General features: G+C 38.4%; 14 protein-coding genes and 2 long non-coding RNA genes across 22 annotated transcripts; 7 read left to right on the top strand and 9 right to left on the bottom strand.

Moving 5' to 3' along the window:
* The first annotated feature begins 1,348 nt into the window (after positions 1–1,348).
* On the top strand, positions 1,349–2,473 carry LOC133722232 (abscisic acid receptor PYL4). Its single transcript, XM_062149059.1, has one exon. The coding sequence runs from the start codon at positions 1,552–1,554 to the stop codon at positions 2,200–2,202; it is 651 nt and encodes a 216-aa protein (XP_062005043.1). The 5' UTR covers positions 1,349–1,551; the 3' UTR covers positions 2,203–2,473.
* A 6,492-nt stretch (positions 2,474–8,965) lies between these two features.
* LOC133722047 (protein trichome birefringence-like 34) lies at positions 8,966–12,282 on the top strand. The gene is made up of 5 exons (XM_062148855.1): positions 8,966–9,405; positions 9,984–10,155; positions 10,972–11,168; positions 11,280–11,438; positions 11,601–12,282. Exons 1-5 carry the CDS (start codon positions 9,035–9,037, stop codon positions 11,944–11,946), a joined length of 1,245 nt encoding a protein of 414 aa, XP_062004839.1. The 5' UTR covers positions 8,966–9,034; the 3' UTR covers positions 11,947–12,282.
* A 1,958-nt stretch (positions 12,283–14,240) lies between these two features.
* LOC133722345 (protein trichome birefringence-like 35) lies at positions 14,241–17,909 on the top strand. The gene is made up of 6 exons (XM_062149233.1): positions 14,241–14,640; positions 14,920–15,202; positions 15,509–15,680; positions 15,958–16,154; positions 16,256–16,405; positions 17,283–17,909. The coding sequence occupies exons 1-6, from the start codon at positions 14,445–14,447 to the stop codon at positions 17,611–17,613; spliced, it is 1,329 nt and encodes a 442-aa protein (XP_062005217.1). The 5' UTR covers positions 14,241–14,444; the 3' UTR covers positions 17,614–17,909.
* A 29,088-nt stretch (positions 17,910–46,997) lies between these two features.
* LOC133721585 (protein DETOXIFICATION 44, chloroplastic) lies at positions 46,998–50,900 on the top strand. Its single transcript, XM_062148238.1, has 13 exons — positions 46,998–47,366; positions 47,471–47,595; positions 47,683–47,841; positions 47,930–48,072; positions 48,272–48,407; positions 48,797–48,893; positions 49,021–49,121; positions 49,201–49,364; positions 49,559–49,630; positions 49,751–49,867; positions 49,991–50,086; positions 50,167–50,288; positions 50,358–50,900. The coding sequence occupies exons 1-13, from the start codon at positions 47,074–47,076 to the stop codon at positions 50,416–50,418; spliced, it is 1,686 nt and encodes a 561-aa protein (XP_062004222.1). The 5' UTR covers positions 46,998–47,073; the 3' UTR covers positions 50,419–50,900.
* A 114-nt stretch (positions 50,901–51,014) lies between these two features.
* Positions 51,015–53,721, bottom strand: LOC133721584 (uncharacterized). Its single transcript, XM_062148237.1, has 2 exons — positions 53,322–53,721; positions 51,015–53,072 (listed from the first exon to the last, which is right to left on the bottom strand). The coding sequence occupies exons 1-2, from the start codon at positions 53,342–53,344 to the stop codon at positions 51,302–51,304; spliced, it is 1,794 nt and encodes a 597-aa protein (XP_062004221.1). The 5' UTR covers positions 53,345–53,721; the 3' UTR covers positions 51,015–51,301.
* A 290-nt stretch (positions 53,722–54,011) lies between these two features.
* On the top strand, positions 54,012–56,266 carry LOC133722655 (uncharacterized). Of its 3 annotated transcripts, none has more exons than XR_009852888.1 (3): positions 54,012–54,247; positions 54,343–55,941; positions 56,021–56,266. It is a non-coding gene; the product is annotated as an uncharacterized LOC133722655 (long non-coding RNA). The 3 variants fall into 3 exon arrangements; XR_009852887.1 differs by lacking the exon at positions 56,021–56,266 and having other exon boundaries at positions 54,014–54,247; positions 54,343–54,471; positions 54,731–54,923; XR_009852886.1 differs by lacking the exon at positions 56,021–56,266 and having other exon boundaries at positions 54,015–54,247; positions 54,343–54,471; positions 54,738–54,923.
* A 1,136-nt stretch (positions 56,267–57,402) lies between these two features.
* On the bottom strand, positions 57,403–59,689 carry LOC133723702 (uncharacterized). 3 transcript variants are annotated; one of them, XM_062150581.1, is made up of 3 exons: positions 58,742–59,689; positions 58,455–58,546; positions 57,403–57,845 (listed from the first exon to the last, which is right to left on the bottom strand). In XM_062150581.1, the coding sequence occupies exons 1-2, from the start codon at positions 59,621–59,623 to the stop codon at positions 58,493–58,495; spliced, it is 936 nt and encodes a 311-aa protein (XP_062006565.1). In that variant the 5' UTR covers positions 59,624–59,689; the 3' UTR covers positions 57,403–57,845; positions 58,455–58,492. The 3 variants fall into 3 exon arrangements, with proteins under 3 accessions (XP_062006565.1, XP_062006564.1, XP_062006566.1); XM_062150580.1 differs by having other exon boundaries at positions 57,403–57,770; XM_062150582.1 differs by having other exon boundaries at positions 57,403–57,754.
* Positions 59,690–61,622: 1,933 nt separating this feature from the next.
* On the bottom strand, positions 61,623–65,441 carry LOC133723701 (probably inactive leucine-rich repeat receptor-like protein kinase IMK2). Its single transcript, XM_062150579.1, has 2 exons — positions 62,596–65,441; positions 61,623–62,460 (listed from the first exon to the last, which is right to left on the bottom strand). Exons 1-2 carry the CDS (start codon positions 64,418–64,420, stop codon positions 61,841–61,843), a joined length of 2,445 nt encoding a protein of 814 aa, XP_062006563.1. The 5' UTR covers positions 64,421–65,441; the 3' UTR covers positions 61,623–61,840.
* Positions 65,442–66,294: 853 nt separating this feature from the next.
* Positions 66,295–67,479, bottom strand: LOC133723703 (PRA1 family protein B4-like). The gene has a single exon (XM_062150583.1). It carries the CDS (start codon positions 67,278–67,280, stop codon positions 66,600–66,602), a length of 681 nt encoding a protein of 226 aa, XP_062006567.1. The 5' UTR covers positions 67,281–67,479; the 3' UTR covers positions 66,295–66,599.
* An 842-nt stretch (positions 67,480–68,321) lies between these two features.
* Positions 68,322–69,215, bottom strand: LOC133720480 (uncharacterized). Its single transcript, XR_009851890.1, has 4 exons — positions 69,100–69,215; positions 68,857–68,961; positions 68,686–68,771; positions 68,322–68,555 (listed from the first exon to the last, which is right to left on the bottom strand). It is a non-coding gene; the product is annotated as an uncharacterized LOC133720480 (long non-coding RNA).
* Positions 69,216–71,848: 2,633 nt separating this feature from the next.
* Positions 71,849–74,836, top strand: LOC133720172 (uncharacterized). The gene is made up of 2 exons (XM_062146362.1): positions 71,849–74,031; positions 74,122–74,836. Exons 1-2 carry the CDS (start codon positions 72,401–72,403, stop codon positions 74,723–74,725), a joined length of 2,235 nt encoding a protein of 744 aa, XP_062002346.1. The 5' UTR covers positions 71,849–72,400; the 3' UTR covers positions 74,726–74,836.
* A 3,927-nt stretch (positions 74,837–78,763) lies between these two features.
* LOC133722631 (uncharacterized) lies at positions 78,764–80,526 on the bottom strand. The gene is made up of 3 exons (XM_062149504.1): positions 80,349–80,526; positions 79,309–79,509; positions 78,764–79,021 (listed from the first exon to the last, which is right to left on the bottom strand). Exons 1-3 carry the CDS (start codon positions 80,457–80,459, stop codon positions 78,986–78,988), a joined length of 348 nt encoding a protein of 115 aa, XP_062005488.1. The 5' UTR covers positions 80,460–80,526; the 3' UTR covers positions 78,764–78,985.
* Positions 80,527–82,436: 1,910 nt separating this feature from the next.
* LOC133722702 (uncharacterized) lies at positions 82,437–84,671 on the bottom strand. The gene is made up of 2 exons (XM_062149575.1): positions 84,275–84,671; positions 82,437–82,775 (listed from the first exon to the last, which is right to left on the bottom strand). The coding sequence occupies exons 1-2, from the start codon at positions 84,383–84,385 to the stop codon at positions 82,545–82,547; spliced, it is 342 nt and encodes a 113-aa protein (XP_062005559.1). The 5' UTR covers positions 84,386–84,671; the 3' UTR covers positions 82,437–82,544.
* A 4,926-nt stretch (positions 84,672–89,597) lies between these two features.
* LOC133720290 (protein SIEL) lies at positions 89,598–94,501 on the top strand. Its single transcript, XM_062146540.1, has 8 exons — positions 89,598–90,387; positions 90,475–90,552; positions 90,944–91,177; positions 91,259–91,450; positions 91,930–92,070; positions 92,211–92,300; positions 92,719–93,209; positions 93,554–94,501. Exons 1-8 carry the CDS (start codon positions 89,716–89,718, stop codon positions 94,476–94,478), a joined length of 2,823 nt encoding a protein of 940 aa, XP_062002524.1. The 5' UTR covers positions 89,598–89,715; the 3' UTR covers positions 94,479–94,501.
* Positions 94,502–94,608: 107 nt separating this feature from the next.
* LOC133720291 (uncharacterized) lies at positions 94,609–100,391 on the bottom strand. Of its 3 annotated transcripts, XM_062146542.1 has the most exons (12): positions 100,208–100,391; positions 99,997–100,112; positions 98,927–99,117; positions 98,424–98,605; positions 97,677–98,294; positions 97,511–97,588; positions 96,795–97,191; positions 96,515–96,714; positions 96,368–96,444; positions 95,749–95,850; positions 95,063–95,249; positions 94,609–94,975 (listed from the first exon to the last, which is right to left on the bottom strand). In XM_062146542.1, the coding sequence occupies exons 3-12, from the start codon at positions 99,087–99,089 to the stop codon at positions 94,883–94,885; spliced, it is 2,097 nt and encodes a 698-aa protein (XP_062002526.1). In that variant the 5' UTR covers positions 99,090–99,117; positions 99,997–100,112; positions 100,208–100,391; the 3' UTR covers positions 94,609–94,882. The 3 variants fall into 3 exon arrangements, with proteins under 3 accessions (XP_062002526.1, XP_062002525.1, XP_062002527.1); XM_062146541.1 differs by lacking the exon at positions 99,997–100,112 and having other exon boundaries at positions 100,208–100,390; XM_062146543.1 differs by lacking the exons at positions 99,997–100,112; positions 100,208–100,391 and adding an exon at positions 99,614–99,698.
* A 1,348-nt stretch (positions 100,392–101,739) lies between these two features.
* Positions 101,740–105,775, bottom strand: LOC133720292 (uncharacterized). Its single transcript, XM_062146544.1, has 6 exons — positions 105,632–105,775; positions 104,293–104,491; positions 103,791–103,972; positions 102,779–103,669; positions 102,585–102,662; positions 101,740–102,364 (listed from the first exon to the last, which is right to left on the bottom strand). Exons 2-6 carry the CDS (start codon positions 104,453–104,455, stop codon positions 102,290–102,292), a joined length of 1,389 nt encoding a protein of 462 aa, XP_062002528.1. The 5' UTR covers positions 104,456–104,491; positions 105,632–105,775; the 3' UTR covers positions 101,740–102,289.
* Between the last annotated feature and the right edge of the window lie 3,793 nt (positions 105,776–109,568).

Here is a 109,568-nt window from a genome sequence, read left to right as displayed (position 1 = left end):
TGGGTCTGTGACTGTGTAAATGCTTATCTTATCCCCTATAGCTTACGCCCTTCCCCAACTTGATCCTCCATTTGGCATTTGGCAACTGGAAATTGCCTTCTATTTTAGGGTTTTTGGAAGCACTTTTAAATTAAATTACCCGAAGATTACCAACCTGTGACAATGACCGGAAACCCCCTCATGTATCTTCTCAACTTTTTGTTCAACATTCAAACGTTGGTTGATTAATTTTATACTGCAACGTTTGAGTGTTTTTTTTTTTTTTTCGATGACAAACGTTTGAGTGTTTAAGCACTTTAGGGTTTAAAGATTTAGGGTTTGCTAGTTCCTATCCAAATTAAGGACCACCCGGCTTAGTGATTAAAGTAATGTTTGAAGTTTGGGACCAATTAGGTTTATGAAATTGAAACAAACTGTATTTAACCAACAACTTGTGGTCCGGCCGGTGGGCTATGGACCCGGCATGTTCATATAGAAACGAAGACAAGTACATTTCAACAATGTGAAACCTGTAGGGCTGTAGAATGCTATAGGGAACGGATTTTGGGTCTTTATACGTCTAACGTCCCTACAAAACGTCCGAGGTAAGGAACATTAGAGTGATATCTGTAATATAACTGGCATCATATATATGGTGAAGTTAGTGTTTGATAAACTAGATTCAATCAATTAGAGTCATACTAGTAATTCTACATTGACGTCGCCATAAGTTAATCCATACGTGTACGCGTTTATCAAAATAGATGAGCAATTAAATTAATAGCTAGAATATCAATTTAATTTTATAAAACTAAGGGTAGATTCATTAATCAGCTCCGTACAATTATAACCTGTAACTACTTTAGAATGCTCTAGATCATGGAGTTTAAAGAATAAAGAATCAGAATAAAAAATTTCAAAATAAACCGTTGTACTTTTTCTCACTCAATTTTAGAGTAAATTTAGTGCTTAATTACCGCATCAATCCCATATGTAATTTCAATTTGATCATATTCTATTAGTTTAAAATCCCCAAGTTGAGAACGATATTTGAAAAATAAAAAATTTTCTATGCACCGACAGTGTTAGTGACCCAATACTTATAAGATGATCTAAATTCTTAATATTTCTACTCTTTTTTTTAAAAAATAATTAAAAAGTATATTTAATGTAATATAACTATCAATTTATATTAACATAAGTGCACGTCAGTCATTTGAATTAATTCATTTAAAAACTATAATCTAAATGATAATTTTATTAAATGCTTTTCATATCAAGAGGGTCAACTTGTTAAAAAGCAACCCAATATTTAAAACTTGGGCAGGGCTATTATGATAACTTCATCAGCACCAACTTGCTGGTTGTTTTTTCCTCCTTTTTTGCTGATCAAGGACCAACTTGCCTTCTATTTTATCATCCCACATGAACTCTCCTCAAATTTAATATTCACATTTCCTCCCTTTGAAATATGCAACCACCCCAATCTTCTCTCTACTTCATAAGATCACCCATTGAACAATCTGTGAAGCTCGCTAGCTCCAAGAAACTAAACTCAGAAATCATCGTCTAATGCCTCCCAACCCGCCCAAGTCTTCTATATTGTTCCACCGCGTCAACACCGCGCCCAACACGGCGTCCCCGCACCAGAACCAGAAGGGCATGATGATCAGGAAGCAGCGCGCCCCGATCCCCGACGCGGTGGCGCGTTACCACACGCACGGGGTCGGCCCCGACAAGTGCTGCTCCGCCGTGACGCAGGAGATCGCTGCTCCCGTCTCCACCGTGTGGTCGGTGGTCCGGCGCTTCGACAACCCCCAAGCCTACAAGCACTTCGTCAAGAGCTGCCACGTCATCGTCGGGGACGGCGACGTCGGCACGCTTCGCGAGGTCCAGGTCATCTCGGGGCTTCCGGCCAACAGCAGCACGGAGAGGCTGGACGTGCTGGACGAGGAGAGCCACGTCATCAGCTTCAGCATGGTGGGCGGCGACCACAGGCTGTCGAACTACAAGTCGGTGACGACGCTTCATCCGTCACCCGCGGGCGGCGGAGGCACGGTGGTTGTGGAGTCTTACGTGGTGGACGTGCCGCCGGGAAACACCAAGGACGACACGTGTAACTTTGTGGACACTATCGTACGGTGCAACCTGCAGTCGCTGGCTCAGATCGCCGAGAATCTTGCGAGACGTAACAACAAGTCGTCGTCGGTGTGCCCCAAGTAGTTGTTTGTTTATTTTTAATTATTATGATCGGAGTATTATCATGATGATTATAATTAATATAACATCTTAAGTAGGTAGCAAAAGTAATTAGTTTTTGGTGATGTTCTGGGTTTTATACATAGTGTATTAGGTTTCGTCGAACATCATTGTCTGAGGGAGTTTCCGAGTCCGGTCTGTGTTTGCCGTTGGAGGGTACGGCGTCGTTTTGTATCCGATGAAACAGTCACAGCAAGTTTGGTTATGTAATATAGTAGTAGTACCTTATTTATTCCATCTTCTTTTGTTTTATTTTCTGTCGTTTTGAATTGTTTTTCTGGGTGTGGTGGTAATGGCATACAATAAACCCCAAGGCACGAATCTGATAATTAGGAAATGAATTGTTAGATTGTGATGACTGATGAACATGTACGTACAGCAGAATCGAAGCTAGCAAGCTTTTGTGTTTGTTGCTTTAACTGGTGATGGCAGCTAGACGTGAAGTAGTACTATTGAGGCAGATCGATTATCAAGATCGTGACGGTTCGGTCGGTCAGGTTCAGACATTACTCATTAGAGCAAAGTAAGAGTAAGCGAAAGTTCTTGTGTTTTATATGTACATAAGTAATCAGTTCCCACTTGAGCAAGTTGATTAAGGCATCTAATCGAGTAGACAATGTGGGTTTGATTATAATCCATTAATTAATGCTCTTGTTGGGGTGATAAACAGCCGTGAATACACGCGCTATGTGATATAGAAGATCTATCTAGCTATATGCTTGATTAGGAAATAGAACAAGTCCAATTACACGTTTTGCGACACCGAAAATACGATCATGGTTAGTTTAGGGTTTCAGCAATTGATCATATACTGTCCTGCTAGCTTAGCTAATATCGAAGAAACAGCTGATTAGGAAATGAGGTCACATTAAATAGGCACATATGGTACATGTTGGTACAATGTGTTAACTTTTGGATCAACGGATTTCCCTGCAATGCGGGGAAACGTCTACTTATGTTTGGCTTAGTAATTAATGGACTAAATAAGAATGGTAGTATAGTGTACTAGTATGGTACATCCATACTGTATAATCACATGCATGGTAGCTTAGTTAATTGCCTGTACTCTGTATGTGCTATCCAAACTTGAAAAGGGGAAGCTCCACCAAAAATACAGCTAATTTATTCATATCATATGGATTATTGGGAAAACAGCTAGTTGAGCTAGTGGACACATTAATTAATTAGGGCAGCACATAGTAACTAGTTAATTTAAATATTTTGCTTACTTAGTGCTCAAGTAATTTCAATTGTTAATGGAGAAAAAGTGAAGCCGGCCTCAAGAGAGCTAGGGAGATTTATCTGGTTGTACATTGTTATCTTCCCTAATTGTTAATTACCGATCGAGTAGAAAATGAAATCCTAGGAAGAAATCAAACATACTAGCAAACGATCAAAAAACACGGAGCTTCATCTTTGCTAAATTATTATAATGCTTTCAAAATTCCGGTTATGAAGGCAATAAGCTAATCTAATGAATTTTGATTTTAAAATTTTGAAACTCCGAAACTCCGAATTTAAGTTTGAACTTTGAATAGCTAATGGGTATTTAAAAAATGGTGAAAACGCGAGGGGAATTAGTATCGGACAGCTAAATGGCAACTTGACAATTTTTTTTCCATAACATCCATCCATCAAGTAGCTGGCTAGCTGTTGAGAAAGAACGGAGAGAAAAGAGACATTTCTTCGCAAAAGAAAGAAAGAAAATTGAGTAAGCTGCAACTTGCTCTTTGTTGTTGTCTAGTCTCTTCTAGATGCCGACGGAGATTTCAAAGACGGACCAGAATAGTTGGGAGTTATTATTAGTTTGTTGCAAGTTGCACGAAGCAAGTTGGGGAAGGAGGAAGAAGAAGAGGCGGAGAAGGCCTGTGAGGCTTTCCTCACCTTTTATTAATGTATAGTGTGATATCGCTGCTCCTTGTGTTAGTCACTTAGTCTTGTCGCCTCTACTTTTTATCCATCATGTCTTTACGCCATCACCTTCCTCACGCATGACCCATTCCCTATTTCCTTGTTCTCTATCTCTTTCCCTCTTCAACTTTGCTGACTGCAACAATGCATGCATGGGTCTCTCTCTCTCTCACTCTCTCGCTCTCTCTCAAAGAGTTTATATGGATTTGACCAATACACCTTTATACTGGCTATCCACGACTCATGAGAGCTAGTTGGCTAAACTGGGCAATTGCTGCGAGCTTGAAAAGATTGATTGATGGATCACCCATGAGTATATGTCAGAATTTTAATGAAATGAGGGGCCTTAGGGCACCTAGCTACTATTGGACAGAATCGATCACCTAGCCAGCTAGCTAGATTCCAACTTCCAACTAATGATTAGATTACATATAGTTGCATGGTGACTGATAAAATTGATAACTAGGTATGTAGTTTGAGGATCCATGATTGAGAGCCTCCGATTTACATTTACCTAGGGCTGCCACTTGATTTGGTAATTACTAAACCGACCGATATTTTAGGTTTGTTAAATCGACTTTTTGGTAATCGAAACTGATAATGTCGAAATCGAAATTTTTTGAAAAAGTGGGTTGATTTTGGTAAATATCGAATCTACCGATTATCTAAATATTAGCTTTATATACTATAGTTTTCAATACACATACATGTATACTAAGAAGTAAACATAAAAATTTTCATAATAGTATGAACATTACTACATTAATAGTATATATTTTTTAAGTAACCTGGTCAAATATGGTTAAATAACCTAGTTTTATTGCAAATGGCTAAAACTTGATCTCATATGTACAAAAGAAAGCTATAATAAGTAGATGACTACAAAGTTTACGACTATAAAAATAAAAAAACTAATATTGTTCATTCTAATTTATATTATAAAGAATTAGTTGTTCTAAAGTTAGTAATACCGAAATACCGAAATACCGAATTTGGTAGACATGATTAAAAATCGAAAATTTTAGTTGGTAATTGATAGCTCAATTTTGAAACCGAAACCTTTAATTTTGAAGTTGATAATACCTATAACCGATTCGAACCGACCGAGTGATAGCCCAACATTTACCTCAAGGTTTTATACACCTTTTCTTTTTTGGTCGCAACTCGGGGACCAAACTTCAGTTTTTCATCAAATTCAAGTTCGTAAGCTTTGTCAACTTGATATACACAAGTTAAATAACGAACGTACTAGATTACTAGCACATGATCGAAATATGCAACTCTTTAGTTTAAGCAGATTTTAGAAAACGTGTGGAATCATCACCTTCTTCAATAGTCCAGCCGGATTGGACAGTCCTAGTTGAATGGGGGAGTGAAATTTGCACTCTCCCTTTTGTAACCACACTCCCATTATCTCTTTTGTTCATTAAATTTTCTAAATTACCCCTACCATCTTTCTATATTTTCCTTGCCACTCATTTTCTTCTACATAACAACTATAGCTCCTCTTTCTCTATCATTTTCTCTCTCTTCCTCCCATATCAACATCACTTGTTCATGTAAAGCGTCCCTGAGCTGCTATACTCCAAGCGCGAGAAGCTTGAACCAATTTGCTCCACGAGGGCCTTTGAGGCTATTGCATCTATGCAGCAGCTAACTACTCTGAGCTCATCATCTAGAGGAAGTAGAGTCTCAATACGTTTGTTATAATCACACTTTACACCCTCTAAGTTGCTTGGCAGATCCATGAACGCCGGCGTTCGATTTGATCAAAGCTGGGGTTGATTGAAATTCATTGAGTTGGGGATGAGGTGATTTTCCGCTTAAATTTAGGCTCATTAGTGGTCTAACCATAAATTAGAAATTTCAATTGTTAAGCAATGGCAGCAGAGCCTTCATGATTGAAAATGACGAGAAGAAAATGTTTTCCCATAGAACTCGATTAGAATGTGAGAACTACAGAAGAGAAATGAAAAGAAAAAAGAAAAGAAGAGATGAAGAATTAGGGGTATTTTTGAAATAAATAATAAAAGGAGTGTGATTTATAAAAAAGGGAGTGCAAATTTCACTCCTTGAATCCATTAAATCAATTTTCTCTTCCCTTTTTCTTTTCTTTGATCATTTTGGATTGGATTGTCATAGAGCCTCTGTTAAACAGTGACAAGTGTGGTCCGTGGCACACCATTGTACCGATATTGTCCCCAACTTAACCACCCGTTAGGTGTTGGGTTTTAATCACAAAATGTCTCGGTACAATTGAGTGTGATCCACCTACTTATAAGTTATATATTTATTTGTCACTTTTCTAATGTATGATATTTTCTCTCCAACACGCCCCCTCGCGTGAACTTAGCTCTAGGTATGCACGTGCAATTAATTGACAAAGCCAATTCCACATTGGAAATCAAGTCACAAGTCCCAAATTAAAGACTTGGCCAATCATATAACAATCTAAGGCCCACATCGGACTCTTGGTAATAATCCAATTGGAATCTTCTTATGACCAATTTAATGAACCCAAACCGGGTCCATGATAATTGGAGAAGAGATTGGCGAATCAATTAATGAACCCAAGTTTGGGCACATGATGGCGACGTAAGTAAAGAGGGACCCGCTCTGATAAATTGTCCCAACTTAACCACCCGTTAAGTGTTGGGTTTAATCACAAAAGGCATTGGTACAATTGGGTGTGATCCACCCACTTATAAGTTATATTTTATTTGTCAGTTTTCTAATGTGGCCGTTAAGTGTTGGGTTTTAATCACAAAAGGTCTTGGTACAATTGTGTGTGATCCACCCACTTATAAGTTATATTTTATTTGTTACTTTTCTAATGTGAGATATTTCCTCTCCAATACGCCCCCTCACGTGCAACCTAACTCTAGGTCTGCACGCGAATCAATTAACAATTAGATTGTTCACATTGAAAATTGGGACACAAGTCTCATATCGACAACTTTGTCAATATAACAATCCAAGACTTACATCAGACACTTGGTAACAATTCAATCGGGATTTTCCGATGGCAATATAAGGAACCTAAATTCGGGTTCATGACAATTGGAGACGCAATTGGAGAGAAACTCGCTCTAATACCATGTTAAACAGCGACAAACGTGACCCGTGGCACATCGTTGTACCGATATTGTCTCAACTTAACCACTCGTTAGGTGTTGGGTGTGATCTACCAACTTATAAGTTATATTTTTATTTGTCATTTTTCTAATGTGAGATATTTTCTCTCCTACAGCCTCACAGTTTATAGCTTTTGCATGGTAACTCTTTTCCCATAAAAAAGAAATGGACTAGAACTTGTACAAGTGCTAATCTGACTAATGCATTCCAAATGCTTATTGAAAATTGTACAGTCCTTCATATTTCTATATGGGATTTTATGTCTCACGCCTAAACACTAATATGTTGAGGAAGGTATTCAAATAATTGTCTCAAAAGTCAAAACATCAAAAAATGCCATTTTAATTGGGTAAAAATATTATGTTAGATTTAATCAATTCAGACCGGATGGAGAACAAGAGAAAACATAATTAGAGAAGTAGAGAACAATGAGAGTCATAAGATGGATATGAGAAGGGAGTGCCTTGGCATCTTCGCTCTAGCATCACACAAAGACTCGTTGTCTCGCATCATTTTCTTGGTACATTCATTTCAAGCATGTATTTCACGAAACCAATTTAGTTACTTGTTTTAGTTATAGTATTAACTTCATACAAGATTTCGTCGCAAAATCAATATCGTAAAGAAAACAAGTCCCACTTCTACTTCCTCTCAAAAGAAAAAAGAAAAAGACGTTAGTTTTACTCGATCCAGAGGGGATGGAGAACAAGAGAGGACATATATAGAGAAAGTGACAGTCATATGATGTATATGAGTCGGGGTGAATGCATGAGGCCCAAGGTACTTGTCGAGTTTCCTTTACGACAACGAAATAATTTGGATGTGGAGATGCCAACAACCAATCAGATTACCTAAATCGAGAAACACTTGTAGACACATCTGGCAGCTTGACATGTTCTGACCTTCCATGCTCGAGAGTTGCCAAAACAAACTTCCGAGTCCAGATCTCTGTGATAGAAATTTTAAGAATAATTTCATAAAATTTTGATGATTAGGTAGATAGATTTCGTCACATATAGATTAAAAATGAGATTAAAATGTTGACACTTGCAAAAATTCACATTGTAAATTAATATTTTATTATATTTTAAATTTCGATAAATATTGTAAATAATGCATTATGACTTTATGACTTTCTGAAAGTATCAATAACATTGTTTTTTATTAAAATTTAAGATCTCAATTAAATTCTCCATATAATTCTTCTGTCATCATAATAGAAGCCATTAGGCCTTTACAGTGTATCGACTAGCCACAAACGTTTTGAGCGATTTAATTAGCTCATCAATTTTATTTCTTTAGAAATTTTTATTAAAATTCTAAAACTAGGTAATGTGGTCAATACTAAACTTTGACCAGCCACATAATTCTAAAGCGCTGGCAACTGAATCTGAAAGTAATAGAAGAGCTAAAAATTAAGTAACTGCTTATCTCAACATTATACTGTCGATAAATGGAGTAATGGACATGATCAGTTAACATCTCACCAACACTTTTGTAAAACTGTTTAACTTCGCTTAGTCTAGACACCTTGCTGCAAATACAATTCAAACCAGACAAATGAATTCAAGGCAATGTAAATCCATTGCTTTCAGCAAACTACCAAGAACTGCAATCCCAATACACCTAATTCTGGAAACAAATCATGAAAAATGTTTCTTACCCACCTCTTAAGAGCTTCAATTAAAAGGGATATGAGAAACTAAAACACAGAGCACACAAGGCCAAATACAAGTGCCAAATATCCAAAATGAATCATCAAATGCCTAAGCATAAGCATCAAATAGTTCCTAATCCCAAACCTTGGGGATCAATCAGAAGCAGCTTGCATTCCCTCATTGCAGTTCTTGTGGCAACTCTTCTCGTTGCAACTGTTTATCTTACCCAAGAATATGGTGTACAGTTTTTAGAAGATTGTACTGCTTCTACTACAGTGAAAACTTCTGGGGATAGCTGCAATTTGTTTTCAGGGAAATGGGTATTTGATAACCAGTCTTATCCTTTATACAAGGGGTTACAGTGTACTTATATGTCTGACCAATTGGCTTGTGAGAAGTTTGGGAGAAAAGACTTAAGCTTCCAGAACTGGAGATGGCAACCCCATCAATGTGACCTCCCTAGGTCTCTTCCTGTCCCTTTTGCTCTCTCCTTTTGTTTTTGTTTGAGTTAATGCATTTTCAGTCCCTATTTAGGCTTCGCTCGTGTTTTAATTTTGTGTCACTGTGTTTCTGTTTTGGTGAACCCAATCTTAATTCATTTCGTTATGTTATTGTTTTTCTTTTCTCTAACAGAATCTCTTTTATTATTTGACAAAATCAAGGTTCGACCTAAAATTTTAGCTAGCAACTCGAGACAAACTGCATGTAAGAATAAATTTTTTTTCCAATTAAATTAGTCATGCATTTGAGCTTCTAAAGTTAGGATTTCTTTAACTTTTGGGGCCTTAAAATTTGGAGACTGGAGGCAGTTGCCTCACTCGATTCTCCTCAGAGCGAGCCGACCTCGGATGCTAAATCGAAAATACAGTGATGAAAATTGAAACATGATCAAAACACAATCTGACTGAAAAGGCAATTAACCATTGTTTTACTTTTTTTTGTTTTTGTTTATGGGGGCAGGATAATGAGGGTGTGTTTTTAAATGGCAGTTTTTGAGCTTTGTGGGGTTGTTTGTTTTCGTGTTAAAACATATAAGCTTAGGTTCAATGCCACAGCGTTGCTTGAGAGGCTAAGGAACAAGAGGCTTGTGTATGTTGGGGATTCCTTGAATCGAAATCAATGGGTTTCCATGGTTTGCCTGATAGAGTCAGCTGTTCCTCCAGAGCTCAAGTCCATGCACACCAATGGCTCCTTGACCACCTTCAAAGCAACTGTGAGTTTCGTTTTCTCCCATTCTATCTAGTGGTCTTAATGTGCTTGATGGGTGTTTCTTTGCTCGAGTATGTTGCATAATTATTAAAACCTAGCTAACTCACAAAAAGAATACCTAAGTGGGATCATTTTGCTATACTTGGAATGGTGTTTACTGATCGAAATATTTGATGTGTATGGTATACTGTTAGAATGTCAATTAATTGATCTATTTAAATGTTTTTCCTAACAAAATGTCAAAAAATTTCATGCATGCATGTTATATGTGAAGAAAATTTTTCTTATTTTATACTATTTTTTTATTTATTAAAAGAAGCTTCATCAATAATGAACTGAATATAATGAGTAATGGAACAATGCTCTGCAATAGTACCACTCTGGTAGCTATTACAAAGAACTGACCACACTGGACTTCACTAGTGTACGTAAAAGTATTATGAAGGAAATTTTTCTTATTAAAATATTAATTTTGTACGTAAAAGTAGATAAATGTCATAATTATTGAAAACCTCATATGATATTGTCAGATTAATTATCAATCACGATCATAATTTAATTTTGACACAATTTGACCTTATTGAAAATATATCACATGATTTGTCATATTATCAGATTATCTATCTAGGGAACATTTGCATAGCCTACTCTTTCCAGCTTAGAAATAGAATTGTCTTATGATTATTGGAGTTGGTACGGTGTGTTGTTAGTTATAAGGTAACGTCAATCATAATCATATAGGAATTTTGGTCATCAGCAGATAAGTTTGATTCTGATCACATCACAGCTATTGCTTACTGATTAATTATTGGTGATTAAGGAATACAATGCCACAATTGAGTTCTATTGGGCTCCATTGCTAGTGGAATCGAACTCAGATCACCCGATGAATCACCGGTTACCGGAACGGATTGTTAGGGTTCAGGCAATTGAAAAGCATGCTAGACATTGGACTGATGCAGACTTTCTTGTTTTCAATTCCTATCTTTGGTGGAGAAGGTCCATGATGAGTGTCTTGTAAGTACACTTTCCATTAGGTAGAGCCGTAGAGATTAGAGAACAACAACCCATTTGATCGGTTTGGTTTTAGAACTTACAATTGCTGTTGTTTTGCAATGAATACTTAAGGTGGGGATCTTTTGAAAGCTCTGATGGAATTTACAAAGAGATTGGGATGCCTAGAGTGTATGAAATGGCTCTAAAGACTTGGTCGGATTGGTTGGAGGTCCATGTTAATCCAAACAAGACTAAGTTGTTCTTTGTTAGCTTGTCACCTACTCACCAAAGGTAACTTTCATACGATTAGTTAGTCAGTTTGATACATCTATTATTTTATCATGTCGTGATCAAACTCGTCACTTTGGTAGCTAAAATCATATTTAAAGTGTGATTGCATTCATAGACTGATCACATATATCTGACGCTGAAAATCACAACTCCAACATACAGCGCTGAAGAATGGGGTGTGACTAGTGGCGAGAATTGCTATGGAGAAACTGAACCGATTAAGGAGGAGGGCTACAAGGGAAATGCATCGGATCCAAAAATGATGCGTGTTGTTGAGAATGTACTTGGGGAGCTGAAAACAAGAGGTTTGGATGTGCAAATACTTAATATAACGCAACTCTCAGAGTATAGAAAAGAAGGTCATCCATCAATTTATAGGAAGCAGTGGGATGTTCTAACAGAAAAGCAATTAGCAAACCCTAGCAGTTTTGCAGATTGTATACATTGGTGCCTTCCTGGAGTGCCAGACGTTTGGAATGAGCTCCTCTATGCTTACATTTTTCAATGACAGGATGACAACTTCCATTTGGAAATAAATTTCCAAAAAACAAGCTTGTTTGTATTTAGTCGGAACTAGTAAGATTAACCAGACTTTTCAGTGAATATATTGAACGGTTTAGGTTTTCCTTACAAAAGTAAAACAAACTGTACACACAAAGGTTATCTGTTACAACTACAGAAACTATGATGATTTGAATTGCAAGACATATGAGAGGTTAAGAATAGATTAGGATTGGAGATGAAGATTTCCGTCTCTTCCAAAATAAAAAATAAAAATAAAAATGATTGATGATATTTTTGATATAAAACTTAGAGCACGTACCAACTAATAAAATAATTAACAATTTTGGGTATTGCATATTGTAAGTCGGTTGAGTTAAATGACTGAATTCAACTTGCAAGTTCCATTTTTTTTTTTTGGCATTGTAAGCAATAGTATTTGCCTATTTGGTCTAGTTGTAAGATATTTTTATACAACATACCAACTAAAGATTGTGTGCGTCAATATCAACATGCTCAACCTTCAAACGATAATTAAACTTTTATGAATAAATTATGCTCCGTAAATTGTTAATAAAGTAACTCATTCTCCGTGGTTTATTTCATTAATGCATCATCAGATTACGGCTTCAGAGTTTTGGTAATTAATACTCACAAGTCACAAGCAGAGTCTAATTACTACTGCTGATCTTATACCCAGTCTCTAATCGAACAACCCTTTGCTAACAATATTATTCCCGGACTTCAAAATTAGATAAATCCAGGAAAATAGAATCTTTGATTCTTTGTTGCTGTCACACTTTTCAGTTTTGTCATGTTTCCCTCTATAATGCTTAGCTATATATAATTATGATCACAACAACCAACTGTTAAAACTTAAAAGAACTTAGCAACACAAAATGAAAACAGAAACTTAATTAATGTTTGGCTTATCAATGTAATTAAGGGCCTCCATTGAGGTTGGTCTAATGGAATCAAATTCTAAACATTGTTCTTGTTGAAGTAGCAAGGCATTTTTGCATTATGCATTGCATGATCTCCAGCCCAACACATATTATATACATATTACACAACAACATCAGAATATCTTATCTGTTAAGTAGGTAGGTTGAAGTTAGAACAACCCTTTTGACTATACAATTATATTTGTTCTGGCAATGATTGATTAAGCTAAGCGGGGAATCTTTTGTAGAACGAGCTAGCCCAAAATTTACAAAGAGGTTGTTACGTGCGCACGAGAGATGACTCTAAATAGTAAATACTTTGTCGGTTTGGTAATATGTTAATCAGTACAACAATTACCAAAGGTATATTTCCTCAAGTCAAGTCAACTAAGCAAGCATAAAGAAAAAGGAAAGAAAAAAAAAGGCAAGTACTTAAGCACATGCATTTTCGTTCTCTTGCTTGGTTAAGTATAGGAAATTAAACCTTTAAGGCACTTGAAAAATGTAATATAAGCATGTCCAAGGTTGTAGTCAATAACAAATTAAACTACTGTACCAAATGAATTTAGTTTGATTTAGACTTCAATTTACTCGAAACTGAACTAAATGAAATTGACTTGAAGTTTAAGTAGAAGGATATTTAATTATAAAGACATGCTCACCTAAGTGACAGTTTTTAAGGGACTGTGAGGGACAAGTGAATCTGACGGCTGAAAATAAATGCACAGTTTTAAGTTGTTATAATTTCTGCTTTTATATTTAATACATGTGGTTGAGATGCATTTGTCCCTCACAATTCCTTAAAACTATCCTTTAGGTGAGCAAATCTGTTTAAATATAATTGAATCGAACGCTATTACTTTTTTCTTTTATAAAGATCATTACACATTTACGCACGATAAGAAAACATTTTATCTTTTAAATATCATCTCAAAATTAAAAATCATTCATCAACATAGTATTTATGGATTATTAAACACAGTTGATTTCAATTTCAAGGGTTATGCGTTTATGTGCCGGTCATGTTTGAGATCCTTTTGTACCGACATTTCTTAAAGCTAACAAAGTTAGTCATGATTTGGTCAATCTTCAATCTTACTTTACTTTGCTTCGCCATTTACGCCCCTAAACCCATTGGGACGACTCTGTTTGTCACCCTTAGTTTCTTGTAATAATACAAAATCACATAGGCTAATTATAATATAGCAATTTAGGTAAGAGATGATGATTGATGAATCAATATTCTGTAAAACTCACCCACACTAAAAAAAAGTAAAAAACAAATCCAGCTGATGATGACCACACGGCCCAAACCTGCTTCATAATAATAAGACAATGATACACTATTTTCTGGCACAGAAGCTTCATTACCTGCCGCACCCTATTTCTTTCTTTTTAGGACAAATCATTATACACAATCTCAAATAATCACATTTGGCTTAGTCTTAGTTTTATCACTTTTATGATGGTATTCCATAATAAGGAATGAAAAGCCCTCTGATTTTCTTTTCTTTTCAATTCTCTCTGGTCAATAATTTTCCAAACGAAGCAGAAACTGATAATGAAGCTGTGGAACAGAAAGAAAACCCATTTTCCTCTACTGGTCTTCGTCTTCTCTCTGTTCTTGGTTTTCTCAATTCTCCACAATGAACGCAGCATTTTGGAAATTCAAGACAACCCAGATCGTGCTCCTCACCATCAAATTCCAGTCACTTATGTAAAGCCGAATCGTCTCACCCATCAAAACCATGCTCCAGGTATGCCATTGTTTCCTTCTCTGCTGTCAAGTTTTAATCTTTTGTGTTAATTCTTGATTGATTATATACTGGGTGGTTAAATTAGTGGTCTTTCTTTGATTTGGTGAGGAGGGTTTAAGAGGTTTTGGTTAGACTCAGTAGCTAAATAGGACCTGTTTGCTATGAAGTTTTAGTCTTTATGTAAATTGTTGATGAATTCTTTACTGGCTAGCTGGTTAAATTAGTGGTCTTTCTTTGATTTGATGAAGAGGGTTTAAGTTGGTTTTTGTGGGTTTTCAGAGGTGTTGGATAGATTCAGTACATGCAACTCCACCAGAGAGTACAGTGGGAGGAAAATAGCGTGGAGTGGTCATCTTACGCCGAAGTACGGTGGCCGGAGGGAGAGTTTGGAGAGCTGTGACGTGTTTTCCGGCAAATGGGTGTTTGATAATTCTTCGTATCCGCTGTACAATGAGGCCGAGTGCCCTTACATGTCGGACCAGTTGGCCTGCCACAAACATGGAAGGTCTGACTTGGATTATCAGTATTGGAGATGGCAACCCAATAATTGCAACTTGAAGAGGTAAAGACTTGCTCTTTCTTCTGAGATTATACAATGTGTTTCTTTGTTTACAATGCTTGGCTCATGAATGTGGTTGCTTGTTTGGAATTGGAGGCTCTAATTCCAGTTTGCTTGTTGAATAAGTATTTAATTCGATATTGGTTTATAGATATGTAACTGGAACTCATTTTGATATTATAGAACTCATGGCCAATTGTGCAAAGTCTTAGACTAATGTAAAACCATCATAATTAATTACTGGCTTTCGAGTTTCCTTATAATCTAGTATTTGGGTTCACTGATAGATGATCTGTTTTGCTTTTGGAGATGGAATGTGATTGACATGTGGGAGAAGTTGAGGGGCAAAAGGTTGATGTTTGTAGGGGATTCATTAAACAGAGGTCAGTGGATATCAATGGTCTGCTTGTTGCAATCAGTGATTCCAGCGGATAAGAGATCCATGTCACCGAATGCCGCACTTACCATTTTCCGAGCCGAGGTAATCAGAATTCCTATTTAAGAATGTGTAGACCGCAACTAGACTAAGCCTATATGCATTAAACTGGAGTGTGGGTGCAACTATAAATCATTAGGCTGCTTATGTCCAAGAGAAAAGTGTGTTCTATTATTTTCTGTACAGCATTATTTAGTAAGAAATCAAAGTTGATAAACACTTTCCTCAGATCTCGTTCTGAGTACATTGCAGGGCTATCAGATTTATATCCTGAGTATCTCAAAATAGATCTCTTCATTGCTTTGTTTGTGCCATTTTGCAGGAATATAATGCTACTGTGGAATTTCTTTGGGGCCCTCTTCTAGTAGAATCTAATTCTGATGACCCAGTGAATCACAGATTGGATGATCGAATAATCCGTCCAGATTCAGTTCTTAAACATGCATCAATATGGGAGAATGCAGACATATTGATTTTCAATTCCTACCTGTGGTGGAGACAAGGCCCAGTTAAGCTTTTGTAAGTAAGGCAATGCATCCACTTTTCAGTTTAGAAAGAACTGCAATATATGGAAAGACAATGAATGGTATCTTACTTGATCAGACTTCCAATTCATACAGATGGAGCACTGAAGCAAATGCTGTGTGTGAAGAATTAGATGGTATAGGAGCCATGGAATTGGCCATGGGCGCTTGGGCAGACTGGGCTTCTAAAGTTGATCCCCTCAAGAAGCGGGTCTTCTTTGTCACAATGTCTCCTACACATCTCTGGTTAGCACTAGTCCCTCCTAGAATTTTATTTTAACCCCCTAGTTAGCTCTTGTTTATATTGAAAGTTTCAATCTAGTTTATCATTGCCTGAAAGAAATATAGGCTTTCTCTAAACTTAAATGAGGTGGTCAATTATTGTTGGTGCATACACTTGCTAGCTTTAGGAAATTGTGCAATTTAAATCCATATATAAATATGTGGAGCTCCCCTGGAGTTGGACCTGAGACAGGTACTCAACACGCATGCATTCTTGCACTCACTTGTGGGATGACCTCAGATTGTAGATTGCTATATGACCAAGTCCCAGTTAATTAAGTTGAAACTCGAGTTACAGTGAGAGTGTCCCATGAAGCAGTCATTAGAAATGTCAAATGTATGGTTAATTTTAACCTTAACTATCAACTGCTCTTGGAGCTTTGCAACTTGAATTGGTGCTTGCTGATCATTCAGGAAGTTCTCTCAATTTTAAGTTGCCTTCTACTTCTCTTTTCGTGTGACCATTTTTGTCTTCAGATCCTTCTTCACTGCTTATGTACTCTTCTTTCTGAATATATGGGACATGTACTAGAATCTAAACTTCAAATTTTGTAAAATGAAATTGTGAAAACTCATTGACATTTGAATCTTACATTGTGGACCAATGTTGTTTGTAATAGCTTAAACATTAATCTTAGTTGACCAAAAAAAAAAAAACATTAATCTTTGAACTGCCACATATTGAAATCTGGCTTGTATACTACAACATACTGATATTACTGTTGTTGTAAAGAGTATCCCAACTGCAATTTTCTACATCTTTTGCTCAACTTTCTGACAATTTTGAAGTGTCTTTTGTGAATCTGTTTTAAACCTTTTATCCGATATGCAATTTCTGCAGGAGTCAAGAGTGGAAGCCAGGAAATGAAGGTAATTGTTACAATGAGAAATCCCCCATTGAGTTGGAGGGCTACTGGGGAAGTGGCTCTGATCTCCCTACTATGAGCATGGTGGACAATGTCCTCAGTAAGTTGAGTTCAAAGGTTTCAGTTCTCAACATTACTCAACTGTCAGAGTACCGGAAAGATGGTCATCCTTCCATTTACCGGAAATTTTGGGAGGCACTAAAGCCTGAACAGTTGTCTAACCCAGCGAGTTACTCTGATTGCATACACTGGTGCTTGCCTGGTGTACCTGATGTTTGGAACGAGTTGCTATACCATTTTTTGTAAACAAATGCACAGTCGTTAAGGCCTTCTTAATGGTTTCACGCAACAATTTGCCTTGTTTGCTCAAAATCATTAGGGTCATTATTTACATGATTCGATTCTTAGGAATATAGAGGTGTTCAGCTATAGTGGATCCATGTATAAATAGTGGGAAGTGTGAGCGTCTTTTTTTGGTATTTTCCTTCAATTAGGAGCGTCCGTTTTGTTATTTTTGTATATGAAAAAATGGGATGGGACTTTGCCCAAATCGAACAATTTCAAGATGGTATGCCTAAGATACACCCAATTAATGAGTTTAAGCGATGAGAATATAGTTAGCTCAATTTTCACATGTTCGACACTTAAATCAATCACATGAGAATATAAGCGATGAGAATACATCACTTTAATTACTTAACTTTAACTTCATTATTCACTTTATTACTTTATTTTTTTGTTAATTTTTTTTCGAATGAATCATGGTTGATTGACCATTTGTTATATTTTCATTGAGAACAACTATAGACCTAAAAGTTGATTTCATATTGATCTTTATTGCGTACCAGTTGGAGGGTCTGATGTGATCATGTGATGCAGCTGTAAGGGACAAGTTGAGGAATGTAATAACCTCTCCCGACGAGCAAACGAACTCTTGTGATGAACAAATCGTGGCTAGGTTATTGTACAATTTAGTTTAAATAAAAAGCAAACAATCTCAAACAACGGAAATTTGTTAGTAAATGTTGTTTCTAATTTAGTTTAACTAAAATTTAGATAATATGTGCCAGCGGATATTTCATCGATAAAAGTTTTTTTTTTTTTTTTTTTTTGAAGGGAAAGACGACAAACTATATTAAGTGAAACTGAGAAGTACATGGAGCGATGCATTTGCATCGAGAGAAAAACAATAAAGCATAACAAGATGCACAGACGCATCTATAAAGTAGGAAAGCAATAAAAGATAGCAAGACGCACAGACGCATCTAAAATGAAAGGTAACCATGTGACTTGATGACGAACGCCATCGCTGCACTGCATATGTCACGAGAGCAGTGAAAATATAGTAGTAACCGTAACTGTAACTGTAACCAGTGATATGATCACCTAGGAGAGGTAATTCACTCACCGGGAATTCGAAAGTAACCGAGGGTGTCAAAAACTCGAAAATTAGCAAACGAACTCCCAAGAACCAAAACCAATGCCAGATCAATATGAGCAGTTGTCTCGGATTCAAGATCCGGATTTGAAAGCCACCCGGATCCCAAATACGGATCCAAATCCGGCCCGAAGTCAAAATCAAGGCTACCCAGGCAAACTTGACAAAAACCCAGGCCCAACTTATCCTGATCTGGGCACCCAAACCCTTAGGAACGCTAGCCTCAGCCCTTCTCTGGACACCCAAGCGTCTGGGCATCCATCCAGCTCTGCGTCGCCACCCCAACGAGCCACCCCGCCTCCGCAACTCTGATGAAGCCAAACCGACACCAGAATGAGATTCCGAGAACAAACCGAAGGTCCAAATGCCGATCCTCCAATCCATAGACCCCAAAGAGCTCGACCGCAGTTGTAACGAAGGCCACCGCCGGAAGGAAATAGGACACATGATCTCCATCCACCGCCGAAGCAATCCATCGGCACCCACAAGTCGAAACGCCACCATCATAGAGGATCTGAAATCAATGCCTCTATCCATGACAGACCCGGGATCCCATATATGGTTTGGATCCACCAGACCAAGGCGCCGACCACCATCATCACTAAAGCAAGGAGCAGCAGCGGTACGGCCAAATCCAGGAGGGAATGAATCCCATCGCCAAAACGAGGAGATTAGAGGACAGCAACCCCAAGGTTGAAAATAGGAGATTCTCGAATCCAAAGGACTCGACAGCCAAGGACCTCGAGCGCCATCGTCGCAGGCCAAGGAAATCAGACGGCGAAACCCTAGGGTTAGCCGCCGCAAAGGGGAGAGAGCGAGAGCTCTCATTTTTTTAGATTAATGTTGACTCGATAAAAGTTGATATTCAATAATGTAATAATGTATGCGAATGACCTCACCTAACAAAAAGTCATTGTCCCGTAGATTGTTTTCCACTTTAGTTTAAATTTAAAGGGAAATTACCTCTTCCAACAAAAGGTTTGCTGTCCAATTTAGTTTAAATAAAAATACAAATGACCTTTTGTGACGAATAGGTCGACAATAGATTTAATTTTTGTATACAAACGCAGATGACTTCTGCGACATGTCGTTTACAAAACTTGTTTTTCAATTTGATTTAATATAGAAGGAGACAACCTCTCTCTCTCGAGGAATTCGTCATTGGGATAATTTGTTTTCCATTTCCATTTAAAACGCGGACAACTTCACTAGGCAAAGGTTATCAGGTTAGGGGTTTTACATAACTGTACCTAATTACTAAAAATTGTATTATACACCTAATGTATTGGTGTCTCATGTTATATGAATAATCTTAGCCTCTAATTTTTTAACATGTGGTTCTAATTAGTACTTTATATTATTAAGGGTGGGATGAGTTTGAACTTAAAGGTAATTGCTCACTGATGGTTGCTACGTTGAACCAGAATTTGGAAGACAGATCTGATGTTAGGTGCATTATCGATGATTGTAAGTCTTATTTGACATCTTTACACTCAATTCAGATTAATCATGTCTTTAGAGAAGCAAATGGTGTGGCTAATAGATTAGCTCACCTTGCTAGTTCGACTTGTTTAGATGATGTTTGGCTAGATGAGGCACCTGTGATTATCCAGGATGTCCTGTATGAGGATTATTGTAATCTTACTCGAGGTCAAGGCTCTATGTCCCCTTCGAGATATGTTCTAAATTCTAATGCAATAAATCAGGCGTGGGGATGAGCCTCCCAGTTCTGCTAGGTTCCAAAAAAAAAAAAAAAAAAAAAAAAATTAAAATTAAAATTATAAACTAACTACGATTCATGCCCTAATCCATAGAAACTAGACCTCCTAACTTTCTCAAATAGAGGGACTTTTGGTCAAATTATTTTAAAATTTCTACCCAAAATTGTGGACAAGTACACAATTTTTTTTTGCTAAAATCGCATGTTCTTCTTTTCTCACATAAAATTTTCAACCATCAAATATTATTTTTAAACACTTCTACAACTTACAGAACTCAAAAATCACAACTCAAATCTTTTCTATGATTATTCAAACTCTGAAAACAATAAAATTCATAAGAGAAAAATTATTTGAGGTTTGGGTGTTCTGTCAATTGGAAAACGTTATAAGAATCATGTTTTAAGAATGATGAGCCTATGGTACATAAATTTCAAGAAACAATAGTGTTAACAATGTATAACATGTTTTAGGCATGTCATTTCGTTTCTCGAGTACCCTCACGACACAGTGTATCAAACCATGCACACAACTCCATTTTTTTTTTCTTTTCAAATTGTCATGTTTCTTAATTTCACCATTGATAAAGCATGAATTTTAAAATGTATTCCAATTGATAGAATGCATTTTTTTATATGATTTTCAAAGTCAAAAAGCAAGAAAATTTATAAAAAAATCCATTCAATATTTCAATGTTTCAAAAATTCTAGCATACTCTAAAAGCACACTTTACGAATACTTTCTCATGGCATGGTTGAATTTCAAAATTGAATTGAATGTGACCCCAGAGCACCTCCAAAAATGCCAAATCACGTCAATCCCTATTTTTATTTAAATTCTTTCATGCCATGAACTCATTGTTGGAAAAACATGATTTTTTAAATGGTTTCCAATTGATAGATCTCGAAAATACTGACCATTTTTTATTCACAGTTTTCCTAATTTTCTGACTTTGGGAGAAAAAAAAAACTTTCAGTGGCAACAAAAATTGAATATTTTTTTCATGATAGATTATATTTTTAGTAGTGTTCATAAAAAACTTCAAATCTTTACCAAGTAATAATGATTATCTTATATGAGTTATATCTTTTTATGACTCGTCAAATATATTGATGTTTTCCCAGCAAAAAGAAATAGGACCGCTACCCAGAAACCCGCCACTCATTCCTTCATTTTAAATTTTTATTAAAAATATAAGACGGGAGAAGAGAATATCAATCAAAACTTATCCCTGAAAAGTGAGTTAAAGAGCGACTCGATCTAAAGAAGTGTGAGGGTTGAAACCAGCCTATCTAGCATAAATTATTATCATGATTGAAAAATATATTAGTGTACTTTACATCCATTTAAAACATTTAGAACAAGTCGCAACCACCGAGACTTTTTCATCATATATATTTGGAATATGCATAAAGTATCGAAAATCTTTTTTGTCTGCTCTAAACTGTTTATAGTAATATATCTATCGATTAGCTTAAAAAAATAAGCAAAACAACTTCAATTTGTTGCAAAAATGTCAAGGGAATAGTACTCCTGGGTTGAAGATACTTTTCGTAGCAGCCATACAAGACTGCTCGTACAAAAATTCGAAACAGTATTTCTCATGAAAAGTGGAAGTTTCTGTTATAGGTTTACATTCTTGGCTCAATTACCATTGCCGTGCACAAGCCAAATGCTAAGACCACGCTACAATAATGTTTCTGTTTGTGTGAAGTGTGTACGTATAAAAAAAATTAAGAATATGCCTCCAATTAAGTTTTTGGAAGAAATATTCACTTTCATTAAGTTAATGAGCTTTGTTTGTAATGACAAAGTGTTGGATAAATTATCTCAAAAAAATAACAAATAAAGAAAACAAAAGATAATTCCGATCAATTAAGCATTGTTCGAGAATACAAAGTTATGAATCCGGCATTGCAGTGCGGTCCAGTTTCGAGTGCATGATTGCAAGAAACGCAGGGGGACCTGTAGAATCATTTATATTGATATTAAACGCTGGTTTGACATGAAGATAGGGCGCCTGATCCGGTTCTGGCGTTGGGTGCATTACTCATGCGACGACAAGATCCATTTTTAAATACCCACCAACAGATGCTTCTGCTCCTCCATGCCAGTCCTCCTCTTACTCCTCTTTCCTGCTCACCTTAACTGTGCACAGTATGGCTAACAGCACAAATCCTGGGCTTTCTGGGGCCACACTATGATGGTTTCATTTATACACAACCTAATCTCCGCTTTGACCTCTTGACTTTCCTCCATTGCATGGCCACTAGCTAGTTTGGTTTTGGACGTTTCAATTTGGAAGATGATGCTGATCGTGATGATCACAGTTTTACGGGATCAAGGAAAAGATTGTCTTACTTATCACGTATCTGCAGGGATAGCAGTTTATCTGCGATACTGTGCATGCAGTGATCTGCATGTGCCGGTAGGTGGCTTAGGTATGCAGATTAAGGTGCACATGAGTCGATAACACACACTCCGAAGTTAACTAAATTAAGTTAGTTTTATATATATTTTTGACTTATTTTGTTGGTACTTTTAATTATTAGAAACCATGTTTTTGTAAAAACATATTGGACTCTATGGAGTCCTGGACTACATAATGTCATGAGTTCAAATTCTAAAATTTACAACTTTTAGTTTCTTTGTTGATCCGCAAGATCAACGGTATGTGAAGTTTCATTTTTTCCTCTCTTTTTTCATGTTTGAGTGGCGGAGTAAGTAACATATGATGCTATTGTCTAATCCATTAACAACATTATGTTATAGTATTTAACCATGCAAGAGGAGTAATATGCAAGTATAAGCTCTTAAAGTTTCCATATACTCTTGACACAATTTAGTATTGTTGACTCCTTAAACTATGGCAACCCAATTGGAATTAGCTTGACTTAATGATTATATTTTTAAAATAACTAATAACAAAGATTTGAAAAAATGAATTTGAACTAATTCACGTGCAATCGCTTCAATCTGTCTAATTTTAAAGATGAATTATATAATGAAAGGGATATGCAAGAAAAGCCTACCAAAATTCGTGACTTGAAATCCTACCTAAATAGATTTTGAAAAGACGACTTTATCTCAAACACTCATTGAACTCCTTGCACGTTGTGCCGTTGCAACCTTTAGAGTTTAGCTGGACCCTAGGGATATATACTGATCTATGGCCCTACATTTCCACATTAGTCGCCGATCAATGGTCCTGAGACGGCGACCACCACCACCACCACCACCGCTGTCCTCACTATCACTAATCACTGCATGGCCCTGCAATCTTTGTTGATATGGTAGAACTCATCATATTACTGACAATATCATGGCCCAGCTGCATTTGTTTAACTCAACCTTTTTAACAAAAGGGGAGTATTTGTAACTTAAAAGCTATTGTTAGAGGAGAATGATTTTACATATAATAAGGTGAAATTAAGGGACACGTGATTATTTATGGGGGTGTTTATTAAAGCGTAATGGGAATTGGGGAGTCATTCCCATTCCCCTTTAATTTTGCATTTACTAACCGTATTGCGGAATCAAACTTGTGCGGATCCCACAACAAAATTTGGAGTCATTCATTCTTTTCATTCTGTGGGAGGGAGTAGGTATTCATTATGATTCCTTGGTGAATCAGTTTTCATTTCAAAACTGACCTCTTAATTTTATGAAGATCCAAAACTACCCATTTCTTAAGTTTTGATTATATCTATGGTTCATGATTATATTGGTTATCAATCTCAGGTTTTGGTTAGCATATTAATCGAGCTAATTTCTCATTTGATTGGTTGAGATGGGGTTCAATGCTATCATTCTCAGATGTCTCTAAGACAATCTGAACTTGAGGATGCACTATAGTTTGTTTATATGTTGGTTGAGATGTGGCTCATGGTTCATGATTATTTATTAGTTCTTATTATTATTTAGTTCAATTCTCATAATCTAACATTGATGTTCATAACTTTAGATTATAACGCAGCAGCTTATTGGCTTTTGATAACAAATTAACCATCCCTTATGCTTGGCATGTAAATTAAGATCAATACTTTTCAATCACATTAACCTATATATACCACAAACGAAGTAATTTATGGGATTTACCTATATTCCACAATCAAATTTATTTAGGGGCTTCCAAAATGCTCTTTCTTTTCTAATTAAAATGTTTTTATTTCATTGCTAAGTTATATCTAAAGGTATTTTTGTAATCAATTTTATTACGATTCCGATTCCGATTCCGATTCTATTTCTGATTCCGAATAACAAGTACTCATTATATATTCGACTCCTTCTCTCGGCCATTCCCTCTCTCTCTCTCTCTCTCTCTCTCTCTCTCTCTCTCTCTCTCATATTCTTTCTCAATCTCATTCGATATTAGTAAACGCCCCCTTATAAGAAGAGGTATTGATTTAGGTCACATAAGAGAAGAGAGAGTTAAACACGTGCTAAGGAATCTAACACTTTCTAACTGGTCCAATAGAAGAAGATGGAGTAAGGTTTTTTGCTTTTCTTTTTATGAACTTCGATGAAATGAAGAGTATTTATTTTAATAGAAAGAAGTAATACTGTGATGATGGAAATTATACAAGATCTCTTGACAATATCAACAAAAACAAAAATTAAAAAGACTCATTCAGTCTCGATTACAAAAACATGTGGAGCTAAATCCTACCGAATCAAATATGAGGAAGTTTCAAAATCTACTAATGCATTTGCTACTTGATTTTCTTCATAAAATATATAAGCAAAATAAAAGTGCATTTCATAAATACGATGCAAGCAATTATGCAAAACGAAGTTACTAAGGTACAAGGTGAGAATGAAGCTAAAATAAGGGTTAGTAGAAAGTTTCTTTCAGTTCATGTATCACCAATCGAGGACAGCTTCATGTGTTCAAATTCAATCTAACATCGAACACCGACGTTTTGAAAAGAGGTTGGCAAATCGGGTAGATATGATATCCATCTAGTGTCCCAAGTGCATGCAAGTTGTCAATTCCCATACCTTCCGATTCAAGCAACCAAAGTCCTTGAATGTACCATATAACACTATAATCATTGAACAAAGCCTAATCATTTATTAGATCTAGTAGAAAAGTATGCATCTAACAATGATTTGGAGGGTAGGGAGAATCTGTTGAAGAACTTATTAGATCTAGTAGAAAAGTATGCATCTAACAATGATTTGGAGGATAGGGAGAATCTGTTGAAGAACTTAGCAAGAATGACATGACAAGCAAAACAAATTAGCTAATTAGCGAGAAAATTCATTCTCTCTTATCCTACAAAGAATGAGTTTGGTACTTGCTTGGCAGTTATGGCACGATATTTTCCCCATGTTCTTTCTCCTCTTCACATGGAGGCAGAAGCTTTTAGGGCAGGCCTACTCCTGGCTATATACCAAGGGTGGGATGGTTTCCAGCTTGAAAGTGATTGCTCACTGATGGTTGCTGCCCTGAATCAAAATATGGAAGACCGGCCTGATGTTGGGTGCATTATCGATGATTGTAAGTCCTATTTGACATCTTTACACTCAATTCAGATCTCTCATGTCTTAAATGGTGTAGCTAATAGACTTGCTCACCTTGCTAGCTCTAGTTATCTAGATGATGTATGGTTAGATGAAACACCTGCTATTATTCAGGATGTCCTCTACAAGAATTCTTGTAATTATGCATGAGGTGAAGGTCTTATGTCCCCCTTGATGCAAGTTTTCAATTCTAATGCAATAAGTCAGGCGAGGGGATGAGCCTCCCAGCTTGGCTGCGTTCCAAACCTCTAAAAAAAAAAAATTTAAAAAAGGTTTTAATATTGGACTTTTATTCCACATACATTGGTGTTTTTTTTTTTTTTGCTAGTCATCTAAATTTGTAACTAAATATAGGATTAAATTCAGTTTACTCTTCTGAATTTTGGGGTTAAAATCAGTTTGGTCCCTCTTTCTGAGAATTAATTTTGTTGGTCCCTACACTTCTAATTTCCATCACTTGGGTCCAAATTTCAAAATTTGCTCCAATCATGACGTCACAAGCTGACGTGGCACCGACATGATGACCCACTTTTCAGACTTTAAACCCCCAAAAATGGCAAAATGGACATTTCTAATATAATATGATTTCTAATACAAATTAGCTAATTAGCGAGAATATTCATTCTTTCTTGTCCTACAAAGAATGAGTTTGGTACTTGCTTGGCAGCTATGGCACGATATTTTCCCTATGTTCTTTCTCCTCTTCACATGGAGGCAGAAGCCTGTAGGGCAGGCCTACTCTTGGCTATGTACCAAGGGTGGGATGGTTTCCAGCTTGAAAGTGATTGCTCACTGATGGTTGCTGCCCTGAATCAAAATATGGAAGACCGACCAGATGTTGGGCGCATTATTGATGATTGTAAGTCCTATTTGACATCTTTACACTCAATTCAGATCTCTCATGTCTTAAATGGTGTAGCTAATAGACTTGCTCACCTTACTAGCTCTAGTTATCTAGATGATGTATGGTTAGATGAAGCACCTGCTATTATTCAGGATGTCCTCTACAAGAATTCTTGTAATTATGCACGAGGTGAAGGTCTTATGTCCCCCTTGATGCAAGTTTTCAATTCTAATGCAATAGGTCAGGCGTGGGGATAAGCCTCTTAGCTTGGCTGGATTCCAAACCTCTTAAAAAAAAAAAGTTTTAATATTGGACTTTTATTCCACATACATTGGTGTTTTCTTTTTTGGCTAGTCATCTAAATTTGTAACTAAATATAGAATTAAATTCAGTTTACTCTTCTGAACTTTGGGGTTAAAATCAGTTTGATCCCTCTTTCTGAGAATTAATTTTGTTGGTCCCTACACTTCTAATTTCCATCACTCGGGTCCAAATTTCAAAATTTGCTCCAATCATGACGTCACAGGCTGACGTGGCACCGACATGAGGGTACTTTTCAGACTTTAAACCCCAAAAAATGGCAAAATGGACATTTCTAATATAATATGATTTCAAAATGGACATTTCTAATATAATATGATTTCTAACTTTTATTTCTGTCACTCTCACTCCCCCCCCAATGTCGAGTTCCACTTCTACCCACCTACAGACTTATGCTCCCAAATGACGCTATCTCCCCCGACACCTCCATGTTCACCACCCCCTTCACTGAGACCTCCGTCTTCCAAGAACCCCTCAAGCAATTCCTCACCCAAAACCCTCCCGACTACATCGTCAGAGTGTAATTCCTCACCCAAAACCCTCACCTCCGGTCGGTGCACGTATACCGATCTCTTCCTCTCGTCGTCGCTGTCACGCTTCTAGTCTCTGTTTGTTCAATCGTCGGCTGTGGAAGGAGAATCGAGGGCGAGAAGCTTAAAAACTTTTTTGGCTCTCCTTGGCTTAGTTTTTATCTTGGTTGCAACTATAGGCGAAGGCTGATCACAATTGAAACTGGAAGTCAGAAGCATGTTGGTTGTGGGCTTCGAATCACCAGTTCATCATCAACCCAGTCTCGGCAAGGATTTCTGGGAAACTAAGTTGGTTGTAGTCGGTTCTCGAAGGTATATTCCCAACCTTGAATCAAAGTTTTACTCTTGTAGTGATAATAAGAAGCAAAGAAACTGAGTTTGGTTCGATTTGGTTGAAATTGAATTCTTCCTGGTTATTGATTTCATCAGATTGTCATAGCCTTGGTGGTTATTTGAAGATGGGAGAAAATTTGGATGAGATGATGAATCTGTTACTGGTAATAGGACTAAAATTAGTTGCCATGTTTTGGAAGCTTGGCTCGATTGTCTTGTAAACAATTGATCGAAATCGCTTATGGACTTGAGAATTCTAAGCAAGCTTTTGTCTTGGTTATTAGGAATGTGTTTACATTTGAGAATGAGGATCATGAAGATGAGGAAAATTGGCATGTACGTTTTGAGAAGAGAATGAGGGAGAGTCAAAGAGGGGTTGTGATAAGGGGATGGGCTCCTCAGATTTTGATGATGGAGCATAAGTTTGTAGGTGGGTTTGTGAGTCGCTGCGGGTGGAACTCGACACTTGGGGGGGGGGGGGGGGGGGGGGAGGGAGAGAGAGAGAGAGTATCACACCCCGTACCTAAATTTACCTGTTTACCAGTCATTCGGACGGTAAGCAATAGTTATCTTTACTTTTTATCTTCTTATCGAACTTTTTAGGGGTCTCAAAAAGGGAAAATTTCGCAAACAGTACACCAAGTAAAGGCCACTAATAATTCTTATACATAAATTTCCAAACCAAACATTTCGGTACACGAAATCTGAAACTCGACCCACTATCAGTACACGATGTCAATTTTTGACACCAAAATATCCATTATGCCCTCAGTTCTTTTTTTTTTCTTTTTCTGTTAATTTTTTTTCCTTCGTTTTTATCTCTTTCTTCTTCCTTCTTCCGGGCTCACTCCCTCGCTTCCAACGCCGCCCTTGCCCTCTAATTGAACACCCATTCTTCCACCCGAGAACAGGTTCTGCTCTAAATTTAGTAGCTGGGTTTTTGAATTTGATTGTGATTCTTGTGTACAACTCTGAATTGTTGCATATCTTGTTCAAAGTTTGGATCTTTCTTATCTGGGCGTGTTGCTTTTAATTCGAATTAGGAGGTTTCTCTATCTGGGTCTTTGATTTTGAAGCAGGAGTTAGATTTTCCTATTGTTTCTCTCTCTCTCTCTCTCTCTCTCTATGAGACAAATTGTGGTGTAGCTGTGGCTATTGCAAATTGTGTTAAAGTTCAGGGATTTTTCCTTGTTTTTGGTCATGGTTGAGTTTCATGGTTGTAGGTGATCAGTGCCTTTTTATGTTTCCTTTATTGATATAGTTCCTGTTTGTACTTGTGGACAGGCCCAGTTGAGAGAGGTGACATTGCAGGAGGAAAATGCTGCATATGAAAAGGCTATATCAAACTGTGAAAGTAAAATACAGGAGAAGATTGAGGAAGCGGAGTTACTTAGGAGGAAGTTAGAGGTGATATTTTTGGTCCTACAGCTTATATTTGAAACTCAGCCAATATTTAGTCATGTGAAAAGTTCCCATGATGCTTGGAACTGTGTATCTGATTGGTGTGCCTTCTTCTAGTGATTGTAATTTGTAATTCAGAAGTTTAGACTTGAAAAGAAATATGTCTTATAATGTTGAGGATATGCGTTGTAGTTAAGTTTTAAGCCAATTTGTTGAAATTGATGAATATTGTTATCAGGAATTGGAGGACACTGAAAAGAATTTGAGAGATGGGCTGGAAAATGCACAAACAGCATTGGATACCAGTCGATCTTGCGGATAAGATGAAGCTGTTGGCAACTCCAAAACATCAGTTGAAACTGGAGATGACATGGAATCATCAAAGAAAGCTATACTAGACAAGTTAGAGGAGAGGAAAAGAGAATTGGTTGGTTGCTCTTTCTTTTGATCTTAAAATTTTCTCACATCTTGTTCTTTTTTCAGAGTGCGTGTGCACCTATGTTATCTTATTTTGGTGGTTGAGAAGTTAACAGAGGTGGGTGAGCTCGGGCTTCTTCTCACATGAAAACAGAGGTGGGTTTCGTGGAGCCGGAAGAAGGAAGAAGAAAGAGATAAAAACGAAGGAAAAAAAAATAACAGAAAAAAAAAATTATTAAAAAAAAAAAAGAACTGAGGGCATAATGGACATTTTGGTGTCAAAAATTGACGTCGTGTACTGATAGTAGGTCGAGTTTCAGATTTCGTGTACCGAAATGTTTGGTTTGGAACTTTATGTATAAGAATTATTAGTGGCCTTTACTTGGTGTACTGTTTGTGAAATTTTCCCTCTCAAAAATTGACTTTTTGTTCGGCTCAGTTTTCGAGAAAACTTCCTTCTAGAAATTTGTAAAGCACGATAAACCGAGTTCGTGGACACGCGACATGTTAAAATCGGAGTTGTAACGAAGAAGTTATAAGAGTTTAAATGTAGTGGCAATTTTATAATTTTGGGAAGTCATTATAGTATGTTAGGGTGTTTCCCGAAGGGGAAACTTAGTATTTTGGGTGATTTCCATCTTCGGAAATCAAAGAGAGAGAAAGAGAGCCTAGAGAGAGAAATCACTGTCGAACTTCTCGGCCTTGCCGGCGCCGATTCCGGCCACTTTCGGCCGTGAAATCGGTCTCACCTGGACTGCCTCAACTTCATCTTTCTCCCTGTGGCGGCAGCGTACAACCATTGTGGCGGTAGAAGGCGCAGCAAGCAAGTTTTCTGACGACGTCGCTTTCGGCTTTCCGGACAAATCTCTGTTTTCCGACCACCTCAGGCCGCGCTACCACCCATTTCTTGAAGCTCTCTTCTTCGTGGTTCGAACCCAACCAGTGGGTAGCTCCAATTTACACGGAGAACGGTGAATCGATGGCTAGAAGAATCTAGATGTTTCGAGGACGACGTGTAGAGTGAGTTCGAGGAAGAAATCGTCGGACGGCCTTTATAGCACAAATCTGTGAGTGGACATTTGATTTTAAAACAAATTATGCATGTAGTACTTTCAAGCATTTATTTATTTATGAGCTTTGATTTATGAGATTTATTTATAATTTACGAGATTAGTATTAAATTTCCTTTTCCGAGAACTTTTATTAATTATCGAGCTATTTAAATTATCAGTTATTGAGTTATTTAGAAATGGTTTTCGGAAGGTGGTTGATTAATGAAATATTGTGAGAATTAATGATTTTTGAGTATTTGAGTACGGTTGCATTCGAGATTTCGTGATTTACGCTTCGGTGATTTACTAATGACTTATAGAGTTATTATTGAGTTTCCTTTCCGAAGGCATTTATTGAATTTCTGGTTATGAGAATTATTGAGTTTTCGTGGATTTCTTCCAGTAAGTTTTTTTTTTTTTGAACCAAACCCGAATTCGGGTGCTGATAGATATATTCATCTAAAGCCAGAATAGGCCGTTACATACCCTTCCGCTGCCATGTACAGACAGACAAGAAGATAGTGGTAGTACCCACAATGGTACATAGAAATAGACTCACTCATTAAACATGTCATGGACGTAGACATAGCGGAGATCCTCATTTGGTATTACTCCAGAGGTGCTAGAGATACAAAGAGTGCACATAACGTGCATTAGCTTCCTAAAAGGAAATTTTTGTAAAAGACTAAGCTAAAACATAATTAATGCACTAGGGCCAAAACCCTAGCCCAAAACTCAAAGCCCAACTAGGGCAGCCACCAAAGAAAGTCCACCCAAGGCCCATTCGGTTGGTCCGGTCCAGTCCACCCAAACCATCTGCCTCCCCATCGTTCGCAACAGTCAATCAAAGCTCCCTCCGCCGCACGCCGCCACCACCTGCACCGCCTCGATCCGTGCCGCAATGGTCCCTCCCCCTGCGACCCACACCTCCACCAGCCACGTCTTCGCAACCCACGCCACCAGAAAGAAAAACCAAACCTAATCCAGGTCTCCTGCCACACACCGTCATTGAGCTAGCCCCGTGGCGCCGTCGACCAAGAAAAACTGTCATCAGAGCTCGATCGCCGCTCTTTTTTGAATGACCACCACCACGCACTATCCCAGCCAAAACCTCCGACAAGCCCCGAGCAAAAACCCCATCTGATGGAATCCTGTGAGCAAATAGTCATCAATATCCGTCCGGCAGCAGTCCCCATGACACCGGCGAGGCCAGAGGCCAGCCCGGCGTCCGGATGCCGCTGGATGAGAACGAATTCTTAGATCGGAAAAGGTCCGGCCTTTAGGGTTCTTGAGGAGAGAGTTGTGTTTTATGAGTATTCAGTAAGTTGAGATTTATATATTATGATTTAATGAGATTGAGTTCAGTTTATTGAGGAGGTAATTATGTTAGCCCATGCATGCCATACCTGGTCGGCATTACCCTCTGGTGCGTCATCTGGTTGGCAGTACCCTTCAGATGGCATGAGATAGTTAGTCAGCAGTACTCTCTAACTATGTATGGTTAGTCAGCAATACCCTCTAACCATCACCTCCTCGTTCGGTCGGCAGTACCCTCTGATGCGTCTCTGGTTAGCAATCCCCTCCAGGTGGCATAAGATGACTAGTTGGCAGTTCCCTCTAATCATCGCCTAATTTTCTATATGAGTATTTATTGAGATTTCAAGAGTTTTGAGATGAGATTTTTAAGAGATTTTGATATATTTCTTTTGAGAGGTTTTGAAAGGATTTTGAGAAGGTTTACAAAGGATTAGATTTCAGTTTGAGATTTCAGTAAAGAGAAAGATTAAGAGTATTTCACGAGACCTTACTGCATGCTTGATTTTTAAGATAAATAAAAATTGGGAAAGTATTAAATCTTCTTTTATTTCATTTGAAACAATTATTTTTCGTCCACTCACTCTAACAGTTTTCTAAATGCTTTTCTCTAGGCCTTTCGGTTTTTCAACTGCCCAGATTTCAGATTGCCGAGGTCGTGCGTTCAGGAATTCGAGGCTTGGGATCCACCGTACCGCTTCCGTTTTTACCGTAGGTTATTATTTAACCTACTTATGTAATATATTAGCTTAATTTCTTAGAATCGCTCTGATTACCAACTGTTAAGTACGTTTGTAAATGGTGTACTTGGAATGTAAAGATGTTGGTGGGATGATGATTTAAGTTCTTTGTCCATATTTTTTTTTTTTTTTGGGTAGTCCACTTTTAGGGGAAATTCCGCCAAATTTTTAGTAGAATTTTTTCTAAGGTGGACCCAGTAGGGCCTGTTTCGGGTTTCAGAGTGAAATTCGATTCGGGTCCTGTTAGAGAGAGAGAGAGAGAGAGATAGAGAGAGAATATAGAGAAAAATAAAAAATATAAATTATATTAAATTTGAAATGTCCATTTTGCCCTTCTTGGGGGTTTAAATTCTGAAAAGTGGGACCTCTTGTTGGTGCCACGTCAACTTGTGACGTCATGGTTTGAGCAGATTTTTGAAATTTTGACCAGGGTGAAGCAAATTAGCAGTGTATGGACCAACGAAAATAATTCTCAGAAAGAGGGATCAAACTGATTTTAACCCCAAAGTTCAGGAGAATAAACTGAATTTTTTCCCTAAATATACCATTAGTTTTCATGTGATTGAGGAACAAGTTTTGAGGGACTAGTCCACATGTATTAAATAAAAATATTAAAATTAGATTTACTTAAAATCTTTCACAATCAGATTCACTTAACTTTCACAATCTCTCATACTGACAACTTGACACTACTCTTAAAATACATGCTCGAAAAATGTTACAAACCAATGGCTGTTGCTCACAAATTTTCAATAAAAACACAATTTCTGAGTTTCCAATGTCATTTCCAAAGGAGCAGAGCTAAATTGGCAAAACCAATAATTAGAACCTCAAAAGCTATCATCCAAATATTGAATTCTATACTCTACTTATATTTCCAAGTTTTAACCCTTTATTATCTTATGGGGGCGAATTCATAGCACCATAAATTATACTCAATTTTGTAAATTTAGGTTTCATCTCGGCATATATTATAAACCGTAAATACCTCACGCGCTGAAACCCTAGAAACCTTGCCTGTGTATTGCTTCGTTATCGTCAGGCTGCGCTGGGGCAGGCCTCTGGCCGCGCCAGCGTACGGTGTGTGTGGCCGGACGGGATGCCGGTGTAGTGGGCGTATCCCTTGTTCGAAGGCTGAGATCGGAGGGTGCTTCTATCTATGTCTCTCGATGTAAGGATATGGTTGCATCTGGAGGGTTGGGGATCGGAACGGAGATGGAGCTTAACCGGGTCGGAGCAGCGTCTGGCGGCGGTCGGATGGTGGCTCTAGATCGATGGTTAGACGGGGTCGATCGCTGGTTTGACGGAATGGACGACGACGGTTTGCTGAAGTTTGAATCGGATTCTGCTGTAGATCCATGGAATTGTGGAGGGCTCTACGGCGGTGTTTCGAAACAAGCAGAGGTTGCCGTGATGGTCATGGTCCGACGACGGTGGTGGGACGCCGGGTATGGAGGCGAGCTGATGCAACTGTTGAATTGGGCTAAAGGCCCACTTTCTGGTTTGTGCTTTTGGACTTGGGTTTTGCCTGTAGGCCCGTTCTGGGCTAGAGTTAGGGTTGGGGCTCAATTTTTGGGCCCTGCCTTAAGTTTTATTTTATTTATTGTTTTTGTTTACTTATATTATTTAGTTCTGTTGCGCTTTTTGCGAGCAATAAGTTCCTACATTGATTGGGTAGGGCTAGTCGGGCTATGTGCCTGTGTGTGCACTCAAAGTGCCTTGTCTGCTTTAGGTAGGCAGCGAGTTCCTTGCTTCGTCAAATGGTCGCTACCGCCTAGTGGTAGGGTCAAGCTTAGTGTCGTCGGATCTATCCTCCGGCGGAAACATAATGGGAAAGCTGTGCATCTAGTAATTATGCTATGTTGTAATCGTGTTACATATCGAGTTATATTTCCGTTATGTCGCTGCTATGTCAAAGCAAATAGAGTAGCCAGTAGTGCACTCTTTGCTAGTTGGTGCTTGTTAGAATACATGAGTTTTGTAGAGATTCCTGATATTATTTCAGGACATACTCTAGATGCCTATTGTAATCAGGGGTTTAGGCTTAATGTTCCCCCTTGTATTCGACAGTTTCATTAATCAAGGCTTGAGGGCAGCCGCACCAGCCCTTTATTCAAAAAAAAAAAAAAAATTATACTCAATTTTTTACTTCAAGTATGAACCATTAGATTAGTAGAATGCCAACGAATAAGATTAAATTATATATTTGATTTTTCTTTTCTTTTTGGATAAATTTAAAAATCATTTAAATTGTTATGTTGCAAATAAAGAATCATAATTCTAATTTCAATACCAATTTTAGTTCTCCCTAAGACAATCCTAACATCACGACATTTGCTCTTCCAACTGACTGCTAACAACTACTTTTTTCTCCTAGCCCCATTCTGCCAAAAGAAATCTAGTGAGCCACCACAAGCTTCGATCATGTTGATTTGTGTAGGCGTGATCGTGGGTTATGAACTTTTGATTGTAGAGTCATCTGAGTGAGATAAATCTGTTTGGACCCAAAATGAACATTTTGGCTTGACAAGGCACGTCTTGGAGAAATTGAGCCAATGTCAGTGGCTCAAGCTATATATTGTCGACAAGCTCGAAATATATATTTAGAGGCTAAATAAAGCCTACTATGGAAGCATGGAAGCATGAAAAATTAACTTTAGCATATTTTCCTACTTCGGCTAGGAAAAACCGAGCTAGACAAGGAAGGAGGGGCGGAAGACTAACCAAATGAACTTGAAATGAGCTGAAACTTTCCAGATCCATTCTAGACAGCCCAAGGATCATTTCTTATGAAGAGTGCAAGAGCTTTTTTTGAGTGGAAGGCCTTCAAACAATCAGCCCAATTTTCTACAGAAGCAAAACTGGAAAACTAGACCTGTAAGAGGTCCAGCAGAATTTTCGGCCCAACCACATGGAATAAAAATCTGAAAATTTGTCAGGATGATCTGATCTACACTCATAGTGGAACATTTCATATGAAGAAGTCGAAGGCATATAATGAAGTCTTGTTGGAGAAATAATTGAAGGAATAAAGGGGCAGAAACTGACCTAAAACCAGCTCAATATTCACATGTTCATGTTTCCTACCCACATGAAGAAAGCTAGATGCTTTTCTCTTTTTCCTTGGATATATTTTTCTTCTACAATCTCTTTAATAGATCATCACCACTTCCATGTTGCTGCACCTTCATGCTTTGCTTTCATTTCATCTTTTCTCTATCTTTTCCATATTTTACAAGTGAACTTAGATCTACTTTCATTATTTTTCTTCCACTCATCATTTCACTCTTCTTTTTCTTCCCTATATAAACACCTTCTCCTCTCATTCTAAAACACACATTCACATTCAACAACAACATCTCTAAGATTATCTAAGTTCTCTCTAGAGCAAACCTCTCTAAGAGCAACTCCTCTCTTTCTCTTTCTGTTACTGGTGATCACACTACTAGTCCTAGTCTTCTCAGAAGCCGACTTTCAGTGCCACCAAACCCTCTGTCAACGTGCTTCGGTCCTAGTCTCCTCGGGAGCCGACGGTAGTGCCGCGACCACAACGGTTACAGAACCAACCAAGCAAGGGTAACGCCCTAGCAACCCAGCCAAGCTAAAGTCACGCTTTAGCAAGTTCTCTCTACTTCCCGGTGGTTCTCGCTCTGCTCGATCTACAACATCGAGTATCGATTTGGTGACGCAAGAGGTCAGGAGTTCGAGCCCCATCAATGGTGGGAATGGGGTGGGGTTTTTTTTTTTTAAAAAAAAAAAAACGCAAGAAGATTAGCAAAAGTCCTCACCACGAGGCACAAAGAATCCCACGACGAGGTTGGTGCTCTCCTCGTCCATAATTGCTTGAAAGAAGTCAAGTCAAGGGACACCCCCGACGACCGCACCCGAACGGTGCTGGCACGCCCGCGCAGAAAAGAGACTGTTGACCAGCTGCAACAAAATTGGAGCCAAACAAAATCAACAATGGTACACCAAGATAGTTTTTCATTTTTTTGTGGGCTAAAGAAAACGGAGAGAAAGTTTGAAGAACTTCAACATTTTGAGTTTACAGGAAAGATCGACAAATACCTTCTTTGTTTTTATTTTAGATCTCTGAGTGAGATAAATCAACAATGGTACACCAAGATAGTTTTTCATTTTTTGTGGGCTAAAGAAAAAGGAGAGAAAGGTTGAAGAAGAAATTCAACATTTTGAGTTTATACGAAAGAATGACGAATACCTTCTTTGTTTTTATTTTAGATCTCTGTTTTAGGATAAAGTTAATTATTAAATGGCTTTAATGAGAGACATGAGAGAAAAGAGAATTTAAATGTGTATGTTAATCTCATTCTTAATATGACGCAGTCGGAAAGTAACCCTAGGTTTACAAGCAATAAACCTAAAACAAAAATTTTGGAGTCCACCGTCCACCAAAGATAGATGAGAAAACTCTCAATTTGATTGATAATATGATAAAAAATAGGTTCTGCAGCTGTTTAAGGTTGCTTATATATGAGAAAAGAAACCCTAGGGCGACTAACAACGAAACCCTAAGAGCAAGTGCAGCGGTAAGGGTCTTGACCGGTCACCAGCTCAGATTACTGAGGTTTTGACCATGGATCTGCAGAAATCTCCTTCCACCGGCAATTTTTTGACCAGCCAAAACTTGGCTTTTGATGACCCAGGTGAAGAAAAAGGGCAAAGCCCTGACTAATTTCTTGACCAGTCGAAGGAGAGGCTCAACTGCCACGTCGGAAGTGGAGAACCCCGTGGCTGACGTCAGGACGCAGAGAGACGCGGAGAAGAGGGAGACTGGAGCGCACGGACGAATGAGGAAGCTCCAGCTGGCGTCTGCATTTTTTTTGTCGCCTAGCAGAGAGGAATTGGCTGGTTTGGAATTTGAGGGCCCAACGGTCAAATGATCCACTCCGTTGGATTGAATAGTGAAGGTAGATCTGACGGCTATGCAATTAATATGTATGATTATATATGTGAGGTAACAAAACAGTAAGGAAAAAAATTGTAATGTTAATAAACGGTAACAAAATAAATTGTAAAAAATTCTAAAAATTTATCTATAAATACCTACCATTTTTTTTACATCTCAAGAAAAAAAATTTACATTTTTTTTTGTACGATGAACAGTGGAAGAATGAACAGTATTGACTGGTCAAGAAAAAAAACGGGTGGAAACCCATGTCCAGTGGCAGTGAACAGTAACTTAACTGGTCGAATTCTTGACTTCTCGACCTTGACATTTCTTGACTACGGGTGAACTTGCTCTAAAGCCCACAGGTTAAAACAAAACAAATCCAAATCGAACTAGAAAACCTAAAATGCGGAATAATAGTAAATTGCCGTTTTGAGGCCCGAAACGATCCCAAAAGCCTGAAAAAGCCCACATTTTGTGGCAAAGCCACGTGGCTTGTTCCTGACGCCGTTCCCTTTCTGGAAATATATAGAAATCACAATTCTTACACCAAAAGCCAAATTTACAGCAAACCAGGTTTTCCTTTTTCATGATCAAGTTGCTCTTTGATCCTTGTCGCCATCCATTCTACATCATAATACTATTTTAATCTAATAGTTCATAATTGAAGTAAAAAATTGAGTATAATTTATGGTGCCATGGATCCGCCCCCTAATCTAATAGTATCTAATTTTATTTCACTCTACTACTATTTGTGCATTTGTTGAAATTGATTGCTAAGTAAAAATTTAAAATTTGATAGTGTTGTTAAGAGTCACTGCTTGTTGGTTAGTTGATTCTAATTAACATTATGTAGATTGAGAATAGGAATATCCATAGTGTTTCAGTGTCACGGGTAGCTTCGGAAGCAACCAAAAATCATTAAATGTACCATGTAACGCTATAATCATTGAGCAAAGACTAATAATTTATTAGATCTAGTAGAAAAGTATGCATCCAACACTAATGATTTGGAGGGTAGGTAGAATCTATTCAAAAAACTTAGTAAAATGATATAACAACTTAGCAAAATTTAGAGTTTTCAATAAAAACTCTCATTTAAAATTTTCTCATCCAAACGCAGCACAATTAAATTATTATCTTCAAGTATTCCGTGTTGTTTTTTTTTTTTAATTAAAAATGGATAAGGAAAATTATTCTTTTTTAACATGTACGAAAATACTTGAGCATTTGATATTGTTTCAGAAAGGCTAAAATAAGAAAAGTTGAGCAAACCAATGGGACACGCAAAGAAACTAATATTTCGAATTATTCGATAAATTACTTAAAAAAAAAAAAACTAAAGACTATGCGAGCAAGAAAATGTGCATAATCGTTAATTCGATCTCGCCCTTAAAAGAGAAATTGGTGAATCAAATTTGAAAGTAACTAGAAGCCAAACAAGGGAATGGATCAACAGTAGTCAAAGTAATATATTTGCTGGGGACTTTTGACCTTGGGATGTCGATGGACTCATGTGAGAAAATTCAGCGATCCAAAACCATATGTGCGTGGTGCAGCAGTTGGCCAGGCCCCAGTCATAAGTTCTTTAGCCAGAATACATCATGGCCAAAAACGAGACAATGTCTAGAACACCCTCCAACCAAGCAAGCTACCATGAAAATATCGAATATCGTAGAAATATGAAGAATATGGAAAACAGAAGTTTCCAAAAAACTCTCGAATATGTAATGAGAATTAACACACCGGAACTTTGAACAACGCACACTTCTAAGATAACCTGAAAATGGATTGAAACAACACACCGGAAACGAAACGAAGTTTCGATATCTTGCAGCTTGCCCTGGATGCCCTAGATGGGTAAAAGGAGATAGTTGAGAGGGGTATCTTGGGGAGGAATGTGCCTCGGGGATAGTAATATGGAGTCTGGGAATTGTGGTGGTAGTGGACTCTTCTCTCTGGGGATGTAGTAAGTAGGAGGAGGCAGGAGGAGGCAGTCGAGTCTGGGACTTTGGGTAGCAGAAAATGAAAGTCAGGACGATTCAATTTCCAAGGCACTAATTGCATCTCTCTCTCTCTCTCTGAGTCACGGTCAGAGAGAGACTGTAAAAGCTGTGTAGGACACTTTTCATTTCTTTATTCATCAAGTTTTCACTGCTGTGGAAAGTAACTGGTTCACTTGTGCGGAAGGAGAAAGAAAGTAGTTTACCTCAGGACGTTGTAATAATACTCGTGTCGGGTAAATTATAAGACGTTATTTATTGTTATATGCGATTGGAAACACATACATTGATGTCCGGGTTGCTGAGAAACTGGGATTGCTAATTTAGAAGAAATACGGATGCAGAGCCATGAATGATCGAGCATGGTGAAGAAACTCATCCCCAACTTTTGTATGGCTAGTATAGTTGAGGACTTGAGGGCCTGAGGCAACGCTCTGAGTAGGATGGAAAAATTTAAACTCTCGGGTTTGTAGCATCGTCTTAATTTGTTTGAAACAATTTTTCAAACATTTTATCTTATTTTCTTTATTTATGAGCTCATCACTATGTATAAGTAAAAGTAATATTACGATTATACAAAAACATAGCAAGTTTTTTACATCATTCACATAGAGAAGGATCTTTCTCTTATTGGTTACTACCGCACACGCAATGCATATAAAGGTGTTCAGATGGACTTATATCTTATTAAAAAGTTTTTTCCCTCTTCTTTTCGTAAATGAAGACGAAAGTTATATAACAATTAACAAATTATGAGAAATCCTACCAAGTGCTATATTGATGTAGGTAGCAGTATATAGAGTTGGTCTATAAAATTACACATTTAGTGTGTTTTTTATGAGGAAAAAGAGGGAGGATTCAGTGCACCAACGTACACTTGCACCGACATACACTTGCACCAACATAAATGGATGATTATATTATATTAAATACATTATTAGGTAACTAATACAAATTTTAATTATAAATATCAAGGGTTGAGATCATCTTATAAGTGTTGGATCATTTGTCCCGTTAGTGCATAGAATAATTTTCAGAGGAAAAGAACACTCAAGAAAATACCCAAAATCAAAATAGGCTTTCCGTATAACGATAAAATTTTAGAACCACACCAAACAATTAGAAATTGTCATTCCGGTGATGTTAAAGATCATTAAGAGTCACTTCTGTACCATACTACAAACTTTGTCTTTTATACAAAACACCATTGGCTTAGTTTAGTTTGTGAAATTAGTAGTAGTTTGTGTTTCTGCGAAGCTTTTAATGGCTCAAGAAGAGAGCTTATCCCCACATTACACGTACCCTTGTTAATTACTACTCAGCTGCTCTGCTATAAATACTGCCTGCCCTTCTCACAGCCTTTCCTACCATAATCATATTCCACAATTCAGAAGCTAAGTAAAGCTTGATAGCATTTTCTGGGTAAAAGGGCTAGTCTAGCCTACCCTAGCTAGTAGAGCTAGCTTCTTCTTATTCTTCTTTACCTAGCTGATCATGGTGTTAAAAGCTAGTAAGGAAGAATCTGCAAAGCTCAGGAGGGATAGCGCCATTTATGCTTTGCTTTGATTATTAGCTTAATCATATATAGCGCTATCCATCCTGGGTTTCCTGGGTTCTTCTTACTTTGATCTCTCTTGCTTGCTTTGTTTTTCCTCAACAAAGTTAGCTTATCTATTTATTCTCTTTTTTTGTTGGTAATTCTTTTATTATGTGCAGGAAGGTTCATGTAGTACATGCTCTAGTTTGCTATTTGGCCTCATCCAAAAGAATCAAACCCAAAATCTGTGTTGAAACAGACCGAGTTTGGCAAGCTAGTATAGTTTTATTGGGTCAGTTTTATTCCCTCTTTGCCTCATTTGCTTTCAAATCAGGAAGCAATCTGAAGCCGCACCTTTTTCCTCAAGAGCCTTCTGGGTTTGTAATTTGCAAAGGTCCCCAAAAGCCAGGGCTCCTCTTTCCATTTTTAACCAACCACCATTTTCAGCTTCATTCGTTCTCTCTATTTATTTCCATGGTACTGTGAAAAGTTTGTGTACAAACATGAGAAATGATGAGTATTACTGAAGGATCACATGGAATTGAGTTGGACCGGAGGATGTTGACTATGCTTCCGAACCCAAGCTGGTGATAAGTCAGAGTTGTCAGATAAACTACCTAAAATTTAGATAAAGGGTTTTTGCACCTTTCTGATATTTTCTTTCCTCTTTCAGGTAAGCACAATTCACTTGGTCTTTCCACTAAAATATCTCTCATTAGTACTACAGCTGCTTTTAACTTTGGCCAAATACTTGTACTACTTTGGTAGGTTGAAGCCAAGTAATTATGTTGGGTTTATTATCCTAGTGTTAAAGGCTTTTTCTACTTCGGCTTCAATGATTGCAGGTTGTTGCTATATTGGGAATGAGAGAGAATGAAGATGAGCAGCTCTAACATCATCACTTGTGGCCAATTAGCTTAGTAATAGTGACAAAAACAAAAGCCAATTATGTGATGTGTAAAAATCAAGCTTTTAGTGTAGTTCCACAAATCAGAAAATGGGATTAATCAGCTGATGGCTCGTCATAATTGCTTACCCAGCTGAGCTTGTATTTGATGAATGAATATATATGAAACCAAATCACTACATATACCTCAGGGTTCCTTGAGTTTTGTGTTATTTTCCATTGCTCTGTTTTGGCCTACCTTGAGTTTTGTGTTATTTTCCATTGCTCTGTTTTGGCCTAAAATGTTTTTTTCTTTGTGACATTTAGAGGATCTTCTACTTAAACCTCAGCACTATCTAACGAGGATATATATGTAATGAACTCAAACAAATGTGAAGCTTATAGGTTTAACTCATTCTTCTTTGTGGTTTCGAAACATAATATATTCTAATTCTATTTCGTTTCCATATCTTCCTCAGTGCTTAAACCAACCCCAAGAGCTTATTGAAAGATTGAAGAAGAAAAGCAAGAAAAACCAGAAAATTGAGAGATAAAGGACTTGTATTGTAAACTATAGGCTCTGATACATCGAGAAAGAGTAGCAGCAGTAGCACTTATACTATGTGGGATTGCACAGATGCAAGCCACGTGTCTGATAGCTGTAGGACACTAGACAGATTAACATGCATAATACCCTGATTAACTAACTAATTATAGACTAACTGAAAAGCTAATTGTGCCCTTAACACCCCTCCTCAGCTTGAAGATTGGATACAAGATACAAGCTGCAAGCTGCAGAAGAGAGCATGCCTTTGGTGAAGATATCAGTTGAGTTAACACCCCTCCTCAGCTAGATGGGAGGGCCTTGACATCAAGTAAGCACACAGATACAAGTGTTGAGATGAGCATAAACCCTTGGTGGATAAATCTGCAAGTTATTAGATCAGATGTATGTTTCAGCCAGGAGGAATGAGAGGCATGGAAGTAGATGGACTTGGCTGGGCAGCAATACAAACTGACTTGGGTTGAGTGAAGAAAGAAGCAGCCATGGGTTGAGGAGAGTTGTTCCTTGATTGTTGTCTATATCTGCAGGTTTTGGTACTATGACCAAGTCTCTTACAAATTTGGCACACAATGGTTGAGCATGATGCACCATTCTGAGGTTGAGAGTTTTTCTGAAAGCACTTCCATGCACCATGGCCTTGTTTTTCACAGCATTGGCACACTATGACATCGCTGAAATTCCCTGTGGTTCTTGGATTTGCAATAATATTACTGGACCTGTTGTTGTGGTTGTTGGTATCCTTGTTGTTTGGCAAGTTTGGATATGAAGCACTGTCATGTAAGTAGCCACAGCTTGCAAAAGAATTGCTGAAGCCATTTTCATAACCATTGTTTGAAGATCCATGCTGAACAGTTTGTGGAGAGAAATTTTGCTGAGATAAAGTTGCATTCTGGTGTGGAGTACTGTTGTAGTTGCAGTTATTCGTAGTAGATGCATGTTGCTGCTGTTGATGACTGAATGGCACAGACATGTTGGAACCATGTTGAGCAATAAATCCAGATGTCCGATGAGAGACACCAAACAGAGATGGCATTGCACTGTAACTACCTTCATTTCTCATATTTTTGCTCATCATGAATCCATTGTTTCCCATAGATGATATCGATTGATAGTTACCATTAGATGGAATGAAGTTGTGTTGGAATGAAGTTGTGTTGGAATGAAGTTGGTGAGGTAGCTAATGTGGGTGGTATAGCAAAGCAAGTGCTTGCATTCATATACCAAAGCAAGTGCTTGTTGGTGAGGTAGCTAATGTGGGTGGTATAGCAAAGCAAGTGCTTGCATTCATATACCAAAGCAAGTGCTTGCATTCATAGTGTTTTGTGAAGTGACAGAGCCATATTGTGTGGTTGTAGGGGAAGCAAAGGATTTGAGGGGCTAGATAATTGCTGTACAAAGCCTCCTTGGGACTCATTTTTAAGCACAGTATTTGCAGCATATATCAGATCCATTTTAGGAGTACATGCAGTGACATATCCAATAGAAGAGGCAACACTACTTGTAGGCATCATAGCATTAGTATCACATTTAGCATTTGTAGCATGAGTTGGTGCAGGGGCATACCTTCTGAAACTATCACCATGTGCCACAATTCAAGTCTTGGAAAGCAAAGAAATAGACTTGTTAGCTTCTTCAATTTCAGCTTCAGCAATAAGCAAAAGGGACCTTAGCTCTTGTATTGAAATGGGGTTATGCTTGGCCCTGATTATAGTCTTCATAGTAGTATAGTCTGATGGCAAACCAAGAAGAACAGAGACAATTATGTCTTCATCAGTTATACGAATCCCTACATTAGCCAACTGATCACAAGCTAACTTCACCCGATCCAAGTACTTGTCAATAGAATCTGAACCTTTTTGAAGTTTGTAAAAGTTGGTCTTTAATTGCTCTTTGTTAAACCATGAAGTAGAAGCATACCTCTCCTTGAGCAAACACCAAAGTTCTCTAGAAGTGTTACTTCCAACAACAAAAGAGAGGACATCACTAGATAGAGTAGCAGCAAGAAGAGTCATAATAGCATAATCGTTTTGCTTCCAAATACTGTACTCTAGTGTTGTTTCAGATGTGCCTTCTTTTTCTTCTGTGATCGTGCATTGTGAAGGACAAGGGAACGAACCATCTATATACTTCATTAGGCCACAACCTTTTAACATTGTCTCCAACAAAAACTTCCATGTAACATAGTTAGAGTCGTCTAAGCGGACTGGAATCAGATTGCAGAAATTGGACAGTAGACAATTGCTTAAGTCCATATTGAACTAGTAGATGATTAGTACCCAATGACAAGAACTTTAAGATGCAGATTTCAACTCGTCACAGTAGCCAAAACTTCAATACAAAATAAAGGAAGGTACTTGATGTATTCCCAAAGTTCCAGAATGTCCATTTTTCACAGTGATATGAGTAGTAGAAGCAGTTGAACTAGAAGCAGCCATGGCAGACAATATGAACTTTTCCTTCACAGATTGATGAACGAATCTAAAATTTCAATGTAGTAAAACAGAGGATCTTCACAGATCTATTATCCCAGGCTAGTATCTTCACGAATCAAAAAATTAGGGTTTCAATTTGCATCTAGCACAGAATCTTCAACAGCATGTATGATTTTCTTGTATGAGTAGTAATCGAGTATCCTAAACACAAATCTGAAACTTCAATGCTATGAATCATCAACAAATTTTCAGAATCTTTGACAAGAAAATTAGATCGATCTTCGAGTAGTAAACTTATCTAAAAACAAATCAATCCACTGTATATGAATTTTCTTACTAAATCAAGTATAAGCAACATGAGGAACAACAAGAACACCGAGCTTGAGTCATCAATCCCGATCGAACCTGGCTCTTGATGCCATGAAAGATTGAAGAAGAAAAGCAAGAAAAACCAGAAAATTGAGAGATAAGGACTTGTATTGTAAACTATAGGCTCTGATACATCGAGAAAGAGTAGCAGCAGTAGAACTTATACTATGTGGGATTGCACAGATGCAAGCCACGTGTCTGATAGCTGTAGGACACTAGACAGATTAACATGCATAATACCCTGATTAACTAACTAATTATAGACTAACTGAAAAGCTAATTGTGCCCTTAACACTTATTTCCAACGTTATCACTAAAGCTTGATTGTACATTGACTAGTTAAAAAACCATCATATGTAGATAGGCATGCTCATAGTCTAAATTTACTTGCATGTTTATTTATTTAGAATGAGTATAATAAAAAAGAAAATAATTTATGCCAATTAATATTTACTCTACCGTTGGTCAATGATCCATTTTCCTATAATAATATCAAAGAAATGAAATGAACTATTCTAACTTCTCTAGTTATTTCTGCCCGTTTACTACATCTAAGTATCTAACAAAAGTAAGTGGGTCATATGGAAAAGAGAAAAGAAAATGAGGTTCCAAATTCCTTCACAACTAAAAGAAATTCTTCAGCATTTCAAAAAAAAAAAAAGAAATTCTTCAGTTATTAGTTTGTGATTGATCTCTTCCCCGTTTTGAATAAGTATACATTCTTTGTGGAATTTGGTTTGTAGAACGATTGTGAGTGAATTGCCAATTCATACATTAGCTGGCCTAATTCTCGATGACTGAGCAAGCCTTGGTTTACAAAGTTGCACAAGTTGTGACGCTAGTTCTTGTGACTGAGATTTGTCATTCATTCCCCTATAATATTATAATGTGAGCCAATTTTGGAATTGTTGCTCAATTATGCAAAAGTTTGGAGAGTGGATATATCCTCGATACCCAAAAAGTGCAATAGTACCTATACTTCCCGCATAGGTGGGCTTGCCCTCCCCGCATAGTCTTTTCCATACACAAGGCTCGAACTTGAGACCTCTGCCTCAAGTCCCTCAACTTGCTTAAGGAGCACAGTCAACTTGCCAACTGAACTGGACCATGTGGGTAATAGTACCTATACTTCAAATAAACAGCAATTATATCAGAATAATCAGACCTTTCCTTTCAAGGAAAATATTTCCAACCAAAACTAGCCCCTGGGCTGCACAAAAATTGGGCCTTGTTCTTTCGAATGGCTCGAAAAATGGAAAGCAAGTGTTTGATTGGCCCAACAAGAAGATATTTTTTGGCGCTCACTGTCCGTTAAAGTCGTTACACAACAAAACAGATAAAACGACACACACAAACATATGGTTGCAGGCCTTCTCCTTCTCCTCCTCACTTCTTAACTGAAGCCACTCAATTCCTCCCAAGCAATTCAAAATGGCGAGTTCTCTCTCGCTCTCGCACCAATTCCTATGTACATATTCGTCGGAAACCAACCAATCATCTAAGACACAACCCCTCACCAGAACCCCAAAACGCTCCCTCGCTCTCCGCACCCTCCTCAAATCCACGTCTCCCAAGAACAGCTCCACTTCACTTCAAAGTTCGCCGGAAGAGCCAAACCCCATTATCAAAAAACCCAAAAGGGCGGCCAATCGGCCTGACCCGAGTCCTCCTTCTGAATTGTCCTTATTCAACTCACCCTTATTCATTCGGCTTCGTCGGTTAAGGTACGCTGTGAATTGGTTAAACTTCAAATATTCAGCAATTTTGTGGAGTGAAGTGATAAACGTTACGTGTTTTTCGGTTTCGTAATTTTGATGAATGGTTGCAGAGATGAGAGCGTCACGTATGATGGGATTGTTGTGGACATTTTATCAATTGCATTGCCTGCTGCTTTGGCTCTGGCTGCTGACCCCATTGCTTCTTTGATTGATACAGCCTTTGTTGGGCATTTAGGTAATTTGATCACTAAGCTCTTGAGGTTAGTGATTGCTTAAGATAGCTTGTTTTTGAAGTAAGTGGTGTTATTCTTGGGATGTGTAGGATCTGTGGAACTGGCAGCAGTTGGTGTTTCGGCTTCGGTGTTCAATTTGGTTTCGAAGTTGTTTAACGTTCCATTGCTCAATATTACCACGTCTTTCGTTGCCGAAGAGCAGGCATTAGTTGGCAAGGCAAAGGATGGTTCTCAACAGATTGGTGATGGTAATTACTTTTTTTTTTTTTTTCCTGGGAAATTAAGCTTTGCTGTGTTTGTAGTGTTGGTTGATTTAATCGAGAGTTTGGTTTGAAGATTGCCAGGGTGACAAGGAAAGCAAGAAGTTCCTACCCTCGGCGTCCACTTCGTTGGCTCTTGCAGCTAGCATTGGCATTGCTGAAGCTGTTGCTCTTTTTCTTGGCTCGGGTGTCTTGATGGATGCCATGGGTATATCTGTTGTATGTCAAACTCAACCAGCTATGAATATCCAGTTTTGTTTATTTTATCCATGTATTTTCGTAGTTGGACTGAATTATACGTAGCTTAGTTGAATATATATAGTTTTTCTATCTCCGTTGTTGAATTTACTTCACATTATGGGATGTGCATTACATGTTAATTTAACTGAACCTTTACTAAGGCTTCCTATTGCTACAGGATTCTCCAATGCGAATACCTGCCGAGCAGTTTCTTTCCCTAAGGGCATTTGGTGCTCCACCTATTGTAATTGCACTGGCTGCACAAGGAACATTTCGTGGATTTAAGGACACAAAGACACCTTTGTATGCCATCTGTAAGTATTTTGTGTGTTTGTGATTCAACTGTAAGTTTCTCCTTCAATTGGCCATTGAGTTATGTAGCTCCTCATCACTTTCCTTTAAGTTGTTAACTTGGTAGCATCCATCATGTTTATATCAGCTCCTAGTTATGTCGCTTGAAGGACTGAAGAATTATAATCACATGATGTCATTTGTTGATAGTCAAACTTCATGGCCAATGATTTTCTTGTTTTTCCCAAGTGATGAAAATGTAATGCCTGATGAATCTGGTGGCATGTGGATCTTCTAGGACTTTAGAACCATTCTAAATTCTAATATGCTTTGCCTTGTCTTCGACATTTCTTTTGCTTATATTCTCTCCTATCTAGCTGAGTTAGTGACAACCTATTCTGCTTGATTCCAGGTGCTGGCAATGCACTTAATGCTGTACTGGATGGTATATTGATATTTATTTTTAATCTTGGCATTGGTGGTGCTGCAGTTGCTACTGTGATTTCTGAGTACGTCAATGATGTGGTAAACTTAATTATACTGGTGTATTTTTAATTTCAAGCTCCTGTTTCTATATTCTGTCAATTTTATTTCTAAGACTCTCTAACAGAACTTTACATGTCTATTCTTTGCAAGGTATTTGATTGCTGCTATTCTTTTGTGGAAATTGAATACCCAAATATTACTTATCCCTACTAATATTGATGGGAGAAGAATTGTCCGTTATCTCAAATCTGGTAGATACTTTGTTAATGTGTTTATTGTTTGGAGATATGTTTGTTTCACTATTCTAAACATGTTTGCCATATATTGCAGGGGGTCTTCTTATTGGCAGAACCTTAGCAGTGGTTGTAACTACGACACTAGCCACATCCATGGCAGCTAGGGAGGGCCCTGTCCCTATGGCTGGTCATCAGATTTGCATTCAAGTTTGGCTGGCAGTATCGTTGCTTACTGATGCATTAGCTCTTGCTGGTCAGGTATGGTATTCTCAAGTCTACAAGTGTCATATGACCCATGTGATCATATTACAAGAAATAAATTTAACAAAAGAAAAGGAGCATTCTGTTTTCGAGTTATTATTCTGGTTTCATAGCTGCTTTTCTTCATCCTTATCATACATATGCTGATTAAAATATCCTAATATTGTCATCATGATGGTGTTTCTTCACAGACACTTCTTGCCAGTGGTTATTCCCAAAAGAATTATGAAGAAGCACGCCAAGTGGTTTACAAAGCTCTACAGGTTGGTAATCCTTTTGCAATATTCTGTGCCATTCTGATTATAAATTAATATCCTCTTGTTTCCCTCCTTTTTCATTATGGCTGACCCAGAATTTCCATTTTCTGTTTGAATTTTGAGCAGCTGGGTTTAGTGATGGGAATTGGTTTGTCTGCCATATTATTCATTGGTTTTAAACCGTTTTCTGGCTTATTCAGCACAGACACAGATGTCCTAGCAATTGCATGTTCTGGTATATTGGTAAGGAACTACATATGTGAACACTGTAGTAGTATCTATAAGAGTCATGTGTACATTAGTTGCAGCCCATAACTAGTAGACATAATACTGTTACACATAACTGATGCGGAGACTTTTTGTCAGTTTGTTGCCGGATCTCAGCCGTTTAACGCTATAGCGTTTGTTCTTGATGGGCTGTACTATGGAGTTTCAGACTTTGAATTTGCTGCTTATTCAATGGTATTCCCTGATCCTATCATGAATAGATAATCACTGACATGATATGTCTTTCTTTCTAACCCATCATTTGTGATGCGTAGGTGCTGGTAGGACTGACTTCTTCAGTGTTCATACTTTTGGCTGCTCCTGTTTTTGGTCTTGCTGGAATCTGGGCGGGGTTGTTTCTCTTCATGGCATTGCGTGTAATAGCTGGAATTTGGAGGTAAACTCATTTCCAGCTATTCAAAGCTGAAAATAGTTGTAACTATCTCATAAATATTTTGCATTGCAGGTTAGGTACAAAAAGTGGACCATGGAAACTGGTCTGGGATGAAGGGGAGTTGAAAAGTTAGTGAGATGGATGGTCGATTATCTAGTAAAGGGGAAAAAGCTTCTTGTCTGCTCCTACATTGAATGCCGTCAAGGCTGCTGGATACAAGAAACTTCTCCAAAGTTTCATGCTGATGGAGTAACCTTTATCTATGCTTCGGTGATGGCAGCGGTCAAGGCCTATCTGATTACTAAGACTAGCTGAATCAACAAGGGATTGCATTCGGTGAGCTTAGAACAACTCGCTGGATTTAACTTGCAAGGAGTTTGGAAGTTGACAAGAGGTCCATACCAAATTTTCTTCCCTTGCATTCTTCACTTGGTTCTTGTAAATATGGGCTTTTTGTATGTAAATAGAGTCAACTGCAGCCCCAAACTTATACATTTTTTTCCTTGGAAAAATTGTGTACCTGGGCTATACATTTTTGGTTGGCGTAAGTTATATGCTTTTCCAATGCATTTTTACCAGGTTAAAACAAGTATAGTAGAGCCAATTGAAATCAAAGTATCAAACCAAAGCGTAGGGACTAGGGAGTAAAGGAGGTTTGTGATGTAACAGTTGATTCATAGGCTATTTTATATGCACTGAACTCATTTCTAGTTTTCAGCACTTAACAGATGTTCATAAAATGATATCGAGGACTCTAAAATGAAAATACAGTTTCCATCAGAATACATGGAGATTTTGAAAGAAAATACAACTCAGTCTCCTAGTTTGAGCAAAGTAAATCTCAAGAACTTCCTGTCAAATCTTTCAATTCCTAAAAATAATAGTGTAACAGGCATGAATAGTAAAGCTGTATAAGTACTGCAGCACATGTCTTGCTTAAAACTCCTTTGTAATAACATGGACAAAGATCACTGCTGGAACTATATATATCCAGACTATGAAAAAGTGTATCCAATTTAGCTAGAGCCTCCGTGATGGTATGGGAACCATGAATTAGGCAATGCATTCTCTTCAAATTCACCCGAAAAGTAATTTTGCCTCGACCAATCTAGATTAAAATCGACACCTAAACATTCTTCCTCCATATAATTAAAGCTCCCAGATAGGCCATCCGCTGTCTGCAACTGATTAGGAAGATTATGTAGCTCAATGCCATATGTTTTATCAAGAGACCAACTATGCAAGTAGCCAAGTTTGCTGTCGATCTCTTTCTGCGTTTCAATATCTGTTGAAGGCTTGATGCTAGATCTTGGACTGTAGGCCACATTTATCTGTTCATAATGTTCCTGCAAGCAAGCATTATTATCACCAAAGCCATTATGGCCATTTGGTTTCATAGTTTCTGCAATATCGCCCTGAAATTCATTAGGAGGCAGCACAGTCCTTTCATATTCACCCAGATTAGTTACCAGATTGTTGCTTGCCACGTTTATCGGTTCATTATGCAGATTGTTGTCTCCAGATTCCAGAATCACAGCAAATTCTTTCTCCATGGGTTTGCTCATTACCGGCGTGTCAACTGTAACATCATTTGAAAGGTTGCAATCATTTTTTGGATTGCATTTCACATCTACAAGCTCAGCATCTAAGTAATCATTACTGAACCTCGAAAAAATCTCTGAAAAGTCCAAATTAGTATAAGGCTTATCATTAGGTACTGAATCAGATTTCCCAGCCTGAAGATAATTATCCAAGTGATTATCATGTCTATGGTTGGAGCTGCCAACATAACTCACAGCTTGAAATTCCTCCTCTGTTACATTGTTCATAGCAAGTCCTTCAACGTCAGCTTTACTTTGAAGAAGCTCGTCCTGAGTTTCCAAATCGCATTTTACATACTTAGGTTCCCACTGCCATACATCTTCGTATTCCCTTACATTTTTTGTAGTGACTGCTTCAACTTCAACATCATTTGTAACAAGCTGGTCCTCATTTTCCAATTCACATTTCACATACGTAGGTTCCCAAGGCCATACATCTTCAGGCTCCCTTACATTGTTCATAGCGAGTGCTTCAACTTCTACATCATCTTCAACAAACTCATCCTCAGTTTGCAATTCACATTTCACATACTTAGGTGCTGAATGCCATTCATCTACAGACTCCCTTACATTGTTGATAGCCTGTTCTTCAAATTCTACATCATTATTAACAAGCTCGTCCTCCATTTGTAATTCGCATTTAACACTGTTAGCTTCCCAATGCCATTCATTACTTGGCTCTTCTATACTTGCATCAAACACCTCATCTTCCTGCTTTGGCTCTTCACCCACACTATCCTCAAATTCAGACGCATTATCACACGATTCCATGGTCTCATCCGACATTGATGGTTCCAAAGATTCGGGGAAATTAAGCCGAGCCACAGGACCATACATGGCCTTTGCAGCTTTATCATAAGCATGTGCAGCTTCTACAGCAGTATCAAAAGTACCAAGCCAGAGACGACCAACCTTTCTCGACGTCAAACCATGTGTATTACTACTTGGTACTCGAATTTCAGAAACCCACTTGCCCCAAATCCTCTGCCTAACACCTCTATAACTGCAATTTAAATTCTCAGGCCCTCCTTTTCCTCTCATACGACCCTTTCTAGCTCCCATGGTTGGCATCCTACGTGGCATTCGATTCACCAATCCATCTTTAGCAAAATCAAAATTTTTACTGTACTTCTCCCATTCAACCACAGTTTCATCCACTCTGGGCCTCTTGCCCATTATTCTATCCCTGAAATAAGCACAACCGAAGCTATCTCAAACTAGGGTCTAAATCAAACAACAAAATGAACTCATTTGAGTCCCCAAAACTTCAATTTCTCAAAGTACAAAATCATTTCACATATACAAAAAAAAAAAAAAAACACATAATCACAGTCATAAGCAAAAACCCAGATGAGAAATGAAAATCTAGCAAAAACCCAGATGAAAGCAAGCTCATTTTGATGAAAAAAGAAGGGACATGTGAGAAAGAACTGACCTGTCTGAACTCTTGGGCGTCATTTCAGAACCAGAAAGAGAGGTCTCTGTGCAGCTAGCTTGTACTTCTAGCTCTCTCTCTCTCTCTGTTATTCAACTCCAGTTTGACCGGTCGTCGTCGTCGTATATATAATCTTCATTCTTGGAGAAGGGTTTATGAGGGGGTTTATCCAAGATGACCTGACGAAGTTTCTGTGTTGTTGGGAGCAAATAAAACAAGCTTTGTCGACACTGGTGACTTGGGGACGAAGAAATGCTTCTGACAATTCTAGAATTGGATATTGATGACGAGGCTGATTTTTGTAGGCCACGGCGACTCATCTGCGGGGCTATCCTTGTGACACGTAGGACAATGCTCGCTTTCTTGCTGGTCACGAAGAGTTTCCCTTTTTCTGGGTTTATCTATTACCTTTCTGTTTGATGTCCTAGAATCCCATTATTTATTAATTAAAACTACAAATGGTTTCAGAGAGAATCTGGTTTGGGTAGAAGAGTTCTAATAACAATTCCCTTCGTTTAGGATTGAACTAGATGGACAACCAAAGAATGGCTATTAATGACAGGGCCAGCTCTCAACATGTGCAACAAGGGCGACAGCATTGAGAGGGCCTTAATTTTTTTTTTTATAAGGTTTTATGTATATATAAATAAATATTAAAAACTTATAAAAGAAGGCTCCAGAATCCTTTTTGCTGCGTTCACAACTTCACAGTTCACACACTTTGAGAGGTCTTTTAATTTAGAGGGCCCAATTTATTTTTTTTAATGATTTTATATTTAAATAAATAAATATTAAAAACTGAATAATATGAAATTAGCTCCATACAACCAAACCTCATCCTCCTCTTTTTTCTGCGTTCTGTGTCTCTCCTCTCTTCGGTTCTCATCGATCTCAGTACCTCTCTACTCAGCCACTCAGGGTCTCAGGTATGATTGAATCAATGTTTGTTGCGTTTTTTGCTCGGTCCCATAATGATTCTTTGATGCGTTATTCCTAATGGCTGGTTTGATTTGGTTTTCAGATTGCAAAGGTCTAGGCCGTCTAGCAATTTTGTGGGATTCTGGGAATTGAGAAAATTGGATTAGTGGAGCAGTGAGCCAACTCAGAGTCTCAGACTATACTTCACATTGATTTGAGTTCAGGGAATCAGGTTATCTCCTTCACATTGATTTGCTAATTTTGCTTGAATTGTCTGGGGATGTTGCTTGAATTGATTTGCTAAAATTTAGAAAATTTAGAAGCATGCCTCCTAAAAGAAAATGTTTATATCTGGATATGCAAAACGCTTAAAGTTATTGAAGTCTTATTTGTGATCAACTATGTCACAAGAAATGTTAAATGGACTTGCTTTGATTTTGATTGAGAACGAATATCTTGGAAAGATCAATTGTGATAAGCTAATTGATCAGTTTGCAGGTAAGAAGGCAAAGAAGATGGATTTTCAAATGAATATCAATCAACGCTGCCAGAATGTGTTATTTTGAGGGTTTCAGATCAAGCATCTTTTTGTAATTATTTTTTGCTGCAAACTTTACGTTAGTATTGAATATTTAGCTTCTTTTGTAGGCTCATCTAATGATATTGATCATACATTGTTGGCTATTTGATTTTATATTGTGAGTTTGTTTAAGTATAAATTTCATATAAGACTAAAGCTTGGAGGGCCGCATTTTAAATTTCCACACAGGGCCTCCGAAAAGTTTGAGACGGCTTTGATTAATGAAAGTCATACTTTGATTAAAAAAATCCAATCTGACCAAAAATTAAAACACTAATTTGATATCTTAAAGGATTAAACCATTTTTGGAAGTGTGAGTCAAACCCCAATAAAAGTCAGATTGAGCAAAGCCGTTTGACTGGCAGGGAGAGGAGTCGTTCTCATAGTGTATAAGCTCACTTTGAATAAGTGAGCACTGGTTGTCTAATGAGTGGTGCTAGCATGCCACGTCCTAGACTTGCCCATAGAGTTGGCAAGGGAAGGTATGTATCCGTGTCATTCTGACTTGAGATGAATGTGAATTGATGTGTTTTTTAACCAAAAAAAAAATGAAAGTTTGAAAACTTTTATGAAAAAAAAAAATCTTTTGTTTTAAAAGTGATACATTTGTTATGTGTGTGTTTTAACTTTCAAATATGAATGTTTTTTCGTATTTCCACATGTAGAAGAAAAACATAATAGAGCAATGATACAATAATCCAAAACTGGCCCTTTGTTTGTTCAAGAATGGTCTAAGAGCCTCTAGGCTCTACCTAACATAGAACCTTCTACAGTTAATAGTAAAAAGCAAACGAGTGAACCGACGTTCTTCCAGTAGCTAAATCTACTAATTATATTCGTGGTTTTGGTGACGCTACAAATTCACATAAATATAGCTAAATGCCATAAGAAACGCTTAAGTTGGCTTAAACAAGAGTAGAGCAAAAGAGAGACGCCATTTAAATCAATTTGATTCAATACTTCATATGGCAGAGGTGTGCGAACAAATGAGGCAAAGGAGTAGAGATCTCCGCTCATTGTTTGAGGAACAAGGTTGGAAGGTCGTCGGCATCTGCAAAAGAGGGTGGTACAGGATCCGAATGAACCTCAAGATATAATTCGAGACGTGTTTGTGAATGCCAGGTTCTTTTTCAATCTCGGCTCATTCCATTACAGCTTCTGCTTTAGGATGGTGTGTCGGACCATGACGTTAGAATTTCAGTTGCAGGGGGTGCTGGCTGGGATTAAAAGCTCCAAACCTTCGTCCCCAAGTTACTAGTTATTTTGTCAATTTGTAAGGTATAGGCCAATATAATGGGGTTATTTATAATTAGTATCTCTATGTTAGCATCTGCATCCCTAAGGATGGGATATAAGGTTCGGGGTCTAATGTTTGTCCAACGATGTAACAATGTATGTTCGTATTCGAGTTTTATGAATGATAGAAAAATTATTGGAAAACAAAGCAAGCAAACATGTGCGTAAAGGATCCAAATCTTTTTACATTGATGATGAATTTAACATCATCCCATCCTATTTCAATTTTTAAATAGCCAGATGAACAAAAATTGAAACGCTGCAAAATATATTCAGCTAGCTTTCTTCTTCCTCATGCATATAAATAGGAGTGAGATTCTGACATGCATGATAATAGATGGGAAGGAATTCAAGGAAGTTATACTTGGCTCCCAACAAAACCACCACTAAAAGATTGTAAACTGCCTACCAAAAGCATGCCATCTATTGAAATTTAACAAGCAAAGGATCATAACCTCCTTAATTAGGAGGAGGATTAGGGGAATTCTACAACGATGAGCTGATGGCCAGCTCTCTCTACTGGTATCGAGTATTGGCACATAGATGATGGATGTGCAGCCACTCACAATGCAACCTTCATGATAATAGTTTGAGCACGGCATGCGAGTAATTAACCATCACTTCTTCGAGTGCAAAATCCTTCCCACAAAAAACATAGCAGACTTCGGTGTCTGTCCAATAATGGCACCATCAAGTCTCACTTTCTGAAGCTATCTCGATCAATTATATACATATACATTTCTCTTTTTCACGATTTTCCTAATTTTTGGCTTTGGAAAAACATACTTCCAGTGCTGAAAATTTCTGAATTTTTTTTTCTGATAGATTATACTTTATTAATGCTCATGCAAAGAATCTCAAATTTGTATGAAATATTGACTATTTTACATCTCATTATGACTTTTCACATATGTTAATGTTCCACCTACAGAAAACAATTTAAGAGATATTCAATAGAGTGAGAACCATAATTAAGCCTTCCCCTGTTACTCATCTTTAACAGTTGCAGCAGGTCAAGGGATGACAATGGAGATACTTGTGTTTCAACTATCAAACAAGAGCACGCTAATAAGTTCAATTTCAAAGTGATCAAATAGGACAAGAAGAACCTCCTTTACTACGAGATAAATCGGTTCCTATATCCCGTATGAGAAGGACCCGTTAATAAAGTTTCATGATCTTCACCTAGCCACCATAGGATGGAGAAAATCCATATAGCTTGGAAAAAATTATGAAACTTTTAGGTGATCAATTGTGTATGCTCAAAGAGAAAAATGGGCAGAGATGAAAGAGAAAAATCGAAACACTGTACAATCCATTTACTTTCTTCATCCTCTTATTTATGGAAATGAGTTTCTGAACTTATAAAAAGATAACAACAAAAGCATATATGGATGCTAATACACAGTTGATGCTGATATAGCAAGTGCACTAATAACAAAAAGGAGGCACTCACAAGCCATCCGTGTCTTCAATACCACCCAAGAAACTAACCACGCCAGTACATAAAACAGTTCCGAGCTAGGTTCCCACAGATGATCATCATCTAAAATGTCATCAACCTGCGGGCTTAATCCAAAGCAATGCCATGAGTCCAAATCTCGAATCCATTAGCTACCAGATTGGGGCAGGCATTTTCCTGTAAACGCAGTTCCCTGTATCAAGTGATCGATTCCAAATGAAAGCAAGATAAGGTGAGACGTAGAATGCTCAACCATTTTTAATCTGGACTGGAATAAGAGGAGATTCATATGAAAATAGGCAAATATATAAATCAAAATTCTAAATGCAATTACAGAAAGATTCAACATGCAAAGTCAGAAACTTCAGAAGCACGAAATAAAGTAGAAGAAAACATGGAACAGATAACTGAGACATGGGAATAATGCAAAACATGATTAATATATTGGCATCCAATTGTGAAGTTAACCTTTCTATACACTCTTTAACAGCTCAGAAATTAAAAGGGCATGTATAGATTGGTACGGGTGTAAGCGAATATCAGATTCAGTCCTCTCTAAATCAACAGGCAAGGGGGTCTGATTCCTACGGTCTTAAAACTATCAGTATTATAACTCAATACCCTGTACTTGGCACATGGATCGATGGAAGGAAACTGAGAATGACATCAATTGCGAACAACAGCAATACAATCCTAATCTACTTGATACACTATAATACAAGAAATTCTACTCAAACAAACAACAATATGCTAGATAATATTGGGGCATCCAATATCCTGTTTTTACTATAAAACTACCATAAATAAAGTTCATGAATTGAAACTATATATAACAAAAGGAGAATGAGAAGGAGAAGGAGAAGGAAAAGAAAGTTACCTTACGGAAGCATAAAACACCCAAGAGTTCAGCAACTTTCACAATCCAGCAGTCCTAGCAGCTTTGTGTCGCAACTTCCTGTTGTGATCTTCCTGCAGAGCACAGAATTGACAATATCAAGCATTCAAAACGGAAAATAGAATCGACACATACAAACCCGCCATTGAACAAATTCAGTAACTAATTGACTGGCTCAACTAAACCCCATATCCATTTTTACACACTATCCTATCCTCCAAAAAAGTTGCTAAATTCATAACCATGATCATTCTAGTATAAGCCTTTACCTGCTCTCGAATCTTCGCAGAGCTGTTCTCAACTTGCCTGGCCAAGCTCTCAATCTTCACAAGCATCTTCTCATACAACTCCTCCACTCCAGAAGTGTAATTCACAGCCTCCGAACCCATCAGCCTACACAGGCTATTCACCTCTAACCCCTCGGCGCACATATCCAGCTCACTCTGGGCCTTCAAGCCCTTCTTCAACTGCCCTAAACTCTCTTCTCCCTTGTCCACATTCATCGGCGAAACCCTCAATTCGCAGGGCAAGGCCGGAAGCTGCGAGTTGGGGCTGAAGGCGCCGTAGTGGCCGCGAAACGCCGGGCCGATGTTGACAATGTCGATTGATTTGGGGTCGAAGGAGTGGGTGGAGCTGCGGAACTGGTAGGCGCGGTACTCGTGGGTGTGGATTGTCTGATCGGAGATCGGGGAAGCGAAGAGGAAGAAGAGGCAGGGTTTGAGATCGACGGCGATCGGCGGCGGAGAGTTTTGGATTGGGAAGGTGAGGTTAGGGTTGGAGATTAGAGAGTTGGAGACGGCGAATTCGCGTAAGGAGGGTCGGAGGTGGGTTCTGCGGCGGCCGGAGAACCAGCCGAGGAGGTGGGAGGAGGGGGGTTGGGGTTGGGCGAGGCGGCGGAGGAGGAGCGGGTCGACCCGACCCGAGGGGGTGTAGAAGGAGAGGGAGGAGGAGGAGCAGAAAAAGGAGGTGACGGTGGCGATGAGGGTGGAGGAGGAGGAGGAGGAATCGTCGTCGGAGAGAGTGGGGGCGATGAGGCTGACGTGGCCGAAGATTAAGCCGTCGACGGCGCCGCGGGAGGTGGAGAAGCGTTGGATCATGGAGGCCAGGGCCGGGCCGGAGATTGCGATTTTCTCTACGGAAGGATCTTCCATTGCATCAGACAGAGAAGTGAAATAGTAACGGGGACGAAGTTTGGGTAACTCTTCTTATTCTTTGACTTCTTTGAGCTTGAGTAATTTATAATTTACTGAATTCAAATTAATCGGACAGTCGAATTTAGATCTTCTCACTATGATAATTAAATGACCGTGTATTTAGTGGAATTTGATTTATGTCGGTCAATTATAATTTCTAATTTTGTTATATTTTTAAGTATTTAATTGTGAGAGAATCATGATTAATTAAAATCAAAAGGTAGATCGTACATCAATTTTTGATACATATTAGCATTAGCTAATTAAGAGAAAAAGTGTATTTATTATACACTTGTACATTCCACGCTTTGAGCTTATTCAAATTGATCCTATTAATTAAGACAAAAGTTTTGATCATCTATGCAACCAAAAACAGAAAAAGTGGGAAATTATTTGCATTAGCATTATATTTTGCTAGTAGATAAACATCAGCACGCTGCATTTCCTAATGCAGTGTGCAACTATGCTAGTTTAATTTAGTTATTAGCTTCATAACTTGAGCATTCCAGCAATAGCTATATGAGTAATTGACACTGTATCCATAACCGTTCAAATATGTGCAACTTTGATAGAAGCATATTTCTAGTTTCTTCCAATATCTTATTCAAAACAATCATTACGATATATAAGTCTCATTGAGACCAAAGAGGGATATGATACTTATATGAAACGCCTATATATTTACACGGTAAATTCATGGTTTCTTGAAGGAAGACATTGCTTTTCACATGAAATTCAATATATGTAGAAGAAACGAGATGTGTACTGCTAACAAACAGTCCATCTTCACATGCATATATAAAACATGAATGAGCAATGGAGCTGTTTTCTATGTGTTAATATTTCATATTTTTTTTCTTACTTTTGAGAAAGGTTACGTATGAATGAAACTCAGAATGAAACAAATGGAAGGATCACGTTTGTAGATGGAGACTGATATAGAGATAGCTAGCTAGTTCAGTATATATGGATTACTTCCATTTTTATTTTGAACTAGAAACTGCTTGGCGATCCATTCATTTGTTTTTTGACAAAACCACATTAGAAAAATAAATTATTATCCTCAATGATAAGAATCAAACAATAACATTTATGTACGGATAAAACAAACTTTCTCGTCACTAAATTTATAACTCTTTTATTTAAAATCAAAATCCACAAGATAATTTAGTAATTACATAAACAAATTAATACCAATATGCTACTAAATTTTGGAAAATGGGAATTTCCTGTCTCTGTTGATGTCTCTTTCTCCTAAACAAAAACCAGTTGATTCGAGTATGGGTATCAAAATTGTATTCTCGGCAACAATTGGCTTCTTGTAATCGTAATTGTTAAGAATATCCTGAATTTTCTCATAAATTATAAATGTCTTGATTATGCGACCTTTAATGATATATGCTTGGTGCATTTATGGTTTGTTATCACGGTGAAGAAACAAATGCTTCACATGAAATTCAATGTAGAAGAAATGAAATGTGTTCTGCTAACAAACTAGTCCGTTTTGACATATATGACATGAATATCAGCAATGGAGCTCTTTCCTCAACGTATATCCTGAGCTATAAGCCATTCTATGGTGTAGCCGTGTTGATAATAAGATTCGTTTGAGAAAAATAAGCTAATAGGCATACAATTCCAGTGCTGGAAAATGAGCTGCCATTGAGGAAATTCTGCTCGAGCACTTGACACTCTTGTTTTGCAGTTAATACTCTTTTCTTGTTAAACATAAGTGAAACAGAATCGATATGATAGGGTGAAGTAACAAGTAGATGAACACTGATATAGAGAATAGTGAACTTATTCAGCTTTAGATCCCTAATTTTACTACATTGTCGCATTCTCATTCCAAACTTGAAAAGCCAAACTAAAAAACCACTCAAAGGGAAAAAAGATGCAAATCCAATATGGCTGGTATGGAAAAATGCTTTGGCAATCAACCACAGAAGGATGTAAGTATTAAATTTATGCAATTGCATATCGAACATGAATTCTGCTGATTGTTACAGAACCACAACTTGAAATAGTACATTTTTATCCTCAATAAAAAGAATCAAGCAATAAAAAAAATCAAACAATAACCTATATATACGTATACTAGTAACCAAAGAATTTCATGCCTACATATCCCTCTACTCCTTTTGAACAAATTAATAGATGACAAGAAACATTCTTTTACTCAATTGCTGATGCCGGTACTTCTGTTCCTTCGTCAGCAGAACCAACATTTACCTCAGGCGGCTTAATCTCTTCTAGCTGCTGCAGAACTTGCTGAGCCTCTGGTCTTGCGGCCGGTGAGGGATCCACACAATGCAGAGCCAATTTCAGTGTGTTAAGCAGCTGATCACCTATGATTGGAACATCCCTTATAAGCTCCAAATCAAAAACTTCATTAGTCCACTCCTCCTTAACAATCGACGCCACCCACTGCGGCAAGTCCATGCCATTCATTGGCTCTCCGGGTGATTTTCCTGTTAGGAGCTCCAATATGATCACCCCAAGGCTGTAGACATCAGTTTTTTCTGTGCTCTTCTTGGTCTTTGAGAGCTCTGGCGCATTGTAGCCGAGGGTTCCTGCAGTGGCAATTACATTGGTGTTGGCAGCGGGGGTCATGAGGCTCGAAAGGCCATAGTCTGCAATGTGAGCATTAGTCTGCTCATCAAGTAGTATGTTGCTGGATGTGAGATTCCCATGTATGATGTTCTCCTGGTAGTGGAGGTGGCATAGTCCTCTTGTGACTCCAATGGCTATGTTCATCCTTGTTGGCCAATCAATGATCATTTCTGGTCCGCGAGCTGCATAATCAATAGACATCAAACATGAAATTGAGGACCTAATCAAGACTTTGAAATGTCTACTGAAATCTGAAAACAGTATCAACAATACCTGTTTCAGAAAATTAATTCATGAGCTAGTTTGAGTTAACTTACCATGAAGGAATGATGCAAGACTACCCTTAGGCATGAAATCAAAGACAAGGAGCTTCTCTCCCTTGGGACCCAAGTAATAGGCCCTAAGAGCAAGGAGATTCGGGTGCCGAATCTTCCCAATTGCTGCAGCTTCAGTTTCGAACTCCTTGTGGCCCTTTGTAGTCTTTTCCCTCAACCTCTTCACTGCAACCTGATTACCCTCCTCCAATGTTGCCTTGTATGCTGTCCCATATGTACTTTTCCCCATTATCTCGGCAGTGGCACACAATAGATCATCAGCTGTAAACACAAAAGGCCCATCAAAGTGAACGAGCTTCCCACCAGCTTCGCCTCCAGATGAAACCACAGCGCCTGCAGGATCTGCCTTGTCAATGCTCCCAGCGGCCGGTTGCTTGGCGGTTTTACTATTTTTTCCTTTCAATACAGACCTTTTCCTGAACAAACATAGAAGCAAAGAACAGCAGAGTAGAAGCAAAACCGCTAGGACGACACCTGCTGCTATGAGAATTATGTCCTTTGTACTCAGTCTGTGGTGATGCTTTTTCTTCAAAGGCTCTTTTGTTGGAAGTGTAATATTCTGAGGTGACGGAGAAGAACATCGAGTTGAAGCACTATACCCACATAGCTGAAGATTCCCCACAAAAGAGCTGGAATTGAACTTTTTGGATAGGAGAGATGGGACTAAGCCAGACAGATTGTTGTAAGAAACATTGAAGGAACTGAGATTGGCTAGGCTGGAAAATGAAGCAGGAATTTCTCCAGTGAAATTGTTTTTGGATAAATCAACTTGGTTAATCCCAGAGATATTCCCAATAGAAGCTGGAATATGACCACTGAATTTATTACTCCTCAGATTAAGTACTGAGAGGTTCTGCATTCTTTCCAAGACTTCTGGGATTTGGTTATCAAGGCCATTGCCTTCTAGATTCAATGTCACGATGGAGGACAGATTGGAAAAGGTAGCAGGAATGCTTCCATTGATGGCATTGTTGGATAGGTCTAGCTTTTGGAGCCTTGTGAGCTCCCCTATTTCATTGGGTATGGTTCCTGTAATCTGGTTATTGCTCAGAGAAATCTCTTCAAGAAAACCCAACTTGCTCAGAGAGCTTGGGATAGTTCCAGAGATGAGATTATTGGCTAGGGTCAAGAACTTAAGCTGGTAAGTTCTGTTTGTTCCACCCCAAGTACTTGGAATAGAACCAGAAAGGTTGTTGTGTTGTAGAGCAAGGAAAATTAGGGAACTTGACCTAGTGAGACTACTTGGGATTGAACCAGAAAGCGAATTGAAGCTCAAATTAAGCCTAAGCAACCTAGTGGAGTTTGCAAGACTAGGAATAGAACCATTAAGTGCATTGTTGCTCAAATCAAGAGTTTGAAGAAGAGGACAGTTACCGATTGAAGCAGGGACAGAACCCGAAAGCCGGTTATTGAAGAGGTAAACCCCTCTTAGATTGGGGAGGAATCCCAGAGCCGCAGGGACAGGGCCACCTAAGACATTGTCATGCACGCTAAGCTTTCGAAGCCCTTGAAGCTGCCCAATCTTCTCGGAGATTCGTCCCCCAAGTCTCCTCCATGGAAGCTGGATTGCAATGACCTGCCCCTTAACACACTTGATTCCTGCCCACCCACCTGAGCAAACTCCATAGCCACTGTCATTCCAGCTGCGCAACAAGCCTTTGAAATCGATAAGCTCTTGCTTGAATGCTCGAAGTGTTAGATAATCGGCTCGGGTGACAACTACTCCATCCCCTCCTCCCGAAACAGGTCTACAAGTGAGAACCAGTAGCTGAACAAAGAGTAAGGCATGGATGAACTTATTTTCCATCAAAGAACATGAAAAGGGTTTCTGTTTCGAAGAAGACGAGCACAGAAATGGGGTTCGATCACTCTTTGTTCTCTTCTTCTTAGTAGAGAGAGTGGAGGAAGAGAAGGTGAAGTTTAGCTATCTATGAACAATGATGAAAGGAAAAGCTAAATAAGAAGGGGAAAATGATTGAGGCAGTTGGGGGATCTGAGTGGAGATAAAGAATATTGTCTAGGGTTTTAGATGAGACTGGACACAGAGTCAGGTGAGGAATGGGGTCAATGTCTTGACTCCGGAGGCATCTTCATCTTTGTTAACAGCAACGGCTAGTTATTTTCCCCCATCATGCACTTCCTCCATGTAACGGTAGGGTTGAAATTGGGTCGTAAACAACGGCTATATTTCATTGGTCAAGTACCCGGCAAAATAATAATAATAAAGCTATAACTGCTGCCACATCCGGCCAAAAATAACAACAAAATTGCTTCTGCCATAGTGCCACTACAGCCAAAATGACCATAATGGCCTTGTTCTTAACATTTACTGTCTGAAGCTTTTTCAATTTCGTCGAGACTACCACAGCTTTTTAGCTGGTCTTTTTGACAGCATGTTAACCTGTGCGTAGGACTTGAAAGTTTACCTTTTTTGCACAATCATCACCTACACTGGTGTTGATAGGCATTGTTCTTTGAACTGGTGTACCATAACTGTTTCATTCAGACACTTTCCAGAACCCCTATCACGTTGAGAACAACTAGCAGAAGAGCAATGAGGGTACAGAACCTGAAGAATCAAATTGTTCTGGGGATTGGTTATAGTTCAAACAGTTGGCTACTGTAAAAAAGGCGCATTGGCCAAGATTATGATGATGAAGGGGGCCTTCCATCTCCTTAAAGAAACAAGGGTAAAAGGCACCTTACAGGTGAGAAACCAGCTTTGCTTTCTATAGCAGAAATGACTTAAAGCAAGCAGTTAGCCCCATCGTATCTCTCAGGACTCTGAATCTGGTGCACTAAACTAAAACCCGCACAAGACTTGACCAACATAGACTTGCTAATGAGCTCCTCAATCTAAAAAAGCCAAATGTGATATCCTCATCATAATATAGAAACCAATAGTAACCCTGTATCTCCTCTACCCAACTTAAACCCTGATGCAAAATCATATATGGCCTGCAGTCCTGTATACGATTAACCTCTATCTTCGATTCTTGATATTTGCAATCTAATAGAAGACACTACCTACACTATCTGGTGCAGCAGTCATGGTTTCTCATAAAGCTCCCTTGGCTCTGATATCAACATCTCTGTTAGTGTTGCACTAGGTTAATATGAATATAGCCACACACCGCATTCTATTCTGGACGTTAAGCTCTAATCGTGATCTATTAAAGACGCACATTATGTCTCTCTGTATTTATCAAACCAGATTCATCAAAGCATCTATGTTTGACAAAAATGTTCCACACTGCCTATAATTTGACCATGTTGATGTAAAGAATTACAAACCTGGTGCATTAGTCTACATGGTAACCAGAACAACTCCTAATTTCCAAACAATGTGGAGTTGGTTCATTCCTAGCAATGTAGCTCTTGCTAAAAGCAATCAATAACAAAAAGAATCAGAAAACATCCATTCTGGAAAATCCTCAAGGGTTTCTCAATCATTTGAGAAATCAACAAAATGGCTTAGAGAGAAAAATGCATAATCCCGATTTGCAGAGTAGAACAAAATGCAATAATGCATATCTAGACTGTGGCAGGTTTAAAATGGTATATCAACTACAGAAACCAAAGCCTATGTGGCTAAGCAAGCAGAAACATCCATATGCATAGAAAAGTATAAGGGTTTCTTCAATCATTTGAAGAAAGCAGAATTCAGATTTGCAAAGAATAGAACCAAAAAAATATCGATTATATCAATGCTCTGTGGCAATTACAATTTGTATCTGAATCAAATAAAGGGAAAAAAAAGGGAACACAACTCTGATAGACAGATCCAACAAAGAACAATGAGAATTTGAATTTGCTAACATCTAAATCAGAATTAAGGTACACAGATCCATACAAATTGCACCAATAAAACCACCCTACACATATTTATAAGACAAAATTGTCAACTTATTTTCTTTTTTTCTTTTCTGGAAAACAAAAAAGAATCTATATATGAATTAACTAATGATACCAATGGCGGAGGGAGATCAACCGCGAGCAGCAGCCATGGCCGGGGCGGTGGCGGCGGCGACATTGGAGGCGGCGCCGTTGAGGAATGATAGGAATCCGGTGGAGGCAGAAGTGTCTTGCTCATCCAAGAACAGATCCTCCGGAACCCTAATGGCACCGTGAACGAGGACGACGGCGACTCCGACCAGGAGAGCGGAGATGAGGACGGATCCGACGGAGGTGAGGAAGACGACGAAGACGCTGAGGCCGACGAGGCCCATTAGGGTTTGGGTGTCGGAGAAAGTCCGGCCGAAGATAACGAGGGGCTGATCGGAGGGGCGGAAGAGGTAGAGGAAGAGCCAGGCGGCGAGGAGGCCGAGGAGGACGACGAGGGAGAAGGGGTGGGTGAAGAGGGAGACGGCGACGATGAGGGCGACGGCGGCGAGGTAGTTGACGCGGAAGTAGGAGTAGTTCTTGCGGACGCGGAGGGTGGCGTCGGAGAAGGACTCGGGCTTGGCGAAGGCGGAGCGGTCGGCGAGCTCGGCCCAGGGGCGGCGCTGGGAGAGGCCGTTGCGGACGGTGTCGGTGATGTGGTTGATGAAGGCGCGGAAGGCCGGGGTGGCGATCGGAGGCTGGGAGGCCTGGGACTCGATGGATCCGGCGGCGGCGGCGACGGAGGTGGTGGAGATCGGGAGGACGGGTGGGACGGTGGTTGACATTGTCGGTGGATCGGGATCTGAAATTGTATCAAGTATTTTTGTGAAGATCTGGGGGAGAGCTTTTTGGGTTTATAAGGGAATTTGTGATTGGAAAATCGAAGGAAGGTCGATGGAAATAGACGTTTTATGGTTTTGCTTTGCTTAGTGGTTACGGTTTGGCCGTCAAAACCCGGGTGAAAAGTTAAAACCCAGGCTTTTTACGGTGAATAGAAGAAGGTTTTACTCGGTTAAAAATTCGTTTACCGTGGCTGGGGGGATTGTATATGTATCTAGTGGGGTTTGAACTGAACCACAGACGGTCGTAATCGAAATGGACGGTGTAAAACCGGCGGGGAGTTAATGGAAGTCTCTTCCACACAATTTCCTTTTTTCTATTTTCTAGAAGAGTAAAATAGGGGCAAAATTATTTTAAGATCTTTATTTTGTTTTACTTTTTGAGCGAACTCATTTCCTAATTTCTAATTGTTTCGTTTAAACGTTTTCAGAGTCAACTTCTTTTACCAAAGATTGCATGATACTATATTAGTCATACAAGTTCATATCAGATGATGCAGTTAATCGACCGATGTTTTATAAAAAGAAATATCTATAATTTCGCATAAAGAACGCGATTACATTTTAGTTTGAATTTATTTTTTATTCTGATTTGGATTTCATAATGTTATTGTATTTAGGGCTGGGTTCGGTACGGTACCGGACCTTCAAGTCCGAAACCGCATACCGTACCAGAACTTGTTGGTACTCAAAATGAAGTACCACTACCGGCCACCGAAGTCGGTATACCGACTGCTCGGTATCGGTTGGTATCGGTTGGTAGCGGTTGGTTGGGCCTCCAACCGAGTTTAAGATTGGGCCAGCTTTCAGCTATGGCCCAAATGAAAATTTTAAATCCCTAACCTGTCAACAACTGAATAACTGAAAGCAAATCAAATAAGTGAAATAACATATCTGAATTTAAAGGCCCAGAGTTCATATCATCATCAGTTCATCACTTCACCACACATCAAAAACAATCAAATAACAAATCAGTTCATCTCATCATCAGTTCAACACTTCATAGTTCATATCATCACTTACAGTTCATCACTTCATCTTATCATCACTTCATAATTCATATCATCACTTACAGTTCACACAAATGAATGAATCATACAATAACAAAGCGGACAACAGTTGAAAACAAAGTATTCAAACTTTCAAAGACTCAAATTTCATCTCATCGTCACTTCATACTTGCTTGTTGTGCTCCCTGCCTCACTCAAAGAGTCAAAGTTTCTGCAAATAAATTTTAGTTGAAAAGAATAAGAAATTAAGAATGCTGGCAGTTGGCAGTTCTGCAAATTCAATCAATGAAGAAGAATTTAGGCAGTTATTGCAATTTCTAACGTTGAACAAGAAAGCTCACGATGTTGGCTGTTGCCTGCTATGCATCAGCTTGTGTAGAGCTGAGATTCGTCAATGTTGACTCCATTCCTTGATTAAAAGCATTTTCTGCAAAATAACAAAGACAAGGTTAAAAACAATATCATGACTCATAAAATACGAAACAAAGTAACAAACAATATGAGTAGCTTACCCCTCTCAACCGACCAACTGCAGTGCTCCTACGTTGCTCCAGTTCTAACTTCTAAGCCTTAATTGTAAGAATTCTTGAATTGTTGAGAACTTGAGATTGGAACACCTGAAAATTAATCAGAGCATGTTATACCAAATAAGAAAAGCAACATAGAGAACAAAGAGAACAACACATAGTCATGAAAATTCAAACAGAGAATTATCAATTTTTCAATTATGCATATATCCAATTTACCAATTATACCTTCAATTGAATATCTGTCTTGCTGGCAGGCAGAGTTCCACCATCGAGAGCCACAATTCAGAGTCCTTCAAAGTTCAACCCATTAACTTTGCCTTCTTCTCCCTCAAACTGTCATATCCTGCTCCTCCAAGCACAAAAGAAAAACCATTAAAAGTGGCAAAACCCATAACAAATTGCTAAATCTCAAGATAATACATAACATATCCAATATCGAATTCAACAATAAATTGCTAAATCTCAAGATAATACACAACAATTCAAGAAATCTTACAGGTGGTTGTCCTCCTTCGAGTTCTCCAGACTCCAGAGAGAGAGAGAGAGACTGAGGGAGTGGTCGAGAGATGGACTGACCCACTGAGGGATTAGGGATCGGATTAGGGATTAGGGTTTGCAGGTTGGACCAACTGACCAAGAGTATGAGAGGCTGAGGGTTCGAGAGAGAGAGAGACTGAGGGAGTGGTCGAGAGATCGATGGACTGAGCCACTGGGGGATTAGGGATCGGAATCATCGGATTAGGGATAAGGGTTTGCCGGTTTGGACCAAGAGTATGAGAGGCAGAGGCTGATCTCGATCGGGTTCGAGAGAGAGAGAGAGACTGAGGGAGTGGTCGAGAGATCGATGGACTGAGCCACTGAGGGATTAGGGATCGGAATCATCGGATTAGGGATAAGGGCTTGCCGGTTTGGATACTCTTGCAGGCAGAGGCTGATCTCGATCGGGTTCGAGAGAGAGAGAGACTGAGAAAGTGAGAGACGAGGTGAGTCCAGAGAGGCTGAACTCGATCGAGAATGACCGAATGAGGGATTATGGATTTAGGCCTTTAGGGTTTGGAAAATTTTCATCTAACGGTTGTTAGTAAATATGGAATAAAACAGAATAAAATCAACGGGTAGGATTGATTATAAAATAAATATTTAAAATAATTAAATATTATATTAAATATACGGTACGGTACGGTATACCGTATTTTATCAATATTCAGTACCGATACTGTACCAATTACAGTATATCGGTACGGTATAACCGTACCAAACTTTCGGTAACCAATTTCGCTGGTAACCGAACTCCTTGGTTCGGGACGGACGCGGTTGGTTGGTTTGGATCGGTTGGATTTGCCAGCCCTAATTGTATTAAGCTGCTAGAGACTATAGAGTGCTTTAATTAGTTCCTGATTTAATAATGGATTCGACATGAGTTTTTCAAATGTCGCAACTAGAGAAGTAGCTACAAACAAGCAATACTTCTGCTCTTACAGTAATGATTAATGAATCACTATCTAGAATTTTACTCCTATATATCAGTTTATATCTGATCACAGATGATACACATGAACAGTTAAGCAGAAGATAAGTTCAGCAGTCTGCTATGTTTACACACCTAATTGACTAATTGAGAGAGAAATCTGACAACTGAGAAAGCAGAAGATATTCAAGCAATTGCATCAGCTTCTTAATTATTTCTACCTATGCGAGCTTCATCAAGTGGAGTTTTCCCCCATCTACAATCAGCAAGTACATAGAATAAAAAGGTTAAACATCATGCTGTAGAAACTCCTTCACTTTACTTCTTGTGCTTTTACACAATATTTGTATGTGAGTATGTTTATTGGTTTCTACGTCATAAAAGGAGCTTGCTGATGTTCTTAAAACACATGTACATTTATCAATTCCTATCATAAGGATAATTAAGCCACAGTCAATTCATAAGCAGCTTAGATTCTAAAGTTTCAGGACATAGTAATTTGATGTAGGACAAGAATAAGAGTTGGTTCCTGATCACAACTCCCCAGTCTTATCATACTTTGAAGTTTGTTTAGTTTCACAGAGACCCTCACATCAGTGATCAGAACTATCCGACAAACAAGATGGACATTCAGATTGTACCAGTCCTTGGATAGAACACTTGTGCTCCTGCTTCTAATAGGAACTCTGCCATTCAATATAACCCTTCTGAAGCAGCTACACATGTAGTGGTGATCTCTGATCGTAGTTTTTAACATTTGGGTTCATATCATTACATTGGCTAAAAGCCTTTTCACGAAGGTCCAAATCCCTCCTTGCTACAGTAGCGCAGAGAAAATTAATCACCAGCATCTTCAATAGTAAGTGATGCCCCTGCCCGAACAAGTTAAGAAGCAACTTGATCCTGCCCATTTTTTATGGCTTCAAGCAATGTGGTGTTCCCATATCTGGTACAGCAAGTAATGCAGAAAGTTAGTCAACATTGGTAATTTGGTGTGACTGGTGTGAGTTCCTCCATATCATACATGATCCATTTGAAAGCTTTGTAGCAGAGTGTAAGAAGATCACCTGAAATCTTGACATCTCCCCCTTTTTCCATAAGAAAACGAGTAATATCCTTGTACCCTTTTGATGGAGCAACATGCTGTTAGGAAACAGATAAACATCACGAAAGCCTCACAAGCTATGATGCATGGAAACGCCAAAATGGCCTCGTTTCCCGTTTCGGAACCGGAAACGGGTTGGAAACGCCCGGAAACGCGTATCCGGGTTAGGAAACGGTTTGGAAACGTACGTATCCAATGCGGAAACGCCAGCAAGTAAATAAATAGGAAACGTGGGGGTAATACTGACTTTTTACGCTGCAAAAATTGAAAAAAAAAAAAAAAAAAAAAAAAAAAAAAACAATCAAAAGACCTAGACGACCTCAGACCCTCAAACCTCTTCAGATCGAGATAGACGCGACCTCAAAACTCAGCTAGTCTTCAGATCGAGATCGTTTCGCCCAGTTCGGTCGGACGAAGCTTCTCTTCTGATCGTTTCGCCCTCTTCGTTTCTCTTCTGATCGTTTCGCCCTCTTCGTTTCTCTTCTGCTCGCCCGTGACCCTTCCTGTTCGGTCGTTCCTCTGCTCGGAATCTTTTCTGCTCAAGACCGCTTCAGGTATGTTTGTTCTGCTCTTCTTCTCATATTTGTTCTTCAATTTCTTCAATTTGGAGCTTGGAGCTGTAGAGCTTGTTCTGATATTGTTATGCGATGTGTGTATACTATGGGATATTGTTATGCGATGTGTGTATAGTTGTATACTATGGGCTATTAACTAGTTCTGATAACGTTACACTGTATAGCAGCAACTATGGGCTACATTGTTCTTAATTTCTTATTGGTGTAACGTTGAGAATGGGGATTAGAAGCAATATTGGTTATATTGCTTTATTGTTTTGGCTGAGCTTATCTGCTAATTGGGTCTACAAGTCTAAATATTGGGTTCTTTGCATATTGGTGTAACGTTGAGAATGGGGATTAGAATATAGTAATTGAAGTGTGTATTTTTCAGGAATTATGAGCAGCGGAGGAACACCTCCTATTAGTTCTAGTGCCGGGTCTGTTAACGCCGGTGCTAGTAGTGGATCTGCTGATCCTGAAAATGAGACCATTGATGATAAAGCACCATTGTGGAAATTTGTGAAGAAGATTGAAAAAATGGCAGGTGGAGGAAGTTGGAGGTGGCGGTGCAGTTTTTGCAAATTGCACTACAACGGGTCTTATACTAGAGTTCGTGGTCATTTGTTGAAAGAAGGAACAGCGGGGATAGCAGTTTGCAACAAGGTTACTCCTCATGCATTTACTCAAATGTCTAAGTTGGTGAGAGAATGCAAGGAGAGACTAATGAATGCAGCTCCTAGACAAGTTCCTCTACCATCATCAGGACAGCAAGGGGGGAGTTCCAGCACAAGTAGCTATGGGATGAGTTATCATGCCTATAGTGAAGCACAAACAGCAAGTGATGGTGGAAAGAAGAGGAAAACAGCTGCTGGTTCAGTTGAAAAGGCCTTCCAAAACTCAGCTAGGGAGCAATGCGATAGTGAGGTTGCAAGGATGTACTACACCGGTGGCTTATCTTTCAACCTAGCTAGAAATCCACACTATCGGAACTCTTACATTCGTGCTTCTACCCTTCCAGGCTACATTCCACCAGGCTACAATGCTCTAAGGACTACACTTCTTGCAAAAGAAAAGAAAAATATTGAGCATCATTTACAGCCAATCAAGATTACATGGAAAGACAAAGGTGTGAGTCTTTGTAGTGATGGTTGGTCTGATGCACAAAGAAGACCATTGATTAATGTGATAGCAGCTTGTGAGAGTGGTCCGATGATGTTGAGGGCTATAAACTGTGAGGGGGAATTCAAGGATCATGCATTGATTGCAGACTTGATTATAGATTCCATCAAGGAAGTGGGTTGGGAAAATGTTGTGCAAGTGATTAACGACAATGCTCCTGTTTGTTCTAAGGACGGTGCCTTAATAGCAAGTAAGTATCCTACTATTTTTTGGACACCATGTGTAGTGCATACTTTGAATCTTGCTGTCAAGAATATTTGCACACCTTCATTAGTTGCAAGCAATGCGGATGTGTTTGATGCATGTTGTTGGATACAGCCAGTTTCTGAGGATGTTATGTTTATCAAGAACTTCATTATGAATCATGGAATGAGATTAGTGATGTTTAATGACCATTGCAATTTGAAGTTGCTTTCGGTTGCTCCCACAAGGTTTGCATCTACGTTAATCATGCTAAAGAGGTTTAGGCAAATCAAAAATGGTTTGCAACAGATGGTCATCAGTCCAAAGTGGGATGATTACAAAGAAGATGATGTTAGGAAGGCAGCTTCTGTGAAAGAGAAATTATTAGATGAGTTGCTGTGGGATGACATTGATTACATCATTTCTTTTACTGAGCCTATCTATGAGATGATCAGGAGAGCAGACACTGATAGACCTTCTCTTCATTTGGTGTATGAATGGTGGGATAGTATGATTGAGCAAGTGAAGAAAGCTATCTATAGGAAAGAAAGGAAGCAACCTCATCAAGAGTCTCCATTTTGGGATGCGGTGTATAAGGTTCTAATGGCTCGTTGGTCCAAGAGCAATACTTCTCTCAATTGCTTGGCACATTCATTGAATCCGAAGTAAGTATAACATTTGTTTCTCTTTTGCTTGTTTGATTAGTCTTTCATAAATTATAATGTGAATTAAACTTATTCTTATTTTATATCTAGGTATTATAGTTCGGAATGGCTTAGTGAAGATACTAATCGTGTTGCTCCCCACAAAGATTTAGAGATTACAAGGGAGAGGAAAAATTGTATCCTTAGATACTTTGCCAATGAAGATGATCGAAGGAAAGTTAACATAGAATTTGCCAATTTTTCTATGTGCATGCAAGAGTTTGGAAGTGGAGATGCTAGGAAGGATAGGTTTATTATGCAGCCTATAACATGGTGGGCTGTCCATGGAGCTTCGGCACCATCTCTCCAAGCCATAGCCTTCAAGGTTCTAGGTCAACCTTGTTCTTCTTCATGTTGTGAAAGAAATTGGAGTACTTACAATTTCATTCACTCTGTGAGGAGGAACAAGATAACACCACAAAGAGCGGAAGATTTGGTGTTTGTGCATACCAATCTTCGCCTTTTAGCTAGAAGAAGCCCAAGTTATAATGAGAGTGCAACTCAAATGTGGGATGTTGGAGGTGATGAGTTTGATTCTTTGGAAGAGACTAATGTTGGAAGGCTTGAGATTGCTAACCTTTCACTTGATGAACCACAATTAGAGGGGGTTTTGTTTGAAGATGAAGACCTTGAGGATGTTGTCCAAGTTGAATGAAGTTGATGGTTGTTGACTTGTTATTAGTGGTGTTAACCTTTTATTTCAACCTTTGGATTGATAATGTTTGATTGTCATAAACTAGTAATTTCTAATTTATTTATGTTTCATATTTTTTTTTTCTAATTATATATTATATATAATTATATATATATATATATATTTAATTGGGGTTTCCTTCACGTTTCCGTTTCCTATTACATTTAAGATTTGCCGTTTCCACGTTTCCGATCGTATCGTATCCGGAAACTCGTACCCGTTTCCGTGCTTCTTAGCTCACAAGTGTATTGCAGTTTACTGACTACAGACACGTATTAGCCATTCAGATTCATACCAAGAGGGACCTTCCAGCTTAATCAACCTTCTTTGGATCTACTCCAGCTCCAATCAAACGTTTTACTAGATAAAAACGTCCATCATATAACTCCATTTCACGCTTTCCGGTACGTGTATATATAGAGTGATATCTGATTCCAAAAGCTTATTCCGGGTGTTTAAGTTTTTTCCCTGTGAGTTGAGAAGCAAAGCCAATTACATTATCTCTTTGGATCATGGGTGGAAGTAAGAAAATGAAGACTACCACAATTTCCGAGTATATATTCCTCAAGCAGGTTGAGGTTATCCAAAGATAAGCCGGCCATCTAAGAAATATATCTCCAGGATTTCTCTAAAGGACTGTCAAACAAATTGTAAGACCCTACATAGTTGACCAACCCGAACCGCATATGGCTGGGGAATGTTGCAAAGAAAAGAAACCTCGCCAAATGAGCTATAGGTTTGCAAACGCTCAAGGAGCTCGTCATTGTCATCATCTCTTCACCCCTACCCAGCTTTTCGTGTAGAGAGTTCGGATCTATTAGGCATAATGGTTCGAGGATATATCAAAGTGCTAAGCATAGAATACATGAGTTTCCTCTAACCTTCATCTATCACAAAAAGGTAAACTAATGAATGTATTTAATAGATGCAAACAGAAACATATGCACACAGGCAAACAGAGAAGGGTATGTTTGAGCAGGGTTGCACGTATGCATAGTTTTATGCATTAATATTTATATGTCATCAAAAGGAAGGTATTAAGTCTGGACCAGAGTAACTATTAATTAGGTTGCACTGTATGCAGGTAGGCATTAGTTCAAAAGCATATAAAAAATAAAAAATTTAAAAATTAAATAATAAAAAAGGATACTAAGTTAGAAATTCAGATTAAACACTGAAAGCCATACCAGTGCACCATGGCATATAACATATAGGTGATCTACTACATTCCCCTGCTCTATTATCACTTCTGCTGGAAGAAAAAATTCCTCATTCATTCTGGTTGCCTGATAAACCAGTAGCATTTGACAGCTAACCAACATGCCAATAAAGAAGACATGCTGCAGAGCAGAGAATTACATTCCTTTGAGCAATTAGAACCTTGTAAATCTGCATGACATATTATTCTGTGTCAGGTCAAGAATAATGTTATTTAGAATTAAAGAATCAGAACTCACATATTTCAATATTCATGATTGACAGAGGGCTAAGAGCATCAAACAAGAATGAAGTCAATATTGGGCTAGTCAGCTCTTTGATCATCAAAGAAAATGGCAAGCGATAACCACATTAAGCTATGTGAATGGAGTAGAAGGTGGTAACTACAGTTGCCAGTCATGAATGATTTCAAAGGACAAAAACAATGTAGGTTGCACCTTTTGTATTTATCAAGGTTTTGCATCTCCAATAATTTATTTTCTTTTCCATATCATCACAGCCGATTGAAAGCAGGACAAGTCTTTTGGTAAGCAAAAGTTTGGAGAGAGAGAGGAAGGTTATCCTACACCTCCGTGCTAAGCAGATTTACAACCTCAACATTACTGACGTGGGACACGTACCTGTCACCATAGCCCCTAAGTATGAATTTTCTAAGAAAATTTACAGATTGCACGACCCAACGTCAGACTGCTGACAGCGGGGTGCAGGGATCGAATAGATTGTGACTCAACCGCAAACACGTTCATACCAACTGAACCAACTCACGTCGGTAAAGCAAGACAAGACTTTCATTCAACAAAACTCCGTTATTATTATTTTTTCTATAAAGCAGGGCAACTCTTTCATTGGACAAAACAATTGTGTTGAGAAAATGCCGGCCATAGATAAGGATCATCTTTTATCTTATCTTATTTTAACTATAGACACGGCCAGGTGGAGCTAGCCAGACCACTTGGGTCTTGTTTAATGCCTGAGTGGTGGAGAATGAAGATGGATGATCATTCTGTATTTAACCTAACTGAGACAAGCTCTATCTTGCCAGTTGCCATATACCTCAAGAATGTCAAGTTTGCAGTGGAGGCGGCAAGCACTGGGAACGGACTAGTGCATATCAGATGCTGCTACAACAACTAATACCGGAGGAAGATCAAACCCTATGCACACTGTTCGAGGCTGTCTAAGCAGATGATGATGATCATGGAGAAATCCGACTCCGCCAATTCCTCCAAGCCTTATACCGAAAACTGGGATCTCTTCACAGTCACAGCCGACTGGTCATCCTTGGTGGTATTGCCCAAATTAGTATATCGCCTTCAAAGGTGATAATGAAATACCTGAAATTCGCATGCCATGACATTGGGTTGGAAGGGCTGGCGCATGAGTGATGGAGTGATGGAGATGGAGATAACGACCACCATCGCCACCCCTTCCTCCCCAATGTCACTGCATGTGAACCCCGGTTAGAATATTCAAGCCCCCCCCCCCCCCCCCCCCCCCGGCATTATGGATTTTCCATTATTGCTTTTGAAGGAGATATACTTGGGCAATATCACCAATAATGACCAATCGGTTACTGTAGAGTCCAAGCTGGACGTGGCGCAGTGAAGAAGGATTGCTTCTTACTCATCTCACATATAGCTAATCGACTGATGATCTTATCAACTTACTCGGTATATGGAGAAATCTCAGTCCAGTTAAGAACAATCTCGACTCTGTTAAGTTTCATGAAAAAAAAAAAAATGTGTATACACACACACACAATTTCGCATAAGGAACGCGATTGCATTATATTCTGTAGTTTTGAATTTGATTTGACTTTGATTTGCATTTCATAATGTTATGGTACTAACTTACTATTGAATACAGAATTTAGTTCCTGATTTAACAATGGATTCAACATGAGTTTTACATTCAATATTCAGAACTTGTTGGTCATTCATGAGCCCTTGGATATGTAGTCAATGGACAGGATTAAAAGCCAAGGAGAAACAAGGCTCAATGAGAGCCAAAGAGAAATCCGAATCCCTCCTAATTACCATCAGGTCTTGGTCATTTGACCTCTTTCAACTACGGTTAGTTTGTCGGATTGGGTTCGTCGGTGACTACGGTTAGTTATCTTGTCATCGACCAACGTTAGCCATTGTGAACACCATGTAGAGCAAATAGAAACTCGCAAGGTAATCAGCTAGCATAACCATAACCATGAATTATACTAGCATAATCTTAACCGTAAAATAAAGCAGACAGAAGAATTAAAGGGCTTAAATGGAGGCAAAACAAGAATATTAACAAGGGCCAAAGACAGTGTTCCAGAACAAGGGACTTTGAAATGAAACCCCTAAAATAGATTCACACCAACTTTTTTGTTTTATCGATCAACAACAATCTATACTTGGGAGATTCAAGTTTTCAAGAGTCAAATTTGGAATCTCTATTGATAAAGTACAGCAAAATTCCACTAAAATACTATTATCATCTTCTACAGATTAGATATGCATCTAGTAAAACCAAAGAGATGTTCCATATATTAGAAATGCATCTAGTAAACCAAACCAAAGAGATATCCCAAATGACAGTAGATAGCAGATGATGCATTTGCTAGTCAAGATTTTAACCCAAGGTTTTACTAACAACATGGCCTATTTGTATAGAGAGTTTCAAGGGTCTAGACACAGATCGAGTAGAAGAAGTAAATGAAAATAACTGGAAGATATAAAGATGCTAGACAAGAAAATATGGCCGATATGCATAGAGGACAGCTAAATCTCCTGTAGAACCAGATGACACGAGAAAAAACTCCATCTACCATAACACCATTTATAAGCCAAGTGAACAAGAAGTTGTGCCAACACTGGCATACATGCATTTAAATGTTTCCAATAGGTTCTAACTGAGCACACATACAGAAAATAACAACATTCTTGTCAGTATCATATGATACCAAATCACCACTAGCAATAAAGTTCTATGATTTTCACATTTAGGACACCCTAAGCAAATCTTCTAGAAGGTAGATCCATTCCATCCAAAGTTGGAGCCCTGCAAAATGTCAAAGCATCAGAATCACTTCAAGTGGTAACACATAGCATAAATTGATAAATGAACATGAGTTTGATTCTTGAGAAAAGCTAAGCGGAACTATGCTGTTTTAGATAGTAAAGACATATTTACATGATCTAGTTCTGGTGTAAAGCATGCAAACACTGAGCATGTTCTTGACTCTGATGCGCCTAAACAAACAGGAAGAATGCAATGAGAAAAAAAGCATGCATGACAATGTGTCAATGACCCTTTCTCTGGAAACTCAGAAATGGGAGATGACTTGCCTTGGTATCATAGAACTTAAGAAAAAATCGCGACTTGGGCACAGACAACTTGGTCTCAAGGATTGAGGAAATCGCAGCACTCAACTTCTTGTTCACATCAGGGCTCAGGCCACCAATGGAGACCAACTCACCATAGGCAGCTGGCTGCTCAGTCCCTCCAAAAGCTATGGGAACTGATCCCTTCAGCACAATCATTACATACTGCATATCGACAAACACAGAGTTTACACAATGGCTCAAGACAATCAAACAAGAGCGAGAACAGCTAAAAAGCTTTAAGAAACCAACTAATGGGAGAAAATAGAATACACAGTACACCAACATCACTATAAATCTAAAGCAAAGTAAGATAGCCAATGAACTGTTACTGAGATATTTCTAGAACCAAACTCAGGACACAGTGGGTGAGGTAATGAGGCATGAGTCATTACTCTCTTCTACAACACACTACGAACCAAATGCCCATCAATTTCGTTTAAGAACCTTCTTTTCTATGGCAAGAAAAGCAAGTAATAAAGAAGTTGCATTGCCTTCCCAAAGTGTCAAAAGGCTTCAAGCAGACAAGCACTGGAGCAATATAGAACATACGGTACTTAAACACAAATACGAACCTAGAAAGTAAGATTCTCTCATCCTATATCGATGGACCTTTACACTTTCCCTAAAACAATTCAAGTCTAGAACTCGGGATAAGCTGAAATTCTATTATCTCCCTTTCCGAAGACAAAATGAGAACAAAATCTTCATCGGTTTGGTTTGAGAGAACCCTTTTCATCACAAGCAAAAACCAGCAATAAAACAAGATGCATTACCCATCTCTAACAAACCTCAATCTCTACCATTCAACACCTACTAATATTTCCCTGTTCATCTCTTCTTAAGTGTCCAAGTTAATACATCCTAGGTAGAGAAGCACAGAAACTACGCCGAACCCAAAATCCTGAACTAACAGTAAAAATTACCCAACTGGTTTCACAAATAGCTAACAAAACCCACAATATTGTTCAATAAAAAAACTAGAGAGAGAGAGAGAGTCGTACAGCCTCGGGTTTGCCGATGATCTTGGCGACGGTGGAGGTGGCTTCAGAGAGGATGGAGGAGGTGTCCACTCCTTCCAGGCTGACGTTCGCTGAAATGTTCAAACACGGCATCTTCTTCTCTTTGGCTGCTCTCTCTTTCTCTGCAATTCTCAACTACTGACTGACCCTCACTCTTGTCCCCTAGTTTTTATGTGGGAGACACTGCATATCATCAAACTTGGGCTTCAGATTACCCAAAATGCCCCTCTAGAGTCTAGAACTTTCTCAGAAATGATTTGGGCCAACAATGGACACCACTTGGGGCTAGTTTCTGGGCCAAGTGAAAGAAAGTCTCTACTCCACTCTTTTTGTCACCATTTTCTGGTTTTATTCCAGGATTCGTCTGCGTATCAATACATAAAGTAGACTATTTTGATTTATAGGTAAGAGCATCTCCAACAATGGAGTCAAAAGCCAAAGTCATATACAAAATTTGACTCCCCTAGTTTCATAACTAATCATTCAATTTTTGCATCTCCAACCATCTTTAGTCAAAAACCAAAATCATTTAATAAATTAATCATTTTAGATAATTAATTAACTATAATTAAGCCTCTATCTTCCCCTCACCACCCATGTGCAGCTGGGGGCCCACTATCTTCTATCTGAAGAAATATGGCTTTTGTTCTAGCTTCCTTAGTCATTTTAGCTCCACTTTTGACTCATAAGTCAAAATAGCTAAGAATTGGGAACGGTTGGAGATGCATGCCACAAGAGCCAAAGCCAAAATGGCTTTTGACCCTTACCGTTGGAGATGCCCTAAACTGAATTCATTCGTTGGTATACTAGTTTGAGACTATTCTACTTCTGTATCAAACTAGTCTCTACCTCTATATTGAACTAAATCTACTTGATGTATCGATACATTGATGTACTGTAGCACTTCCATTTACCTTTTTATGAAAAATATTGAAACAAAGAGACAAAGCACACCTGCATTTCAATACCTTTTTAAATTATTCTCTTTATGTAAAATACTACTATACTTACTAAATTTATTTGTGAAGTTAAGTTCATGGCTAATTTGGTGGTATCACATTCATTTAACTACAAACGCACTATGGGATACAGTTATGTTTTTAACCAAAACACATATATAGAATGTTATTTGGTGATCGAATTGGATCCGCTATTTTTCTCCTTCACATTGCAATGCCCTTGAGTTCACGTACAGATTAGGGGCAATTCACTTCCCGTTGTTTATGCGGGCAATGACTTTGGTGTGAACACAAAAGTGTAGTCAGCAGATGGTGTGGCCTACGACAATAGATTTTTTCTTCTTGTTCACGGTATTTAGCCATTTAGGTAGTACATCGTCATGACTCCTCACCTCGACAAAACACTAGACATGGAAGGACAAATTGATGGTGGGGAGTGGTGTTCTGTAAGCACTACCAATAACGATGATGTTTAATGGTGTCACATATACGCTGTGTTTGTTTCACATATTTTGGGCATTGGGAAAGGAATGTCATTCATTTCCTGTGTTTGGGAGTGACAATGGAATGGAAAATGCTTCCCAATGGAAAGGAAAAGGAGGTGGAAAATGCTTCCCCCCAACCCACCCTAGATCCACTTTCCCAATGGAAAGGAAAATAATTCATTTCATTTCCACAAACCAAACAGAGCATCTTGTATTCTTTTCACTTTGTGCGAAAACGACTGATGCAAAGCTAAAAGGAAAGACTTGCGTATTCGCACTCAAAGTATACCATGTGAACACTCGGGTGGTCCAAGTTAAACATGTCATGATTAACACTAACAGCATGTGAATGAAAGCTATAAGTCCATGTACGATTTCTATTAGTTCAGTGTCACATCTTTGGCTAATCAGTCCACTGCGAAATAAATGATACGAGTGAAAGAAACCCTTAAAGCTGAAATGGTGCGGCTCATGTCTCATTCCATGTATAACTGGCAATCTTAGAGCAAACGATCGAATGATTAGTCACATTCTTTAACTAGAATTGGGACCATTGTGAATTATTGATTCAACTTGTGTGTCATTGGTTTCGTATTCTAATTATTCGTGGAATTTTGCACCACAAGTTTGAAGCCAAGCATAAAATGCTAAAGCCACCTTTTATTTCTTTGGCCAACAAATGAGGGAAATATTAGCCATTGTACTAAACCGATCTCTTACAACAGCAATTTACATCACAGTTTGGATCCCATAGGAGTACTTACATCAACAACTTTAAGGAAAAAACGAGTCCTGGGGATGCCGAGCTTCGAGTTCTGCAGAATTATGCCGAGCGTAGCGATCAGCTCCCGCTTCACCGCCTTCGTAATGCCGCCCAAAGCCACCAACTCACCGTACGCCGCCGGTTCGCTAGTGCTCGCACCAAATGATATGGGAACTGATCCCTTGAGTAACACCATCACATGCTGCATCGCACGACATAATTAGTTAAGTCTTAAACATGAAATTAGATGATTAATTAAGTGTGTGTGAGAGTCAGCTAGGCACACATGTGAAAAGGGTTGCCACCAACTTTGGGATTAAAGCACTCAACAATATTAAGTGGGAAGATGATGTTCCATTACTATAGTGTATTTAACTCATCAAGTGGTACTTGAAACTAGTGTTTAATAAGGCACTAGTCTCCACTCCAGAGTCCAGACTATTGACAAGGGACAAAACAGCTTTCAAATAATCAAACAGGTTAGCTAGGCCTAGGCACACATAATTGAGTGTTTAATGATTTATAAATCAGTAATATATATTAGGTTTTAGATGTTTCTGGATAAACTCTTTAAAGTGTAAATTATAGTAAGAATTTAGACTTTTAAAAAGAATTTACGCGTTAATTTTAACAAAACACTTTACTTAAAAAGTAAATAATCACTTGAAAGTTTTCGAAATTCGAATGCATCAGTTTAAGCAACTATCGTCAATTAATTAAACAAACACTAGTTTACTGTCTATAAGCTTAATTGGTCAAACTATTTGTTAAGTGTTAACAAAGAGAGTTTCTTAAGAGAGAAAAATGTAAGGTGTTCGACGAATTGCATGATAAATGAAAGAAAACTAAGTAAGTAAAAACAAGTTAAGATGCAGACTTCTTTGTAACACGTCAAGAAAAGATTGATGAATCCGCCATCACCGCAACAAATAGCTCCAAGCTAGCAAGAGCAGAGCTAAACCCCACCTTCAATTATGGCCGGGGTTCCAGTGGCGCGCGGCAAAGAAGGAGAAGAAGAAGACCGAGAACCACGTACCGTAGCCTACAAAAGATTTAGCCATGCCAACCATATCCCAACTCCTCTTATTCTAATTCAGATTCATTTGCACATGACCAGCCTCATCTACAGTTGACCTTTTAACGTGGTGCCATAGAGGAATGGGTCCCCGAGTACAGCCATGTGCAAATGAATGAACAAGAAGCTCCAATCTTACATGGTTAAGAACTGAGACCTTGATTGATATGAGAAAACCGGTCCTTCTCATTTAGTTATATATTATCGACCGGATACTATTCAAACAAATTAGGTTGAGAAAAATATGGTGGTCCAAATTTACTGGAAAGAAGAAAGGCAAGGCAAGAAAATCAAAGCAGACTTTGGTTGAAGAAAGCAAAACGCAGAAAAAAAAAGACAGGAAAAAAGTGAAATTTTCCCAGAATTCTATGGCGGCTATATTTCTGCAAAAGCAATATAAACAAATGGACAATTTAGTGCGGATAGAACAACATCAACAACTACTTGTGTTGCTGAGGCAAGTCAACCTATCTTTGGGATTAAAAGCTAAGCCTCTAATTAGCTAAATTTGGCCAGAAAATCATGTTGTTTTTGGATTAATACCAACACCATACAACATGAAACTGAAAAAGATCGAGCTTAAAGTAAGTGTGTGTGTGTGAGAGAGAGAGAGAGTGCTAGCTTACGCTTTCGGGCTTTCCGGTAATGGCAGAGATGGCTTTCGTAGCTTCGGAGAAGATAGGATTAATGTCAACTCCATCTAGGTTCACGTTGGTGGAGAGGTAAAGGCAAGGCATCTTCTTCTTCTACCTTTAGTTTCGAATATCTGAGATCGGATTAGATCGGATTACAACAACTCTTGAAACTAAAAAGCACCCTTGAACCTTCGTTTAGGCTACCGTTATATATAGTGGAAGCTCAAGCTGCGTAGCTATCCCTATCCTGGGACACAGCTTGGTTAGTTAACCAACTTATATACACGTTTTCAATGATATATAGTTAATTTAGAATTTAGAGTTTACAGTCTACTTGCACAGGCAAGGAAGGAGAGAAGGAAAGAAGCCGAGGTCGGATGTGTATAATGTCGATCATATTTTCACACAAATCAGAATCAGAGAACGTAAAAACAAACATCAGTGATTTAGACACATGACTGCACATCCTCTCTCTCTCTCTTTTTTTTTTATAAAGTTTGGAATAATATTAAACCTTATCTTATCAAATTAATTATAGACATCAACTATTTTGGTCAAATAATTAAAAATACATATTTCTTTTTGTAAGAATCATTTGATTGATTTCACTTGTGACTTGTGAGCTATTATTAATTGATGAATCTCATCATTACAATTTCTTAGTGTATTATTACGGGACCACGATATATAATTGGCCTCCACATTGATATACGAAATAATGGAAAGTATCCTATATCTTTTTGTAGTTAAATAAGAAACAGATAAAACATTTAAAACATTTATACGTTTTACGATCTGAGTTAAAGTTATCGAATAAGTTCAAATACCAAGTATTATTATCATCTTCCAACATTCCTATAAAAGGGCTTCTAATTTGGTATGTGTGATCATTTAATTGGAATCATCACTGCTTCAAGAGAGTTTAGCACATCCAACATTGGTGTATTTAAGGTTGAAAACTCTTTTATCTGGAAAAAGAACCATAGTTGGTGTACAAAATGAGTTGAAATAATAATAATTTGCTTTTCATTTCTTTTATTTCTTATAAAGGATATACTATGTAAAGGTTCCGCATTCCATAACACACGTACGTAGGTCTTCTCTTAAGTTTTCTAAATCACCCCCGTCTCCTTCAAAAAAAATCGTATACTTGAGTTTTTGTTTTGGGGTTTAGTAAACACTTATTTGGTTGATTATAACAACCTTAGCTCCAACCACACTCTGACTAAGATCATAGATAATTGAAAAGCTTAAAGCTCCTGCCTCATAAATCCGCGGAACAATTAGAAATGAGAATCAAATCAAAATGAAACTAAAAGAAAAACAGACAAACCAACAATGAAATTCACAACGTAAGTGGGAAAAAATCTCGAACCGTTACCTCCAAACTAAAGTTGACACGCAGGCTAATGAATAATATATTTATTACAACTTCCTTTGCACATAAAAAAAGATCAAAACATTCGTGTAAAAAATGGCTAGGGAAAATTTTAATAACAGTGCACGAAGTTTGGCCCACTATTAATTTTCGTACACGAAGTTACACATTATGAACTTTGGTACACGAACATTTGTTCCCGATCAAAGACTTGTACACGACGTTAATGACGCCATTAGAAGGTGTGAAACGTGGCAATTTTTGAGGGGTAAATATGTCATTTCACTGTTCATCTTCTCCAAACCTCTCTCCCCTCTCTCTGCAATATCAGATTTTTTTTTCTTCTTCTTCGTACCTCAATACAAATTGTTCTTCTTCTTCGTTTGGATTCTACCATTTGTTTCCTTCTCACCCTTCTTGATCAACCCGAAATGCCAACCCATCAAATAAGGCCAAGCCAAATATAGTTCTAAACAGCCTTCCTGATCCCATAAACAAAATATAACAGTCCCTTCCTCAGGATGAGTTCCTCTCCACAAAGAACACCATAATCCTAATCCAACCCGAAACCAACCTCCCACAAATTGAAACCAAAATCAGCACCTCCCATTTCCACAGTATCAATTTCCACAGATTCATCTCTCTCAAAACTCCACAAAACTCCACAGATTCATACAAAATCTCCACCTAACCAAAACAAACCAGAAACTAAGTCCTTACTGTAGGTGAATTCGGCTGCTCCGAACCATATCCTGCACATTGCAAACACAAAAAGCAAGAGGTAACACAAATGAGAGAGAGAGAGATCCAGAACTAGAGTCACGAAATCGATTTCAAATCAGATCTGATACAAACAGAAGAAACAAATCTAAGTGAGTGGGAACGGAGTAGAGGCTTCACTCACCTTGAAAGCCATTGTGAATACCGAGAAGGAAGAGAAGAGGCACGAGCATAGAAAGTAGAACCAGGTCTAAGACTCCTACCACCAAACCTTTCCATCTCTTCTTTCCGGCGTACGCCATCTCTCTCTCTCTCTCGCTGTCGTCACCTCCTAATCTGATATCATACCACCGTAAATTTCCCCATCCACGGCGACGATTCCAACCGCAATCCACCGCAATTAGGGACGGTGGTGGGGAGAGAGGGATGATCGGAGGGCTGAGAGAGGAGGAGGGTGTAGGAAGAAGAAGAGAGAGGAGGGATTATAGAGAAGGGTTGTGCGAAGGAGAAGAGAGATGGGTTTGCGGTGAAAACCCTATTCTACCCTTCATTATATGGATAATGACATACCCACTGACGGGGTTATTGACGTCGTGTATAAAAAGTTGGTCGGGTTTATAAGTTCATGTACCAAAGTTTATAATTTGTAACTTCGTGTACGAAAATTAATAGTGGGCCAAACTTCGTGCACTGTTCCTAAAATTTTCCCAAATGGCTATACATAACGAGTTGTTTTTTTTTTTTTTTGACTTTGTCAAGGGGAACCCAAAGGCTTCCTAAGCCCAAGATAAACTCATTCGGCGCATGTGAAATGCTCTTTTGATGTCAAAGGGCTTCACCAAATTTTGAAGTGTCTATAATACCCTTTCATAACATAATTATTAAATTAAGTCAATAAAATATAAATAGATAAAAGTGTAAACTGAAATTAAAAAGAGTCAAACCACCACTATTCTATGTTAATATATATATATATATATATATATATATATCCTATCCAGAGCGGAGCTTCGCTTTGAAAATTAACGTGTGAAGTTTGAGTTTTTGGTCACTTTTCGATCGCATATCCACATCTCGACCGTTCAGTTTTTAGGTACTAATGTATAGATCGTCTCTGCAAATTTTCAGCCAAAATGATGATCGTTAAGGCATTGATAACTGCCTTAAAGCTAGTACGGTTCAGGTTGACAGATTCAGTCCGTCCATTGGTTTAAGCGAGTTAGATACCTTAACGATCATCAATTTGGCTGAAAATTTGCAGAGATGATCTATACACTAGTACCTAAAAACTGAACGGTCAAGATGTGGATATGCGACCAAAACGTGGCACAAAACTCGAACTTCACACGTTAATTTCAAAGCGGAGCTCCGCTCTGGATATATATATATATTCGTTTTAATCGACCATTTTCTCTTAACACAATGTCACCCGCAAGAAACGCGGGCATGTTGCTAGTATGGTATATCTTTCATGGTCAGAGTAAACAATCAGCAATGACTAAGCTTTTAATCGTTGTGGTCAAATAATAAATTTATACCAAGAAAAAAAGAAAAGGGGAGAAGGCAAATTTGCATTCTTTATATCACACCGGGTCGTTAGACTGTTAATGTGTTCATCTTCTGCAGGTTGTCTAAGCCACCAACATTGTTTGGTCTATTCTGGTACAATTAAACTTCATGGAACCAACATGTGTTTACTAGTAAATTAAATTATAACCCCATGCCAAGTCTTCTTCTTCTGGTCGAGGGCATTGGAGCAGTCTCTTGCTACGTACTCTCAAATTGGTCTACCTGCATTTCGCGATCTCCTCACAGCACCTCTTTTGTTGCCAACATATGGTTCTTTATGTTGGTTGTGACTCGTTGTGATTCTCTTGACTATGCAATGTTGGAGGGGTTTTTGATATAAAGTATCAAAGCTTAAGACGAGCAGAACTAGGAAGATGGACAAACTCGTTAAAGTTCGGATATCTGCTATCGGCGTTTTGGACCCAATTGTTTCGAAACTGATATTACAAGTTTTGTAAATTGAGCAGAACTTTAAAAATAGAAAGAAATAAGCAAAAACTGACCACAGATGTCAAGTTTCTTCATCCCACGAAGAGTTTCAACACCGTGTATCACGTAGCTAAAAATAAATTGGAGCCAAAAGTTATGAACCATTGAAGTTCTTACGAGATTCACAAGCACCTAGAGGGGGTGCCAAAAGTCCGAACTTTGGATCTTCAAGACTCTTTGCTCGGGGTCTATTGGAGTTTATGGTGTACCAACTCGAAACTTGTGACAAGAAGACTAGGAAAGTAGGAAGAAAGAAGCTCATTGCCTCCAAGTTTGAAGTCAATGAGAGCAATTGTTTTTAATTTTTTATACTGGTCTTCCGGCTTTGCTAGGCAAATACTTAGGTGGGGGTTTCCCCACCACGTGGCCTTACGGCCACCCAATCAGAACTGCCGAAATTTTCCATCTCTGCCAAAAATACCCCTGCTTCCTAAAGTGAAATACCCAAAACACCCCCCCTGCTGGGGGGTGATTGGCCCTCCCCACCACGTGTCCCTACGGGTACCCCACGCAAGATCTTCTCGCTTTGCTAAATGGTGGGGAGCTTCAAATACAAAATAAAATAAATAAAACAAAAAAAAATTAGTAAAAAATAATCGACACATTAAGTTTTTTTCTCGCCAAGAGGTTTTACATGGCATATCATGTACCTAAAATGTACATTGGAGCCAAAAGTTAAAAACCATTAAAATTCTTACAAGATTCAGTGATTCGCATACATCTAGAGGTGACTCCTTTTGGCTCAATCAATTTATTTCAATATTTGTGCATACTTCATACTTGTGTAGTTGGAACTTCTTTGGTCTTAGATTTTACTGTGGTTTTGCCCGAACTTCTTAGCTTGAGTTTTTGTTTGTTTTTTTGTTTTTTTTTTTTTTTTTTAAGGAGTGTTGTAGAAAGTATGTGGCTCTGATTCCATAACTTTTAGTACCGGTTCCATAATTTCCGTTTTCTTTTGTGAAATAATGCATTGCAACTGTAAAGCATTTACAGTTGCTATGAGGGACTTTTTCTCTTGTACCCTCAAAGGTGAACATTATCGTAACCTTTTTTTCGGTGAACAGAATGATGACAAAGTGTGCTATCAAACCTTTGCTTCGATTAATATAACCGACATTTTTCATTAAAAAACAAAAACAAAAACGAAGAATAATCGAATTACTGAAGCGGCGGGTTTCTATGACCCGGTCCGTTAATAAAACGGCGGGTTGCAAGACTGTCTCTTCCCGGGGTTTTTCCTTTGAAAATCTGGACTCCACTATCACTACCGGAAGCAATGGAGGAGGACCACGCGCCCGGCGCGTGCAAACACTCTCTCAACCTCCCATCAATTTCCCCCACCGAACCTCTCTCCACCGAAACCCTAGCTTCCCTGAGATCCCTAATCGTCAACCCCTCAACTCCCTCTCCCGCAATCTCTTCAATCATCGAAACCCTAACTCGCTCTCTCCAACTCAGTCGCGACCCTCTCCGCACTCTCAAGCTCCTCTCCGACCTGGCCGCCCGACACCCCCACCTCTCCGCCCTCGTCTTCCACTCCGTCCGCTCCGACTCGCTCCTCTCCACCGAGTCGACCCGCGTCGCCGCCGAGTCACTCGATGTCCTGGCTTCAATCGCAGAGCGGAATCGAGAGCTTTCGCCGGCTGTTGAGGAAATCGACGACCGGTTGTTCGCCTCGCTTTGTTTTAGTCCCTCTCCGGCGATACGGCCGTGGCTTCTCAGAAACGCCGAGAGGTTCGGTGTTCAGCCTTACTTGCTATCAAGCCTGTTTCTAGGGTTTACGAAGGATCCGTATCCGAATGTGAGGAAAGCTGCATTGGATGGACTCGTTGGTTTGAGTAAGAGCGGCGTTATTGACGACGGTGATATGATCAGAGGCTGCTACTTCCGCGCCGGTGAGCTTCTAAACGACATGGAAGACGGCGTTAGGTCCGCTGCAATTCGAGCGGTGAGCTTTGTCAAATTGTTGATTTTAGTGCCATTGTGATTTGGTGATGCTTACTTTTATGTTCTAATACACTTCATGAATGCACAGGTGTTTGCTTGGGGTTTAACACTAATGGCTTGCGATTCGGAGGCGAAAGCGTATTGGTCTGATGAAGTATTTGTCAAGGTAATTTGACTCAGGCTGAAATTTTTGAGATGATTTGTTCTACTTGAGTTGGTGCATTGTGCTTTGAAATTGAGCTCTGTCTCTACAGACTACAGCCATCAAGTTATAGACTTTTCACTTTAGGTTTCGGGCATGCTGACTCGAACTTTTTTTGAGCCATTTATGGTTTGGACCATTTATGGATAAGCATTATTGTCCGAAAAGGCTTACTAACCTATTCCGGTTAATTTTCTCTAGGACATCATTGAGGATATCACTACCCTTTTACACTGCATTATTGAATGGTAGGACTTTCCCTCCCTATCATTCTATGTCAATGAGTGTCAGAAATTTTTATAGAGCATCATACTTAGTCCAGACCTTATGTCTTATGCATCAGTTATGTTTGTAGATTTGTTCGATGGTAAGAGACATGAGCATGGAGGTCAGGATTGAAGCTTTTTATGCCCTTGGGAAGATAGGAATGGTATCTGAAGATATTCTTTTGCAAACCCTGTCAAAGAAAGTCCTGGTGGCTACTAAAGAAAAGAAATCTCTTGCTCAGTGTTCCGATGAACAACTGGAAGTATCAGGGTCTAGTGTTGCTGGAGCTTTTATGCATGGACTTGAGGATGAATTCCATGAGGTATCTTTTGACTCAGACATGCAACGAACTTTTACCAAATGCGCGCTTTTGAATAATAAACTCTTTTTTATCAATATGAAGGTACGAAAAGCTGCATGTCATTCTTTGGGTACACTCACCATCCTCTCTTCCAAGTTTGCTGGAGAAGCCTTGAACTTACTGATGGATGTACTGAATGATGACTCAATGCTTGTGCGGTTACAAGCTTTTGAAACTATGCATCAAATGGCAACTTTTGGTCATCTGAAGGTGCAAGAAAAACACATGCATATGGTACGCTCTGTAATCTTAGTTGTTAATCTTGTAGTTATACAGAATAGGTGACTTACTATCTGATAATTTAATGTACTACTGGTTATGAAATCAAGTCGCATCTTATGCTATGAGGTGGCACAACCTCTTCACTTCTGCTAATTAGATATCATTGGTGTGTGCATCAAATTGACTAAAACTGAAAGGTGGCTTGACATGTTATATCGTGAGAATGACTCCAATTCTCAGTTTTTGGATTATTCATAGATTTCTTTCTTTGACATTCCCTCTTATGTTTATTTGTTCTCGTCTCCTCCCTAGGGTGTTGCTTGCTAATGTTTTGTCTTGTGGTTTGTTAAATTATAGTTGGTATTATACGATTATCCTTTTCTCCATGACTTAACATGCCTAGTAAGAAAAACTTTACACCAGGTGACTTCATGAAACTACTTAAGTACAGACTGCCTATAATTTCTTTTTCTCGTTAATTGATTTTGCAGTTTCTTGGCACTCTGGTTGACCGTAATACCCTGACAAGATCTGCTGCAAGGAAAGTACTTAAATTGGCAAAGCTGCCAGATTTGAAGTTGTTTAGATCAACTATTGATACCCTTTTAGATAACTTGGAAATGTGTCCACAGGTTAGCTTTTCATTGACATTTTATTAATATAACTTGCAGACTCTTTTTTTTTTAAAACTAGCATGCGGAGTGAATTTGGTCATTTTAAAACTTGGATTTTATCTTATTTCTTCAGCTAATTCAATTTTGTTTTTTTCCAGGATGAAGCAGATATATTAAATGTTTTGTTTCGTATTGGACGAAATCATGGAAAGTTTGTGGTCCGCATTATTGAGGAAGTTTCTCAGCAGGTTAGCATGCTCTCACAGGGTCATTACTCATTAATATAAATAAATACCTCGACCCAACTTTCTTTGTAAGCCTGGGTGGCACCCAAATATGATTTTCATTCTTGCTTGGTGACAGGGTCTGTTCAAGTCTGAGTTATATGAAGCAGGGTTTAGCATATGATAGTTTGTGAGTTTAATGCGTAGTAGAACTATTGTTAACTACCACAGTCAAAAGATATTTGAAGGCATGGTGCAGAATAGCACCAAGGGGGATAACATAGGCTTTGGGAATTTACGTATTCTATATGTGGCTTGAAACTCTAAATTTTGTTTTTTATTCTTTCCTTGGTTTCCTTTGATTCTTATGTGCAACTGTAGTTTCTACTGGGAACTCGATATTTATTGTTCCTTTTTTTTTTTTTTTTGTCCCATCTGTCAGATGGAGCCAGTGTCTAATGGCAAGTTAGGCTTTGATAACGTGAGGGTGGGCGCCTTGCTAGTTCTGGCCATCTCAGCTCCACTTTCACAAGAACGTGATTGCAGTATCCCACCTAGTATATTTTCTTATGCAGTTACATACCTGGGAAGGATTTCTCATGCTTTGAGTGACATTATTCATCAAGATGGCCTGTTGAATTACTTGTCTCAATGCAGTAGATCCTCTGGACCATATGATATGGAGTTTGACTTCAGCGCGAGGGAGTTACCTGGTTCCATTGCAATGCCATTGCCACAGAAAAGAGGTGGAACCTCTGAAATCTTGTCTCCAACAGTTAAGAAACCAAGGGAGGCTGGAAATTCTCTTGTAGAATACAGTCTAGATGTGCAAGATGAAGTGACCAAGTCAATGAATGTTGTTCTTGAAAAGGTGAAGGATATCTGGCCATTTGTACAAGCTGGATTCATGACTGAAGGACTCAGGACTTTAAGGTAAAGTACTGTTGTTTACTATCCTTATCTAGTGCATAAAACATCCCCCCCCCCCCCCCTCTCTAAAACAGAAAAAAGATGAGACAGAATTATGTTACCCTTTTTAGGGCTCCTTTCAAAATTTGTTTGGTCTTCTTAGTTTAAGGTATAAACCAATGATGGTCCATACAGACAGCTAGTTTAAAATCATAGAGACAGCACTAACATATGCATGCTTTGAGATTATGCACCAACTGGTGTTGAGTCGACTGTTTCATGTGTATTATTTGATTGCCATAATTCTTCAGAACTTTTCAATCTCCGTTCTCAATTGTTTATTTCTTTTGTGACATGACCTTATGCAGAAGTTGCAGGGAAGAATCGGCAACATTGACGTCTGGCTCTATTGCATCTGGTGGTATCTTTGCCTTTATGATGCAGTATATCAAGATCATGAAACTGCTTGCAAAGGCATGGGTGAACTTCCTGCCTTCAAGACACCTTCCTTCTAGCGGGATGGGAGACTTGGAATTTGCGTTGGCAAAGCTAGACGCGAGGCTTAGTGAACTGAAAAGTACGTTTATAGGATTGTCTAAAGTGGAAGAGTTGCATATTTTGGAGCTGATACTTGTGACTTGTATGCTCAAGCTTTCTAAAGTTGAAATTTGCTGCCATCTTGGTACTTTGAGAAAGCTCTCTTGTACAATGGCACATGCGGAATCTCTCCTTGAAGATGGAACTTTTGAACCATCCAGGTTTCTGATTGAAGTCAGAAAATTATTATCTGAAATTGGGACCTCTCTCAATGGTAGTTCCTGTAATCCAATTCTTTTTAGAAGAGTACTGGAAAGTTTCTTCCTTGAGCGGCTTGTGTTATGTGGTGGACTAAAGCACATAAAGGCAGATCTGGACATACCTGACAATGACTACGAACATCCTCTTCGCTTTGTCGCAGGGTTGCCCGTTGGTATACCATGCCACATCACTCTTCATAATGTTTCGGTTGAAAGCAGATTATGGCTCAAAATGACTGCCAATGGAATTGATGATACTCAGTTTGTCTACTTGGATTCAAACCTTTTTGGAGGCTGCGATGATCATAGAATAGTTATGTTTACCGCACCATTTTACAAAACCCCAAAAGCATTTTCTTTTACGGTCAGCGTTTGCATTTGTATGGAATATTTGTCTGAGGATGAGGATGTGTCTTTTCTCAAACGTTGTGGACCTAGACATGAGCTTACATCTCTTTGCCGAGAAAAGGAAGTTTTCCTTTCTATGGTCAAGTGAAAATTGAGTAGCTTGTTTATCTCCATCATTTGCCAATCGGAGTATTTAGTGGATTTGGGAATGGAGCACTAAAGATAATAAAAGGCTATAAGGCTATAAATATAGTGACTTAGACGAATTCTCATATATGTACAACACGAACTCATATACTACCAGATATAATAGACAATGTCTACAATTAGTTTCTCATATCAAAGCATTGAAATCTTTGATACTTCCGGTCTCTATTCCACCACTGGATTTTTTCGAGATGAATCTTACAACATTGATCCCCAAAACGTCATCTCGAACCACAAAAGACCTTACCATATGCGCCTAGCATGTACATGCTCCTCTATGACATATTTGATAGACAATGAGTTTCCAACTAGATATAACCTCCAACTCTCCAAGTAACATCTTGATCAGGTCGAGTAAGCACTGGCCGACAGGAAGCACCTTTTGCTAATCATCCCCGCCATTTCCTGCCAACCTTGGCCCTCCTTGTAGCATTCAACCTACCATTATGTTAATGCAACTGTTAAGTACCGCATAAAATTCTTGTCCATATATACATAAGGAATGAATGGCATTATGTAACTTACGGTCTCTGCAATGCTGGCACCCCCTTTCACCCCTCCAATTACATAGATAGTATCATTAACAACAGCCGCAGCCGAATATCCCCTAGAGTAATTCATTGGTTCCCCAGGCATCCATGACTCAAGGCGTGGGTCAAAAATTTCTACACTTGACACCATAGAATCTCCATCATAACCACCCAGAGCATACCTACAAAAGTAGAAGTCTATAATCAGGAATGTCAAAGTACTGATAAAAAAATTAAAAAAGTCAAACACCAAATTCAAAAAGAGAATATTATAACTTGTAGTTACAGACTAATGACTAGTTTTGCATTCTTTAACTCAGTGATATCTGGTGCTTCTTTTCGAGTTGAAGGGTGGATCTGATCAGAGCCACCTCAACCGGACTGATTTTTTCACATTTTAAAGTTCTCTGGACAACTAGGGCATCATTATTTTGTGCAGAGATCTTCATCATCAAAAGTTTGTGATAACTAAATAAGATGATGTTCTTAGTTGACAGCGATATATACCTTATCCATAAAAAGCAGGAATAAGAAACTACAGTAGATTGTCCAAGTTAATCCAAACTCGCATACCAAAGTATGTTCACATTTTGATGGATTTATCACAGGAACATCAATGTCTAAAGTCATCATGGAGCACGTCTGAGATGCTGAGAATACAAGTGAAACAAAGGTACTTACAATTTTTCATTCAATGTAACCAATGAATGGCAACCCCTTTGTGATTTCATACAAGGGGCTTTCTTCCAACTATGTTCCCTTGGATCAAACCTATCTACAGACCTGAGATATGAACATTTTCATGTCAACCATTGAAAGAGGCATGTTTCAGGATAGGATAATGAGTTTTGTGTCCCTAGATATAAACAAACAATTCATCTGATCTCTCTAAAAACTGGGATTCTGATGAACAGGATGAAAAAGTGCAAGCAACTTGATAAATGAAATAATATTCCAGACTGTTTACAAACTGGACTGAAATTCAATTACCTGCAGAGGCAGGAGTCCTACATAATTAACATGTGATAGCCTAATTATGCATCTAAAAGTTAAATTTTATATAGTTGCTCTGTGCCACAAGCTACTCTCTTTTCTTCTGTTAACCAAATTCCTTTTCCTCTTCCTATGTACAAACATTGTACAAAAAGCACTGATCAGAAACAACAAAAGTCATCAGCTACTAATTAAATATGCAGGGTGCAAGTATATGTGCCTTTACAAGATAAAGTCAAACTTATATGAGTATACCACGGTTCACGCATAGTGTTGACTAAAGATGACCAATAAGGCAATATCTTACTTCAAATAACCATTCCCATCATAGCCTCCAGTAGCATAAATTACTCCATTTAGTTCTGCCGCAGCGAGAGCAAATCTCTGGAACAACAAAGAACAATCAGGAACCTCGAATAATAGTATTTCCTACTTACAACCTTTTTTTTTTTACCTTTTCTAGCATCGACTGTGTACGGATCCATCGACCAACATCTGAATCAAGCATTTCAACATCAGAAAAACACTCAATTCCATTGCCGCCACCCATTGCAAAAATTTTGTTGTTTGTGGTAGCTGCAGCTAAGCTCCCCTTTTTCTCTCTCAAAGAAGGGCAAACCTTCCACTGGTTGTCAGTAGGGCAGTATGATTCAACTTCAGAAAACGACCAAAGAAGAGTTAGAAAAACGTTAATGCCAACAAGAAAAAGAATTAAATTGAGAAAGACTCAATACCTGTATCGTACCACATAGCACTATCACCACCTCCAATCACATAAAGATCACCATTTAATTTTGCAACAGAAGCATATGCACGAACTGAGCTCATTGGTCCAAGAGATTTTATCACATCTCGAGAAGGATAATAAGAATCCAATGACAATAACCATGATTCACCATCATATCCTCCAACTAGATATATTGACTCATTAGGATCCAGATCCAGCATATTGCACGATGCAATATCCTTCTCTTGTGTGGAGGCTACAGACTCGGATTCCAACTTCATACCATCTTTTACCTGAATCTCAGACTCTGCCTGCTTTTCATCAATATGTGCAAGGGATGGTGCAGACTCAGATTCCGACTTCATACCATCTTTTAACTGTTTAATTTCAAACTGTGCCTGCTCCTGAAACGCCAGCAAGGAACTCAATTTAACAATGGTATAATCGTTCTATTTTTTTATGTCAATCAAAAGCCTACTGCTAAGAAATTAAAGGCCTAAACTAAAGCAATTTACAGAAGTACACAACTATGAGCAGCTACCATATAAAATGAATATAGTTGACTGTGGGAATTAAAGACCAACAACAATAATAAAACTGCCTTGAACCAGTTCAGTGCAGTGATGACCAAATGCATGAATGCTATTTAACATGAATAAACAGAGGAAGTAAGGTAATGAGATGGATATATAGAAAATTTAACAGAAATACTGTATGAAGTACCAGCTTATGCTCCAAATAGCCTATCTTCTTAGCTTGTTCATTCTTGAAAGCTTTTAACTCTTCAACCTCTTGAACCAACTGTATGAACAGAACATACATAAATAGAGTGGTTGAATATAAAATAAAGCTAGCAGGTATGTTTATCGACTATTTAATAATCACTTACCTTATCGATTTGTGACTGATCAGACGAGGATCGAGGACTCAGCGCAGACAATGAGCAAGGACTCCCTCCACTCTTCTTCTCAGACCAGGAATGAGACCTCTCTACCCTCATCTCCACTAAACCCAATGGTTCAGGTGGATTCCAATTGACCGCTACAGGAGTTGCATTAACAATAGCACTATCTTTAACATCTATTGACAAAGGCACGTTTTGGTATTCACTGTTGAGATCACGTTGAAGAGACAACTCTTTCAGTTTTGCGCAAATGAGGTGCTGTTCTTCTTGTTCAGCGTCTTTCACATCTAATACAGCTTCAGATGGAATGTAGTTTCCAACTAGTGTTTTCGCCCCTGAAGTGAGTGGTTTAAGCCACTGAGCTTCCACTGTTGTCTTACGTGAGGGTTGCATTGGAAGATCAGTTTTCCTCTTTGGTATTTTCTGCGGTACTTTACTACCTGGAGCGATTGCGCAAGATGCTAACAAAGACATCAGCTTGTTTGTCTGAGCATGATCAAGCTCAAACCAGAATTTATTTGCACTGTAGTAGTTGTCCGCAATAATCGGTTTAAACTGACTCTCAAGCAGTGGTTGGCACTGCAGCCGGACACGAATCTGAACCTGAAAGGTAGAAGGTAGAATAAAAAAAAAAAATCTCAGTCTAGAATGCCTTCTGTTGACTAAGACTGGGATTGTCTAACATGAAAAATATATCAGATTAAACCAATCATAAGAAGCTTTATATAGCACCTGTGCAGGAAATTGTGTTCTCACTGATCCATCAGTTGTCCAACCATATGGATCAATATTCATTTGGCCATGGCTAGCAGCCTCATAAATTCCATGAAGCGTCCTATCGTTATAGTTGAAGAGAAAGAGGGGCAAGCCAGGACTAATATTCTTCACATATGAAAAGTGTGGACTCGGTAAACCTGAACGAATTTGTATGCATCACATGAGTTCTGGAACCAAACTAAAACTAAAGCAAGAAATCAGAAAAAGAAATAATGGACAAAACCAACAACCAAAGAGTTTATACTCAATCAAACTGGCTAATATACTTTGGGGCTCAATAAAAACTGAATTTAAGTGTGGCAATCCACTTGCATCATAATCTAAGAACCGGTGTAATAAATTCAACACCAAATACCACTAGACCATTGTTTAAATAATGTGAAGTATAAGAACCTAATTAAAAACTGAAAACAGCAAAATAAAAGAAGAAAAAGATGCAAAAAGTTCAGGATACCAACCAAAGAGTTGTTTAGATAGACATTCCATCATTGTGCTGCTCTTGCAACCAAAGATAACTCCACCAAGGTGATTACTTCTCAACTGTCTTGCTTGTACAGAGTAGGCTCCCAGGTCTGGAGTAGGAGGCATAGTAAAGGTCTGTGTCCTCCTTCCAGCTCCCATTTTCAGATCCCAAAAGGATAACAGTTACCTGAATAAGAAACAAAGGTCATGTACCTTAAACAGTATTATCTGTGATAGAATGCAGGCTAACACTGATGAACAGAAAATTGGGAGGGAGGGGGGATTGTTAATTGGCACCAAGAACCATTAAATGCATTGGAAATCAGCGACGTTTTTCACGCGTAGACGGTCAACAAGTCCATAACGCAACAAAGCCGTTACAGATTAGTTTCGCCCTTTTTGTTGTAAGCCTGAAAGAGCAGCAACGCGTGGAGATAAGAGGCCCAAGTGGAATCTTTTATATCTCCAGTGCCCTGGTTCTTATTTCTTAATCCTCTTTTTGTAATTTCCTTCCAAATGTTCAGAAAGCCATACAGAACAAAATTGGGAATATAGCTCCATAGTATTGATATAATTTTTTTTCCTTTAATGCCAATTCATAATTGGAAGCACTTCAATGAGTAACACAAGAAAAACCAATCCATTTCATCAATGAATTTCTTTAAGAACAAAATGGCACAAACCTGAACAAAACACAACTAAGGAAGGCCAACAAAACCAAAATGAAGCATTGCAAACTGATAGGCATCAGAAAACAGAATCAGTGAGAAAAAGGAAATGCATTTACATAAAGTATAAAATGCAGTATCTCAACCAAGTAAGAAACTTTTAGAAAAGAACCAGTTCATATTCTTAGCCAATTCACACATATGAAGAACATGCTTCAGACACATGGGTAGCAATTCAGTCATACAAATTCAAAGCAATAGATAAACAAATTCAGAACAACAGAGAAACACCCATTTATTGTTTCTGGGCAATGAGACAAACCCCTATAAACAGCCAGAATCAAAATCAAAATCTGCATTTGAATACCAAAAAAGTATATAAATTTCCATTTGAGTACCAAAAAGCTTGAAGACCCATCTGAGGGAATGCAAAACCGCACAAGCACGTTTCTGTATTCAAACAACAAAAAAGCTAAAAAGCTCTCATCTTTATCATCCCAGGCTCATATACACCCTAGAAATTGATGAAACCCACCATCTCAGAAAATCAAAACCCACCATCTCAATCAAACAAGATGATCAAAAAGAGGGCCACTGCATTTTGCATACCTTTTATTTATAGAACACTAGAATGAGACCCAGAGAGAAATCTGTATCTGGGTCTCAACTGAGTGTGTCAGAGAGACAGAGAGTGATGAGGGTTTATGGTTGAGGAATGAGCTTTTGCCTAGAGAGTATCTGAGAGCGCCAAAAGGTAATGAACCAGTGAGCAAAGCTCTCTACTTGTAGACAGACATGTGTTATCTATACCCCCGGCGCAGGATAGCACCAACTCTATTATGTTTTCTTTTTTCTATTTTATTTAGAAAATAATTGGACCACTACAAGAAAAGGTTAACAGATGTGCGGAGAGCAAGGATGTAGAAAGAAACTTCTTTCAGAAGCTACAACCTTTTTGGTTTTATCAAAATAAATAAATAAAAAAAAGCCATAATCTTTTTGGTATGTAACAAAAAACTGATTTAGAGAATGAGATTATTTCTTAAACGGAGTGAAACTGATTTCTAATTAATTATTATATTCCATCTAAGTGTTTATGCAGTCCATGTATGGAAAAGGAATTTGTGGCAAGCTTCAAATTTGTGAAGAAAAGGAATTGTGTGAAGAAGAGGAATATTTGTAGATTTAGACAGGAATTAACTAAAATGGCATGATGGATTGAAAGTGCATGAACCTTGAAGCATAAGTTGCATGCAAATTGACAAAGGAAACTACAGTAGAATAACTTCTATAAGTGAAATGGCATGAGCAATCCAAGTTTTCTTTCTTAACTTGATTTCCATTCAAAAGGTGAAGTGATAGTCATCTTCATGACAACTTATGTGATGAAGATTTAAGCCTCAAGAAAAATTTTTGCAGGGAATTATCCAAGATGGTATTAAATTGTTGGGAGATTTTTTTAATGAGGACCACTAAAATGAGGATCAGTTGAAGACTTTCTAATCAACGGTTTGGAAGACTATTTTTTTTATTACATTTCCGTAAATCAACCATTAGATGTTTATGTAAGTACGAGTAGATCACTTCTGAAAATTTTCTTCCAAATTACTGATCATTAAGGTATCGAACTAGATCAAATCAATTGACGAACCAGATATATCAAACATGAACAGTTCATGTTTATGTTCATAACTGATAAATCACGATTATAAATGTCTTAAAGATTTTTCAATTTGGTTGAAAAATTGCATAAATGATCTACACATAAATATCTAAACATCTAACAATTTATTTGTGAAAATGAGATCGAAAAGTGGGTCTAACACAAAAGTCATCAATTAATCCTCATTTTAGTGGTCCTCATTAGAAGGACTTTTAAGTTGTGCAAAATGTTTCTGGAGCTTTTTTAGTAGAATTAGTAATGTCGAGTGATGTACGACTTATAAATAAAATGTGAAAAGTTAATGAATAAAGTCTTAAATTAGGTGATCACAGAATGAAAACATAAAAGATGATGATCTCATACTCAAAATATCTCATACATCTCATGAAAGACACCAAGAGTACCCTTATAGAACATCATACACAACTCTTGATTAGACCATCGGGACAAGCCTGATGATAGGGTGGCGTGACCGAAATTCACCGGGTGAGTATTTTTGAGATTACAATAGCAAATCGTCATGACTTGTAAACCATCAGACCTGTCCAGTTCTGTCAGATGACTGTTGTATAATTGCCTAATAAGCTGTATTAGTCTCAGCTATACGCTGCTACTGTATGAACATTGAATGTTTATCTGGTCAGGTTTCATTTGGGTTGACATCAACCGAGACAAGAGCAAAAACTCTAGCTTTTCATTCATTTTGATTTGTCATAGCATATCAAGGTAAATTTTCGCCATCATCTTGATGCTAGTCGCCTAGTCTACACAAATCAAGTCATTTTGCAACTTGACTACTATAAGCTTCCTCGAAGGGTTTCGTCAAAATATACAGACCATAAAACAGGAGTAGTTCAGTCATTGTAATTGCCCCGGGCGTCAAAATATACAGACCATAAAACAGGAGTAGTTCAGTCATTGTAAATGCCCCGGGCGAGTCAAGGAACTTGGCTTTAGTCAACTCGCACTGGCAGTGTTACGGCAATGTCAGTCGATCATTCCTTCAATATCCTTCTCATCGATATATGCTATGGAGGGTGTAGACTCAGACTCCCATCCATTAACAAGTCTTTTAACTGTTGAATTTCAAACGACGCCTGCACCTGAAATGTCAAGAAAGAAAAACTCCAATTAATTTAACATGCATGACATAATGATTTTGTTTCTTAATTTGTCATCAAAAGGCCTTGAACCAGTTCAGTGCCAGTGATGTAAATGCTTGACTAACGCATGATGCAATTCAACTTTATTTAGACGAATCGGCAGAAGAAATAAGGTGCAGAAGCAGAAATACAGAGATTTTTTGACAGAGACATGCATTACCAGCTTATCCTCCAAATAGCTCATCTTCTCAGTCTGTGCAGTACTAGACGCCTTCAGCTCTTGCACCTCTTGAAGCAACTAGTACAAATGAAATAATACATAAGAGTGGTTGCAAGTAAAACTGAAACTAACAGCACTAACTAAAGCATAGATTTAATAATTTAAATGTATGGACCACTAAAATAATAATTTACCTTAGTAATGATCCCCGGATAGAACATGGATCCAGGACTCTGCGCAGAAAAGTAGCAAGAACTCTCTCCACTCTTCTGATCAAACTGGGAGTATGGACTCTCTGCCTTGCTATCTACAGCATCTCCAGCCAAAGGTACAGAATCCAATTTCAGATTTGAACTATTCAAATGCTCAGCCTCTGAAATAAGTGCTTCAAGATTTGAACTATTCAAATGCTCAGCCTCTGAAATAAGTGCTTCAAGCCATTCAGGTTCCTGTATTATGTTAATTGAGGGAAAATCTGGAAAATCAGCTTCCCACTTCACTGTATTCTGATGTGTAGAACATGACGAACCCCCTTTAAGAGTTGAACTGTTCAGATGCTCAGTTTCCAGCTCCACTCTATTCTGTGGCATAGAAGTTGCAGAAGTGGCTGGATTACACAATACAGCTTTCTTTTGTAATGTCTTACGTGATGGAAGAGCTGGAAACTCACTTTCCCAGTTCACTGTGGGTACAGAAGTCAAATTCTCAGCCCCTGAAGTGGGTGGTTTCAGCAATTCAGTTTTCTGTATTGTATTCCGAGTTGGAAGAGCTGGAAAATCAGTTTCCCAGTTGGGTACAGGAGTAGGATTCTCAGCCTCTGAAGTGGGCGGCTTACACGATTCAGCTTTCTGTATTGTACTCGATGATGGAAGAGCTCGAAAATCAGTTTCCCTCAGCATTGGATTCTGTGGTGTTGGTTTACCTGGAGAAATCGTCAATGGTGCTAGCAGAGATAGCAGATTTCTTGTTTGAACATGATCAAGCTCAAACATGAAATGCTGTGGATTGAAGTAGTTATCAGCAATTATTGGTTTAAACTGGCTTTCAAGCAGTGGTCGGCACTGCTGCCGAACACGCATCCGAACCTTAAAGTAGAAAACCGGAAAATATCAGTAAAGCCTTCTCTTAACCAAGACACGGTGTGTCTAACATGAAATTATAACTCGGGACAATTGCAGCAATTATGGCAGAACCTTTATTTAGTACCTGTGCAGGAAATTGGGTCCTCCCTGACCCATCAGCGGTCCATCCGTATGGGTCAATATTCATTTGGCCATGACCAGTAGCCTCAAAGATACCATATAGCTTCCTGTCACTATAGTTGAACAGAAATAGTGGTAAGCCAGGTGTAACTTTCTTCACATATATCAGGTGTGGAGCCGGTAAACCTGAAAGAGTTTGAATGCAGCACATCAATTCTGGAAACAAAAGTAAAACTAAACCAAGAAATCAGAAGAAAGCAGTGCACAACAATCAAAGAGTTTCTTATTTGAAGCTAGCTAGTTTTGTATACCCAATATAACAAGGGCTACAATACTTTGGTGCCTATTAACAGTGAAGATGGCAATGGATTTACAGTCTCCAATAAAAATATCAGTAAACCACTGGTTTAAAGATTGAAAAACAATACATAAGATCCAAATTATAAACTGAAAACAGGAAAAGCAAAGATTAGGAGTAAAACATGCAATAAGTCCAGAATACCAACCAAAGAGTTGTTTTGATAGACATTCATTCATTGTGCTGTGCGTGCACCCAAAGATGACTGCACCTAGGTGATTCTTCATCAAATTTCTTGCAGACACAGCATAGGGTACCAGGTCTTGATTAGAAGGCAGAGTATAGGTCTCAGTTCTCCTTCCCGCTCCCATTTTCAGATCGAAACAGGATGAAATTATATCATACACCTGAATACAAAACAAAGGTCATGTACCTTTAACAGAAAGTAGGTGTGTGTGGATATAATTACAACGCATGCTAACACAAAGGACCATGAAATGCATCTAAAATCACCATTGAAAGCCCTATGGAGAATCTTATATAGTTTCCATGTACTAATTCTTAATTCTCCTTGTGTATTTTTCATCTAGAAAAGCTTATATACTTGCTGAAATGTAATATAACCAGAAGACATAGAGAACAACAAACCTGGAATACGACATCTAAAATTTGAACTATTCATCATCTTATTTCCTCTAATAAGAATAAAATGTTACAAATATGAACAAAAAACTATGAAACAGAATGCCAACAAAACAAGAATAAAATATGGCTGAGGATCATTAGTATAAACAAACAGCAATATAATACATAAAGTGGATTCTCTTATAAAGCTCACAAACCAGTTAAATAAGCCTTTAGAACTGCCTTTACATTCTCAGTTATTGCAAACATATGAACAACATGCTTCAATCCCCTGGCACACGATTGCGGCATGCCATTTAAATTCAATCCACAATGTACTAAGATTTCACACATAATACATGCCTGGACAATAGCAATACCAAAACTGTTCATATTCAACTACTATCACCTCTTTCCGGCTAAAAAAAAAAAAAAAAAAACTATTATCACCAAGTCCAACAATAGCAACTACTTATACAATAATCAAAGAAATCAAAGGAAACAAAAAAAGCTCTTCCTTTTTTTTCAATTGTATAATCCCAAACAGGCAATATTCTAATACAGCATCAAACGGAAAATGTAAAGGTGACGCCTTTAACCCACAGTCTTAAAACTCTTAATCAACAAACAAGTAATGAAATTCACAATCACAGAGAACACGCCTTCATCTTTTAAGCTATGTTCTTCGCTCTGATCAAACCCAAATAGCATAATCTTTCCCACATTTCAAAACCAAAACGCCATGGAATACTTGAGAAAGAACAGGAAATGAAACCAAGGAGGCACAATTTCTACTTAAACAGCCAAAAACCATCTAATCTGACCAAACCAATCTCTCTAAAACCCTAAAAAGCCATGACTAGTTAACAAAATCGAAGCTCATAACCTCGATCAAACCAGAAAGCAATCACATTTTTGCATACCTCTCTATGCAGAAATGTGATGGATCGGGGGAATTTTTGTGGGCGTGTGAGTTCGTTCTGTGGGAGATGAAGAGAGAGAAATCAAGAGAGAGGTGATGAAAAGGGTTTAAGGGAAGTGAAGGGGTTGTTGCCCGAAATGGTGACACAGAGCGCGAAGCATCACTGAGCTACAGAGCTGGGTTTCTAGCTATATTTGAGAAAGAAACAAAAGAGGAGCCAAATACACCCATTGGCGCATTTTAGCAAACTAGGCGCATGCGAAAATAATTTGAAAAAATTTCAAATTGCCATTAGGAACAAGTACACCCAGAGGCGCATTTTAGCGGTCAAAGGCCGTCTGACCAGTGTGGAATATGAGTCAAAATTTTGAATAATATATGATTTTGAATAAATACATAAGTTGCTCATTTACTATCACTCATTTCACCAATGAATCAAGTCTTGGACTAAAATAAATAACACATACATGGTAACATAGTCATCAATTGATAATCTAAAAACAAAACCATTTGCATACAGCCATACAGTCATGAAGAGAGAAAATCTCTCAAAAAGAGTCGTCTATTTTCAACCACAAATTTTTTTTTTTTTCTTTTTGATAAGAGACATTCAATATGTTATGTCACATGCAACCAAAAACAAGTGCAACTAATTTTTATATCAAACACTTGATCAAGTAAATTTTTATAAACATTACAATACATTGGGTTCAGTAAATCAGCGAAAAATATTCTATATAATGACAGTGCAAGTAGCGCAACACTATTAGGTGATTTCAATCCTTGATATTCGTAGTGAACATATTTTCTAATAACCAAAAAGTGCACTTCTATTCCTGTTGGTGTAAGTGCACATCAGTACTCTATATATATATATATATATATATAGGAGACGTTCGAGAGCGAACGTCCGCAACCCAGAAAAAGTGCGGACATCGCTCCTCCGGCCTCGATCAAGCAAGATTCTAGTGGCGGCGCGTGAGGGCGCGTCCGGCCGTTCCTGGTGAGTTGTTTTGGTCTATTGAGTAGTATATATTGTTACGAATTTATGGATAGGTGTTTGGTGGAAATTGGAGGAGGTTTGGATATTAATCGGAATTTCCGAAGTTCAATAGTTTGGTTATTGATTTATGAGAATTCCACTATCGGATTTCTCTCAATTTTGCCCTAGAAACCTTCAATAAAGAATGGTGCAAATGATAAAGTCTTGGTTTAATCAAAGAAGAAATAGAAATGTTAATTCATGAGGATTTGATGTGGGAATCATATTTAATTTCCGGATTGTTATTCACGAATTATAATTGTATACAGGGCGACATGCCGAGCTACTGCTCGACGTAGGAAACCGGTTGCGTGGTCGCCTAAATAGTACTGTGAGTGGACATTTATTTTAAATTAAATGTGCATGCAGTATATTATTATTTTCCGATTGAGGTTTAATTTATTATTTGAATTATTGAGTATTATGATTTATGAGCTTGATTTCTTGAGATTTATTATGCGCTATGAGTTACGGGATTTTTAGTGGATTTCCTTCCCGAGGGCTTTCAATAGATTTTTCAAACTATTGAGTTATTGAGTTGGGAAACGATTCTCGGGAAGTGATTGATTAAGAAAATATTATGAGAATTATTGTTTTTGAATATCAGTTTATATGATATACGAGTACGAAGGATTTAGCAAATATTTGAGCATAGTTGAATTATCGAGATTTATTGAGTTTTGAGCTTTTCAGCCTTGAAGTTAGATTGAGATTTCTTTCCGAAAGTATTTGTTGATTTACAGAGTATTTGATTTACGCTTTCGAGGACTTATTGAGATATTGAGGTTTGAGTTTGAGGGATAATCCTGAGTTATGCTTTCAGTGGATTATTAATGTTTTATTGAAGTAACATGGAGTTTCTTTCCGAAAGCAAGTAACTGAAAGAGGTTGTTTCCAGTTTATTGAGGAGGCTATTCAGTTTATTGAGGAGGCTATTTACGGCGCATGCGCATATTACCTAGTTGGCAGTCCCTTCTAGGTAATAATCTGGTTGGCAGTCCCTTCCAGACTATATTCCGGTTGGCAGTCCCTTCCGATGCGTCATCTGGGTGGCAGTCCCTCCCAGATGGCATGAGATGGTTAGTTGGCAGTCCCTTCTATCCACCGCCTCCTATTCCGGTTGGCAATCTCTTCCGATGCGTCATCTGGGTGGCAGTCCCTCCCAGATGGCATGAGATGGTTAGTTGGCAGTCCCTTCTATCCACCGCCTCCTAATCCGGTTGGCAGTCCATTCCGATGCGTCATCTGGGTGGCAGTCCCTCCCAGATGGCATGAGATGACTAGACAGCAGTACTTTCTAGTCATAGAACGAGCCTCTTGAAAAGGATGTTTTTTTTTATAAGGATTGAGGATGAGATTTTAAGAGGTTGCAAGATGTTCTATTTGTACGTGATTAAAAGTATTTTCAAGATTGTTACTGCATGCGAGATTTTAGAGAATAACTTGGGAAAGCATTACGTTTTAATTATTCATTCGAAATAACTTATTTTTCGTCCACTCACTCTAACGGTATTTTTTTAATGTTTTCCCCTGGGCCCTTCAGTTTCAAATGCCCAGTTTGCAGGCCAGTTTAGCTTGAGGTCGAGCATACATGGGGTTGAGGCATAGCTGTCATAGCTTCCGCATTATAAAAGTTTCGGTCTTTTATCTTATATTCTATTTTCTTGTACGCCTAAGAAATAGATTGCTCTAATAACCTTTGAGATTAATATTTTTAAGTTCAGAATTGTTTGTGAAATTGGGAGGTGTTGTGATTTAGGGAGCATGGTGGCTCCAGAAGTTTGTGGTGGATTATTTTAGAAGTGTAAATGTCTTTCTACAGGTTTTTGGGTAGTCCACTTTTAGAGGGAGTTCCGCCAAATTTTTGGTAGAATTTCTTCTAAAGTGGGCCCCGCAGGGCCACTTCGGATTTCAAGGTGAAATCCGGGGCTGGTCCTGTCAGAGTTCAAGAGGTGCAGCTGTGGACCAGGGTCGGCCTTGCCCATGGGCATCGTTGGCGACAGCCCAAGGCCCAACATAGAGGGGGGCACCAGATTTTATCAACAAAATTTAATATATATAACATATATATTTAATTATATATAATTATATATGTATAGAGAGTGGAATGTAAAAAAAAAAAAATCAGATTTCTAGACGCAGATCGCGTCTTTACTTCTTCTTAATCTTTTTCCAACGCACAACGGCAGGCACAAAATTGATTATCCAAGCGTCTTTTGCTCTCTCCCAAGTCCCAAACCTTGAAACCCAGCAATTTTTTTTTATTAAATTGGTTTCAATGGTTACTCAATTCTTCAGTTCATTCTCATCCATCACCCAATCTTTCTCCTCTCCATGTTTATGTTATTCTACGGTGATCATACGAATTTTTCAGCTTTCCATCGATGTAGGCTAAGGTACAAATCAAAATAGGTATTGGGTATTCTTCAATTTTGATATCCCATGAAAATTTGAATATCAAAAGTCTTGTTACTTGTTTTTTGAGTTTTGTTGATTTCTAACAACCTGCTCATTCATTGGTTTTCAATTTTCAATATTACGTGCAATTGGAAGTTGGAGTTGCAAGTCAATCTCGATCAAAAAAGAAAGAACAAGAAGGAAAAAAGCAAGTTCCAGATTTCCAGGTATTGTTCTATGCTCCAGTGTTTATCAATTATCATTCAAAGTGAATTCTAACAACCTGCTCATTCATCGATTTTCAATTTTCAATATTAGGTGCAATTAGAAATTGGATTTGTAAGTCAATCCCGATCAGAAAAGAAAAAACAAGAAGGAAAAAAGCTGATTCTAGATTTGCAGGTTTTATTATTCTATGCTTAAGTGTTTATCATTCAAAGTTTAGTGTTTTGGCTTGCCAACTTTCAGTTTGAAGCTTCAGCAAGATATAATATTTGTC

This window comes from Rosa rugosa, chromosome 7, assembly GCF_958449725.1.
Source record: "Rosa rugosa chromosome 7, drRosRugo1.1, whole genome shotgun sequence".
Taxonomy (NCBI): domain Eukaryota; kingdom Viridiplantae; phylum Streptophyta; class Magnoliopsida; order Rosales; family Rosaceae; genus Rosa; species Rosa rugosa.
This window is presented reverse-complemented; position numbering and strand designations above follow the sequence as displayed.

Excerpts from the sequence above, each read along its gene's own strand:
- LOC133722232 (XM_062149059.1), top strand. The coding sequence starts at position 1,552 with ATGCCTCCCAACCCGCCCAAGTCTTCTATATTGTTCCACCGCGTCAAC.
- LOC133722047 (XM_062148855.1), top strand. The coding sequence starts at position 9,035 with ATGAATCATCAAATGCCTAAGCATAAGCATCAAATAGTTCCTAATCCC. Across the intron at positions 11,169-11,279 it reads AGGTCCATGATGAGTGTCTT|GTGGGGATCTTTTGAAAGCT; the intron begins GTAAGTACACTT and ends TGAATACTTAAG. Across the intron at positions 11,439-11,600 it reads TTGTCACCTACTCACCAAAG|CGCTGAAGAATGGGGTGTGA; the intron begins GTAACTTTCATA and ends TCCAACATACAG.
- LOC133722345 (XM_062149233.1), top strand. The coding sequence starts at position 14,445 with ATGAAGCTGTGGAACAGAAAGAAAACCCATTTTCCTCTACTGGTCTTC. Across the intron at positions 15,203-15,508 it reads AATAATTGCAACTTGAAGAG|ATGGAATGTGATTGACATGT; the intron begins GTAAAGACTTGC and ends TTGCTTTTGGAG. Across the intron at positions 16,406-17,282 it reads ATGTCTCCTACACATCTCTG|GAGTCAAGAGTGGAAGCCAG; the intron begins GTTAGCACTAGT and ends CAATTTCTGCAG.
- LOC133721585 (XM_062148238.1), top strand. The coding sequence starts at position 47,074 with ATGGCGAGTTCTCTCTCGCTCTCGCACCAATTCCTATGTACATATTCG. Across the intron at positions 48,408-48,796 it reads GACACCTTTGTATGCCATCT|GTGCTGGCAATGCACTTAAT; the intron begins GTAAGTATTTTG and ends GCTTGATTCCAG. Across the intron at positions 50,087-50,166 it reads AATTTGCTGCTTATTCAATG|GTGCTGGTAGGACTGACTTC; the intron begins GTATTCCCTGAT and ends TGTGATGCGTAG.
- LOC133721584 (XM_062148237.1), bottom strand. The coding sequence starts at position 53,344 with ATGACGCCCAAGAGTTCAGACAG. Across the intron at positions 53,073-53,321 it reads ACGCCCAAGAGTTCAGACAG|GGATAGAATAATGGGCAAGA; the intron begins GTCAGTTCTTTC and ends TGCTTATTTCAG.
- LOC133723702 (XM_062150581.1), bottom strand. The coding sequence starts at position 59,623 with ATGGAAGATCCTTCCGTAGAGAAAATCGCAATCTCCGGCCCGGCCCTG. Across the intron at positions 58,547-58,741 it reads CTGCGAAGATTCGAGAGCAG|GAAGATCACAACAGGAAGTT; the intron begins GTAAAGGCTTAT and ends TGTGCTCTGCAG.
- LOC133723701 (XM_062150579.1), bottom strand. The coding sequence starts at position 64,420 with ATGGAAAATAAGTTCATCCATGCCTTACTCTTTGTTCAGCTACTGGTT. Across the intron at positions 62,461-62,595 it reads TCTTGCATCATTCCTTCATG|CTCGCGGACCAGAAATGATC; the intron begins GTAAGTTAACTC and ends TTGATTATGCAG.
- LOC133723703 (XM_062150583.1), bottom strand. The coding sequence starts at position 67,280 with ATGTCAACCACCGTCCCACCCGTCCTCCCGATCTCCACCACCTCCGTC.
- LOC133720172 (XM_062146362.1), top strand. The coding sequence starts at position 72,401 with ATGAGCAGCGGAGGAACACCTCCTATTAGTTCTAGTGCCGGGTCTGTT. Across the intron at positions 74,032-74,121 it reads GCACATTCATTGAATCCGAA|GTATTATAGTTCGGAATGGC; the intron begins GTAAGTATAACA and ends TTTTATATCTAG.
- LOC133722631 (XM_062149504.1), bottom strand. The coding sequence starts at position 80,459 with ATGCCGTGTTTGAACATTTCAGCGAACGTCAGCCTGGAAGGAGTGGAC. Across the intron at positions 79,510-80,348 it reads TCATCGGCAAACCCGAGGCT|TATGTAATGATTGTGCTGAA; the intron begins GTACGACTCTCT and ends GTCGATATGCAG. Across the intron at positions 79,022-79,308 it reads TTAAGTTCTATGATACCAAG|GGCTCCAACTTTGGATGGAA; the intron begins GCAAGTCATCTC and ends GACATTTTGCAG.
- LOC133722702 (XM_062149575.1), bottom strand. The coding sequence starts at position 84,385 with ATGCCTTGCCTTTACCTCTCCACCAACGTGAACCTAGATGGAGTTGAC. Across the intron at positions 82,776-84,274 it reads TTACCGGAAAGCCCGAAAGC|CATGTGATGGTGTTACTCAA; the intron begins GTAAGCTAGCAC and ends CGTGCGATGCAG.
- LOC133720290 (XM_062146540.1), top strand. The coding sequence starts at position 89,716 with ATGGAGGAGGACCACGCGCCCGGCGCGTGCAAACACTCTCTCAACCTC. Across the intron at positions 90,388-90,474 it reads GGTCCGCTGCAATTCGAGCG|GTGTTTGCTTGGGGTTTAAC; the intron begins GTGAGCTTTGTC and ends ATGAATGCACAG. Across the intron at positions 92,071-92,210 it reads ACTTGGAAATGTGTCCACAG|GATGAAGCAGATATATTAAA; the intron begins GTTAGCTTTTCA and ends GTTTTTTTCCAG.
- LOC133720291 (XM_062146542.1), bottom strand. The coding sequence starts at position 99,089 with ATGGGAGCTGGAAGGAGGACACAGACCTTTACTATGCCTCCTACTCCA. Across the intron at positions 98,606-98,926 it reads TCTATCTAAACAACTCTTTG|GTTTACCGAGTCCACACTTT; the intron begins GTTGGTATCCTG and ends AAATTCGTTCAG. Across the intron at positions 95,851-96,367 it reads GATGGGAATGGTTATTTGAA|GTCTGTAGATAGGTTTGATC; the intron begins GTAAGATATTGC and ends TTCATATCTCAG.
- LOC133720292 (XM_062146544.1), bottom strand. The coding sequence starts at position 104,455 with ATGGGAGCGGGAAGGAGAACTGAGACCTATACTCTGCCTTCTAATCAA. Across the intron at positions 103,973-104,292 it reads TCTATCAAAACAACTCTTTG|GTTTACCGGCTCCACACCTG; the intron begins GTTGGTATTCTG and ends AAACTCTTTCAG. Across the intron at positions 102,365-102,584 it reads GCTATTTGGAGGATAAGCTG|GTGCAGGCGTCGTTTGAAAT; the intron begins GTAATGCATGTC and ends TTGACATTTCAG.